This window comes from Plectropomus leopardus, chromosome 4 (assembly GCF_026936395.1).
Source record: "Plectropomus leopardus strain MGB_pleo_1.0 chromosome 4, ASM2693639v1, whole genome shotgun sequence".
Classification (NCBI taxonomy): domain Eukaryota; kingdom Metazoa; phylum Chordata; class Actinopteri; order Perciformes; family Serranidae; genus Plectropomus; species Plectropomus leopardus.
Genome location: NC_142179.1, coordinates 15,348,934 through 15,470,829, shown reverse-complemented (window position 1 = coordinate 15,470,829; position 121,896 = coordinate 15,348,934). Strand labels below are relative to the sequence as shown.

The following is a 121,896-nucleotide window of genomic DNA, read 5'->3' as shown; positions in this document are numbered from 1 at the left end:
AGAGGGCTGGAAAAGAAGGACTGGAACAGTGGAGTCAGTAACTCCTTTTTGTAAAATTGGCTTTACACATGTAGGTTTGAGATAAGACAGCAATAAAAATAAGAAAAGAAAATAATGAATAAAGGAGTAAGGAAGAAAAAAAGCTTTGTTGTACAGTATGTATCCGCTCCATTGTCACCCAGTCTGGGCAGAGAGCCACGGCAGAACAGTCCATTAGTCCAAGAGAGGAGAAACTTCTTAATTGCCTCCTCTCTCTTCCTCTTTTGTCCTCCCTCAATCTTTCTCTCCCTCCAACCCCCTTTCTGTTGGCTGAGAGGACAGGTACAGGAAACACTCATTCATTAACAACCTGGAGCTTGTTAGCTTCAATGAAGCACCCCTCACAATATGTGTAGTTCCACCTCTGAGGGCAGCTCTTGAGTGCGTTTGTGAGGAGGCAAGAGGTGAGGGGGGCTAAAGGGTAAGGCAGGGCCAGGAGAGGGGGGTGTGTTGGTTTGGTGACCTAGGGTCCTCAAGCAAAAAAGGGGAGTGCTGATGAATTCGACTTTAACAACATTAGAACTCAATGAACCACGTCACTTACAAACAACCATGAGGTGGTCGCAGACATTTCACCTTTTATGCATTTTTGGCTCGCTGCTATGCATTAATGCATGGGGTGGATGACTTAACAGGAATCCACAGAGGTTTTGTATTGTTATATCCACAGAGGTTATTGTATTGTCACAAAATCCACATTTGAATTTTGTGACAATACAAGTGTTTGAAATGTATTATATTATGAAAATTAACATTTTAAAGAAGAAACGTTCAGGATTTAGTGGCATCTAGCAGTGGGGATTGCAGATTGCAGCTAAAACGTCTCCCAATACCAAAGAAATCCTAACTACTGGTTAGGATTTCTTTGGTATTAAATGCTCAGGAGGTTTTTACGAGGACTCGAAATGTCAGCAGAGGTCTCCTCCTCTCCAAAACAAATTGACCAGGTGTTTAAAACCAGTAAAAACACAGAATAAAGCAGTTTCACTTGAAAGATCATTGTTTTTTCAATGCTCTTGAGCTTGTTGCAAACGGGCTGCTATCCCAGCACCCGCTAATGTGTGCTCAAAATTTTCTCCCATAACTTAAGATCCAGACGTTCACAAGGTTTCTACCAGGAGCCAAATTACCTGGAGAGGTCTCTTCCTCTTCAAAACAAACAGACTCTGTGATTAAAACCAGTAAAAAAAATGCTGAATAAAGCAGTTTCATGTTAAAAGTTTGTTTTTCCTGACACAGAGGCTGACAACTGCCTGTACAGATCCTTCTCCAAGTTCATTAAGAGACCTTGTTGCGACTTTTACTTCCTCCAGATAGTCAAGTTGTATTCTTGAATGAAGAATGTTTTTCTACTCCACAGATCATGCAAGACCTGCATTTGACTTGAATTCTAATTTCATCTCACAGATTAAGAGGTTAGGATTACTTAAATCTCTAGGACAACATTTTTTCCTTTCACCAAACCATGAGAGGAGAAGGATGAGGACTTGTAGATATGAACTACTAATACTAAGGTCAAGAAAAATACAACTATTCTTATTTTTAGGCGATTATACACTAAGGGCAATACACTTATTTTCTGTTAATATATGTCCCCCAAATCCTACACACTAGACTGTAAAGTCATCATTATGCCCCACGTTACTATCTGCACACACAGGCAACACCTGCGTCAGTCTCTACCTTTGCTCTGTCTCTCATCAAGCAACAGACTAAAAATGTCAATCCGAATTAGAAAAGTTCAAAACATGACAGAAAACATCCTGCCACCCTGCTCTCCAAACACACCCTGTCATTTGTAAGATGTCAGCCTGCCTCTTTGCACTGGCTGGACAGCACTCAGCAGAGTAGTGCGCCTTTATTGGCTTTAAAAGATAATGACATGCCTACTGCCTGCGTCTAACCACTGAACCAGGGTCAGTGAGTTCTTCATCCTCCTTGAGGTTCACGTTGAGAGTGTGGCTTAGGAAAACCAATCCTGTATTTGTAGTTTAGTGCAACAGAAAGAACACGGCTTGATATTTGCGAAGCATTGTGTTCACTTATATTGCAGATATATGTTACAACATAATGTTAATTTCGATCAAAGTGCTTCAGTTGTGCGTTTCCTCCATGACGGCAAGTCTAAAACTTTCTCTCACAACCCACGAGAATGAGAATAAATAGCTGCCACCCATGCAGTTGACAAGGTGCTCTCCCTCTCTCTCTCACCATCAGTGCAGCAAGCTCAAGGCCACATGCCCTTTTTCATTACTCCGAACAGGCCAGCTGTATTGTAACTACAACCAATTTCCTTGCAGTCTATAAAGCTGTCAATCAAAATCATAAGGAACAGGGAGTGGAGGTGGGGGGTGCAGGGGCGGAGCTGGGTGGGCTGCAGGGGAGGGCTGCAGGGCTCCAGACCAGATGTCGGAGTTTTAAACTGCAGGACACGACTACGAGAGGGAGGGGAGGTCATGTTTACCTGTAGCTATGCAAAATAAGGAATACCAGAAATATTTCTGACTTGTGTGGAGGTGATGATTGTAGTGCTGGGATTTCACTAAACAGCTTTAAACCCATTTCTTTAAATCTGAAAGAAATGGTTCTATATTTGGGGAAATCATTTATTTGCTGGTAAATACGAATACACTGCTTTCAGAACGAAGAAAGCCAATAAGCGCATTTCCCAAAATATCAAACTACACCTTTACAGGTACACATCACCCCAAAATCGAAAAAAATATTGTTTCTCTTGCCTTAAGTGCTGTTTATCAATCTAGGTTGTTTTGGTATCGCCATAGAGATATCTGCCTTTTCTCACATATAACTGAACGAGATGGCACTCAGCATTCAAGAGAAGGCAGACATCTCTTCAGCCGTTATCTGCAATTCACACCAAAACAGTCTAGATTTATAAAAAGCACTACAAAGAGAGAAATATACTTATTTTTGATTTTGGGGTGGACTGTCCATTTAGCACAAAACTCTTTTGAAACAACTCAAAGTCAGACCAAAGCAGTCATTTTAAGTTTCCATTTATTAAAGTTATGAACAAAGAGACAAATAAGTTATAATATTTTTATTTGTTAGAATTCTATCAGTGTTTGAACATTAATATTTAGAGAGCTAGTACAATTTTCTACTTTCATGGCTAGCCTTTGACAAACCCATAGAAACAGCTGTCTCTCTCCAAGGATCGGAACATAATACTGAAGGGGAGGTGTCGATGTTGTCTCACAAGACAGTTAGCAGTGAAAGTGTGCACCTTAAGGTTTTTTTTTCTGTTATGGTATATCATTACATATAAACTCTTTAAAAATATACTTCTGTCAAATACCTTGACAACTACTATGTACACTACAAAAATAAATTTTCATATAAATAAATTATATGGCATACATTTATCTTTGTAACTGAAAACAGCATACATCCACGCCAACCGAGACCAAAATGGCAGTCTGGAAGAACCACTGATTTTTTTTTTCCTTTTAAAATCCTCTAAGAGCTATGATGAGACCTGTAGTGTAAAATGTTATATACTCTTTTTTTCCTATTTAACATTAGTAAGCACTTTATACAGATCAAACTCCATTAATGTAAAAACATTAAACTGTAATAGTGTTTTTTTCAATAGACATAAAAATCCCTGCATTTGTTATCCACTGGCATCACGACAATAATGAAAGAAAAAACAAACAAACATATTTTTATATTACAAAAATATAAATATCGCAATTGAACGTTGAAAACAAAAACAAACAAAAACAACATTAAAAAATGAATAAAATAGTTGCCAGCTATGATTCTCTCCACTACTGCCAATGTGACATTGGGAGAAAACAAAAACGAAAAACAAACAGAACAACCTATTTCATGCAAGCAGCTGACGCACCATGGTGGACAGGAGGAAAAACTGCAAAGACTTCTGGGAAGAGCTACACGTGTTTAACAGGAAGTGTAACAAAGGTGGAGGCAAACCGAGGTGTGGAGGGGGTGAGTGACGGGGTTAAAGGGGCTTGGGTCTGGAGCTGAGGAGGGGGGGTTTAGAGGTATGCATGCTGACATAGACACACATGCAGATATAAACTGGCCATTGTGGGTGGAGAGAGGGGATGGCAGTGTAAACTCTGACCCCTGAGGTTCTGGGCTGTGGGCTGTGGGGGTTGAGGGTTGGGGTGGGGGGGCGTCCAATTAGTGTCATGGTGTTATGTTATGGATTTTTATTAGCTGAGGTCAGTGGGGACGGCTGAGGCCAAATTGGGGCCAGTTGTCTTTACTGTCACTAAAGGAGCACTGAGACAGAAGGAGAGGATGGACAAGCACACACATAAATTCCTGTACACACACATACATTGAGACACACACATTGTCAGGCCATATAGGGCTTAGCCCTTAGCAGGCTGCGTGGGCTAGCTTATTGGTTGGACAGAAATAAAGAGCTACTTGAGGCGAGATATTCCTGTGAATGAAGTTTAAATGCAGTCAAGTGCCAAGTTGAATCGGGTCGTACAGTATACAGTCTGAGTTTTAGCTTATGCACTAGACACAGAGTTAGTGCCCCGTGTTGACCCTGTTCCAGAATCAGTAATGTGAATGTCCCTGTAATGGTAGAGTGAGTTTCTGAGGAGGGTTTACTGCTCGTATATTAGCATACAAGACAGAACCTGTTTTGAGCCTGCTAGGGTTAAACAATACATACAGTAACCTGTTACAGTAAAATACGACCAGAGAGCAGCCTAACAGACAGTGATACAAAGCTGAGAGCAGAAACAGGTTCCAATGCAGAGGCGATAACTAAAAGAACAAAACAAAACAAAAACAGCTTTTAAAATTTCTTCATATCTGCTCATCTTAAATAGCACGCATAGCGTGTCAACTTAAACAGTAATTGTTTCATAACTACCACAGGTTTGTGATAAAAAAAATTAATAGTTTAACATGCGTACCTTTATACAATAATAAACACACACACACACATAAACACGCACACACACACACACACACACACACACACACACATATATATATATATATACCATAGCCCTGTTTGATAACTCTAACAATTTCCCTCATGTTTTAAATGAGTGTAAATGTTAGTCTGTTCTGAGGATGTATCTGATGTATAAGCCAGAGGAAAATGGGGCTGTTTCACATCATACAGCCCTACAAACACACACGCACACACACACATATATACGTGGACAGATCACTTCTTTTGTTTAAAGAGACATTTGCATAGAGTTATAAATGTATATTATTTAAAAAAATATTTTTGAGCAGCAACAGTGAATGCTGACAGGTATTTTTTGTCTAGATGAAGCTTCCTAATGGCACAGATCCACAGATGAGTGAACAGTAATCAGAGATCTATCTCTCACATGCACGCACACATTTACACAAACACACACACATACACACACACCATATAAAATGGCAGCCCCAGTCTGTTAACATGAGGAGTTGTACAGCTCCTAACATTATAGCTACTTTTTGTTCATATTTACATATGTATACATCTTTTAAATATTGATAGAAATATCTAAGACAATAGTCCACTGGGTTACAGTAAGAATGAGCACCATGACAGCAACACTGGCGTTTCTCGCTGCTTAGGCCGTAGGCGGGCCGGGCTGGGATATGCTGAGCTTGACTGTGCTAGGCCGGGTCAGCTGCTTAGTAATACAGAGGAGTCCATCTTTGGCCGTTGTACTTCCGTTCTCCACAACTGGAAACAAAAAGGAGATTGTGCTGTCAGTGCTTTATTTTTGAAAGAGACTTTTCTAAAAGATAAGGCAGCTTTATTTTTACAGTACATTTCCTACAACAGGGCAATTCAAAGCTCTTTACGGAACAATAAAATAGAAAACATATTCAAGGATAAAGATTTACAAGTTTATTTACAATACTAATAAAGAGAAAAAATATAAAAGGTACAATTAATTACAAAATGATTTACATTTTTTAAATAACAATCACCATTAAAAAGCAAAAGTGCAAACAAGAGGTGCAAAGATAAAAATATTATTTAATTTTTAAATTTTTAAAATCAAGTCTAAAAATAAGTTTCACGTTTTTAGCATTGACTTAAATGCGGTCAGACTTCCAGCTTGTCTAACATCATCTGGGAGGTTGTTCCACGTTTGCGCTGCATAATAACCATGATTAAAAGGACAGTTGTACAACAAATGGATCTACTGAAAGCTCACCTCAGCTCACTCGTCTGCCACTGTTGCTCTCAGCTGCCTCAAACTCCAAATCTTGAAGCTCCATGGCCTCCATGTTGACTCCTCTGGCCCCCGTGTGGGTGTCCAGTGGCACATGTGGGTCGTGGAAGACGGGTTCCGGCCCCTCTGTGCAGTAACTGTCCGTTGCAGTGTATCCTGGGTAAGAGGAAGCGGGGGGGCCCTGGCTGGACAAGGGGGCCGGGTGGACGGCAACAGTGACGGAGGCTGACGCTGTTACCGTGGTGATGGGTTGGCAGTATGGGGTGGGGTTGGGATGGTGGTGCGGGAGGTGTTGATTAGGCTGTGGGATGTGGGAAGAGCGGGCTCTGTGGCCTGCTGAGTGTTCTCTATGGCTGCGTGAGCCATAATGGCCCCCAGCCTCAGTAGCAGTTTCAAAAGCGTCCATGCGCGGGCGGGCTGGGGGTGGGGCCTGCCAGTGCAGCTGACTCTTGGGGTCCCTGCTGCTGTTACGCTGAGTAGCCCCAGGCTGAGGCCCAGAATCACAACCCTGAGAGGACTGTAGAGTGAGATAAAAAGGTATTTATTTCTATAATATGACAAAGGACGATGTGTGCCATTAGAGAATCATTCATGCAGCACTACTACTACTACAGATATTTTCTTACCGAAGACACAGTATATGCAGGAGGGTTGGGCTGTCTGGCTGAGCGCCTATGTCCTGATCCTGCTCTCCTTTCCTCCTCTGTCCTGGCTGCCCTGCCCCTGCTGGTCTGGAGGTGGTACTGCTGCTCCTCTGCTCGAGTTTGTCCTCTGTGAGAGGGCAGGTTGTAGTTCTGCAGCTCCTGACTGATACCGGACACTGTGGTGTTTGAACTGTACTCCGAGTCTGATGAGTCTGAAGCTGCACCAGAGGTGGTAGTGGCTGCAGTGGTGTGGTGAGGACGGACTGAGAAGTGGACCACGTGAGGAGGGGCCTCTGGGGATGGGGTGGGTAACCGGCTTCGTCCATCGACCGGAGACACCTGGGAGGTTAGAAGAAGGAGACGTTTAAAATTGACTTTTTTTAGTCAACAAATCCCTTATTTTCAGCAAAATTAGCATGCACGTGGATTTTTTAAACATGGGAAAACCTGTTACAAATAAGTGACTCCTTCCCCATTACCAGTAGAACAGAGCTGTGTACACGACTCTGTTGAGGATGTATGTGCGTTTGTTTTTTGATTTTTCCAGGTGCATGATGTTCAATGTCACGGGCAGTCCAGAGATGGGTTTTTAAACAGTAAAAAGCAGCATGGAGGCCAGTGAAAATGTCACAGTCGTTACCTCTATTTTAATCACTTACTTATTCAGTCTCCCGTTCTCACTTTCAACCAATTTTAATTCTTCTTGGGTGGAGACGGGCATTTTTTTCTGGCAGACCATCATTACATCACACCGGCAAAGGGGCTAAAATTAAAGTTTCCACCCAAATGTTGTATTTCGATCAATGCTGATGGGAACTGTTTGGAGCTGGAGTCCATAAATAGCTACTGCAAAGTCATTTGACCTGGAAGTGAATACTGATTTTAACCTTTAGAAATAAATAAAAAGGCCAGATGTTAGCAGACGCTCGGGTTGCAACGGTACGAGATTTTCATGGTAAGATAACGGTCTCAGAAAATATTGATATTACAGAATTATTATTATTATTATTATTATTATTATTATTATCAGTCACAGTGACTGTTAATGAAATGAAAACAGAAGGGTTAGTTTTGGTTGAACAGATCACTATAATTTTATTACTGTAATTAAGACTTGAAACCATTTCTTCAATGAAAGTGTGTGTAAAAAGTCCCCCTTTTGAAAATAACTTAAATAGAGGATTCTCCATCCAGCTGCAAATTTTCACAGTATGATATGCAGCAACTTTTATATCACAGTACACCTTAAAACCGGTATTTCGCTGCAACCCTATCAGGTGCTGATGGTTTTGTTGTGTAGTGGTAAAGGGGTTTATATTAAATTTTCCTGCAGTTGTATTTTTTAGGATCTTACCTCTGGATATGGCCCGAAGTATGAGAGTAATACTGGAAGAAGGACCAGTCCATTCAGAACTCCAAGAACTGTTAGGATGGCCAACACTGCGAAGAAATACCTGCAACACAACAAAGGCACACAGCATAGTAGTTGAACATTGACTTGAAATACTTAAACTAAACATAACATGTAAGGATGAAAACACACTACATGCAAAAGTTTTTCCTCTTGCGTTCTTAAATTTTTTATACAATAACACTTCAAAATGGGAACGAAAAAAAAACAGAGTTGCCCAGGCCAACACAGACAGACAAGAAGAGAAACAGAGCAGGCCAGGAAACAAAGAAAATACCTGTGCAAACCACAGAGGTTTGGACGTGGGGAGACATGTGCAAGATCAACCATTACACACGCCCAAAATAATACTTCCACAAAGACACCCGGCCACTCCCCAAACACAAACACACATATATAAACCCCCCACAGACAGGCAGGCATGCACTGTGGTTTTGAGGAGCAAAACAGAAATGTACCTTGTGTGTTTCTAAGTCCTGCCAAACAGGGTTAGTCTTAAAGACGCCGCAGAGAGAAAAGAAAGGGGAAGCATAATTAGCCAGAGCTGGTTAATTCAAAGGCACGGGAGAAAAGAAAAAAAGAGGGGGGGGGGGGGATTGGGGGCGAGGGTACTCTCTCTTGGGTGTGTGGTGTATAAGCAAACATGGAGAAAACAAAGCAGTAAGGAATGTGGAGGGGGTAGGGGAGGGTAAAATAGGGGGGAGAGGGGAACTTCGAGGGGGGGCACAAGAGGACAGGGGCCTCTCTCTCCTCTTCGGCTCTAAAAAAGAGAGGGAGAAGCAAACAAATGAAGTGAAGGGTATAGAATTTAAACAATTTAGTCTAGGAAGAAGAGAAGGGACCCTCAGAGCGCCACCCCTCCCTTGACTCCCTCGCTCCCTCTCTTTATTTCTTTCTCCCTCTTCTCTGCCTCGCTTCTCTCTCCCTTCTTTCCAGCTAAGCCCCTGTGAAATTCCCGGCCACTCCACAATCCCCTCAGTCTAATTAAATCTCCAATGTATCAGGTAAGACCCCCCAATCTCCACTCTAAATCCCTCCCTCCTCTTCTCTCTGCAATCCAGCTCCCTTCATTAGGGAAGGCTTTCCTCCTCACTTGAGTCTCCAGTGAAAGCTCTCAGGTTATCAGGGACACACTGATGAACCATGAACCCCTTCGCCTGACTCTTGACTATGCCGTTTGTGTGTGTGGGTGGGGGGGTTTAAAGTTTAAGTGGGCTAACCGAGGTGTAGATGTGCTGGTATGCTCTGCAGCTGTGCCTCAAACTAGACGCACATTCATAACTAATCTCTGTGTGTGTGTGTGTGTGTGTGTGTGTGTGTGTGTGTGTGTGTGTGTGTGTGTGTGTGTGTGTGTGTGTTTATATCAAATGTGTGTGTGTGCAGGAAGACAGTCAGCATTGTACAGAGGAGCCATGAGTGAGGAGAGCTGTTTCGTGTCTGCCCAGCATGGGTGGCCTCACCTTCACAATACTGGCACGCTGCGTCTGACTGTCAAACAGGATGGAAACTTCCTAAATGTGCAAAATGCCTCCATTATAATTTGGTGGTAAGGACACACACTCCTGCTGCTCCACACTAAACTAGGCCATGTGAGTTATATTTCAAAACATAGTAAATTCAGTTAATAGAAAATAAATGCCTCATTATGTAAAGTTGATAAGATCTTGCCTGGAGTGTTTTATAGGAGCCTTGATATACTGTATGTTGCCTCCCGTTCTCACATGCAGTTTCTCACGTCAGTTTCTCTCAGGGGGTAACAGAGAAGCTAATCAGAGCAGAGCGGGATCTAGCCTGCAGACAGATAAAGTAACTCCACACACTTTCCTTGTGGAGCCCACTACAATAAGACCAGCTGATAAATTCCAGGGTAACTGAAAGAAATACATCCTCTGAATCAGGCCTGTGAATGCAGAAGAATCAACTATGTGCCGTTGTTGTTACTTTCAATTTTTAATTCATTTCATATAGCTCAGTGCACATTTTAGCAATCCAATGGTAAATCCAATCATAGTAAACTAAACTTTTTCATCAAAGGTACCTGGCTTTTGCACCACTTGGGTAAATGGAGAAGGACACTGGCTATATAAAGTTGATTTATTATGGCTGTATTGTTAAATTCACTGACCTATGAAAACTATTTAATAGAAAGGAACATAAATCACATAATCAGCACTGTGGGTTTATTTATCACCTTTCTGGTGGCCTGGTTTAGGAAGTAAGTAATGCTAATTTGTAAAAACTTTTGGACTTGAATAATGGCTGATATAATGAAATCATCATCATCATCATCAAAAAACAATAAATAAATATATAGAAAACAAGGTCAGAAAATCAGTGTCAATGAAGGCAGACTGTTGCGTCGCCTGTGTTGCCAAAAAAATTGCACATGAACACACCACAAAGAATACAGCCAACGGCCAACTAGCACGAACATCCTGCGCCTGCATGAGAGGATACAACTCTTCATAGCAGCATGAAGCAGTAGTCTGTATTTATTCAAAAAGGGAAAGTGCAACACTGACACGAAAGATTCGAGACACTAGTAGCCAGTTAACACATTAACACCACGACCAATGTTGAAAAAAAACAGTGCATATATATATATATATATATATATATATATATATATATATATATATATATATATAATGCGTGAGCAAACAATAACACCAACTACTGTGAGCTATTTTGCTATAGAGCTCATTGACTAAAAAAACGTAATCTGTCCTCATATAACAAGTTTATTTTAATCTCACGCCCTCATGAGTGCAGTTTGTTTTCCTCATTTCAGTTCATCTTCCAGTGCATTGAGCTGAACTACCAATAAGAGGGATTTCACTCACTGACGGGCTCAGCCATCCGAGACATCAATTGAACTTGCTGAATTAGCCGTCAAAAAGCTAACAAGGGCCGACTAGTGCCAATGGTGCGGGATACACCACAAAAACTATGGCAACAGATATTCACCAACGGCCCGACACTGACCAGCTGGCCAACTTTTCCTCAACCGTTGGCTTGGTTGGTCGGACCCTTATAATCAATTTTCTTTTTAACAATTACGTACGATTTTTTAAAAATGAAATGGGTTATTTTCAGAAGGTCAGATTTTGTCACGGCTATTTTTTCTTGCACTCCATTGACAGGAAGTCCTTCAATGGCATTAAAACTTGTGCCCGAAGTTTTTGTTCAACAACGTTTGAGAATATTCCAAATCCAACTTTAATGGTAAAATGGTAATAAAATGGGGCAGGAAATCAACTAGCTCTGATTTGACCTTTAACTTGGTCTCTAATAGAGCTCTACACACACGATATGCACACTATACCATATTAAAATCCCACCCAGCCATCCTTCATCTGCTTTATTAGATTATCAGAACTGTTTTTGTAAGTGGAACTGAAATAACTGTGTCATCACTACGGTTAGCATGTCTATACGCACCAGGAGGGGTAAACGCCACGTCACCTTTGGATACACATATATGCACACACATCTGCACATGCACGCGTGCGGCCCACATACCAGGCTGAGTGCCCTGCCGGGCTGTTTAGAGTGAAAACATTCACAGGGCTGACGGGGAAAGCCAGGGAAACATTTCTTTCGGCGCAAGCAGAAAAATACGAGCCGGGCCTGTTGTTATTGCACCGTCTTGGGGCGCTGCTTTGTTTGCTCAGACAACAGCAGAACCTTTAAATGGAGGCCCGGGACTGAGCCAGAAACCAGAGCACACCACTGGAGATGAGAAGAGAAGGTCTATAGGCCTCCCTGTGTTTGTGTGCGTATGTGTGTCTGTTTGTGTGTGTCTCTCTGAGTGTGTATCTGTGTGTGCAGGCACGCCATCATTGACCCCCATGATTACAAGGTCAGGGAGCAGGTTGGTGTGTGTGTGTACGAGTGGGACAGTGTGTGATTGTGTGAGTGTGCATGCACGAGTGCAGGTCTGTGCACATGACAAGAGTTTGCATGCTTGCAGATCACATGGACTCCAGTGCTCCCTTTTCTTAAAGGAGCAGGTCAACCAAATCATACAGCTACTTTAAATTATTCAGTGAGCTCACTGGAAACTTCTCATAATACTCCCGGCTTGAGAATGTACAGAATCATTAATTTTCCTCCCTTGTATGGCGGCTGGTCGCCACCTCTCTGTCTAATACTCACAAGAGCGTGCACACACAAAAGGAGCCACCGACGCAGAGCCCCCACAGAGTGTCGGTTTTAATTTCCACTTCTCCTGTCTTTCCACAACTCCCCTCTTGCCCCCCCCACCCTGTAACTCCTTCCCATGCTTATAAATGTCTAGCGAGGGCAGTTAAACTAGCTGAAGGAGATTACAAAAGCCAGAGGACTTTCCTGCTCTCTCTCCCCCTCACTCTCTTTCACTTTGTTTCCCTTTGCCTCTCCATCTACTCCCCTCCTAGCCCCCCACCTCCTCCTCTTTCTCCTGACCTTCAACTCTCCATCCTTCCCCTGGTTTCTCCTAAAATGTCAGGCATGAGAGACACTGAGGGGAAGAAGAGGAGGATGAAAGAAAAGACACAAGGGGAGAGGCGGGTGGAGAAAGATAAAGGCCTTGTTTATGGAGTTTCTTGGAGAGCAAGCCCCCAGAAATGGACAAAAAAACAGGTATGTCACCAGTAGCTGGGAAAGAGATGAGGTTTACAGAGGGGGAGATGCGGGTGGAAGACGAGAAAGAGACTGAGAGAGGGGACAGAGGAAGAAAGCAAGGAGCCTTCATGCATGATTGGTGGCTCAGGTAGATTCCTGTGTGACATACAGGTTGAGGCACGGTCTCAACGGTCTACTGACGCCACACAGACACCAGGCGATAACCTTTGCACGAGCTGAAATATTCAGTTAGTGAACGTAGCACTTTCTCAAAGGGTTTGATGTGTGTCCTCACCTGACGATGAAGTCGAACTCAGAGCCAGCGAGCATTAAGACACCCAATAAGGTGGAAAAGGCTCCATCGAGCACCGGGGCAAACATGTGCTCCAACGCCAGCACGGCCCGCTTGTGACGATCCCCTATGGCTGTCAGGAACGCCTACAACACACACACACAAACACATAATTCATATCTCTTCCTCAAGGGGATCAAAGACTCCAAAACCATGTTATTGTTGACAAAGTGAGGACTTCAATCTTTGGAAAAAATCATTTTTTTGTTTGTTTCATCATGCCTACCAGAGCCACATGAACGGTGAACTCCACTCCAATGCCCACAGAGGCGATGAGAATGACCACAGGGACCGCGCTCAGCTTGATTCCCATTAGCCCCATGAAGCCAAACAGCTCCACAGTCATGAGAGAAAGCACCAACACCTGAAGGGAAAAGGATGAGCTTCTGTTAGAAAAGAAGGTGGTTGATGAATATGAATCTCAAAAGCGATTTTACACATAAAGTCAAACATAGTGCAGATTAGTTTACGCTGAAGACTTAGGTTTGCTGCTACCTTGTATTGAATAAAAAAAATCATTAATCTCTTGCACTGCACTTTAACTTTTATTCTTGTATTTTTACCTGTCATTTTCTATTTTAGCTTGTTTTTATTTTCTGCCATCTTGCTCTTGAATGACTGTTTTAACTGTATTTGAATTCCCTTTAATTATGTGTGTTGCAGTTTTTCCCCAATGTTTTTTATGTTTTATGTGGAGTGCTTTGAATTGCAATGTTGCAGGCCACATACACAATGCAAAATTTAAAAAAGCACATTTGTGTAGTTAAGTGTCTCATGGTTTCAGTTTGTTCTGTTGAGGACAAATACCTTAAAATATATTAAGGAAAAATACCAATTACTCACAAGACGTTAATCTGTATAAACCAGTCTTTGCAAGCATCGTATGTTGCTTAATATCTGTCTTCTTTTTAAAGAAAATTTAAATGGTTTCTGCATTTTTATGCCACAAATGCATTTTGCTCTTCTGTGTGGTGAGCCCAAAAGAAAATAATAATAATACTATTTTCTATCCAAAGTGTCTATTAGTACAATACACATTCTTCAGGAGAAAGAGCTGAACAATATATGTAAGCACAGCAGATCAAATGACCGTAGATGGAAATCTTCTACTTAATTGGTCTATAATAAAAAAACTATTACTCCGCGCTATTACTGTACATAATGAATGTCACGCAAGACAGATGAAGGGCAATAATACATGAGGATGATATGTGTGAGTTAACTTATAAAGGTGTGTTAAGTAGTAATCATACATGTGGGAGAAATATGTGTGTTAGTGTGTGTGTAGAGACTCCAGTGCAAAGTGGGACAGAAGCTGGGAGTAAATGCCATTATCAGCTGACAGGCGTCGGGTTACATGGGGCCCAAATCCTTTGAAGAGGGCTGAGGTGGGCAGGGGAGGGAGCTGTGTGTATGTGTGCATATACAGTGAGCGAGCACAGAGTATGTGTATTGTTGTGTGTTGTATGTGTGTGTCTGGCTGTGTTGACCTTTTAGACCTCAGTGCATCTTCAGTCATCCGATCAAAAGTGGACGGAATTTTTGAGAAAACACTTCATCTTGATCACATTCAGAAACTTTAAGAGAATTAAACTTGTAACTCTTCTAGGCTATTTTTAGTCTTTTAAGAGTTAGTAGACTTTATAAATATCATGTGACAGACAATTCAGGCAAGATTTTTAAGTGTCTAGTTGTATTTTCTTCTGTGAAGTCACAGTTTTCCCACAGATAAAACATCAGATGAGAGCAGGAAGCAAAACTAGATCACAAGTGAGATGTGACCTATTCTGATGCCAAGTGTGAACACAAATCAGTACCAAGTGGATTACAAACATCAGTATAAATCAAAACACAAGACACAGGGTTTAAAACAAGCCTGTCCATGTGGTTAAGATGGATTTCAGGGCAAATAGCTAAGAGGGTTTGAAAGAGCTTAAGGTTGAGGGTTTGACGTTGTCGGGCTGGCGGTGGTCTGGTCCTGGACAAAGCAAATGGTTAAACTTGACGCCTCTCCATAACTCGTCGTTTGATCCTGCTAGTAAAGCCTAAAGGATGAACATGAGGTCTCCTCCCCCTTTCTTTTAAGGGTTCGGGTGGCCTGGCCACTGCCTATCGTAAAATACAACCCACCAGAGAGAAAAACCAGAGTGCCCTGTGTATGTGTTTCTGTGTGAGTTATGTACCTGCGTGTTTACATGTTCGTACTGTATGTGCGCAAGTATATACATGTTTCAGCGTGTGTGTTTGTGTATGTGAATGTGTGTTTCCTTGGAAACTCCTCCAGTGAGAGGAGGGGGAGAGTCTGGAGGGTAGAAATAAAATCTAATTTTTTACAGGTTTAGAGTGGGAGCAAGTTGTCTGAGCAACTTTGTGTCCTCTCCCCATGTATTTCAGCGTCGGTGTCTGGGAGTGTTGGACTAGACTAAACAGACGGGCCCTGACAAAACAGCACAAGATAAACACCGGTGACTGGGGCTACAATAACACACAGCAGCCCCTTCTGCCTTTTTGAGTCTGTCTTCTCTGAGATGCCTTCTGGACCACACAGAGAAACCAGGAAATAAAGGGTGGAGAGCAGGAAACAGGTTTTTTTAATAAATGAAAATTGGGGGTTTCTGCCTCTTTATGTTAAAACGTGGGCCTGTGTGTAACATACCCAAACAAGTAGAGCTGCCAAATATTTTCTTGATTAAGTGATTTTTGCTTGTCTTTAAAATATCACAAAATGGTGAATGTCAATCAGTGTTTCCTAAAGCCCAAGAACACATCCTAAAATGTCTGTCCGCAACCCAAAGATATTCAGTTTACTGTCATAGAGGAGTGAAGAGAACAGCCAATATTCCCATTTAACAAAATGGATCAGACAATTTGGACATTTTCCTTAAAAATGACACAAATAAAATAAATTAAATATAATTAATCACTGCAGCTCCTCAAACTAGTGAGATATAATTAAAAGTAGGTAACAAAGAGTGAGCAGGAACATGTTTTTTTTAATCTTATGGATATATGCATGTTGTGAATTCTCAATACTGTAAATAAGCAAATGTACACAGTATGACAACTCTTTTTTTCATAAAACTAGTATATTAGTGCAACCCTACCTGCAACAAATGTGTGGTTTGGGGGATGGGAGAGCCCTTATGTGTATGTCCTTGTTAATGTTACTGTGTTCATTGTTTTTAGTTGTTGAATTGTTTCATTTATTATCATCATTATTACTTATGCACTTGACTGTGTGTTAATTTCCACGTTTTGTGCCTCAGGACTCCCTTGAAAACAAGATGGTGCATCGAATGGGGTTCATCCTTTGATAAAAAAAAAACCTTTTAATTCATATTTCTATAGATCAACCTAGTATTTATAGGACTGTGTCTATTTTCTGTTTGTTTTCTCCAACACTCACTATGATGCCGGCGGTCCATGGGTTGAGCAGAAAGAGGGCGCAAACCAGAAAGGTGCAGGCGAGCACGACACTGATGGACAGCAGAAGCCAGTGGCGAAGACTGACGTACTGTTCCCAGAACAGGAAAGGGTAGCCGTTGGGGTAGGAGGGTAGGCCTTGTCGACTGTAGTTGCTGCAGATAGCCCGCACGCTCTCGATGGCCTCCACAAACTGCGGCGTCTCCCGGAGCCCGTTGAGGTAGAAGGGGAACTGTGCGTATTCGATGGGCTCAGCAGCCGGGACTGGACGGGAGGAGAATGAGAGGAAGGTCAATTTGTTGGAAATGAAAAAAGACATAACTTAAAACATATTTTTTTGGACCCCCATGCAGCAGTTGATGATGATTTTGCACTTGGAGGCAGAGGCCACACAACCCTGTGAGCTGATGACAATCAATTCAGAGAAAAAGATTTCTAAGGGACATTAGGGAAGTGATCAGAATCATCAACAATGGCAATGATAACATCTGCAGATGATATTTGTCTAATCTGATTAACCAGCATTATGTTCTGATCATTTTGTGTATCTGCAGAAATAATCTTGACTCTTCTGCCAAACCACCAATATCAAGGCTTTCCCTCCCTAATCCAACCTTGTTCCAAGAGCAGCTACATCTGTGGGGTGAGTGTGTGTGTGTGTGTGTGGTGGGGGTGGGCGGAGCAGCGTGAAACAGAGCTCCATTGACTCAGGCCCAGCCGGTCTGTGGCCCAGCCTGGCTAATGAGGGCCTATCAGTTCCAGACACAGCAGAGTGTCAGAGCAAACGTTGATTCACGGTAATTACAATGTCAGAATCACCGCCATTACCACACCCTAAACTTAGCACTGCCACATAAAGCATAATATAGATGCATAAACACGCATACCTGTCTGTCACTCTGCTATGAAGTCATATTTGGGGCTGTCAAAACAGTGCATTCATTGCAGTGTAATTAAGAACACATTGCCGCATGTGGCAGATCCAAAGATTTACCCTGCAACTCCACATCTAACTAACTATCTCTTTTGTCTTATAAAAATACACGTTTTGGACTGTCTGGTGTTGGTGTGAGTGTGTATATTCCACAGTGCCTGCAGGGTCAGACAGGAGCACTTGCTAACATGGTTTGGCCCGTTATAATCTCAACTATAAATTTCCATCAGGACACCAGTTGGCTTTTGGCCAGCAGAGATCTGCTCCGGGGGGCTCCCGCACAGCCAAGCACTTCACGCTGCTTATCCAATCATATTCCCCCCCGTAAAGGACTTCCTGCTTGTTATCCAATTGTGCTTCCCACCCAAACCCAGTCTCTCCTTGTTATCCAATCATTTTCCTCCCCCGTGGTGCACTTCCTGACGTGCACCAAATCACAGGCTAGAATCAAACAACAACATGACTGTACTTTTTTATGTGAGTTACAGTCTGTGTGTGTGGTAGGGAAATGAGAACAGGGTGTGTGTAGTGTTTGGGGTCACTGAGTTTTAATAATCTGTGTGTGTGTGTGTGTGTGTGTGTGTGTGTGTCTGTGTGTCTGTGTGTGTGTGTGGATAATGCTAGGGCCCCATGGTAGCCAGGATTATAGCATTCACCACAGGCACCATTAGAAGAACCACAGTGAGCCGTGTCTTGGTCCTCAGCCTTGCAACCTGAGCTCGCACATACACAAACGCACACACACCGCAGTGGTACAGTAAAGTCTACTACCTCACTTAAAGCTAAGAGGCAGACAAGGAGCAATAACTCAAACCACAAGAGGTAAACACTGCTCACATGTAGCAGCCGCCTCATGGAACCTAAAGAAAAAAAAGTGGCAGCCGAGACCAATGAGCCCCACAAAAGTCTGGCTTACAATTTCAGTAAATGCAATTTGTTCAACTGTACCGTGCAGCAGGTATGAACTTTAACATTTTAAATTAGCTTCATTTGTAGGAGCAAACATTATTATTGAAGTTTCCTTCCTTGCGTCGAAGCAGAACTTCATTCTATTACACCGTAAGGCTTCCTGTTTTTAATTCTAGCACATTTTGTGGACATGCTGACTTACTGCTGAGGCGTGTCTCGGGCATGGAGTCGGTACGGTCGTGGAGCCACTCAGGAGGGTGTGGGCGAATGTTGGCCTGTGAGGCAGCATATGCCACAGGATCATTGCTGACCCAGGCAGTTAGGTAGATGTAGAAAGCCCCGGGGTTGATGATCCCATCTGCGTCCACAAGCCTCTGACGGGTAAGCTACAAAATGCAGAAAGGAGAGGATTAATTATGGTACCACATTTTTTTTAATCTCCTAAAACATTCAGACAGATACTTGCACGCATCTGAATTTGCATTGGGTTAAGCCAAATTTGGACTATTAAGCAAATGGAAAAGTGCAATTAAGGACAAAAAATCAGGTGGAGCTTGCGTAGGAAATCATGGTGCGGCCGTTAAGTATACATTGGACACGAAAAGGTATTGTGGAAATAGGACATGTTTAACCAAAACATTCTACAGGTGAGCTGACCACAGAAATGCTTACACACATGCATGAGTGCACGAGAACGGAGCAGCTTTCAAAATAAGAGTCAAATATTAGTGCCTCTCTCTTTCCAACCAAAGAAAAATCAACAAGTCAAACACTGGTCGCCTTTCTGAAAATTCCCGTACTTCTCATCACAGCTTCCCAGAATTATCATGCCACATTAAAACATGGAAAATGTTGAATCAGCTTCTCCCTTTACATACAGTAGATATTGGCTGACCAACCTCAGGCCCAATGTCCTGACCACTCTGAATAAATTTATGAAGGAGGCCTTGCAGCAGTTTTCTGTTGAGAAGCAGCTGTGGAAGATGAATATATCAAGTCTTAATTGTAATATTGGGAAATGTACCAGTGTATTAATATTTGTTGTATGAGACAAACTCTAATCTGGTTCCATTTTGGTTCCTGTGCTGTTGCTGTGTTGCTGAAACCTGAGTAAAATGAATAAGCAGCAACATGATTAATGTTTTTTGGCCATGCTAGCAGCTCTAAGGAAGGCATTGTCCACCTGATGGTATGTTGGCAGGTTGGTCGAGACTGAATATACTGTATCTCAACAAGTAGTGGTGGAATTGCCGTTCATGGTGCTTAGAAGACGAAACCTCAGACTTCTTGACAAGTACACAGGTATATTTGAAAATGGCCCTTTCTATGCGTTTTGGCTTTCTGTCCTTGTGCAAACTACGCTTTAGGTCAATGAACAGACTTTAACTGGACTGATACAAGTTTTTTTTAGGCGGCTTAAAACTAATCAGTGAAGCCAGATTTTACTCAGTGCCGTTTGATTATATGTATGTGATGCAGCGGTTTTTTAACCTTAAGTTATTAAAAATAAACAGCTGTGATTGCTATGCGGTCTATATCATAGACTGTATAAAAGAATAGGTTTAGTGCAACCCGCTGAAAAAGGGCATATCGCCACCTGCTATGGCAGAGTCGGATATACTTCCATCAATAAATCGATTCTTCCTTGGTGCTTGTATACTGGGACAAGGACAGCATGCCGACCTCGGCATATACTGTAGCTTAGAGCACTACCAAGGTACGCTGTCAAAACTACTAACTCCAGTAACATTGTTAGCTTGGGTTCCTTCACACTGTAGTCAATGAAGTTGTAAGAACCTGGAGGCGGGTGATTAAAAAATGTGTTACAAAGTTTCTGTTTCAGTCTGTGTCATTTGCTGTGACGACTGTGGTCAGCAGTTAGACAAGAATGACTATCTTACTTGGGGCCATTATTTTCGTCCTCCCATGTGGAACCAGAGTAGTGTAGCCTAGCATTGCTTCCTCCTGAGAGGTAAAACCATTACTGCACACCGCTCTGCCACTCTCCCTTCTAGGAACCATAAATCCCTCCTTCACTGAGGCAGGGAGAGCTTTAGGGGTGAAGCTGGACTCATGGGGTTAGGTGGATGAAGAAAGGAGCAGAGTTTTTTGTGATGGGGGGTGGGGAGAGAAAAATTGCTTGAGTTAGCGTAACAATAAAAAAATTGGCTGGAGTCCCTGAGCGCGTCTGTGTGCAGTTAACCTGGTTGTTAACACTGAAGGAAATGCCACCCAGCAAATGGAGTAGAGCTATAAAAATAACACAACATCTGTACAAATGTTGCTCACACTTGCTTCTCCTGACCCCTACGGGTACCCAGAATGCCCGGCGCCATAGACCAACCCGGCCTTGAGAAGAAAAGAGCTCTTGATAGCATTAGTGTGGCCTTCCTGTCTACGCTCTCCAGTGCTTATTCTTTCTATTGCCTTACTTTCACACACACACACACACACACACACACACACACACACACACACACACACACACACACACACACACACACAAACAAACGTGCACAGACAACCAGCTTCCATATGACTTCCAGCCATAAGGAACGAATGGTCGCCCAGCACAGAGGGAAATGTTAGCAGCAGCAGATCAAAGCCAGAACACCTCTGCAAAGATCCATAGAGTGGCATATCAAAATAAAACATCTAGCTTTGCAATTTGCCAGGGCTGGAAAAGATCTGGTCCTCATTTTGAGACACAAAAAACAGCTACTGCTGTAAGTGCACGCACAGCAGACAAGAGCAGAACACACACTCAAAACATACAAATGCACACACAGAGCTGCCTCAAAGAAACCACGTGTTTCAGCTCCCCTCATTGAAAGAGGACACAGCAGTGTAGCACAGAGGGAGGGAAAGGGAGGGAGGAAGGGACTGACAGAGAGAGAGCAAGAGTGGTAGTGCGAGCAGGAGTTAGTGAAGGAGAGAGAGAGAGAGAGAGAGAGACAGAGAGAGAGAGAGAGAGAGAGAGAGGGCAAGACAGAGAGCCGGATTCCAGAGGATCTGGATTGAATTTAACAGCGGGATACGCAACAACTGTATGTCTTCAAGCTGTCACGGGAAGCCCAGGCAGCTCTGCTGGCGGCCCCCGCGCCTCACGGCAAATACACTTCCCTCACAGGCACAGGAAGTGATGTCACAGGGCCGCACACCAGGCCCGCCTCTGCTTCCTGCAAGGCTAGTAGAAGGGATGGGAAGAGTAGAATGCTGCTGCAATACAGCTAAATGGATAGGAGAAATACAAAAGCCAAACAGCTAACAGTAGAGGGGAGAAATAGCTTTCATATTGCACAACCTGAACACAGATGCACACACAAGAAACAGCAGAGCTATATTTCAAATTATGTGTCTTTAAGGAAAATGATCTTAATGTTGAAAAGGACCTGGTTTGTTTTGTGTTTGGAGTTTTCAGGAATCCGGGGCAAGAATGTTGTTTTTATATTTCTCCACTTCTTTATCTTCTGTTTTCTGCTGTTTCCTGGCAAAGAATGCAACCATGCATCTATGTGTGATTTTTGGAGGTGGCACTAAACTAAAAACAGCCTGCAATGCCCCACCGAAGCTGAGCAAGTTTTTGCTGGACCCCCCTCTGAGACCTGAGTGGCTCACTAGTTTGACTTATGTCATTGTTGGGTGTCAAACTCTCCTCCAGTTCCACAGTGGACACAGGGCTCACTTCAACAGCTGAAATGGAGTTTGTTAGAAGAAGGTAACAACCTCTGATGCATACGCTAGCATTTACAGTATAGCAGTGTTTACAGTATTAAGACTGCCCCAAATTGCTATTTTTTGGGCATTGAAGCTTCAGTGAGAAACATTCATAATTAGTCAAAGCTTATGTAGGGGTGGGATGATTTATGAGAGACAAGGACATTAAGTTGGACTTTTTTTGGACTAGTTTACACTCAGTGCATCAAAAATAATTTGACAATTAGTTACTTTCTAAGCATGCATGTTGCAATAACATTCGCCATAACAGCAAGAAAAAATAATTCCTTGCAAGATGGCTAAGCTGTTTTTTTTTTTTTACAGTTTTCAGGTGATGTGCATGATTTGCATATCTGGCACTTGCATATCAGTTTGAAAATTGGTCATATTGGTCAATTTTGAAACTCTTCCAAATGCTTGACTTTTTTGATAAAATCTTGATGCTTTTCTACCCAAAATACTCACAATTCTTTGTTGCAGTATACATCATCTGCTATTTTTGCATGGTGGTGTGGAGTATTGAATTAAGCAGAGTGTAAAGAAGCAGTTTGTCCTCTACATTTAGTGAATAATTTATTTTAACGTCAAGCTGCAAAGTGAGGCCAAATAGCTCAATTTGTCATTTGTCAGAATATGCAACAAATATGCAAATATGTTATAAAAAATCCACTTCAGTTCAATTTGAATTATGTTTTACCACAGGGCTACAGAATCCAATCAAATTATTTATAGACCTCAGGGTCTGCATGAGTTGTTTTGTCGTGCATTGATTTCTTTCAGCCTTCCAACTTCTCATACTATGAACTATGTCTGGGATCACTAACAAAGTGTCAAACTAAAAGGCTTGATGTGGAGGGAAGATATTTCACTGTCAAGGCTCTGCATGCATGTGCATCACACACGCAGAACTACCAAGTGGGACAAATGGTTTAAATAAAGAGTTAATAGGTTTTTCAGAGGCAGGCTGCAGCCCCAGTGAGAGCTTTAAATTCCTGGGCTCGGTAAAGTCATCATAGAGAGAAGATGAAGACAGACACAGAGAGAAAGAGAAAAAGACGGATAGAGAGGCAGTTCTTATGCCGGGTGTGGCTCTTCAGGCCCCATTCACATATGACAAAACATACAGACATTCACGCACAAACAACAGGACAAAACCTTTATACTGATGTCAGTCCTTGGATTGCAGTTATATCTATCTTTGAATCAATTTTAATAGTTGAATAAGTGATGTGGGCTGAGATCCTGAACGTACCAGGTTGAAGTTGATGGGCTTGTCTCTGCGTCCTGTCTGCACCAAAAGCTTGTACGCCAGGACGCCATCATCAGAGCCATTTCTATAGCTGGTGGCGGTGATGCGGCCGGCCTCCCAGTCCTTGTCAAACGCCTGCTGGAGACCTTCAGGAAACCACAACAAGACAGATTGGTTAGACGTGGATGTTTTAAAAGGTTACATGCCCTGTTATCTTCATTCTTCCTTTGCAACACACTCACATAAAGCCCAGTTCAAAGGAAACACAACACATAACAACCCAGCACAGTACAAGACAATCTAACACAACACTGCAACCTAACCCTAACCCTATAATAAGCCTGATTGATTTAATATGATAACTCTGTTCCATTCTCAACCACCAAACAAGACTTCAAAAGCCTAAAATCTGCTGCTTTTGATTCAAAGCCATCATTAGGGAATATATCAGTACCATGTGTCTCCCTATTCTATACTACTCTCTAATCCATATGTGTATCACTCCCCTCCTCTCGGCTCTCCCCCAAGGCCCATGCTGTGGTCCGTCTGTGGGAGATGTTGTTTTGGGTCTCGTTCCTTGGCCTGTCTGGCTCCAATTTGTCCCACCATTGCAGAGAGCAATATCAGACACAGTTCTCTCTCTCTCTCTCACCCACACACTCTCTGTGTGGCTCCCAGCCGGCTCACACACAGACTCACACAATGTGTTTTATCGTCACGGGCAAGCCAGTGAGTGTGCTTCCTCACTGGAAATGAACCATTCCCAGATTTTGGGGTTGACATGTGAGAGATAATATTCTTGTTCAGTGGCACAGTGGCTGCCAATTCTGCAAAAGTAAATCCTGCCATGATACAAATTTAATTTAAGGTCCCATAAAACTAAAGGTGCTGTGCTGTGCGTGTTATGTGCCAATAAATATTTCAGATTTTTGAGTAATAAAATTTTATCTAAAATTCCAAAAACTAGCAGGAGCAGTACAAATATGAGCTGGATGAGTGTATTTGAGTGTCAGTTTGTACTGCTAACAGAACTGCAACTTTCTCTACTGCCAAAGCCTCCACATACTGTATAAGCCTAAGGCCAAGTGTAAAAACATGGCCTCCCACTTCGTCCTCCTCCATCAACCGCACTTATGGACAACACAAGTGATTTTAATCAGGCTACTGTCAGTGTCCATTTTGCAATCCCGCCTACTTCTGAACTCAAGCCCAACATCTTGTTTCCTGCAGATTCATGTCAAAACACAGCAGAAAATCATGATCTCAAAACTGTTTCATGAGAAAGTAAATTATTCCCATGCCTGAACTATTTTGAATAGTGCTGTTAAATGAGGCATTAATAACAAAATCATCTGTGACATCAGTGTCAGGGTGAAATATAAGTGATCTAGCACTGACTGTGATTCATACTGCTACATCTGACCCGCGCAGAGTTTATTTCTTGGTCAATTTGGACTGGTTATAACATATCTGAGCTTGATTTTACCTTGCAGCCACTCCCTGAAGTAGTGAAGCCACATGCGAGGCAGCTGTCCATTGTCCTCCTTCAGCACGTAGCGAACTGTGTGAAACCTCTGGTGGAGCTGGTGCAGCAGAGGCTGTTTCTGGGCGTAATCAGCCCGCTGCGTCACCACGTACATGTTGTAGAAGGAGAAGAACTTGAACTGGGCACCGATGAAATCGTACTCGCTGGTTTCTCTGGGCACGATGTCCGTCAGCTCCAGGCCATCCCTCACCTGGGTGGTCCCGTATAGACTGACTCCCAGCAGGCAGAGGAAGAGCACAATCACAACCACCTGGAAAGAGAGGGACGAAGATGGAGCCTCATCAATCGAGTCACTGCAGACAGATGGTAAGACAGCTTCAGCTTGCACTAATTACTGCCAAAGGACCACCATGTAGGATTAAGGGGTTATATTGGTCAAAATGGAATATGATACAGTAGTTATGTTTCTTTAGTGTATAAACACCTGAAAATAAACACTGTCCTTTTGTTTTTTTGTTAATTTAGAATGAGTCATTAATATCTACTCAGGAAGTGGCTCCTCATCCATGGAGATCACACATGTTGTACCGCAATGTTTCTACAGTAGCCCAGAACTGTCAAACCAAGCACTGGCTCTAGATCGGGTCATTTAAATTTCATTAAACTGCTTTATTCAGTGTTTTTTTTACCGGTTTAAATCTCTTGATTGGTTTGCTTTAGAGAGGCAGAGACCTCTGCAGAAAATTGAGCTCTTGGTGAAATCCTCCTGAACATCTCGGTCTTAAGTTATAAAAAAGAAGAGGTGAGCACACATTGTCAGGTGCTGGGCTTGCAGCCCATCTGTGGTGAGCTGAAAGGCACTGGAGAAATACTTATTTGTAATGTGAAACTGGTATATTCAGTGGTTTAATTACCTGGTCGGTTTGTTTTGGAAAGGAAGAGACAGCTGCAGATAAAAACCTCCTGAAAAATGAACAATGAAGGAATTCCAACCAGGAGAAGTTTCAGCTGGTTGCAATCTGAAATCCTCACTGCTTGATGCCACTAAATCCCCCTAACTCTTACACAGTGTTCCTGAAAAAAAATATTGCATATTCATAATGAGTGAAGAGGTGGATGTTAGCAACATATTCCAAGAGTTTACAGGAGGAATTGCCAGCAAACTTGCCAGTAAAAATAAAGTCTACATTTAACTGCTAAAACACTGCAGAAATATCTTTTGATATGGCAGGAAACATGTGCAGTGATCATCTTACAGGGTTTAAATAAACTCTTAGGTTAGCCAAACTTATTTGGAAGAAAAACAAAGGCTAACGATAGAATTATTATCCAAATTTTATGTTGTAAACTTCCGAGTTCAACCTCGACAGACTGTGTGCAAACAGTTTCATGCAGCAAAGTTGCCATCATGGCCAAAAATAAGATGCAGGTTGTAATAAACCAGAATTTTCCTTTAAGTCATTCAGCATTAATGGGAGTACTGGATTAAGGCATCAGCGGAGAGCATGAAGCAATTTGGCAATATGAAGAAACATCTGACAGTGTGATGAAAAGACTAGGATTTTTTCATAATGTCAAGTGCAGGCCACTAGATGATTTCAGTTCTGGAGGGATTTCAGACGACTGGCCACCCACTACACTGAGGTCAGACTCTGTGTGTGTGTTTGTGTGTGTGTGTGTGTGGGTAAGTGACTCAGATAGGACATGACCACAACCTCCACCCCAGATTTCCTCCCACTATTCACTTCAGTGACTAACCCTCCCTTTCAAATTATCACCACGGTGAGTCAGCACAAGCATGCTCTTACCTCACACAGAAGCTTTTCCCCTCTTTCTCTATTTTCTGCCATAACAAACAGAAAAACTTAACTCACCTTAGTGGTGGGCTGCAGAAGGAATGGAGCATAGTGCCTCTCAGCAAAAGAGGACAAAGTCCAGCGGGAGCAGGGAGGCTCAAGGCAGCGCAGGCCTAACGAGCCTTCACCGAACTGGGACAGCAGGTCCCGTGTGGAGCTGTTGTTCTCTGGACCCTGGCCAGCTGATGAAGCCGCATCACCCTGAGGAGCTGAGCTAGCACTTGAAGTTGGGGCAGCAGGTGCAGGGTGATGATGGGAGAAGGTAGCAGAACCCCGAGACCCCCCATTACTTCGGCTGCCACTGTTGTTGTTGTTGAGGTTGCTGTGATCACTGCTGCTGCTACTGTAATAGTCATTATTAGGGTTTCCCCGAGTCGGAGCTGCATTCATGGGCTGCACAGAGATCTGGGACCTGGGCTCGGCTGTGGTGTAGAAGGCCTGAGTCCGGGGGTCGTACTCTGTCCTGAGCTGCACTGTGGACTGCATGGTGATTTGGGTCTGCTGGGCAAAGCCATGGCTGCTGTAAGAAGGAGGGGGGCTGCTGTAGCTCGGGGGAGGCGTTCGGTATGATGGAGGAGGGGTGCGATAGGATGGGGGAGGGCTGTAGCGACTCCCGTCTGCTCTGTCCAGGTACGCATTAGGCTCAATCTGGATCACACGGTTGGCACATGGACTGAAGAGATAAAGACGGAGAATTAATGTCAGACTATGGACAGATACATCCGATGTTGTGAAATGGTTTCTAACATTGAAACTGCCACGGTTATGGTATTCTAGAAAGGTCTCTGCAGAAAAATGTACTATGTACTTTTAAGATTAACAGCATTAAATCTGTTAAAAATCTTATATCAACCCCATGTTATTGCTGATCTCCCCTTTCGCTCTGCATGAAATATAGAGCTGAAACCCAGTGAGGGAATTTAATAGTGTGTGTGCACATCTGTATGATTGCTGTGCCAACGAGCATGCCCAGACTGGCAGGCAGACTGGCTAAGTTTAATAAAGACTGTGACAGATAAACAGGCAGTCAAACAACCAAGCAGCCAGACAGAAACAGACAACTTAAGCAGTAATTAGGCTGTGACTGTGGGGGATTAAGGTGAACATATCTCAGAGATAACTGTGTCTTAAGGTTATTCATTCTCAGATCAGAGATCAGAGGAAAACTTAAAAGAAGGGAATTAATAACTGGAAGAGCAATAACGTTCATCAGAAATGAAAGAAGTTCTTTGTTTATTCCTTTATGTGTGGGTGCACACCTGTAGAAGCAGCAGAAAATGTCGAAACGTCTGTCTTCCCGTCGGTAGAGGTCCATGCTGAGAATGGCGGGGAAGATGAGCAGCACCATGGCAAAATTAAACACCACCACCACTGCAGCCTGCAAGAAATGCAGAAAACATTCTGTTATTTAAGAGAAAAGTTGCTTTAAATAAAAGACTTGGGCTGTCGATTGATTTTTAATAAATTGTACACAGTGCAGCCTCAATGTTCGGTATAAAAAGTACGAACATGCAATAAGGGAACAGAGTGGTATTGCTTTTAAGCGGGCGGCGGAGGTAGCAACAGAGCTGAACCAATGTCTGTTTTGATTATGTGTTATGTGTACTACCAACCACCAGGACCCACCACCACCAGCTAACAGCAGTTAGTAGCTAACTCAAAGAAGAACAGAAACCAAAAATGTACACAAACAGGGAGGACAATGAGGTCTGTGAGCTTCCCTCCGAGCAGAGGATGAGATCCACCGCCATTTAACAGGTACTATAAATTCTTGTTATTGCCATGTTTTGTAGTTTTTTAGAAAGTGCCAACAGCAGTTCAATGTCACACTAAACGCAGTTGTGTCATAATCATCAGGCTTCTTCTTTAGGGTTTTAATACCAAACCCAGGGGCAGCATTTTTTGGTTTTGTGTTAGAAAGCAAAGCTGGAGTAATTAAGTCTTTCTTGCAGCAGTATTACAGGTTCTCTGTGTACAAAGGGCTAAAATCTAAAGCAGCTGGGGCTTCAAAAAGGTGAATAAATTAAATCAAAATCCAACAGAAGCAAAAGACAAGTAGACTTTTTACAGGACAAAACTTCAAACCCTGAGATAAAAACACAATTAAATGTAATGAAATTTATTTCTAAGTAATTATTCCTGCATCTCCATACATGCAAGTTCCATATTGGAAAAATAATTGGGTAGCTGTATGATTGAAGCTGTCGGTCTCAAAGAATTATTGACTTTTAACACAAACACTGGGAGGCGTTAAATATACCTTGAAATAACACAATCTGAATAAGCTGGTGTTGAGGAAAAAGCTGCCTTTCAACACATTTTCAATTCCTTTCAGAACAAAAACACTGAGTATGCAAAGAAAAAGTGAGGCGTGTGTGTGTGTGTGTGTGTGTGTGTGTGTGTGTGTGTGTGTGTGTGTGTGTGTGTGTGTGTGTGTGTGTGTGTGAGTGTGTGTAATAGAAGCCAGTGCAGTGTTGTGGTTAAGTATTTGAAGGTGGTGCACTGGAGCAGAGGGTGGGGGTTGGGTTAGGTTGGGGCCCTGCCCGGAGTACAATCTGGATCTTGCGTAGTTGCCAGACCACTACACACACACACACACACACACAGAGACACACATATACACACAATCCTGAGTGTGTGCCAGACCACCCAAGGAGCCGGAGGCCCGCGGGGCTTGAGGTGATGAGCAGGCGCTGCGGCTGTACAGACAATACACACCCCTTACACACTCGCACAAAAAAATGCACGTACACACACATATCTACTGCCAGCTTAAAAAAATGTGCAGCCTCCTACTTAAACTACACTTTAACACCAACCAGACACACACACATCCCCCCCCCCCAATCTCATTCTTCAGCTCTGTCAACAACAGAGAGAAATAATGTGAGAGAACAAGAGAGACGAAGCCTCTGGAAGTAGAGTAGAACAATTAATTCTCGATTGGCCCGCTAATGTCCAGACAGATACAGTATGACTCCACTCACAATCACACACACACATACTGACCGCTAACTGACCTCGGAGTACTGAGATTTATCATCGCATCTGTCCTCGGAGCACGAATGTGTGTGTTCCTGTGTGTATTTCTGTGTTATCTGGACAAGATTCCTGTTATTTTGGTCACACTGATGGAAGGAAGTGAATGGGAGAAATAACGTACGAAAGAGGGAGAAAGATGAATCTGTGGAGGAGTCGACCACAGGAAGTGCCGACTGCTGATAAAGAAACACACGCGCACATATTAACACACATATCTACGATGCTGAGAGATGAGCAACGCTGATTGCTGTTCTGACGTGTGCGTGTGTTTGATAATAAAAGATGGGTATCGGCATGATTGTCTGCCTCACTGCAAGTCCGCCCTCCAACAGTCACAAAACCACAAGTGTAAAGTATGCATGCTATGTGCATGTGTGTGTGTGCTTGTCTCCAAGTGTGTGTATTTGTGTGCATAATACGCGGCCGCATGGATTAGACCCATGGGGTAAATGGATCATGTTTGACAGACTCGCTGTACTAAAGCCATCTATCCACACATGCTAATATTGTACTCACTGTGGCGACATCTCGCCTCACTCTGTGTGAATGTATGTGTGTGTGCGTGAGACAGAGAAAAAGAGAGAGAGTAAGAGAGAGAGTGTAGTGTATATAGTATTTTCACTATGATTTTACATAAACTGCAAATAAATGCATACAAGCATTATTTATTACCACTTGTCATACCTTTGTTTCTCAAAATGCACGTTGAAATTGGCTACTGAATGTATGAATCTATCTTTCGTGATTTATTTTGCATTTTACCTGAAAATGTCAATGTTTTCCCCAAATATCAAACATCAAATCTGAACAGAAAGTCCATCAAAGGGGACTACACAATTATCTTTAATGACATGTTAAGATTTTGTGGTGGTAATTAGGAAGGGCCAAGTCCTCTCTGACTTTCCCCAATGCGATATATCGTGCTGTTACAGGGATCTCACTGGTGGCTGCTATTTCTTTGTATGGCTAAATCTGCCCCCCAGCTGCTTTCTTCAAAACATACACAACAGCGTTCTCACACCGTGCCCTGGTGACAGACTGACAGGCTGAAGGTGTAGGGATGGCTTTGGGAGGGGGGAGGTAGGTAGGGAGGGGTTTTACTTTATATTGTGTGTAAAATCAGTCAGTCATTTTCTGTAACCGCTTGTCCTCGTAATCCCAGCTGTCATCAGGCGGAAGGCGGGGTACACCCTGGACAGTTTGCCAGACCATCGCAGGGCTGACACATATAGACAGACAACCATACACGCTCACAGTCACACCTAAGGGCAATTTAGAGTCACCAATCAACCTGAGCTGCATGTCTTTGGACTGTGGGAGGAAGCCGGAGACCCCGGAGAGAACCCACGCAGACACGGGGAGAACATGCAAACTCCGCACAGAAGGGCCCCCGCCTGGACCGAACCCCTTTCCAACCGGGATTCGAATCAGGGACCCCCTTGCTGTGAGGCAACAGTGCTAACCACAAAGCCACCGTGCTGCCCTGTGTAAATTCAACTACTGTTAGTACAGAGGGAGGAAAGTACCACAGAAAGGTATTGTTGGGTACCAGTATCTGGCAGCAGACTTCCAGATACCAGTGCCAGCACTGGTTCAAATGTGAATGATACCCAACCATTGGTACACTACACCCTTTGCATCGACTGAAGAGGTAGAGAAACATGGCATAACACGGTTAAACGAAAAATATGATGAATTTAGTGATGTTGGTGATGGCTTAACATTACCAATCAACTTGTTTTGGGCAACACTTTTGTGTATATATTTTTATTTACTTTTCATAGGTTCTACTCTCTTGCTCTGTCATTCTGTTTCTTATACTGCAGCAAAGACTCAGGCTTCATACAGGCATCATCAAAGGTTTCATCTGATATCGTCTTGACTGAGTGAGCGTTTGTATGAATCAACAATTCAGTGATTATGGATGTCTCTTTCTGTCCCGGCTTTCACTTTTCTGGTGACGTCTATAATTACTGACAGATGTTTGAGAAGTCAGAGCTCCCCTCTCGACGTACCCCCCCATCTTTACACACGCACCCATGCACGCACACGCACACGCACACGCACACACACACACACACACACACACACACACACACACACAGGCATACACACATGCACACACACAAACAGCTAGACCATTGCTTTTCAAACCTCCCACACAGATACTACAACTAACCCAACTCACATATGCACAGGCAAGTACACACACACACACACGCAGGGGGATTCAGTTACATGGACCTCAGCCACAATCTGGACGGACACCGGGCTCACCACTAAACAGCCTCAAAGGGGGAGGGAGGGGGGTAGGGAGGGGGCTGAATGGATTTAACGAAATACACACTCCTCACACACACACACACACACACACACACACACACACACACACACACACACTCACACACTTACTTCACTTTCAGTTTGATGAAAGAAATCAATAAAACAACTGTCTGGAGAAATCTGGAGCCAATGAGGACTGGAAGAGGACTATTAGTGAGAGGCCCCACACGACTACACTCTCTCTTACACACACTCACACATAGTCACTCTCGGGCATACCTGAAGAGAAAAGGCTCTGAGCGCTGGTATGGGGATGAGGGCCGCCATGAAGAATGCTGTGACGTTACTGATTGAGGTGAGAGCCACACTGGCCCCTGTTCTCTTCAGACACTCCCCTGTACGGTCCTGATAGAAACAGATAGAGAGGTAGATGAAAGGGAAAAAGCAATGAAACTCAACTCTTTTGATCAGGTTGTAGCCAGAGGCAAATGTGTAATACTTGAGATTATGTACAATTATCATAATACTGATATGACTGACAGTGATTGCAACGTTTCTCGAAGCCCTAAAGTGCTCTTAAATAATCCACCTGGGCCCGTCTACTTCTGTTTGAAGAGTAAAGGTAGAAGTAGAAAATAATAAAGAACATAATGACACGTTGGCCCTCAAAACAAATCATTTTTTAGTGTTATCATGACTGCTGATTTACTTCTATACTTTTTACTATTCAGTGATAAGCACACCCCCGCAAGGTTTGGCGGTAATTGTGTGAAGATTTGAGGACGTGCAGGACCACACAAGAAGTGTTTGCAGGCGTGTGCACCTCTGTGTGCATGTATATGTGTGTGTGTGTGTGTGTGTGTGTGTGTGTGTGTGTGTGTGTGTGTGTGTGTGTGTGTCAGACAGGAGAGATCAGGTTCAGCTCTGTTTAGTTTTCATCTCAGCCACACAAAGGAAGCTGGGGGATGAGGGAGGCATAGAGACGAGAAGGGGAGGGAAGCAGGGGAAAACAAAAACAAGCAAATACATGCCTGTGTTTTCCCCCCTCTGGAGATGAGAAGTTATCCCGCTCCACAAAAACATATACACACACACACACACACACACACACACACACACACACACACACACACACACACACACACACACACACACACATACCCACATGAGGTTGCAAAAATATACACTTTATTTACATTTTTGTAAACTTTGTAAACTTTTGTACTACTTTCTGCCAGCTTTTGCTGTATGTGCCTCAATCGGCTTGATTTTTGATCCAATAAAGACTGCAATGGTTGGCCTTCTGTTTTCAGAAAGGAACATATTTAATATGGAGCATTGCTTAGATAAGTGGGCCGAGTGTGTGGCACAAAGATGCTACATCGCAGGCATGGACAGGCTTTCACACATTCCTCTACGGGAGAGATAAGACAGCAGGGGGGTAAGGAACAGTGTGGATGTTTGCTTCACCTCGAATGGGATCCTCTTGTTCTGTCCGGTCTCACTGAAGGCATGAGCAAGGAGGAAGATATCATCCACTCCGACACCCAGAGCCAAGAAGGGTAGCACCTGGAGTACACAAGCAAACTTCATGAACAACAAAGAGGAACATGGCCAGTGCAACCATTTCAGTACTTTTTAGTTTCTAGTTTCTAGTTTCTAGTGTTACCTGTTCTAAGTATTCTTCTGACAATTTGGAGGATTTGGGGGTAGTAACTAAGTGCAGGGCAGGCAAAGCCATACATCACCACAGACAATACTTTAGATTTTTCGTAATCAAGCGATGTTATAGGATGACAGTGATAAGCATTTTATGTGATTACTTAAATCATTACAACATATCAATTTATCTATTATGTGTTAGCCATTAGAGCTGGGTATTTAACCTAATTAGTGTTGAGGGAGGTTTAATCGATACCAAAGCTTTGGTATGTAGTCCTATCAGCTGGAAAGAGAAAGTCCTATAACACAGATTCTAATTCTAATGAGGATGTTAAAATTATGTTAATAAACACAACATGTAAACCTGCAAAACAACAATCCACTGAAAGACTATAATCTTGCCTTAAATACAATAATAGTCTCACTGGCTGATTTTTAGCAGCTTTTTTGAGTGTGAATAAGTTGTGTTACTAACTGACAACTTACCTGCGTGGTTGCAGCATTAAAGGAGATGCCCAGGAGAGAGCAGAGGCCCAGGCCAGCTGCCACAGATAGTGTTACCAGCAGGACCCCCGCCAGCCCCACAGCCCCCTGAGACTTGGCACAGTCCCACCGTAGCATGGTCAGACACGCATACGCCAGCTAAGCACAAACAGTGAACAAGTAATCCATTTATCAATCGACCTGTTGCGTGTAAGTCAATCACTGCACATCTTCCCTCCTCTTTTAACTTCTTCAAGCCTTGAATGGTTGCCCAAAACTCTTTACAAAACGCATTTCACAAAATATAATATCACATTTTTTCAAATTGTGTTAAATATTTTATTATGGCAATGCTCTCACCATCAGCAGGTATCCACTGGCAACACGGATGACACTGACATCAGAGAAAGACTTGAGAATATCTTCCAGAGTGGTGGTGGTGAAAGACAAGACCTTCTGAGACGAATTTGCTGCCACGCTCTGCAGCACCGCCTAGAAAAGAGAGACAAATAGAAATAGTTATATACAGAGGAAAAGCTACTTTAAAAATATCAATAGGGAATAATCGATGGAGATGTAGGAGTCTTCCAAAGCAATGAGAAAGATTTGGAATGACATATAACAAGTGGCTTAAGGAGATTTCTTATGAATAAATCAAATATACTGCATTTACACTCGCATAGCAGCAGCTCAGTGAATTCTCAAGTTCAGGTTTATTAACCACTCAGCCATAACAGCAGTTCTCTACTGTATAAAAGCTCATTTATGTTCTCTATCCTGCCACAGTCTAATCAGTGCAAATTTGCCCAAATTTTACATGCATAACAGACCCTTTCAAACTGCCTGATTTCCAGTAGCAATGAACCCTTCTTGTTATAACCTCAATTTGGATTGCTGACCAAAAGAGGTGTGTAGATTTACATGCACCGTAATATTCCACCTTTATTCCAAATCTGACAATATTCTGAATTTGATACAGGTTTAAACAGCATATTTTATTTGGATATTCTGTCTGTTTACAGTCAGCTTTATGTGTTGTACACAAACCAGCTTGCCAACAGTTTGCAAAGCTGTGAGATAGAGATGCACGCCAATAAGAAAAGCCAACATTTCTGGCCTGAAGGAGAATACACCTACTTTTGAAAATCAAAAAGGACTTGGATATCAACAGGTTTATGGAAATCGGGAGATATCACAACTCAAGTCTACCTTTGAAAAAAATCGTATTTTGATGCAAAAACAGCAAAATAGCTCAAGTGGCTCCTGTTCCACTTTTCCACATATTGATGACAAACACAATATGTTAGGGCATGTTAATCCCAGTATGCACGGCTGCATATAAACAGGAATATTAGTGGATTATCTTAATTTTAATTTGACATGTAAACATCCTAGTAGGCATATTGTCTATTTCAAAATAAGGGAAAAAATGTAATATTTTGTGGATATAAACACAGTCACTGATTCAAAAAAAATCACACCTCAGATGACAGCCAAACTTCACTTCCAATCCGCTTTCTAGCCAGTTTGATAAATAACTTGTAATATACAGTTTGTCTCAAGGTATAGAAGGAGTAACTCCCACTCTGTGTGTTTGGAAAAATTGCAGCCCTGAATAATGAGCTCGGCCTCTGTTGTTGGAGGTATTTGGGAGAGTCTGCAGACAGTACCATGACCCATCCTTTCCCTCTCTCACTATCTCAGGGCAGACAGATGGCTTCAACATTTAACTGCAGTTACTGCTCAGTGGGGAGCAATGCTGGCTGACACACATTAAGAAACACGCACTAGATCACACACACACTCGCACCCACGTGTGAACTCGCACATGTGTCAGGCGCATACCGACATGCATGCACATACTATTCTTGCAGACAAGCCTAATCGTGCATAATACACAAAACCACACACACAGTTAAGACTATTTGGTATCTTTTACTTGTTTTATGACTGACATTGATAAACACACTGTATTCGAATAAACAATCACACCTCTTGTTTTTGACTATCAGATCTCTGGGCCCCAAGATAAATGGCGTGCACACACGCACTTGTATGCACATACACACACACACACACACACACACACACACACACACACACACACAAGGTCACACCATGTCGAACAGAGGTTGGGGCCCCCAAAACAAAGACCAGATGATGTCACACATGAGCCACCAATGGGGCCACAGCTGGGAAAGCGATTGTGTGTGAACTTTTGAGTGTGTTTGCATGTGTGTTTGTACGACGGCGAAAGAAAGAGCGAGAGAGAGAAAGAGAGAGAGAGATATCCAGCACTCCCTTAATGTATTCCAGACCTGCTCACCCTGTTGCTCTTTTGCTCCTCTCCACTGAGCAGCGAGAGGAAAGCTTTAGCCCTGTACCACACACCAACAGTGGTTCTAGTATCTATCAGGGGCCCAGGCTTTGGATGGGGCCTTTCCATGTTCACCTGTATCCGGTCAGTGATTTACAATGTGGTTGTAGAGGATTTAGGGAAGATTTCTATTCCCCTTTCTCTGTTCTTGCCCTCTTCTCTGGATCTCTCTCTCTCCTCATCTCATTTTGGAGTGCTTTGGCCCTTACCTCAGAGTATTTCCTCTGCCAGGCTTCCAGTATAACTGCAGCCTTTTCTTCATTCCAGTTGATGTGGGAAACCTCCTCGTAGCCCCGAAAGTGCTCAAACATCTGCTTGGGAGTCATCAGCTGGAACATGGTCTGTAAGGCCTGGGCACTGGAGAGGCGGGGAGGAGGGAAAGTGGCAAAATGAAAGGGAGGAAAAGGGGTGGAAAGGATGAAAGAGGGAGAACAAACAGACGGAGGTCAATGAGGTGCAAGTATTCACTAACAGCATCATGTTTACATGAGAAGATCAGCAAGGTGATGAGCTGACTTTCTGGATTATGTAAATAACATCGAACAGGGTTGAAACTTTGATTTTGAAATGTACAAGAGACACCTATCAGATTTTTTTTGTTTGATTTGAAACACCAACTAGCATTAAAATCTTTTGATTATTAGAACTAAGTCCTAATATATCTTGGGTGCTTTTCAAAATAAAAGTCAACTGGAAGCAGCAAAGCTCGGAGATGAGGGAAGCAGAAAAGCTGGAATAACGTCAGAAACTCATCAAATCAAACCAAACCAAACCAAACCAAACAACCTTAATTTCTAAACCAGGAGGTCCCAGAGCAGAGAGGGTGCTAATTTAACCTGCAAAGGAAGAAGTAAGAAAAATATCAAAACCGCAGCGCCTGGAGCACATTGGATAACAGTCATCATAAGCAATGATGTGTTAAGCACACCTGCTGCATAAGCAGAGTATTGTTCCATCTGATATGACTACTGAGCCAAGAATACAGTTGCCCACAGCCATGAAACTTGCTTCATTTACCACACACCGCACAGCTCAAACATCTACTTGTTACGCTATCAATAATATCTATACTGGAGCTACAAATAACCATTGTTTTCACTTCCAGTAATCTGTGAATATTATTTTTGATTAGTCTATAACAGCAATTTTCAACCTATTTGATATCAAGGACCCCTAAATTAATACACATAAGGTCATGGAGCAGACTCCTTGAGTTGTCAGCCGTTGAGGGGATTAAAAAATGAAGAAAGTGAAATCAAAATTGTCCCTCTTTTGACTATTATTCACATTGGGCTTACTTCTGTGAATAAAATAGTAAAAAAGTAAACAACACAACTATTTTTCACCATTTTTCTGGGGACACCCTGGAACTTCCTCAAAAACCCCTGGTTGAAAACCAGTGGTATATAACATGCAAGAAAATACTGAAAATAGTCCCACAGCCCAAAAAGAAATGTTTAAAATGCTTGTTTTATACAGCCAACAATCACAGTTCAAATCCCAGTTTGCTTCAGAGGGCTTTACAGCATACAGCATCCCTCTGCCCTTAGACCCTCACATCGACTAAGGAAACCCCCCCCCCAAAAACCCTATAACGGGGTAAAAAATTGTAGAAACCACAGGAAGAGCGACTGAGGAGGGATCCCTCTTCCAGGATGGACAGACGTGCAACAGATGTCGTAAAAAAACAACAACTCACTTGCCAGCAAATAATGTGAAGTTTGCATTTCCCTATGGGGTTTGGCGATATGACTGTTTATACAGTATGGTGGTTTAAATGTGTCTGCTAGCAGAAATTTGGCAATAATATTTCTAATGCAGGAGCTATTCAGAGCAGGCTATGTGACAAATCAGGGCTGGATTCTCACGTGATACCGTGAAACGAATCAAGCTGCTACGTTAATAAGAGACTAATATAGAAACAAAGCAAAAGAAATAAATTCTTATATATATTTATTTGTCCAAAGCAAACTCTCCGCCTACTCCTCTCTATCTCTCTCCCTCCATCTCCTCCAAAATGCTGTCCCTCAGATTCAAAGCTCTTTTTATCCTCCAGCCACCATCACTGTGAATACTCCATACAATGATATGATATGGCAAAGGAAGCCATCCAAAGAAATATACTGTATTTCAAATAAACTGTGCTTGACAAAAGTGACGTTGTTTTCCGTTCCAGCAAGCCCCTTCTGGACGGCTGCAGTGCTGAACCAACACGCCTCAGAAATGCAGGTCAACATCTTATCTTGTCTTTATTCCAAACCAAATAAAGAAGTTGGATGGCACAAAAGATTAGTATTTTAATTTATAGACTGGATTTGATAGTGGAAAAGGAAGTGCCAGATCACATAAAAATAGGTATCTGGACCTAATATACAAGATTCCTGATCATGTTCTGACAAATTTTAAGATGGCCAGTGTATATCGTGAAATGAGGAATGCTCAGTCCTGGTGGTGCAAACATCAGGAATGTCGTAAAGAAATAAAACTTTTAAGTCATTAAGAAGTGAATTTGGAAAAGATTGCAACTTAAGAACAGGAGTCCAGTCAGTCTATGTGATTTCAAGTTGTCAAATTTTACGAAGCGAGGGAGGAGGCATTAGCTAGTCGCTCTCTTTATGAATGTGATCTCTGTAATATGGTGATAATCACTGTAATGGTGGCAGTTAGTAAACAAGATGTAGAAATTGAGTGCCAGCAGTAACAGCGCAATGGACAGAGCAAGCAACCCCCCCCCCCACACACACACACACACACAAACACACAAACACACGGGTAAGCAGGCACGCACAGACACCCTAATGACCCAATCTTGCCAGGAAAAAACACAACCACAAAACAAACAACGCACCCCACTGTACTCTGGGACCAGTATGCGTGTGAATGTGTGTGTGGGGATTGCCGTTGTGTGTACATGCATGTGCATGCACCGTCCAAACTGCAATTTCACATTAAAATAAGTGGTCCATTAGCAAAATGTTGGACAATTTGTGCAGCTTTCCCCATTTGTTAAGGGAAGCTTCTTATTGCTTGATAAAGTGATAAAGTGTGCATGTTTTTAATTTCTTTTTTTGTTGGTATGTTTTACACTTGCATGAAATCATGTAGAAACGGTAATTGACTGAATGAAATGTGGTTTTGTTATGGGAGGAAACAGCTTATTGAACACATAAAAATTTGTATATTATATTCCACACTCTACTACATAATACTACATAATCTTTAAGCTTTGTCCTGGTGCTTGTGCTGGAATTAAGTCCATGTACCCCAAATCGCTGTATATTTGGACAAACTAGCCAGGCAATAGATCACTCTGTGCACATGTGTGTGTGTGTATGAGTGGGTAGTGTCCAAGCAGAGCGGCCAGAGCTGAGCAGGAACAGCTGGAGCTCTAAGATTTCACTGGAATCTGCTAATGACTGCAAGATTTACAGCACACTGCGCACATGCACGCGTGTATGCGCCGTTTCGGAGAGCATAAAAGTACAAAAAACACACACTCTTTCCAGAATAAGCCCTGCAGTGATCACAGCAGTGTTTATGAGGGTGTGTATGTGTAAGTGTGGGTATGTTACCTGAGCAGGGGTCCGCTGCCGTTCTTGGTGGTCCCTCCTACGATCAGTTCCTCCTGCCAGTGCATGTACTTCCTGGACAGACCATGGCAGCCGCCACTCAGGGCCCGTGCAACGTCGAATGGCTGGTGCAATAAAAGCAACAGGCAAGAAGGTAGCTGTCAGCAGCCTGTCTCAAACTAAAGACTTTATGTTTAACCAAAACATATAAATGTTGCATGTGTACACAGATATTCCAATCCCAAAGCTTGAGCCTAAGTGTGTGCCTACCTTAGTTGAGTTCTTATTGGGGGCTGTGAGGGGGCAGTCAGGGTCAGCAGGGTTCAGACAGGGTCTATCCATGTAACCGTGTCCAACGTCCGCTTTCTCCAACATTTCCTCAAAGCCGTCCACGGGAAAGTTTGCCCTTCGCAAGTCCTCAAGGAACTCCTTAGGGTCAAAGTTGGTCCATTGCAGAGGGTCTTTACCTCTGCAAAGTTAAAAATAAACAAGTATAATGTTTAACCGTGACTTAAACCATGATTTAAGGTAATTTGTTTCCATTTCTGGGCACTTTATAAATACATTTTTTGGGAAAACTTTATTTGTGCTTTTGGTCAATCATCCTATCGGTCACAATAAGATCATATTCACAAGCTAGGTGAGCCAATTTTTATCATGAAGAGAAAACCAAAGCAAACTGAAGAATGATTACCCAAGCTGTCTGTTCTAAAAAAGGATGGGGTCTTTAGGCACCTTTTGATTTAATAGAATCTGATCCAGGGGGCTAACATGCAGTTATAAAACAATTATCCATGCTTACGGCTGGGTATTGGTACTCAATACCTTAAGGTATCAACATAAATAACTGAGTACCAGAGAATCAAAACTTCTCCAGTCAAATCATACCTGCATTTGACACTTTTTGTCTCCACTTCTTACAAAATATATTTGCATGGCTTTGCTTTCAGCCAATCACTGCTAGCGTTCTTTGATTAATTGTGACATGTTATTGACCCCCTACAGCAGCAGCAACAACCCCATACAGTGTGCTCACTTTCAGTTTTACCTCCACATAAAGGGTTCATGTAATATGGCTCACTGTGTGATTGAGGGTGGGTGTTTCTTGTTAGTTAGTTATCACAACCAATGAAATGTGCCTGAGTTTTCCTTAATAGCAAACACAAGATGCAAGAAAATCTACACTGATAATGATGAACTGCTTCATCTACAGTAGGTGTTACATTTCTGATCGTGGGCACGTACAGTTCCTTGGGGAATTAGATGCAAGGTAATATTGTTCATTCTTGTTTTGTCACTGTTGTGTGTGTTGGTGCGTATTTTAGGGCATCATGTATTCCAGGCTGGATTACATTTGTATGTAATTACCTCCAAAATTCTACCTCACAAAACAGCCACATTTTTTAACACAGAGAGTAATCTCTCTCTTGCTAGGTGACAGAAAACAATACATGGAGACTAATTCCCATCATGCAATGGCACAGTGTTGAATTCCTGCTCCAAACCCGTCCTTGTCTCTCTCTATGCCTCACACATTCCAATCTCCCTTTCTCTGCATCTCTCTCTCTCTCTCTCTGTCATTCAGACTACATTGTATGTGCTTAACCAGGCTTGGGTTATTATTCCCAGCCTCCCAACCAGAACATAGTAAAAACCTTATTTGCCATCGGAGACCAACAGGCGACCCACACACACATTCATGCACACCGATGACACAGAATCAGGCGCTGATACACTTTCACATGTCCACAAAACACACATATGCACTGATGGCGATGGCACACACCATGTGCATGCACACACACATGCAGAGGTAAAGGTCTGCTGAGTATTACTGTAGCAGCAGGCCATTAGCAACAGAAGGGGCAGACAATGGTGTGAGGCCCAGGGCTGGAGAGAAACTATCGCCAGCGATACGCATGCCAGCAACCACTACAATAGAGCCTTCAGAGGGGACGACGCGCACACACACACACACACACACACACACACACAGACACACGCACGCACGCACACACGCACACACACACACACACACACACACTCTTGTTCCTATGTGGTGTCTCTTTGGTTGTTTGGGCAGCTTCTACTAAAGGGGTAAAAACAAGATCCAGAGATCTCCTCCTTCTCGCGCTCTACATCTTAAAAACAATCTGAAAATATTGTTATCATACAATCTAACTCCAAAACCAGCACTCATGAGCTCAGCGCTCGAGGCCTTGTTGTCCCCAAACATAATTTTAATCAGTTTGCTAACTGATCTCACAGTGAGGAAAGCCCTACAGTATGTGTGCCCAATTAGAGTTCTTTAAAATAACTTTTGATCATGCTTATAAGAGATCAGTCAGTCTCATGATGCGCTGCGTTGGCATGTTGTGATTGACACATCATAAAATACAGATTCAGTCTAGTAAAAAGGAGGTTTTTTGTGTACTTACGGGAGATAGACCATTCCAGACTGGAGCTTGGCTCCCTCCCAGAAACAGTCCAAAGGGGTGATGATGAGGCAGGGATGTAGCTTTTCTATGATCTAATTGGACAAACACATGCCCACACACAGCAGGTTTTTTGTAGTGGTGATGTTTCACTATAATCCAGAGAGTAACAGTCCAAAATACAAATGAATGCATGGTCATAGTGAAGATCTTGCATCTTACCTGATCCATAAAATGAGTTTCTGTGACTAGTTCTCCTGATTTGTAGCATAAGTGTTCTAATTTCCATTGTCTGAAAACAAGAACAAAAGAGTTTCTGTTCAGTTTTTGTCATGACACCAAAAGCTCCTACGGCTACACTGATCAAAGAATGATAATAAGTGATAATAAATCTCATCATTATGAGTAATGCTAGCCCAAACACAGCTGAATACTGATATATAGTACAGCTTTGCTGCATATATTGGCATAAAGAGATGTCGATAAAACCAGATTATTAAAGAAAGCAATCCAATTAAACTATTAATTTACAGTGTCACATATCTGCTGCAGGGTTATTGTTACTTGAAAGCATTAAACTGCCCTTTGAGAAAAAAAATCTGATTAATTAATTTTGGCAAGTAAAATGGAATTGACTTGAACTGTCCTGAACTGGAATATATGATACTCAAAGACAGAGGAGGGACCAATCATTGTTTTGCAAGTCACGAGTATGTCTCAAGTCTTTGCACTCAGGACCAAAGGAAAGTTCAAAGTCCTAAACTTTTGAGTTTGAAGTCCTAGTCATTTTGTGCTCTTCGCCAAATGCCATTTTGAACTTGTATTTGTTAAAACACGTGACTGAACTTAATAAAAAGTTGTGCTGACATTGCATTTTAGTAATACAGTGCTATATTATTAAAATTTGCACAACTATTTCTTTGCACAACTTCAAACGTCAAACAAAATTGGAAGTTGTTGTGTCTCTTGTTGTAATTTTCAACCTGTCTGCTTTGAATACTGCAATTTGTTCCCTGATGACGACCACATAGTTTTTGTATGTAAACCATATCATATTAGGTATAATTTTTTTCCCATCTGGCGCTTGGTAACGTAATGTTAGTTTTTCATTGTTCTCTCCTGGTTCAAACAAAGTGTATTTAGGGAAATAATTGCTGTGAATAAATAGCATTAACGTTGGTTGGTTTATTCAGGAAAGTCAAAGTCATGTGACTTGTGTCCACACCTCTGCCTAAAAACACTCAGACATGAGGCGAGGCAAAACTGGAACACAGGCAGACATGGAATAGTTGGTTACCTGTTATAAAGGTAAACATGAACTCTGCTGGCTCGGATAGCTGACTCCAGGTGCTGCAGAAGCGCATCCACTGTTAAAACATTGGCTCCATCCTCTCGCGGCGTCTGGATCATCAGCTGAGGGTTAAACATGGCCTCCTCACCTATATTCTGCCGCGTGTACTTCAGTTCCTGGTTCACACGCCCACCAACTGTAAAAGGAGAGTGAATGCGTTTAAACTTGTGCAAACATCATAAGACATTGTAACTGTATGTAGAGTCATTTGTACTGGATTTTATTTGGTCCATTTAAGGCTCATCATTTTCAGCTTCTACTGATTTTCAAAGGTTTAAACTGATTTTAACTTATGTTTTATATCTCCATGCACCCACAAGTTCTGCTGCAAAAACACAGCGACTATCACAGTTTGCAGTAAAAAAGTTACTCTCTCTAATATTTGCTAAAAGATTAGTGATAGAACGAGAGAACATGCCCCGCTGTCCCTCTAAGGGTATAAGCAAAGTCAAGAGATGAATAAACGGCTCTGTGCCGTGGAGGAAAGGGCTCCACTTTCTTTCAGTGAAAATGAAATGTAAAAGTCAGCATTTCACAAAAATCCTGACTCGTAGCCTATCCTAATATCTGTCAAAATAATTGCAATCTGATTTTTTTTTGTTCCATATTGTGCAGCGTTACTGCAGGTGTCCAGGTGACGTCATGCTACTATATTACTTTATACATGTAATGCAAATTGAAAATAATGAGCCCTAAACACATTACACTGTAGGTACATATATCTTTTCAACATTGACAGAAAGTGACATATCCTAAACACAGATGTCCCCCCCACCCCCACCCACACACACACACACACACACACACACACACACATACACACAAGCGGCATCATGTGTTCAAACATCTGTGACTTAAGAAGTGATCCTGTGCAAATCAAACCCAAAGACATCTTAGCCCGGCCAGATCGTTATCACACTTCTATCTTAAACAAAAGTACTTTGCTTACAGTGAGCTTGCACCACTGCAGATCCAAACATCCCAACTCCTCTGAGTCCAGAAGAAGGTGGTAACATCACTCCGACAAATCCACATTTCACAGAAACAGCTCAGCAATCCTACTCAAATTTGCCAGCAAGTCAGCAGCGCCAGACCAAAGGTGACTACATGTAAGTGTGTGTGTGACAGTAAGTGTGTGTGCATGTGTTTAATAAAGAGAGAGATAGGCTCTCTTCCAGGCTTTGCTTCCAGTATCGTGGTGGGACTAAGCCCTGTGCGTGCGCTCTGAGCTCTCAGCTAGCCCGAGCTACAAAAGCAGCCTTTCAGGCACTTGAGCCGCCCTGCTCCAGCCTGATACAGCCAAGGCAAGTCTGGCAAAGTCTCTCTCTCAAACACACACAAACAGGCAATGCAGGCAATTGCTGTCATGCAAGCATGGGCAAAGTCTAAATTTTCAGTCAAATACAACATCAAACAAAATGAATGCCCGCAAATTTCTGAAGCATATAGAAGTGCATGTTTTAGTGCATGTTTCATGCTCAATTCAGCCTGAGATGTGTGTGTGTATGTGCGTGTGGCTGCGTGTGCATCCTTCAGTGCAGTGTATCTGTGTCTGATTTACGAGCAGAGGATTTGAGCCTTTCCATCATCAGTGACTGAACGTTCAGTGAAAGCTCGGGCATTTATAGTCATCTTCTTTCACTCGCTCTCACACACAACATGAAAACTGCCCAGTGAGAGAGCCGACTGTGTGAAAACTCTGTAACATTTTATTATGCCCTAATCCAATTTAACAATTCCGCTCGATTCGTGCAACAGCAGGCATAGATTGAATATTTTCAGCCCATTGTAATGGCATTAAAGTTGAACATAAGCATGCCTGTTCTGCTGAGCTGGACCACCCAGTCAGACCAATGGAACAGGGAGGGAGGGGGCCATGTCTTCGGGCATTAGGAAAACACACTTGATTTCTTTTTTTCTGGACCCAAACAGCATTCCCATCTGATCCTGTCTGAAGGCATGTTTATAATACTCATCATTAATAGCAGGCCCGGGCAAACCGGAGCGACATGCTTTCCACTGCTAGGCCAGCTACGCGGCTACGTTACACCAGCCCTCCCTTCAAAAGAGCACGCATGGAACTGATTTAGACCCTACGCACACTGACAGTGCACTAACAAGTCGACTTGTCTGGTACACTCAGCGCTCAAAGGCAGAGCTAGCCTGAGGCTCGGTTAAGATGCTGAGGGGAAACATGGGTGTGGACAGAGAGGTGCACCCACTTTTCAGATTCTACATGTGCGAGGAGATGAAGAAAGGTCTGATTAAGAGGAGAAAGCTTGGAAAGAACTCACTGTCTGCTCTGAACACATTCCAGGTTGCAGACTGCCACCCAAAGACCCCGAGTTTACAGCGAGCAGCAAGGACCAGGACAAGTCGCAGGAATGTACTCTCTCTCTACAGGAAACAGCACATCACGGCCTCGGGCTTAGAGAATTCCACACTTCACGAGGTTACAGCGTTTTGGGGTCAACACTCACACAGCCTCGGGGTGAAATTAACACCCCAGCTGGACCAAGAAAATGTGCGAGTGTGTGAGTGTGCGCTGACGTACTGGTGAGCATGTGCGTGTGAGTGTGTGTGTACACACAGCTGTGTTTCTTCAATGACACATATTCCCATATTCCTTCTCCTAAGAAAACTGGTTGACCCCGGCATGTGTTGATATCTCGAAGGTGTCTCGCTCCAGGCTCAGCTGCTGTGACCTAAAACAAAGTGTCACTGACTTTCAAGTGCTTCCCATACCGACTCTGTTTCTCACTCGGGTCTCTCTGCATTGCTCTCTTCTATTTAACTAAATTTGCTATTCATTTAAGCAACACTCATCTGATTTTACCCCAAATTCACATTTGAGTGGATATGTTTGCTCAAAAGATGCTCTGTGCTTTTACTAACCACCATGGTCTCTGATCATATGATGAGACACTGGTTTTGAACTGCCTGTGAGAAAAAATGACATGTAGGAGTTGGTCCACTCTTGATTACAAGCTCTGTTTTTGCTGACCACTCTTCTCTCTTTAGAGCATGCCATGTGACTTTACCTTTCAATGACTCACTTGTATGTTGTCTCTCATCTTGCCTTTTCCTTGCATGTTTCACTCACTCAAATATCATTGCTTATCACAATGCACAGATCTGATTTGTAAAGCAGCATCACGTAAGATGATTCAACACATGCATGGTCTGTGGTCTGCCAAACCAGTGCTGGAAATAGTATGCCAGTTAAAATAGAAATGCTCTGTCAAAATGTAAGATACTATCCCTCCTCATCTCCCCTCAAATCACCCACTGGATGTTACCACAGCAACAAAGAAAGGCCTGAAACATGGTCACATAATACTTATCAAAAAAAGAAATCATCACATTTTGAATGTTGAATCCAGCAAATATTTGAAAATGACAAATTGATTTACAGCTAGAACGTCTTAACCGATCAGTTGGTCAACAGAAAAGCAATCAGCAACAGTTCAAGATAATTGATAATTGTTGTTGTATGTTATTCTTTAACAATACATCAACAAATTCACTGCTTCCAGTTTCTCAGAACTGTTTTTCTGCTTTTCTTAGTCTTTAACCTCTTCCTTGTTGGATGCAACTAAAATAAGTGGACAAGCACACATCCGAATGTTTCCATTTTTCCGAGCAACAGCAAGCAGTTGTTTAGACTCAATATGCTTTCCAAATGATGTTGTCTCTCATAGAATATCTTGCCGACTCTTTCGTGCTCCATCTGCAAGAGTTTGTTTGCTTGCTGTGTGAGTAGTAGCAGCTCTAAATCAATGATTTGACCAATCATGTCAGCACTGCCCTCTAGCAGCAGACATCCTCAAACTGACACACCTGCGTTAATGTGTACTGCCACCCATCTATGTATGTGTGTTATATCTGCATGCATGTGTTTCCTGTTGAGTGGTCAAAAACACTTCTAAACTGAGCTCCTCTCAAAAATAAACCTGCACAGAATCAAAGTGAGAAAAGAACAGAAGAGGAGAGGAGAAGAAGAAGAAGAAGAAGAGAAGCAGGCCAATGTGTGTCACTGTATTGGAGCACTCAGTGCGGGTATTCACTGTGTTGCATAACATTAACCCCTGGTCCCCCCTATTCTCAAAGTAGGGGAACGGGGGGCTGCAGGGACGAAAAGGGAGAAAGTAGGTTTCTAAGGAACTGACATCACCCCCCTCCCTCCTTTCAGCTCTGAACTCCCCCTCGTCTTTATACTCTCATTTTCTCTCTCTTTGCTCTATTCAGCTCTACTCTGTGATTGGCCAGATCATGATGGCAATCAGCCCGGCCCCTCTGTCAAAGCCAGCCCACCCCCCTTTCCTCTCGCCAACTTTCTCTCTTTTCCATGCAACACACAACAGCGTAGCCCCACCCCCTGCACATCTCTTACTCCTGACAACGGAAGCATCCCTCACTTTCAGGGAAAACATGCACCAGCAGCAAACAACTCCGGGAACTCCTGAGCGTGATGCTGGTATACAAATGAATGGAATGACCTTTCTACAGAATCCGTTTTACTTTCATTAAGAGGAGTCTGATTTAATACTTGACCATGCTATAAGACGCTTAATGCATCATTTGTGTATGAGCAGGACCTCATGCACGCATACGCAAATATACTGTATGTTCGTGCATGTGGCTAAACACATCTTTGTGTGCAAGTGTGTGTGTGTGTGTGTGTGTGTGTGTGTGCAGAGAAAGGATTAGCTGGATTAGGCCCCCTCTCAGCAGGGACCCCCTGTGGTGAGAGGAAGCCCCCCAAAACCAGGTCATCTCTCTGCCACCAAGTCTACAGCGACCTCCCATACCCTGAGCCCCCTATACCGCCAAAGTAGACGGAGAGCTCTCAGCACAGCCCTCTGCAGAACACCTACATGAGAATGTGATCTTTGAAAACCATTCTCAAAAACTACAAAAACAGCCAAAAGCTACTTGAAAAGATAGTTAAACACAGTCAAGATTTATAAAATGCATATGAATTTGATGTTTTTATACGTTTACCACACATTATAGGGAAAAAAAATCTATCAGATTTACATAAAAGGAAGGGGTTTTAAAAAAGATGTAACATGGCAAGTTACACCTGTTGCATGAGATGTCATATGTAACAAAAAAACGTGTGTTTTCATGTGACTGTCTTAAGATAAGGTAATTGTTAAGATAGAAATATCATGATCTCCACAGACACGATAAGCTCAAACAAAAGGCTCTCATATAGAAAATCAGACACAGCTGCTTATGCTAAGGCCGATTTTCAAGCTATTTAAGAGCTTTAGCAATGAAGAACAAATGTGCAGAAGGCACACAAAGCGCATATGTGATTTACAAATCCTTGTTGCATCATCCTCTCAAACATCTCTTATTTGACTTTGCTACTGGTCAGACTGTTCAGGTAGAATTTCCCACGCTAAGTCCCTACCTCACGTCACCACCTCCTCTCCTCTTTTCTTTCCTGTTTGTCTCCTTCTCAGCTGCTCCTGCCAATCACCTGACAGCGCTTTGATCACTGGGAGGAACCCACCTGTTGTCTTCCTCCACCACTCGTCTGCTTCCACCTTTTACCATCTGCTCTCTGCAGAGCCCCTCTGAGGTCACATGGCAGAAAAAGACAATGTGTAAATCTATGTGAACGGATTGGTAACCTGTGCCCTCAGATTTATGTGTGCAAAGTTTAGTGATCTGGTTTTATATCAGAATGCAAATGATGATACCTACACATCTTATAAAATACAACCAAGATATTCACAGAGTTAGTATTCTTAATCATTCTGTCTGTTGATGTATGATTTATGGCTAATATGACAATAGAAAAAAGTTCTAATGAGAATTCTGTGAAAGTATTTCATTTATCCTGATGTGAGATAGGCTATTTGGGTGCTGGAAGTATCACAGCTGTATAGTTCATACAGTTCATGATAATTCATAGTTAAGGCGAGGGAAGGGAAAAGGTTACATCCCAAGAGATCTGGTAACATTTTGGTTTGTCTAAATGAAAGATGAAGAGTTTATCCTTCTAATAATACCATATAATGCATATCTGACATTCACAGAGATCCCAAAATCTCTAGCTATAATTGGTTTAGATTTCAATACTTATTGTTATAAAATATTGTTTTTTATGAACAAATAATGATGATCCTGTCAGAAAGGAATGAATTGCAAATACAAGGGCACATTTTACAAAACCGTGCACACAATTGAGGAATGTAAGTGCATGTTTATATGAAATCATGCACACAAATTATGGGTCAGAGGGCATCTTATACAAATCCATTCACACAGATTTACACATCAATTTTTTTTTCTTCCATGGGACCCCAGAGGGGCTCCACAGCCATAGTCACTCATTTTTTTACTTCTTTGATTTTCCTGCTGGGAAAATATCTCTTGCTTCATAACAGAGCTGTTACTGCTATCCTGAGACCAAATAAAGACTAAATGTTAACAACTCTTTGCAGCCACAAGGTATGGCTGAAAAAATGTAAAACTTACTACACTGTGAAGATGAGAAATGCAATGACCTCTTAGTATGATCGAAAATGTTCAAGGCTATGTATATACATTAATATAGCTTGAAATAAGTATTTTCTATATGCAGATATAGTAGACTAATAACTCTTATGTAGGAAATTAAGTTGGGCTCCCTTTGTGTTATAATCTGAGCTTCTTTATGGTTTGTTGTGGTGTACGGTCCGGCTGTGCGAGTAGTCCCTGTGTGCATGTTCCACTGGCTAGCTAATCACTCGCCACTCTGTACTGCATTAATAAGTCAAAAGTTGAAAAATGTTATGCCCACCCTCCAGTTTACCCCGAAAGGTTAAAACGGATAACTCTGTCAGCACTGTTGCATGTGGCAGCACTGTTTGTGCTGTTAGCACTGTTAGCTGCTAGCTCAGCCACCTCTATGTTGAAAGCTGTGTGCAACCAATCGTGGATCAGACTCTGAATGATGAATACATCTCCTTTAAGAAAAGCTAAGTAACAAAGTTCTAACTGCCACAGTTTCCTGCCAAAGAAGTAACTTTTAAAAGGAAAATCAGTTTGTTTACAATATTTGTCATATGACTTGATTTGCCATAAACAATGAGCAACTTTTGCCTTCATCCTGAATCACAATAATATCTCTAGACTTTTATCGTATGCTAGACTGCATCAGAAAAACTTGGTCTAAAGGTTGAGTTGTAGTAGTTTTTGTACAAGTACGAGTAATAATAGTCGGGGCAGCAGCATACACTGCAGTATACAAAGTAGCAGTTTTGAATGTTGTCTCTGCAATGCAGGTGTGCACATAGACACAAATATGTGATGAAAGGCCTCACTGAGAGCCGAGACCCTATCTGACCCATGTGGAGCCCCCCTCACTCTCTTGCTCCCCCTCTCTCTTTTTCCCTCTCTCCTTTCAGCTTTCAAAGAGGAGGGGGCTGCCACACAGAAGAAGGGTAAAACCAGCAAGGTAGAGAGTGGGTGACCACAAATAAGAGGAAAAATGTGAGAGGATGACAGAAAAGAGAGAAGAAGAAATGATAAGAAACAGAGTGGAAATGCTCTGACGTGCAGCTGTAGCCGAGTGTCTCCTCGTGCAGCTACACACCCCCGAGCACCCCGACCCCTGACACAAATGTGACACCCCAGCTGCCAACCCCCCACACCCTTCTCTCCGAGCCCCACCCATACCACCAACCCTTCACCCCCCAACTCCAGCATTACCATATGTATGGCTCCCCTCGCCCCTGATTATGCTAATCACCTGTCCGGCCCCTGCAGCCCCTAAAATGGGTGTATTTAGCAGTCGGCTGGCTCCCAATGCAGCTTCCCCTGGGCCCGAGGTGTACATTCACACACTCCTCAATGGGCAGATTCTTCCACGTTGCTGCCTTCATTCAGGTCCCACTCTCCCCTCCCAACCCCCCACCTCCAACCAAAAAAAAAAATCCTATTCAATGCCAATGGATTCACAGAGCAGTGGAAAGAGTAGTAGGGCAAGAAAACGCTGACTGAAAGTCTGTGATTGCAGCATGTGCGTGCATGTGTGCAGCGGTTGTGGTTCAATTAAAAATACCCCAATACAATGGACAAATTATGTATTAATTGACGACCAAGAGGACATGTGTGATTTGATGTTGCTGCAATTGTAAAAAGTGTTTAAGTGTTAATCTCCACAGATAGTACAGTATTTTAAGTAAAACAAGAGACATTACAAAAATAATTAGGCGAAACAATTATTCAATCAACTCCAGCACAGCTGGGAAAAAAGCTCTCATCCTGTATCTCCTGTCGGTGCCTGTCCAATGCAAGCCAGGTGAGCGATCTCCCTCTGCTGCATTTACTGTCCTGTGATTGGCCCCCAGCCCAGCCATAACAGACCGTGACATGAGCCTGAGCAGCCAATCTCAACTAGCCATCTCTCTGTCATTTCCTGGAAAGATGGCCTGTGATTCCAGGTATCCCAAAATCATACATTCCAAAGTGTGGAACAGAAGATGCAGAGTAAGAGAGAGAGTGAATGGACTAAAATAAACTACATTTCTTTCCAGTTACTTTATTCTTATATTACATTTTTTGTTACCTTTACGCATAAATACTTTTATGGTTACTAGATTTCTGTATCATTTAAAAGTTATCAGTACTGGTGTCAATTGGTACAAGTCAATACTGCATTTGATACCTTCGGTCACATTTTTCATTCTGCAAAATATTCTGGACTGCTCACTTGCATCAAATGGTTTTGGCTACTTGAGGGCAGAGCAGAAAGCTGTTAACACCAGAGCTGCAATCGGTTAATTGATAAGTTGTCAACTATCAAAGTAATTGGCAATTAATTTGGCAATCAATTAATCAGTTTCAGCTGCTTAAATGTGAATGTTGTACACAAAACACAACATTTAAGGATGTCATCTAAGCACAGCTCAACTTTTTTTTAAAAAACATTTTCTCGACCAAATGACAAAACCATTAACCAAGAAAATAATGTACAGATTAATTGACAATCTTAAGTTGCAGCTCAACATAATGCCGGCATAAAACTCCCACTTCATAAAGCTGTTACAGTCAACGTGTCAGCGAACTGTTTCTTATTTGTTTGCCAACCTGACGAATGGAAGTCTAATATTCACGCTTGTTTAGATTTGTTTTGCTCTCTGCCAACTCCTGAGAGAAATGTTTGGCTCTTAAGCTGCTAAATGCTCCACAATGTTCGCCAGGTTGTTGCTAACTTAGTGTAGTGTACAGTGGGTTTATGAGAGTTAGTTTGCTTCATACAGCTGCCTTATGTGAGCCAAAAACATCACTGATGAGAACTGTGAGAGTAGACCACAAAAGGAAGGTTACAGTCCGGAAAACCAAAACAATGAGCTAAAAGAGGCTAAAACACTCTGTAGTGCTGATGGGAACTACAGTGTTGGTGATTATACTCTGTGGGTTTACCACTTTAAGCTATTCACATTACACAGACATTTGATCCATTGTTAATATGAAAATAATGATAAAAGAGGCATTAACTAAAAAATACTGCTCAAAGATTCAGCAAACAAATCAAGTGATACCAAAGCTCAATCTATATTTGTACTATACTATATTTGAGCAGGAAAACAGCATAAAAACACTGGAATACAAACTTTTAAACCTAAACTGGAAGAGGCAACAATGTTTGCATTTTGCCTGATTAAGCCCCAGCACAAACATCACCCTTTTCCATGCAATGTGCAGATCTTTTCTTCCTATACTGAAATTGTTATCCTGCATCTGGCCTAAATATGGCATGGGACATGCACACGACTACTGTTCAGGACTTGCTGTGAGCAGCTCTGGACAAAAACATGTCAGATGTGAATGTTTATAACAGAAAACCATAGAGACAGAAAATAAGTGATACCCATCAGGCTTTGCTGCACTTTAAGCACAACAGCCTGTTGGGTTACAAGTGCTCCCAATGTCCTCATGCTTTAGTCAGACTCGCAGGGCGGTCTCAGCACCGGAGACTATTTCACTCTGACGCATACTGACTCAATCTGGAGCTCCAAACCTCTCAATCATCTGAGAGAGGAAATGTTTTATATCGCTGTATCTTTATGCCTTGCGTGTGCATGTGTGGTACTTGTGTAATTGCCACTGCTGCCAGATTCTATGACGTTGCGCTGTAGGAATTGCAATGAACTATACAGCTACGTACGTAACCCATGCGTGCCAGAGGGGCTTCAAAAATTCCACACACAAATTGGAGATGTTTATAGTATGTTTGCATGAAAAATTCTCTGCTCTTGCAGTCTGAAAAGCATCAATCCACACCCCAATCTTTCTCCCGGTGTACGGTAGGCACTGCAGCCAAAACACAAACACACTACCGCTACTATACTCCTGCCTCTTCCCTTGCCCCCCCCCAACACACACACACACACACACACACACACACACACACATACACACACATACACACACTCCCTCTGCTGTTTTGTACTTTCTCCACCCCTCTGGCAGTCAGCGCTGTGAGGGAGGGAAGAGAGGAAAGGGGAAGAGGGAGGGAGGGAGGGATAGTTGGGGAGGGAAGGGAAGGAGGGAGGCCAGACCACCCTGCTCTCATGGCAGGGCTGAGTGTTTACATTGCCGTGGCTCACTCTGTAATACATCTGGCATTCTGAGGCCACTCTCTCCAGCCAGGGACGGGGGAGTGGTGGTGGTGGGAGGAGGAGGGGGGAGGAGGCTCGGGTAAAGAGAGAGACCTTTCTGGCAGAGAGGAAAAGAGAGGGATAGAAGAGAGAGAGAGGGAGAGAGAAGGAGGTAGAGGGGGGAGGGTAATTCTCTCCACAGTCTCCTGTGGTCGGTCATTCGCAGGGCTCTGGTTTTTGAATAAGAGCGCTTGAAAGAATGCAAAATGTAAACAGAGAGCTTGGAGGCATCTCAGGATGTCGTTTGTGAATGGGAGTGCATTCGCCTGACACAGACACACACACAGCATGGTGAACAAGTTTTTTAAAAGTTATTTCACTTTTGCCAGGTAGGGGTAATATACACAAAACTGCTTTCAAATGAGGGAGAGCGAGCTTGAGAAAACAGCACTGTAAGTCTGTGTACAGTACCAGAGGCGCAATGTTTCCCCACACTAAATCCCTCACCAGCAAGCCTGCACTTTTCATCAACTCGTAAAGTTTAACACAACACGCTGGAATGTTATTCCTTCTATAGAGGTTTAATCCTGTTTGTAGCGAACTGATAAACACAAACTTAATTGAGTCCAGTTTGGAAAATGTGAAAAAGTGTGCATGTGCGCGTGAATGCTCACGGTGAAATGGATGTAGAGAGAAAGATAGATGACTCTATGTAGTGTATTCTGTGCAAACCAGGAAAAATATTGGGTGTGGGCACATTTGTGTGTTTGATTGCTTGCGGCTGCTGAATGAAAGCAGTCGAAGATGGAGTGTGATGGACGGAGTGAAAGAAAAAAAGGAGGAAAACAGATGAAAAAAGACGAGAAAATAGCAAAGGAGAGGCCCATGAAAATAGCCTGCCATGCCAGCCCTGGTCAACCACCTACTCATTCACAGAACCCAAAAAACTCCAAAGCCTTTCTGCATATGAGAATGTGTGCGTATGTGCGCGTGCATCCATGCATGTATCAGTGCTCCCATACACATCAAAAGCTGGATAATTCAATCATGCAAACCACAATCCTCTCAGTGGAGACGCCACATTCAGGGCACTCCTCCTCCTCCTCCTCCTCCTCCTTCTCCTCTTCCTCCTCCTCATCTTCGTCCACAAGAAAGGATGTCAAGGCTTCTTCCGCATGCACTTAACATTATACCGCTCCCCTCTCTGCTGCCATTACCAGCAAAACAACAAAACAACCACCAACTCTGTCAACTTAGCTCTTAATCACACTAGATACAAAACAGACATGGAAGAAAGGGAGGGAGTCATTTAAGAAAAAAAATCAGTCCTATCAGGGTTGATTCTGAACTTTAAATCAGGCACACAAACATGGATTGGCACCATTTAACTGTTACCATATTGATATCAGGGATAAACTGCAGGCAGAGGAACAATAATAATGAACATTTGGGGAGTATGACTTTAGCTTGCCTCCTCTTTGTCGTGTCATTCTTCAACAGTCATTACAGCAGGACTGATCACTCGCATTAATGCAGAAGTTTGATATTTGTTTGAATTATTATACAGTTATTCTGAAATGAAAGCAAGAAAATTACATTTGATTCACTGCCCTCTGCTGGAGGACAGATGTCAAAAGGTTAAACCCAAATTCATAAAACGACACAGGAGGGTAGTCTCCTTACAACATCTGGCTCATGAGATGCACTTATACGGGCAGACACAAATGCATATACATGAATGTACAAACAGTTTATGGTGACAGCTGAGACTTCTGCTGTTTTTCTTCCACCCCACCAATCCTCCACCCCCCCTCCATCCCCTCTGCTGTGAGTCTTCACTCTGCACCCAGGCCACAGGGTGAGTATCAGGTGAGGTTTTAAATAGCAGGGCCTCTACGAGATGACCTCAGGGTCCCAGGGGTCTACCCCCGTGGCCCCTGGCCTCTACACTTATGTCCCCCAAGAAAGCCCTCCAGGACTTGGGGCCTCCCCTCAAGTCTGTAGCCTTCAGACTCCAATCCATACACCCTCTGTCCCAGTCCAGGCCATAAATCTTGGGACTATAAACTCATTTCAACTTCACACATATCTCTGTGTCCACCATGAAAACAAAAGACATCCTTTGAATGCTGAGGGCCCCATTCTCTCTCTGGCTGATGCTAAAGCTATGGGCTAACCACATCTCAGCCCAGATTACAGTACTGCTCCGTCTCATCTGCTTTACCCCCAGTTTCAACTTCAACCCTTGCCCGGAGCTTGAGCTTCAAAAGCCCCATTTCCAAATTTTCTCCTGCCCGTACCCTCTCTCACCCATCAACACAGCCCCTCAACCACAGCCACATCTCCAGCCGGCCCTCTCTTAGCACAAAAACAGAGTGAAAGAGTGAGGGGCCGTCCTACAGGAAAGCCAATGTTTACGCGATACTGTTTTAATTAGAGGCAGGCGGCGCTGCTATTTTCTTTACAATTTGGCCTATGTTTGCCTTAACCCAGAATGCCAAGGGATGGCTCCATTTTCCATTTGTGGCCAGGAGGAACTCTAAAGGGGTCTTATTCCTCTCTTGTATGCCTCCGCTCCCTGAACGTGGCTTAGAGTTAATCATCGCAAGATCATGTCGAATCATCTGCAATTTGAAACTGAGGATGATGTATCTGAAGTCGAACCCCTCGCCATGTGTTTTGACGTTGAGGAAAGCGCACAGAGGGCGGCAAGCCACATTTGTGTGTGGGGAGAGAGCGAGATACAAGACCACAATACTACGACTTCCTGTTTGAGCCAATTATTTCCTGTGAGTGCCACAGTGGACATAAACACAGCGTTTATCTGCAGTGTGTGGATGCAGTCACACCACTATCGTTTTATGTGGTCTGGGCAGGAAGAGAGACCTTAAAAAGTATTACTATCACTCCTTATATGTTTAGAAAAACACAAACCCCCATACATCCTCAGAGGTTTGACACAATCGCCTCTTTGTGCAGGCATGCGTCTCACTCCCCATTGGTCTCTGTCGCTTTGTCTAATAAACAGAACTTCCTGTGTCTGAGTGTTTATAAACAGTGCTGAGTGAGCACTGTGTGAGAAGAGACAATCCCTGCAAAAGCTGCGGCACGTGACGGCGTGTAGAATAAACACACTAGCCCGCTCCGGTACGCAGCTAATGGTGGTCTGCTGCAAAAAAGCAGGTGACGACAGACACGACATGAGATCACCGACGTGAAAATGCAGCTCCAGTTGATTGTAAAGGATTTGAAGGATCTAATATGAGCTGGGTGTATTGTGTGTGTGTGTGTGTGTGTGTGCATGCGTGCGTCCACAGGCCACACAGCTTCCAGGCGGGGTCGTCCATGGGTCACCTGCGGAGGGCAGTTCCAAATGAAACATAAACAGCCGCTCTGTCCTCTCCTCCTCTCTCCTCTTTTTCCTCTCAGACGATGGGCCAGTCCCCCAGCACGGCCCAGCACAGCGTTCCACGGTCCAGGCAGAACTAATCTATCCCTCAGCTGTGCAGTCTAATCTAAACAAACAGATCTCTCCCTATCAACATCTGGAACCCCTCACGTACCGGGACCTAGGAAACCACCGCAGCCCAGGCTCTTTGTCAGTGTCTGTGTGTGTGAGCAGGTCTATGTGTATCACTATGAGCCAGTTTGAGAATGTGTTGTAAATGTCTACCAAAGTTTAATTCAACTGTCAGGGTTCAACATAAAGCTAGCCTGTTCTGACAAAACTATATGGTGCAACTTCAGTGAAAAGTTTACAAAAGCACGCACATCCAGACGATAAACACTGGGTGCTGGACAAGAGATCATGCAAGAGACGTAAAAAGTCTTGCAACTTCAGTGAAAGACAAAACACTTAAAGACAGGTCAAGCAAAAAGACAGTCCATGTAACAATTTAATCACCAGTTATGTGCAAGTGAATCTGATTTAATGCCAGCAGTGCTGCAGCAAACAGCAAATTATGGCTGGTGGATAGTTTTTGAACACCTATTTCATCTTTTAGGCCACAAACAAGAATAACGGCAAACACCAGTCACAAGTTACAAGGGCCTGAACTGAGAGATTTTGTCTGACGTACACAAAAAAAGTATTAGTAATGATAGGAAACTAAGAAAAAAGCAGTAAATCTTCAAAACAAATCTAAATAACTTTCTAAAAATCCATCCAAATGATATTTTTTTTGAGTATGAGACATATCATGTCCTGTAGACTTTGAATGTGCTTTGTAGTTTTCTGCTTTATGAAGCAAAGCATCTCTGGCCAACTTGAATTTTTGACAATGGTTTTCAAAAGCGTAAGTTTATTAAGTGCCACAAAGTATGAAAAAGTATCAAAACACCAACCGTTACTGCAGCATAATGTACTTTTCTGCTGTTTCTCTGTTTGCTCAATATGCTCCAAATAAAATGTTTGCCAAAAAATGGCTAAATACCTTACTTCCAGAAGAGCTCCCAGAAGGGCAATAGTGTGACACGGAAGAGTAAATAAAGAGAAATATAAATCAAAAGTTACCACAGCCCAAAAGGGAAACCCGTCAATTTCTTATTTTGTTTTGTTGTCACAAAGATCTTCCTGTTTCATAAAGATAAGAAACAGAAAACGCAGATTACATCACAAAAAAGAAGCTGTTTCCAGCAATCACAGATATCAAACTTCATTTGTGAAACGATGATTAATTATCAAAACAGTCAGTAATTATGTTTTTTTTTTTTGATCAATTCAAGCACTGCCAGTCTACAAAGGATGGATGCACTCTGCAGTCTGTAGCAACATTGAGTTTCATATGGTGCCGCTCACCGTAGTTCACATGACCGTGGTCTGACATGTGAAAAGGGTGTGAAAACAGTGTGTTCCTCTGGCTACAATCAGGAGTCCTGTACTGAGGAGACTCCCCTCTGCCTAAACCGCTGCCAACTGCGCCTGCGCCACAGATTAGAAGAACACGCTGTCTGTCAGACCCCTGCAGCAGCACGCAAGGAGAGAACAGCCAACCCAGGGAGGAGGTGTGGGGTGTTTGATCTGTGCCGGAATCAGTCTGCTTTAATGTTTGATCTTATGAGCTGTATTTTTTTGTTATATGAGAGAGGGGAGTTAAAATGGCATTAAAACAAAAAAGCAACCTCACAAATGTGACAACAACTACATATAAGTACTATTTTTATTTATTTATTTTTTTCCATGACCAAAAAACACTTATTTACTTTCTCAGCAGCAAAATCTGCTCCTCCATTCATGACTCCGACAGCCGACTCTAGCCCTAAGTGCAGGAATGCGGATCAAAGGGAAGGAAAAAAGCACAGCCCCTTCCCCTTACCCCCCAAGCACCACCCATACGCACAGTTCCCTTTTTTCCTTAAAAACATTCAGTCTTCATAAGTTGTTTCTGAAAGAATGACAACAAGTGAGCTGCCTATCCACTCCACAAACACGAGTTCCTGTCCTCACTCCGCTTTTTCCCTGCAGCCGGAGACAAATCTTTTTGGAAAGTTGAGAGCTGTCCAAAACGGGACCACACACAGTCTCTGAGCATTCAACTGCTGGGGGCAGGCAGACACACACTCACACACACACACACACTCACACACTCTCACAAAATGGCGGCTTTGACAAAAATTTCCTCTACCCAAAAAGCTGCTTATGAACTTAATTACAACCTTACTTCTGAGTGCAGTTAAAGCCTCCTCTTGCACATCTTGTGTGTGCATCTAACTTAGTTTGAGAAGCTTGAGCAGTATGCTTGGATAAATCAAATCATTTTTAAGCTTCACTTGGCTACTTGCCAGGGCCTAAACAATAAACAATCCCCCTGGCTTGTTTAGTAGCATCCACAAACCTCTCTCTTCTTCCAATCTAAACCATCCCATGCTGTTTCAAACATGCAATATCAGATTGTATAAATTCAGAAGATGTGGAATAATAAGTCCCAGCATCTTACTTATAAACACAGAAACACTGCAAAAATGGAAAAAAAATGTACAACTTGTCAAAAGCAGCCAATAAGAAATGAGAATGTCTTACCTTCCACCCAGAGTTTCTCCACGTCTGTCTCCAAATTAGCTGCCCTTAAGCCCACAGCAAAAGCTCCGAAAATCATGAGGCCCACAACCAAAAACTTTCCGCAGTTCTTTTGTATGTAACAGCCCAGCCTGAATAAAAGTCTCTGGAACTTTGCTCTCAGCCATAGAGGTGCTTTTCTCCCCGTCGCCTTCCCCTACAATGAGACAAGATTCCCAATGTTACTGTCAGTTCAAACATAAAACACTGCACTTACCTGAACAGGTTCATCTGTGAGCTTTATGAGAAAATCCCTGTTATACAGTCAAAGAAATGATTACAGGAGGTCCCAAAAGTCAAACAGTCATGAAATATACAAACTATGGGGTACAATTTGACCCAAGGAGCCTCATCTGATCAGACTAGCTGTTATGAATCACTATAAGACTACAAATATATCTATAATAACGGCTCTGTGGAAAATGAGAGAAATAATAAACCATTCACTGTTTCCCTCTGCTAACTTGTGATGATTGAAATATACATTCTGCTGACGACCACCGAGAAACCACAAAGGGCTCCCCAGAGTGAGAGCCACAGGTTCTGTCATATCAGTAACACGTATAAACTGTAACCTTAGCAGGAGACATGCTAAGGAGAAGATATCTTCATCCCCTGCAGGTCACCCACACACACAGCCTGGTCCATTTCTGTCATTTCGCTGCAGCGGTGATGAGTTATGGGGATGTTAATGCACACAGACTGACATTGGGGTGTCAAGAGTTTGCTCATAATAGGTTTGCAGCTTGACTCTGCAGAGCGCATGGAGGTATATAAAGGGGTTAACTTTTGATAGTAAGCCTCCTCCGTGTCTCTATTGCACATGGATATCATGCAAAAATACAGGCAGCATGGTGTTAAAATCCTGCTTTGGATGCACATTTCTCACATGTTCCCTGTGAATTAACTGAAAGATCACTTCATACTCCACATTTTGGGAGTAATGTGTCACTAACACAGCCCTAACATCAACCTTTGATATCAAACACTGCGAAAAGGTGCATGTGGTGAAACCCACAAACACCACCACACACAACTGCACTCCCCGTCCAGCAGCCCGTGTGTTCCGGCCTGCGTGGGGAGTGGAGGAGCCATCACAGGGGGACTCACAATATTTGTGAACGGAAGAGGGCAGCCACATGGATTTTTTAACTTCTCTTCTTTACGCTAAGTCTCCCAAGTCTACATGCTGTCATGCAAACCCATTTTTAAAAACTTTTTAAGCAGCTCGCGAGCAGAGAGAGCTGGATGTTATGAAACAGTCAGTGTTGACTGTGAGTGAGAGCTGCATGTTTTGCCCTGTCTGAGACCGTTATAGGTTGGGATGTTGCATTAGGAACAATCGCCTGGTTGTGTTTGCAAATACTATTTCACATCCTAAAACTGAAGCTGCAGATGAAATGTTGCACTCGTAAACTCAGCTCGGTACAACCTTGCCTTACCCCTGTGTCCCCCTACCCAGCCCGCCCCGTTACCTAGCAGCGACTGGACATAGTTTGACCACTTTTTCGGGCGAATACAATGAAACCAAGACCATAAGCTCTCTCCCGGTTAGGATGAGAAATAAGCACCTCGGTGATTTGCTCCAAAGCAAAGCCCGCATCGCAGTAACTCGGCCGCTGCAAATACTCCAAATCCAGCGGTGTGTTGCGGGTATAGTCCCCCCTGTTCCTCCGCGTTATCCTCGGCCGATCGGGGTCTCTGTTTTCCTGCTCGGAGGGCGCATTAGCAGCCGAGGCCATGTTGCGGGGACTGCGAGATCGTTTCCCACTTTATAGTATTTCCCCGAAAGCGTGTAGCGATATCCCAAGGCAACAAAGTTTCACTCTCGGAGATCTCACACCCGTGAAGTAGGACTTCATACTCCGGTTGGAGACGGCGAGTCAAAGTCTGCGCCTTCCATCCCAACATTTCGCGATCCGGAGGTCTCCACCGCTTTCACCGCATTCACCGTGTCTCTTCAAAATAAAAAAGTGAGTTTCTCTCAAAAAGCGAGGTTCGCAAAGTGATTCCCATACACAAGTCGTCGGGTTAGAAACCTCGATGGTCGTTGCATTCTGGTGAGATCTATGTGGTCTTCCCCTGGGCCGCGCGTCACGGCCAACTCTGAGATTCAATAGAAGAGGAGAAAAAGACCTCTCTCCATTTGGAGGCAGAGGAGGAGGAGGGGTGAAAGGAGAAAAAAAGACTCGAGATCCCGCCTCTAGGGCTGTCAGATTGCAGGACTTTCTTGCATCTGATTGGTTCCAGAAGGGCAAAAATTACTCAGCAAACACGACTATTATTAGCTGCTTAGCAACAGCTCACTAAAGTAGAGAGACCACCCAGGCGGGGAGACCTCATGTGTGCATCTCCAACTTCAGGGGAGGCTCGCTGGGAGCAAAATCCGCTCGGTGCGTTTGGTGTTTTGGGTCTCCACACAGCGCCCTGTCGCTAGAAAGAAGCGTTTCCCAGAGAGGAGCTGAAGTCTGAGGCCGGGTGCACGCTCTGTGCGTCTGAAGGGGGCCGAGGAATGTCAGAACTGCAGTATTTAACGTAGATTTTTTTTTTTCTGCCACCACCATGATGGTGGTAGTTGAGCCTCAAATTACAGCAGTTCGAGGGGAGGTCCTACAATAAGTTGTCGTTACAATGTCAGCTCCTCTACAGAATACAGGCTGGTCTTTATCATGTGCAATTTTATACAAAACTTTGGGACTTTGATTAATAAAGAAAAGGTCACAATGATTGAGCAAACATAAAATTGCTCAGTTGGCAATGGTGTTTGTCCATCTTCAACTACATCTCAGTCTGAAGAAAAAACCGACAACATATGCAAAATAATCATGTTATGATAGAATTATTACACATAAATAACTGATAAATGTTGATGAACTTTAAAAAAAGACAGTATAGTAAAGACGTGTGATTTGCGCGTTTTCACGCATGGGAAACCTTATTTATCTTCTGTATGTTATGTTGATATAGTATATATTTATATATATCTAAAGAGAGAGGGAGAGAGAGAGTCAAATAGCCACCTGAAATTTATCAAAATCTTTTCCATTAATCATCTATATCGGACTATTATATTGTCTGACAATGTCTCTTTACGCAGCTTTTATTAGTTAACCACGCTTTTCTTTGGGAGAGTCGTGCTGCAGACTTTTCTGCCAGAAGACGAGTAAACAGATGTTGCCAGGTTAAAGACTTATTCATCAGCGTTTTCATATGTTCAGAGCAACATATGTTTGACAAAATGTCAGTTATCTTTAAGATAAAACCCCCCGAGACCCCGGAACATTGAGAAAAGGAGCTGAAACTATAATCTAAGAGTCACGAAAAACTTTTAAATCACTTCATTTCATTTAGACTTATCTGTCAACCCTGAATGTGAAGAATAAAACAGTAAAAATAAACCAGAGGAATTGTGTGCAGTCACTTAATGGACTTAAAGTACGGGTCTATCAGCAGCCCACACTTCACACCTGGACCATCCGAGTTCAGCAGCTCAGCCTCTCGTCTGGCTGCCAGCCGCGTACTTACCATCTTCAGTCCAGGTGGGGAGAGCTTTCAGAACAAATCCGTGATATCCGCCCCCCGTGGAGTCCGAAACGTGTCAGTTATGATGAAGACACAACGAACCGATCTTATTGTTGTGAGCATAAAACAGAGACGCATTGTAATCCGTCTTGGTCGCAGTCATCCTGCTCTGCGTCGGAAAAAGTTCACTCGCAATTACATGGCTGTTCCTTTTTGGCCACGTGGGTGGTCCCATTCGCTCCATAGGCAGGACCCTTTGACTGTCACGTGATTAGCCCAAAATTGTAAACAGTACCAACCCATGCAGAGCAGCATCTTCTCACTCAGTCAATGAGCCAGAGGCATACACGCCCAGAGAGAAAGAGAGCAAAGTTACACGCTGTACAAAAATGTTGCAGTTATGAAACACACACCTGTACATGCACAGGTGTATGCACACATACCCCCCCACACATACACACACAAATATAACAGGCATGCACACACATAACACATATTTAGGTGTAGACCCCCCCCCCCCACCACCACCACCACCACCACCACCACCATCATTGTGTTCAAATTATCAACCTGAATGCACTCTTTTTGCAAATCTATTGTTTTTGTAGGTTTTTGGTCAGCAGCATAAATCACAACATTTAACTCTATTGCTCTATTTGGATTGGCCTCAAGGTTATCTATTCAGTCCCATCAATATTTTGATTTTTCTGTGGAATCACCACCACAACAGTCACTGCAACAATAATATCATTTCACTGGCATCAGATATCCCTGATGTGGTTTCTGAGACTAAAAAAGTATCTAAAGGGACAAAGTTAGTCTGCAATGCCCCCTAATGCCCCTGAATAGATCCAGGCTTGTCTCAGTGGAACACCATCTCTGTGCTAGACATGTTCAAGTTGTTGTCATGACGGTAACGCTGCAGGACTCCATCAAAGTGCCGCAGGTCATTGTGGAAAATGGTCCTCCCCTTCGAATACTGTAGTGTAGAGGCTGTAAAGATATGCCAGTAAAATGCTCTGGGAGATTATATTGCAAGCATCTGTGTGAACTAATGAAATACATGTGCACATAAGATGCCAAAACATCCTTGACCAAACATGAGCATATTTCCATTTTTTTTAAAATCTCATTTAGCATCATGTGCTAATATGGATCAGATGGACTAATTGTTCACTTTAGGAATTATACCAAATAGAGAGAAATGTTTTCCAAATCATCTTATTTTAATTTTGTGATTGCAGGCAATAGCTTGGGTTTCAGACTTGTGTGAGGAACAAGGTCAATGAGTTTATTCAGGCCTGTATGTTTCCGCTATGATGATGGTTGTAGCTATATTCATAACTTCCAGAGGACGAATTGCAATATTTTTGGTAACACTCAGACCTTTTCTCGAGGGCCACCATAAGACCAAATGTCAATATTTTTGCAGTATATCTTAGAACGAGCAGGTTTTTCTGAAACTTGCAGAGCACAGGAAGATTTCCAGTATACCTTTTTAATTTAATGGCCTAATGACCTTTCCTTCAGGAAAATACCAGCATTTAAACTCCACTATTCCTAAAGCTCTTAAAAATGAAAAATCTTCAGTGTGTTATTTTGAGCCTTTGGTTTATGTGGTGAACTTAGAGGTCTTTTGTGGTTGTTAGCAAGGATATAAGATTTCAACCTGGTCTCACTCACAGGGCATCAAAACAGTGCTGCTTGGAAAGTTTGGGCAGTAGCAGCCCTTGGCATTAGGTACAGATCTACAATGCACCTTTCAGCATTATCATATATATTATCATTATCAAGACAAAAATACATGGAACATGAGCATAGCACAACACTATAGTAACGGTATCCCCGCAGCAGACCACAACCTTTATAATCTACTGAAACTGCACTTGCCCTCAGGGGCACTGCACTGCTCTACTCTTTTTTTGTGTGGCTGGTCTATTTTTTCCCCTTCTACACGCAGCTTGCAGCCTCCAACAGGTAAAAACTACATATAATTGTGTTAAAAACAAGTACAATCTGTTTAAAAATGACAAAAATGAATACCTTATTGTACTGAAAGAAATCCAAGGCAGCAGAGCAAACTTGTGGGTGTTTTTACATTTCAAATTAAAAAATCAGTCAAATCAATGCTAAAGTGATGCTGTTGATTAATTCAGTTGAGAAAGTCTATATGCTTCCAAATCCTCCATAACCAACTGTATTATCTCTGTCACAGTCTGCTCTGCCTCTCTCCCGCTGCTGTGGGATTTCTTACTCCACCCCCACCTCTCCCTCCACCTGGCCGCTCAGCCTCATCAGCCTCATCAGCCTCATCACCTCAACCTGAGGCTCTCAGCTGCTCCTCATCTCATGTAAAAACCGTGTGAGAGACTTTGAAGCAGCTACATATCACACTTGTTCTTGTTTTAATGTAAATTCTGAGTCTTAATCCTGTTGCTTTTAACTAGTATGTATCTTATTTGTTTTGTTGTGTGAGTTGGTGTTAGTTGTCTTTAATTGTTGCAACTTTTATAGGCTGCTGTCTTGGCCAGGCTTCCCTTGAAAAAGAGGTCATTGTATCTGAACGGGACCGACCTGGTTAAGGCAGCCTCACTCTACTCACTCTTTTCTAGATTGTCTTTGCTTCCATGCCTGACCTTCTAGCACTTACTCTCAGACTGTTTTCCTGGTTTTGGCTCGGCTTGCCTCTGACCACCTCTCCTCGTCTCTGCCCCAGTAAACCTAACAGCCTTCTATCTCTGACCACAAGTTTTGCACTTCCTGGTTGTTATCTGCCTGTGGTTGTGTGGTGTTCTACTGCTTCTGCTCCGTCAAAAGAGATCGTAATCCTTCCTGCGGTCTCCAGAGCCTCTCACTGAGCGAAACATCTCTTCTGGGTGAGTGCCTCTGGTGTTTAGCGTTCTGGTACATCAATTCCCCGCCTGTCCTCATTGATCCTGCTGCCTGCTCCTACAGGATTTGTCTGCTCCGCTGCCTGACACCAACTCTGCTTCCTCCTTGACCACAAGCCCTACCTGCCCCTCTATGGTGTCTCTGCTTTTCCCACAAGCTCCCTGCTGTAAGTGTTTCTGCAACTTACCTGATACATTCACCTGCCAGTCCGCTCCACTTTCAATTTCCCCACTTGAACTCTGAACTATCACCTGTGAACGTGAGCTCACCCCAGTCCCTCTACAAACTCTGTTTGACCCCAGAACTGATAACTGTCCCTACTTACCTGCCACCTGATTATACTCACCATTGCTCCATTCAGCCTGCCAAAAGATGAAAAAAACGTAATTACCAACTACTCACCTGCTCTGTTGTGCTGCATTTGGGTCCTATCACACCCCATTACAATCTCTTATAAAACTCAAGCTGGTGTGTAACTCGGCTCCACTCTGCCTGCGTGATGTGCTGTGGCCATGGCCCATGTATTTCTGCTGTAAGACATATGGTGTGTTTTCACTACATGGTACCTACTCTACTCTGCTCTCCTTTTTTGGTTTTCCACTAGAAAAAAGTACCTGGTACCTGCTCTCCTGGGGTTAAAAAAAAGAAGCCAACCGGGTACTAAAAGGTGATGTGAAACATTGCAGACCAGTGATTGATCAGACAAAATCGTCATTTCGTAACCAGAAAGACCACGTCGCAGTCGATCAAGGAGATGGAAACGTTCCTCACCTTGCTGGCCGACGAGCGTATCCAGCGAGTGCAAGTCTGTGTGTAGGCCCATGCATGGTTCGAATTATGGGGAAGCTAAGGGGAGCTTGGCTCCCATGAAAGCCTCCACTGACACGTTCAGGGGGAGCTGTGAAGAATTGAGTGCAAATGTCTGCTAAGCATCAGTGGTTTGGTCCAACAAGCACAGGACTCTGACCTAAGAGACCACTGTTTGTGTCCCATGTGAAACTGAAAGTTAATATTATTTTGTCACATCAGTTGTTAGTCACTCTTAGTAAATCAGTTGTGAATCATTTGTTACATGCATCAACTGACATGACAAAAGCCAACCACAATCTTCTCCTAACCCTACATAGTTTGTTGCCTCGCTGACACTTGGCATCAAGATATGGCACAAAAGACTGCCCTCAGTGTCATCTGAATCACACCGTTGGTTTCTGTCCAAGTATGTGTCAAAATATGACAAGTAGGGTTGAAATCAAATTGAAGATTTGCTCCCCTGAAAATCTTAATATGTAGACTCTCGGCCATTTAATTTCTCACCTTGCTGCACTGATGCACAAGTGTACTTGTGGACCCTGTGAAATCACTTTTGGAGTGTGGTAACAGGTGCAAAAACCACACAGTGCCTGATAACAGCCTTGAAACTTTCAACAGAGGGCAGAAAAGCAATGCTTTTATGCTGTTTATAGGAGATGAAGTATTCATTTAGGAGCAGGAGGAATTGGGCATTGATCCAGCAGCAACTTAATCAAGAAATCGTTGGCCCTTCATGGACCATGAGGAAAAGTGTAAAAACCATATTAAGTGCATGCGCTTATTTATGATTTGCAGGTGCATTACAGTTTTAAGTAGAGTGCCAACACACTAATATTGTTAAGTCAAAACATAGGTCTCCATCTAGTTAGGTTAATTCTCATGATATATGGAGACTTCTCATAAATCTCAAAGCTAATACCTTTAAAGATTATCAGCCGTTAACTTCCATTTATCATATTTCTTGACTGCATCACAAATCAAGGACAATATTCTCTTACTCTCTCCTGGCAACAGTATCAAACTATGCATTCTTACAAACCTCTCTTGTACATGTACATGCACTTTTTTTTCCAAAATCTGCACGCTTCCTTGTTGAGTAGTTATGAATGGAAATGACAGGACAGCAGTGTTTGCCAGCCATCATGGGGGGAGTGGTGCGGGGGGTCAGGCAGACACATTTAAATCCACTCTCAGTGAAGTGCATTGAAAGAAAAGACAAAAAGGAAGAAAACAGCAGAAAGACAGAGTGAGAGAATGCAAACAAAGCACACCTCCTTATTGAAAACAAATGCACTCAAGATCCCAATTAAGTAAGAATTTCCTCTTTTTCTTTCTCTCTTTCTGTCTTTCATTCCAAAGACCAAAAAAAACCCAACAATATGGATGCCCTGCAGAGAGGGGTTCTTGTTGCTTAAAAGATCATGTGATGTGCTTCATTCACTGAGAGATTGCAGAGTGCCTATAGAGCACATGTGACTTAAGCTGCACAGTACTGATGGTAAGAAATATGCATTGCACTTGTTTTTCCACTTTTGTAACCATACCATACCTTAGTGTAGGTGTATTTGCTAAGATGAATGTTTGTATGCATGTGTGTCTGTGTATAATAGAGACTTTGTGTGTAAATGTGTCACATCATTTGAACATTAAAAAAAATATTCTGATGATCATGTTGTTGCCAGTGACTTCTCACACCACTTTTCAATTTTTCCTGTTGTCTACACTCGCTAAAATAAACTCATTTATTACCCTTTAAGCCCTCCTGACTTAAATGTAGTTGTGCTCAAACACTGTTTTAACTTTAGTTTTACTTCGTAATTAAATTGGTTAGAGAGTCTGGCTGAGGTGCTGGCTTCCAACTTTGTGTTGTTTGCATCTTGGGCCTTTTACTATTTTCTTTATACATACTGCCTCAGGGTTCAATCCTCTGTAAGCATAATGTGTCTTTTCATTGTTTTGCTGATGACGTCCAATTGTACCCTCCTTTAAAATTTAAGTCCAAGGACTCTCTGTTAGCCTGTCCTAAAGACATAAAGACTTGGATGCACCTTAATTTCCTCAACTTAAATGACAGAGATAAAACAGAGATTATTGTATTTGGGCATCCAGACTGTTTTAATGACTATGCTAATGCTCTGGGCTCCCTTGCCTCCAAAAAATGTTCTTTTATCAAAAGCCTTGGTGTGACCTTTGATAGTGCCTTTGAATTTGACAAACAAACAGGCTCTGTTGTCAAAAGTGCTTTCTTTCAGCTTCGACTACTGGCCAAAGTGAAGCGTTATCTCTCAACTAAAGATTTAGAGAGAGTTAGTCATGCTTTCATTACGTCTAGGCTTGATTATTGTAACACTTTATATTAGATCAGCCCAGACTCTGGAGATTTTTAAGTCATTGCTAAAGACCCACTTCTTCTCGTTGGCCTTTGACTTATATTGAGCCGTTCATTCCTCATATTTTTTATGGATTAATTGTTTGGTATGTTTGTTTTTACTTGTGCATTTCATACTGCATTTTATGTCAGTTTCTTTGTTGTACTTCTGACCACTTGTTTTGTCCAGTTCCTTTATGCAGCACTTTGGTCAACCTTGTTTTTTTTTTAAATGTGCTATATAAATAAATGTGACCTTGACCTTGTCTGATTATCTGACCACTCATGTTTCTTGCCCTGATCAACAATGTTGTAACAATATTGCGTTTCCAGATGTCAGCGATTACTTTGGTAAGTACAATGTTATCATATGTAACAAATGATTGCCGAAACTATAAAAAGAAGTTGTATTGAACTGGAATTATCCTTTAAATGTGCATTTCTATCAGCGAGGCAGCACATTTATATTCTCCAGAAAATCCGCCTGTCAGTGAACCTCCACAGTATGTCCCGTTGGAAGCTCAATACAGGTACCATTTCCAATATTTCTGCCAAGTCATAAAACCATCCCCTCCTCCTCGATCTTGACCCGGCTGCTGGCTCCCCCTGGTCCATCATAGCTGCCTGTGAAGCAGTAGGGGCTGAGTGCACGGCAAGAGCCTGCTGGGATGTTTATGTTCCAGCTCAAGGTTGTCTTCAATCATACACAGAGCTGTTTGACAGCTTGCAGCACCGCCTGGCCTCTGTTTACCTCTCCCAATTTCCGACTGGCTTTGTATGCTCAATCAGAGCAGCTCAAAGAGGATCCAACAGGGCAATTCCACAATTCTCCATCCTGCAGCAGCAGCCACACATAGAAGTGGACTAAAGGCATCATAATGGGATACAGAAAATGCTTGTGTTTGACGGGCCTAACCAGAACAGGGAAACTCTCCAGTGAAAAAGTGTTAGAATACATGTTTGAAACAACTGAATTTGATTTTGCATCTCTTGTGGTCCTTATGATAGTTAACATTGTTTACTTGAATACATGATTCCATGCAATCATACTATTATGGCAAATGAGGATGCAGTGAAAGTGAGTATGCACAATGCTGTAACCACTATTCTAAGAGTTAAAGACCCCCTTTAGAAACGGTTTAAAAAATACTTTTGATTTTCATTTAGATATTGTTTGACAAGGTTCCCACTAAAATAAAATAAAAAGTCTGAAAGAGGTTGGAAGCAAAACTAATATCTCTCTCCCTCATTGAGATCTGATCTCTGCCCCAGCAGCAGTGCTGAAACCTCCCATTAAAATGCAAGTGAACATTACCATTCTATAAACCGACTGACGTTAGATTAAAAAAGTACCAGGTTAATTGATAACTTGAAGTTGCCTTCTGTGTGAGTCAACAAAAACAAATAAGGATAGCCTCTACCTCATGTAAATGTTATTTTTTTAGACTTAAGTAGCTGTTGCTGCTGGAAGCTGCCTCTTGATGTGGATTATGTTCTGTCATTATTGTGGTCAAAAGACAGGTGATGCTACTTTGGTAATTAGACCCTGGTGGTGGTCTTGGTATGGATGAGATGAGGATCTAGATGTGAAGAGGAGTGGCTTTGACGAGCTCCTCTGGGGCTCTGGGATCATTTGATTAGAGGAGAATGGCGTTGAGGAGGGAGTGACAATTCTGCCTAAAGTGACAGCAGACAGCAGAGGAGTGATGAACAGAGCTAAAGTTTGACAGCAGCAACATGATTGGCTGATAAAGATCGTGGCAAAATATGATTGGATAAGTAGGAGTGAACACCCATAATCAGCTGATTGGCAGTGGGAAGCAGTGGGAGTGAGATGGAGAGAGAACGGTGAATGAGTGAAGTATAGAGTCTATTGTGTGGCTGCCACAGGCCCAGACTTAAAAGCATCTAAATAGGACATTGTGTGTTGATGGTCAGATATTTAGTAAAAAGTAGATAACTGACTCAAATATAGAGCTGAGTAAAGAATACAAGCAGTTTTTTTTAAAAAAGCACTATGAAAAAGTACTTGTTCCTTAAAAAAAATTAACTTTTTTCTTTTTAACACATGCGTAAACTGTTAATACAAACCCCTGACTTGCAAAATGTTACACTTTTGCTTTTTTAAACTCCAGGGTTGGCACGGTACAACTAGAGATAGACTAGTGACCTGTTGCAAGTGAAAGACCAGTGTGCATCAAGATGCCTAGTGTTAGCATTTGTTTAGCATTTGTGCAACCAAAATTGGTGACAAGCAGATGTATCAATTTTTATATTGATTGTGCATCTTTTTTTTAAATCTATGTTGTTTGTTAGCTTGTGGGCTAACATAAAGTACTTAATGCAGTGTTTACAGAGATTAAGACACAACCTGCTACCATAGAGTTTTAGATAGATACTGGAAAGAAACTTCAGTGTCCAATTAACATCCAAAACTCTACCATGTTTGGCAAAAAGTATTAGACAGCGTCTGGCCTTCCTATTAGTGACATATCTGTAACGGGGTGTGGTAGGACCCAAATGCAGCACAACAGAGCAGGTGAAGCAGTGGAATACCACACAGCCACAGGCATACGAGAACCAGGAAGTGTACAGGCAAAACCTGGTCGGAGACAGAAAGCTGTTAGGTTTACTGCGGTAGAGACGAGGAGAGGTGGTCATAGGTGAGCTGAGTCAAAACCAGGAAAGCTTACACAGATCAGTATACTCAAGGACATTTTAGGGGTCTAAAAAAGAAAAAAAAAATTTTAATGGAGGGAACTTCAAAAGATTGGTCCTCAGGTGATTTCTGTGTGTGTTTGTGTGTGTTTCATACTTTATTTTGTAACATAATACAATATATTTGATACCCACACCTTATGGTCATGTTTCTGAAAAAAAAAGTATGTAAAATTGGACAAATGAAAAGAAGTGATCCTCACAGGAAGTGAGTGACTGCAAATGCAAAGCCTAGAATCTCAGATGGATATTGGTTTTGATTTGAGGGCATTTAAGCTCTTTTAAGTCCTATTAGTCTCATTTTGTCTCTGTGAAACAGGCCACTTCACCGTTTGGCCGGCATTTACTTTGGGACCTGGGATAGACAATGTTGGAGTGGGCTGATATTTAGACAAGGCAGAGGTCTGTTCTGCAGAACTGGCCTGAGAAGCTGTCATTTTTGGAAGTGAGTTCAGCCTCCAGTGTTAACAGGAAATGTGTGCTGCTCTGAATGTATACACACGGTCTCAACAAATAAGCAGTATAATACAATATCAACGCTGTGGCTCCACAGAAAGGTGGGATTTAAATGAAAGAAGGAACCTGAAATCAGCAGAGAGAGCAGTCAAACAGATGGAGCTACTCTCTCTACAAATTCATTTTTATAAATGATGTAAAGGCAGACAGAACAGTTTGACTCAGACACTCACAAACAACTATTTTTCTTATAAATTCGAACATATGCACATTTTGACTCCCTTATAGAAGGTTTGCTTACTTCCACTGGAGCTGATGTGGGTCTCTGTGGGAGGCCCACTGGAAAAAGTGACACATTTAAAGGTAAGAACCTCATAAGCTGTCCAGACCTCTGTTTACTCACCCAGACCTCCTGTTCAGTCGAGAACAGCAGGAACTGTTACCTTCCTCAATGGAATTCAAGCTCATAAACAAGCAGAATCGACCTTCATTAAGAGAAATTATTCCAACACCACATAGCATGGATGCATATGTTCCTTAATGACGCCACAAAATGTCTAGCACATAATAATAATGTTCCAAATTTAAAAAATCATTTATCATAACTTTCTTGAAGCCACAGTCTGTGACTGCCTCTTTTCATGGGTTGACGTTTAAAGTTTTGGACTAAGAGCTGTTAATTAATGAGGACGAAATACTGCAGTCATCAGTTTTGAATACCAGCGCTATTCTGAGTTGTGCCTAATAGCATAATAAACCTGTAATTACAGGATTCGGGGTCTGTTAGTAGTTTGTCTAACTAACATGAAGTACACTTCGAATTTGAAATTCCTCCCTTGTGGTACTTTGAATTGTTCAAAAGAGCGTAGATTATCATGCTATTATGGAATTAAATGAAAAATCCTGATATCTATAGAGGAAAATCAATAGCGATACATTCACGGTAACTACTTTTTTATTTAACACCTCAATCCAGACCCTGCTAATGACCATGCTACATCCCCATCTTTTTCTTGTTTTAGTGAACACTAGCACGTCAGCAAATTTATGTTTGTTTCCAAAATGACGTAGTCATTACAGATGAATTTAGCTCATCGTTGACAATCGTATTTTATGTCCAGATGTTCAATAGAAACATTCTTCTTGATTTGACTAAATGTTCTCAAAAATATTGCCGGCTTTTTGTGTCTTTAAAGCCTGTTTACACACACAGCTCCACAGTGTATGTCAGCATAGGGGCGGCTCCGTATTGTACTGAGTTTTCCATTAAAATGTCATGATGTGTGGACAGAGATGAATGCTACAATATCTGTAATTTGGATGAAGTAACTGAAGGTTTCTAAAAATGTATTTCTGAAACGTTTCAGGTCTGTGCTCTCTGTCATCAAAACCAAGAACAGCTTTCAGTCTGCCATTATCCCCAGAGCAAGGTGATTTTATTGAAAAGAGTCTATCTGTATACAAACACACGTTAAGTTTGTTTCAGATTGTTTGACATTTTGGTGCTACACACCAGCGTGGTTGTGAGAGGACAGATGGATGTGTGTTTATCTGATGCCTGCAGACCCAAACCTGCAAACACTATATAAGGATGGCTGTGTTATATCAGCTCTGAAAGAGACTTGAACAGCAATAAACCACTCTGGTTCTTTGCGATCTAACCTTTCCTCCCTAAACTCATATTCAGTCTCCTCTCATTTTTTCTGTATATCAAGAGATGGTTGCAGCAGACACACACAGAGCACCACTGACATCACACTTCACATTACAACAGTAATCCCAAACAATGCTGCTTTTGAATCGAGCAGATGCATTTCTCAGCATTTCCAAGACTTCAGAACCAGCACCTTCTCTGTGAAATAGCGAGGTTGGACTCAGATAAGCTGTCAACGGCACATTCTGTGTATACACAACAGTGCTTGGCAGTCTATGGAAAGTCAAAGCAATAATTAAAATGCAGCCAGTAAATGCGCTTCTATTACATCCAGCTGTGTTTACGTTTAACCATTCTGTTTGGAAAGTCAGTCGCTCTCTTTCTCCATGTACTGACTTTCTTGCTGTCACCACTTTAATCCACCTTTAATCTCATTTTATCTCTCATTCCCATTCATGCACACCTGGTTTAGAAAGTGTTGCCTCTTTTTATGCCACCGCACCTTAGCAGTGGTTGGAGGCATGTTTCTGGGGTTGGTCCATCCGTCTGTCTGTCTGTCCAGTTCTCATGAATTTGATATTTAAAGAAAGAATTGAGGGATTTTCTTCAGAATTTGGTCACTGTGACCTTGTCTTTCTCATTCTTGTGGAGGCAATATCTCAAGAACGCATTCAGGAAATTTCGTAAAAATTGAAAAAGAATGTTCACTTGGACTCAACAATGAACTGATTAAATTTTGGTGATCAAAGGTCAGAGTCAGTGTGACTGTGCAGCAGTCTCATTCTCTTGAAAGCAAATCTCAAAAAACACCTTGAGGGAATTTGGTGGTCAAGGTCACTGTGACCTCACAAAACATGTTTTTGTCCATATATCAAGAGTTCATGATTATGACAAATTTCACACTAATGTTGTAATGATGAAGTAATGACATTTTATATCCAAAAGTTCAAAGTTCAAATTCACTGTTTTTCTTGCCATTTCTCACCGTCATATCATCATATCATCGGTGAAACTAATCTTGGGTGTCCACCCTGAAACTGTGCTGATTGTGTACATTTTCTGAGCTGCTGGGGGGAAAATGTGTGTGAAGGATCTATGTTTTCACAGACATAGACGTAAACTGAAAGTGCAATTTGATTGTTGCGCAGAGGCATACAACTGCGTGGCGCTAATTCTTTTCCTTCTAGAACAGAAAAATGTTGGGCATTGTCTTGTGGCTTCATAAACAGTTGTCAGCAGAGGTTACAGTTGAATATTCAATACTAACACTTTTGGCTGGACTGTGAGCGAGTTAGAGTGCCCACATCTTGACCAGTACGCATAAAATCAGGGAAGATTGTTAGCAGGCAGTAATTAGGAAACTGGGGTTTTAGCTGAAAGATACAAGCATGGGTAATTATGACAACTATTTTCCCCCTGCACAAGTCAGACCTCACAGTGAGCACCAGACATTTAACTACAACAGAGCCCACAGACATGAATCATAAATGCACACACATCAATGCAGGTGTGATGGTAAGATGACAGGCATAAAATAGGCAGGTTTCAACATCCTGTGTTCACAGATGTCCCGCAAAGCAACCATTCCTCATCCTGCTTCCACTATCTCTGGAGATGCCCCAGATTGAACTGTTTGGCTAATTGGCCAGTTAAGCTATGACCTCATGGTACTGTGGGGAAAACAAGATGATGACTGTGACGGTGCATTGATGAGCCAGAAGAGAGTTAATGCAGTGGCTTGGTGGCAGGTGCTGTCAACACAGGTCTGCACTACATCTCAAGCAGTGATAGTGAGATAATTTAAACCTAATTTTCCCACCCTCTGTCTCTCTTTCTCACTTTTTTCCCACTCCATAAGGGATTGTAAATTTGTGAAATTGAGACTCAAACACGACTTGGAGAAGAGCTATGACTGTGAAAATTAACATTCCCCTGCTGCATCTACATATTTCAACTAGGGAGCAACAATTTTTAAAAACCTAAGTCTAAGTTCCAACATTTTAAGGCTGATGTGTCCTTGAAATGGTCAAAACAACCCAAAATCCACTGTGTCTGCACAAAATAGTTCATTTTCCAGAAGAAATATTGTCATTCTGTCAGGATGCCCAAATTCCAACACAACTGATGCAAACAGCATCATAATTAAAAGTTTTAAGAACATCCCAATCTCTGTAATGAGGGTGTTTATGTCAGAGCAGCTCTCAACCACATGCTGTCTAATTTAGTCCACTGTGTATTGCCTGGTCTCCAAAAACTGATTTTTATTCGTCACTCTTTCCTCTGTTTTTTATGGTTGGTTTCTAAGGTCATTCAAACACAAATACATTTCAAAAAGTACTTCCTGAAAAATAATCTTGTTGTTTTTCCTTTTAGATATTATGTTTTTTATCTGACTGCATAATAATAAAATCTAACTCTGTTTCGTAAAACACAAAAATAGTTAAAAGGGCTGTATACAATATTCTATTATTCAGTCTGTACACAGTTGTCAACATAGAGGTGGCTGATCAACCATCTAACGGTGCTAAGAGTGCGAACAGTGCTTATAGACTTGTGGTGTTAACTTGGGCAGGTTGTTGCACACTTAATACGTATGCCTATAAAAACTAATGCACCACATTTTCAAGATTTGAGATTCCTTTATTGTCATTCAAAGTCGATACCTGACAGGTACAAAGTAGAAGAAAAATTATGTTGCATCTGGTTCAAGATACCAATACTAAAAAATGAAGAAAAAAAAATTCACCTATATCCATATCTATCCATCTAATCCATCTATCTATCTATCTATCTATCTATCTATCTATGCATATATCCCTTGTATCCCTTATCACAATCCAGGGATTTGTGGATTACCCATGCAATCAGATAGGCTGCAATCATGTGACCATTGCCTTGACAGGAGTTACAGAAAAAGTGGTCTCCACAAGGTGGCTGTTTGGGGTGGTGGATGGGTCACAAAGCACAGGACTTTTCTTCAAGAGACTGGTTTTTGGAACCGTGGGAGACACATCATCACCATGTTTCTTTTCTTAAACCTAACCTATGTACTTTACTTTAAGAACATAACTGTGTATTAAGTGTCATGATCTTAGGTTCTGAGTTATATTGTGCACTTGGGGTTTTTTTGTTTGTGGTGTCCTTGTTTCTTGTTACTCATGTTCTGGTTCCTGTTTTATTTTGTATTATTACTCCTTATGTGTCATGTCTGGTTTTACTTCCTGTCTGTGTGTTTCCCCGCCCTTATTAGTTTCACCTGTTCTCACTTTCCCATATCATTTTCGTGTGTCTTTTTTTCTTCCTGCCTTTGTGTGTTTTCCTCCTGTTTTCTAACATACCTTTTCTGTTTTAATCTTCAATCCCTGTGTTTCTCTCCTGTTCCCTGTGTCAGCCTCCCTCAGCTGGGTGTTGTTGTCCTGATTTGTTTCCTGTGTATGTATACCTGTGTGTTTCCCGTTGTTCCTTGTCAGTTTGTCTGTAATCCCTGCTGTGACTCTACCCTGTTATCCTCCCTGTGATCCTCCATGTTGTTTGCTCCTGTCTTCACCCGAGTTCTTCCCTGTGATCCTAGTTGGTTTCACTTTAGTTTTTTGTGTTTTATTTGTACTTTGTGTTTTGCACAACTGCTTGTTTTTGTGGACATTTTATTAGCATTAAAGATTGATTTCTGTTTGTACACCAGGCTGTTCATTTTGATCTGCATTTGCATCCTCATCCCCAACTCCCCTGTGATAGGAAAGTACATGACGTCATTCATGAGGCACTTATTAGACTTAGGCACTTGTTAGACAGCCTATCATTTGAACTATATGTGTATTTTTGTATGACAGCATACAAACCATTGTTTGAGGATACATTGACCTTGGGGGTAACCACAGGTAATCACATGCACTCACATGCACTCACATGCACTCACATGCACTCACATGCACTCACATGCACTGCTGGATAGTCTACTAATAGAGAAATTCAGATTTAAACACAAACAGAAGTAGCGTGACATCATTCTCTGCTCAGGACGAAATTGTTCTCCTATATATCTTTACATAGCAAATAGAAGGTTCCTGCTGTATTAATGCTCTGAATGTCGAATACAGCTCCTGTAACTAAAGAGAATTGTGTATGTATACATGTTAGTGTGACAATGTAACCATTGTTAGGTTGATTGAACTCTGAACCTAGGTGAGTAGGTTTCTTAGATTATATGAAAATATAACCATCACTAACTTAGTCCAACATTCATGAAACAGTTCTGTGGGATTTCTTTAAGGGCTTGAGTCTCAGGAAATGCACACCAGACATATATCATTAATGATATGTTGAAAAACAACTTTGCTGTTAAAATGTTAAAAATCTCCCTTTTGTTAAAGGTTTTGTGTTGCAGAGATAGCTATTGAAATGAACATGCTATCCATCTAGTCCTGGTCTGTCCTGTCTTATAATACCACTTGTACCTCGAGAAGTGGTCAGTTTGCCCTCAGCCCAACATGAGAGGATGAGGAAGGAGAGCTGTCCTGAGGATGCAGCCCACAGTTATTGGCACAGTAAAAGAAGTGATATTAAAAGAAGCAATAACAGTAAACACTGGTGTGGAGAGAGCTCTTGGCATGTAAAGAGATGAGGTTTGATGCTGAACTCACAATGTTTCTTTTAAAATTTTAGATAATCGACATCTAATGTTGGCTTTTTAATGAAAATAATCTTTTTTCTGTCACCACAAAGACCAATGTGCTGAGATTAATATAACGAAAGGAAACATTTCCCTTATTTCCAAAGCTCAACAAGTCTTCACTAGCAGTCAGTCAAACAGTTACACAAAGACACATGTGCGTCCTGAGGAGTGGAAAAGGGGCACATCCGCTCTGAAAAAGGGGTCTTCCAGTAACTATCGTGACATCTAAATGAAGAAAGTGGCCTCACTCTGTCATTGTTTTGAGTGGTCATTCCAACAGAGGTCATGCGTGACTTTAAAGAAAATCACAGAAGGCCTTATCACACACACAAAATCCATACACATCTTTTAGTTTCTGGTGACCCCCTACACACATCACAGGCCAATGATCAAAAGTGCACTTATGTCTCCACCTGCCTAAGTGGACGTACACACATGCACGCTCCCTCTCACACACATACACACACACTCTGAAAAACAAAACATATTTCCACACACACATGCCTGACATACCGCAGAGACACTCAAACAAATACATGAGTCACTCAAACTGTCCACCACTGACAACTGATCAGAGACTGCCCTCACACACATTTCAAACACACGCATTCTGACTCCTCTATGACTTCTCTGACCTTTGAACTGAGGTGAAGGGGGTTGTTGTCTGATGGTGTGGGTTCATTCTCCTTGTGTGAGGTCATTTCCTGCCAGTGTGACTGTGAGAGGCGAAAGCGGCTATATTGGTTGAGCTCAAATGGGGGTACAGTGGGGGGGCCTGATGATATGGGACCTAAGCCAGCAGGGCAACACACTATTTTGTAAGAAATATGCGTAACATATTTTTTATTGTATTCTTCTCAGGCCATTCAGGACTTTTTCCTCCCTGGCCAGACCCCTATGTTTGTATTTTATATCAAATGCCAACTATGGATGGATTATTGAAAGGCTGAGCAGGCACAGGGCCAGGAGCCCCAAAGTGTCAGAGGGTCCCCTGGTCTTGCAAACTGTAACTCAAATAGCACATACCAGGGAGAGATTCAAAATGAACACTAAAAGACCACAAGGGTATGCAAAGGAACGGCTAAGAGACACTAAACGACAACCAAATTATGCAAGACAACCACACGGCAACACAAAATAACTCCAATATGGCACAAACATCCACAAGGAGACACAAATAGACTACAAAGGAACACAAAATGACTAAAAAGACATAAAATTAACTTAAAGAGACACTAAATAGGTGTGTTTCCATTGTGGGAACTTAAGGTAAAACCTAGGAGGGGGGAACATTTACAGGAACAGCCTTGTTGTTGGTCCTCTCAGCCTTTGTGTCTCCATCGCAGTGTCGGTCCTGGTAGGACCCTCTGGACTCCAGGGTTGACGTAGTCATTGTTCTTCTGCTGGTTTTTATGCTGCGTTCCTGTGATGTTGAAAGGTCAGAGTTTCCGAGTTGGGACGTCATTCTTCCAACTTTGTTGTGTTCATGTGCTTTGAGGTCATAAATTTGGAACAACATGGAAGCTACAAAGAAGGTGGGCTGCATTTTGATGCTAAGTTGATAGCTGTTTCCATATGTGAATTAATAAAAAAGTTTGTTACCATTGACCAAACATTGACTTTTGCCTGCCATGTTTATGCATTTATGAGGTTATGTTATAAATTTATCTTCAAGTTACCGAGTTGTTTTTCCGACATGAGAGGCAGTTCATGTGTTAAGTAGGAAAGTTGTCATTCCGATTATTAAACATCACTTGCATCATTAAAAATGACGCTTGTTTTGTTGACGTCCAACCCAGCAGTTTTTTGGGCCTGCAATTAAGTACCTACCCCGAGGCAGGGACTTGTTTCGCCCTCATAAAAGTTCTTGAAAATTGTCCTATGTGAGCAGTTCCTGTGGTGGAGACACGCACCAACCAGCGAAACCCCATAAAACTACCCCCAGGTTTGACTACAAAATGTCACAAAACAACCACAAAAAGTCACAAACAGACTACAAAGTGACACAAAATGACAAAATTGAAACAAAACAACCACAATGAGACACAAAATGACTACAAAGTGAGACAAAACAACCAAAAAAGACACACAAGTACCTCAAAGATGCACAAAATGACTTCAAAGAGACACTAAATGACTACAAAATGTCACAAAACAACCAGAAGGAGACACAAAACAATCAGAAGGAGACACAAAACGACAAGGCTACATAGGAGAGGTGGTGGGACCCTTTGCATATTTGTGCCCACTGTCTCCTAATCTGCCTATGCACATAGGGGCAAAAATGTAAAACTATATAGAAGATTGATGTTAGGATTTATTGATTTTCAGCTTTTTGAAATCCCATTCATGACTATATTATGTAAACTCTCAGAAAGTCAAGTATTTTTTGTAACATTATGGGAAATAGTGTGATCTTGTAACTGTCAGTCAGAAATTTCTGCTGTACTTTTTCTCTTGAATAAACAGGCGATTTGAGCAGACTCACACAAGTATCACCATCACTGCACTGATGCCATAAACTGTGGCCCTGAGCGACATTTTCTAACAAACAGAGCCCTTCATATGACAGAACCAAAATGCTCTTTGTTTGCAGTTTATGTCAGAATGAGAGTTTGTGTATATAGATCCGAGGGAGAGGAGGGGGTAAAAAAGCCCAGAAAATGAGGAATCTGCTCTGAGCTGCGTTTGTAAACAAGACAAACATAATCAGCATCTCAAGAGCCACATCTGGCTCTGGTCGAGGCGAGCCTGGACTCTGATTGAGGGGCCCGGCAGGCTTCATCGTTTCCCCAGAGTTGTTTTGGAGCATGTCACCGGAGAAAAACCAAAATCGATGATATGTAAAACACTGTTATTGTGTGGAACAAATGCTTAAATACAAGAAGCATCATCACTTGTCAAAATGCCACATTTAAATATTATTATCAAAAGTTCATATTGGAGTCCAAATGTAATGTGTAATGAAGTGCCTGTGGCTGTTGGCATGGAGGTAATTGTAGTTTTCAATTTCCTGCTGTTTCAAATACGTGTGTCAGGTTTCTGCTTTTCCCTGTTGTTTAACCTGCAAATCATTATTGTTATGTCAGAGTTGTAAGCAATTTTAAAAAGGGGAGGGATAAGTAGATGTTAAATGGGATGGTTGTTGACTGATGGTGTGGTTACACAAAAGAAAGACGAAAGATGAGGAGTGGTTGAAGGAAATGTTTTCATTTATATAAAGAAGCCACAATTACCATATTGTAAAATTTGCCAACAATAGTGTTAATGCGTCTATTATACAGTCAGACCAGTAACATGAAAATTGTAATAGTATGTGGTAAAAAATGTCATAGTGTAGTATGTCTTAAAAATTTGTGAAAATTACATAATCTACAGTTGTTAAAAGAAAAGTCATAAAAAATGTCAGAGAATAACATGATGAAAAATATCATGAAAAATGTTGTCGTACACCAAGTAGTAAAAACAAATCATTAAAATTGTCATTGAACAGTATGTTAAAAAAAATCCTGAAAATGTGATAGTATTGCCTAATATGGTGCAAAACAATCATGAAAATTGTCTTTCATTTAAAAAAATAATGAAAATGTGATAGTATAGTAAAAAAAAAAAAAGATCCATGTAAATTTTCACTGTGTTGTATATCAGGAAAAAATATGAAAAATGTCATAGTATTATATTTTGTTTTTTAAAAAAATCATGATAAATGTAAATTGATCATTTGGTTATTTGGTGTGCAAGCATGCATGTGAGACATCATTGTTACTATTGTACCGGTCGAACATCAACATGTAAACATTCATATCATTCTAAACATGTTAGTGCATTGCTGGGAGCATTTATTTCAAGCGCTGCCCAGGCCCACAGGAACGCTGCTCAGCCACGAGTCAATTGTTTTCCAGTGGCCACTCACGTTACTGCAGCGAAAAACTCCCCTGTGGCCCAAAAAGCATTTTCTCCATAGACCACCACTTTAAAACAGAAGTCTGTAAAACTGTTTACAGGCCACCTCGAAGTGCAATCAAGGTCAATTATGACTTCCTCTATTATGAATTTTGGATCCATGTAGTTTTAATATTTGTAAAACTTTCCTGGGGCCAAGAAAAGTGACTTAAAAGTCAGTAATGTTACCACACTGTAAAGTCTATGAGCTGAGCAGGAGCTTGTTTGTGTGAAAAACACTGCTGCAAATATTCAGCCATATATCACGTATATCAAAGACATAAGCCCAGAAAGTAGAAACTTTTTTTTTGACGTATGCCGCAGCGGAGCAGTTTTAATTGAACTGCATAGGTGCCATCTTGCTGTCCGGTATCTAGCTCTTTGAGACTGTACAGCATCTTTTTTTTTTTTTGGCTTATTTATCCTTTTTCAATTCTGATTGAGGCCACCGTCGTATGTGTTCCTAAATCAGATATGGGTCTTATTTTTGGCAAGCAACTTCAGTCTAAGTCATATTATTGGAATATTGGAATTCAAGTAGCTTTTAGGTCACTCTGGATTGAAATCCGCCAAAACTTCTGCACTGGCGGGATTCATGCGATGAATTCAGACATAGAAAGAAAATTCATATTTAAAAATGTGCCTCTCTTTGTCCTCATCCTCATCATGTGCTCATGAATACCCTCTTCTCCACTGCACATCAACTCATGAATAAAAATGTAAATGCTGACTTTAGTAGCCCCCTTTGTTTCTACTGTACTGCAGCGTGCTGCATGTGACGTCTTTATCATTGCTCTTTTGTGCATGTGGGTCAGTTCAGGACTGTGACCAGTTTGCACTCTGATATTGGCCACATCGAAAAAATAATCTGGATAGAAATCAAAAAGATAGAATAGGACCAATAAATCTGAATTTATCTCTAAGGTTTGCAGTTTGAACATAACCTTAGACTTTTCTTCCTATTGTTTTAATATGTTGACTATAATATTTTGTATTATGCATGTGAATTAAATGTTTGAGGGGTGTTTTATCTTTATTAATCTTCATAACGGAAAGTGTGCCTTTAGGGCCCAATATTCATTTTTATATATTTATCTATCTATTTATTTATTTGTTCGTTTGTTTATTTATTTATTTAATATTTTTAAATTAACTTTAATAAAGGGGAGTCATGCAACTGGGGGTCAATAATATCTATGATGACAACTTAGAGTTTCATGCATCTGTTGAGAAAGACACATGCTCCATAGTGACATGTTTGTACCATTACATCATTAATAACTTTGGGGGTTTTATTGTCTTCATTTATTTTCAGAGGTATAGTTGCGGGAAAAAAAAATCTGCCTTTTAAAGAAAAATGAAACAGAACAAAACCTCACTTTAAACATCTCACAGTAAAAACCCAGCGAATGTCAGAAAGAGACTCTGGCTTGTATTTAGCAGACAGCGTGAAGTCACAGCATATATACAGAGCAAGGTTATAGCTCTCCAGATCTGTGTGTAAAAACTATTGTGCTGCAGGGAGAGAGCCCCAAACATGCCCCAGGGGAACCCTCCTTTTCTTCTCTTTATAGGAAAGGCCTTAATTCATGGAGGCAAACAGAGCCATCATTATATTTAACAGAGTATCATAAACATTCCTGCTCACTGGATGTAGATGGTGAATGCGTCTGGTTAGATGGACGGCTGGGTAAACACGGGGACATGACCTCGCGACTCACACACACATACACAAGTCTCCCATGCAGGCACACCTGTATGAATCATAGACATAGGTGGGAATGCACCTTGGGCTACAACCTCTAGCCTTGTAAAACAACACTCCCTCTTGCTCTGTGTTATAATAATGTTTTCAGAACACAACCACTGATTTAGCACAGTGTGATCTGATATTTTATCGTGTCTTAGTAGTAGTATCTATTGGTTTTTTTTAATCATTTATTAATGCTCGAGTCTCTGACACAATTTGTTTGTACAGGTGTACCTTATAAATTGCTAACTGTCAGCACTGAACTGTCACCTTATTGTGAGATGATCTTTCTGAGGTTTAGGAGCAAGTTGAATGAAAAACAACATTCATGCAGACAAGTCACTGACCCGTCACTGGCCCGTAAGTCTCTGTGGGTTACTGCAGTAAAGATGAGGCCCCAAACGAGCTCCACTTGTCTGTGTGTGACTGTAACTGTGTTTTAAACAAGCTTGTGTGCATGTGAGTGTCTATGTATATGTGTGTCATAAATAAGGATTGAAGGAACTTTTAACATTAGAAGACACTGATTTAGCACTCTCTTAGCCCTTCTACTGACAGCTTTGCCTGCACGGGTCCAGACCTTTGAATCAGCCCACTATGCTGAGTTGAATTCTTCTGGCATCATGACAAGAAACAGCATTTTTTTTATGTTGTTGTTGAAAAGCAATTGATACAATTGATCCCCATGGCTGGGACTAACTATTAGTCTATCAGTGCCATAAGTAAGACTAAAGCTGTTGTCACACTGTTTACCAGCATTGCCAAGTGGTGCGTCTGAACCAATGAGGAGTAATGACTTCTCAATATCGCCCAACATAGTGGTTTGTCTCCGCTCCACTCTAAAAACCCTGGTAAGTGAAGCTATATAGCAGAGTTTCAGGAGCAGGACCACACCTCTACCGCGCCTCAACCGCGCCTCAACCGCGCCTCTTCCGGATTAAATATCCTCCAAACCCGATCTCCCCCTTTCGTTCTCGTTATTCTGCACGAGCGCGTACCGACACACCACGCAGCGTTCCGCTCTCAGTCGACTGCGGTTCGCTCACTCACCCCTATTATGGATCCTGTCTCTCTGTCCCCGTCGGATGACGACCTGTTCGGTCGAAGCCGTGATGATGGCCCTCACCGTCTCCATCTGGCCGTGAAGGCGTCCTCAGGGTCCGATGCCGACAACTTCTCTGTCGCGTCCGTGCCGGAGACGCCGACCTCGGCAGTGCAACCGGCCGCCGGCCCCTCTGTTCCCTTCTTGGTCCTTGTTCCACCTGGCTCCTCTCTGCTCACCATCCAGATGTACGGCTCGGCCGATGGTTCCTCTGCGTCTCCTGGTCCGCCACCCTCGGCGGAAAGAAGAGGACGCGGTCGCCCCCGTGCAGCCCTGCGCCGCCGCGGTTCTCCTACTCCATCGCCGCGGAGGATGGTGGCGGCCTCCCGCCGTTGTCTCGACTCTGCCGGCTCGGCGGCTCGCCGTCGAGCGATGTGCGCTGGAGCGAGGCGTCACCACGCTCCAGCGAGGTCTCCCAATTGCCGGCTGCCTTTGCAGACCGGGGAATACCGTTTCGCAGAACTGACAACGAAGCTTTTTGACATCCTGACATCTGAGTGCCGCTCTGTCAACATCGGCGCTCTTCCGGGTGACGTCATCGCGGCGGCTCCCGCCGTGCGGCATGACGTCAGTACCTCTGTTAAAGGGCCGGTTCGTCTTCAACCACTTCCGGCGGACCGTGCTGAGTAGGAAGTGGGGACATGCTGCCTCTGGCGTGTCAAGTCAAGTCTAGTCAAGTCGGTTTTATTTGTAGAGCCCATTTTCACAAAACATGGTTTGCCTCAGTGGGCTGTACGGTTTACGACATCCCTCTGTCCTTAGTCCCTCACATCACCCAAGGGAAAACTCCCAAGAAAAAGAAAAAAAAAAAAGGAAGAAACCTCAGCAAGTGCGGGGCGCTGGGGCTGCAGCAGTCGCTTCACCTCGGTCCCACCAGCTGCAGAGGTCAGGTTTGCCTGAGGCGTCTGATGTGTCGTGGCATCCTCCCACTCCCACCAGCTCACCTGACCTGGGATTCTCGACGCTGTGTTGCCTGCACCCTTGACTGTTCTCCCTCCCCAATTTGAGCAGCCCACTCATGTTGGACCGCCTGGCACCGGGATGCCAGCGCCACTTCCTGCTCTTCCTGGCCATCCATAGCAGCTCTGTCCCCTTGGGGCACCTGGCACCGGGCTGCCGGTGCCCTCTACTGCTCAACCTCAGCAACTGCAGCATTCATTTCTTGATGGAATTTCTGGCACCGGGGTATCGGTGCCCTCAGCCGCGCATGCTCGACAATCGCACCACTTCGCTCTAGCTGGGGCAACCTGCACCAGGATGCCGTTGTCCCCAGTTGTACACCCGCAGCAACCTTGACAGTTTGCTCTCGTTGGGGCTTCTGGTACCGAGAGGCCGTGCCCCCGGCCGTATGACCTGTCCTACTGCGCCGTTTCACTCTTCTTGAGGCATCTGGCACCGGGCTGCCGGTGCCCTCTACTGCTTAACATTGACGCCTGCAGCGGTTCGCTTTTGCTGGGGTGTCTGGCTTTGGGATGCCATTTCCCCCAGCTGTGCACGCTCGGCAACCAAACCACCCTTGTTCTCGCTGGGGCTTCTGGCACCGGGGTGCTGCTGCCCCCAGTTGTACGTTCACAGTGACTTTGACAGTTCGCTCTCGTTGGAGCTTCTGGCACCGAGATGCCGCGCCCCCGGCCGTACGACCTCGCCCACTGCGCCGTTTCCCTCTTCTTGAGGCATCTGGCACCAGGCTGCCAGTGCTCTCTACTGCTTAACATCGACGCCTGCAGTGGTTCGCTTTTGCTGGGGAGTCTGGCATTGGGATGCCATTGCCCCCGGCTGTGCACGCTCGGCAACCAAACCACTTAGCTCTCTCTGGGGCATCTGGCACCGGGGTGCCGCTGCCCCCAGTTGTACGTCCAGTGACTTCGACAGTTCGCTCTCGTTGGGGCATCTGGCACCGAGATGTCGGGGGCCCCCAGATGTACGACATCGGCTACTGCACCGGTTCACTCTCCTTGGGGCTTTTGGCACCGGGCTGCCAGTGCCCTCTACTGCTTACCCTCGAAGCCTGCATCCGCATTGTTCCCCAGGGGAGGGCTTCCTTTCTCATCTGTTGCCTGTCGCTTCTTCCGTCCCGTCGCTCATGGCCTAGCGCCGAGCTCTGGTTCTGGCTCCGTCTGCTTGGCGATTGGAACGAATCTCCTTCTTTATGACGATCACCTGTCTCATCCTCAGGACGTCAACCTTTTCGATGACGCGGCTCCGTCTGCCGGTTTTGGGGTTTTTTTACGATGGAAGATGGTTCGTAGGCAAATGGCCCCAAGAGTTGGAAGGAGACTGCCAGGTCACTTTATCTGCTCTCTTTGAGATCTACCCCATCATCGTCGCCACCATGTTATGGGGCCGTGAATGGAGTCGCCTTTCTGTCCTCATCTACTCAGACAATCTCGCACTAGTTTGACATCATAAATAAAGAAGTTCAGAGGCTTGGCTCCTCATGTAGACGCACACCCGACTCCGGTTCCTCCATATTCGACCTTGCCTTTCAACATCTAAACCCAGCTTTCATGCCCCTGATCTGGAATCTCAGAACACCATCATCAATAGCCTGTCCCCATGCAACTCTCTCTCCATATCGGTCGGCTTGGAATTGTTTCCACAACTTTCACGACATGCATAACATAACTTTTCCTTCATTTGATCTCATCACCTTAACCTGCTTCATCACCCACACCCAGACAATCAAAGTCTACCTCAGCGGCATTTCGTTCATCTCTAAACTCCTAACCGGTAGTCATGGCCAGCTCATGGTCATCCCCAGATCACCTCACTGCTCAGAGGCCTCTCACGCTAAGAACCAGCCCAAAATCCTCGTAGACTCCCATTAACCACGGATCTGCTGTCACGCTGTATCCACACCATCCGCTCCAGATATAGCATACCTCATGTCAACCAAACTCTAGAGGCAATGTTCATTCTCGCCTTCTTCCATTTCCTCAGATGCTCAGAATTCACTGCTTTGACCCTTCAATACGATCCACGTCAGCATGCCTGCCTCTCGGACCTTTTTTCTCTAACGACACCATAGTTATTTTTAAAAAGAACCAAAACCAACTAATCTAGCCAACTCACTCCTGTCTTCTACTTTAACATTCAATCAGTTCTAAACCCCTTCCTTATTCTCTCCAATTACTTACATTTCTGGACATCACAAAGCAAATCCCAAGATGACCCTCTGTTTGCATCTGAATCCAGCCAGGTGGTTACCCGCTTCTGGTTCCACCAACACTTCCGTCAGGTCCCGTCATTGTCAGGCATCTCTCCCATGCATTACTCCGCACATTCTTTCAGAATCGGAGCTGTCGCCTCGGCTTCCCGCAGTGGTATACCGGAACACTTTATTCAGATCATGGGCAGATGGTCCTCCCAAGCTTATCACCGTTACGTCCGTTCCGACCTAAGAGATCTCAAATCGGCTTTTTCCTCTCTCATATAATGCACGCTTTTGGGGATCTGTCGTGCCCGGGAGCCACGGCGGATTCCCACCGAAGCTTCCTCACACCGCACTCAACCATCGATTCCAATAATTCAACATCAGTGTTTATACCAAATCTACATTCACGTCAATAAATTGTTAAAATTAATTCCAATTGAGGTGTGGTCCTTGCTAGTTGAGTGAAGCTATATAGCAGAGTTTCAGGAGCAGGACCACACCTCTACCGCACCTCAACTGCGCCTCTTCCGGCTTAAATATCCTCCTAACCTGATCTCCCCCTTTCGTTCTTGTTATTCTTTATTCGTTCTCGTTATTTCTTTCCTTTTCTGTCCGTAGGGTCCTAAGGGATCTGTCGTGCCCGGGAGCCACGGCGGATTCCCAACGAAGCTTCCCCACACCGCACTCAACCATCCATTCCAATAATTCAACATCAATATTTATACCAAATCTACATTCACGTCAATAAATTGTTAAAATTAATTCCGATTGAGGTGTGGTCCTTGCTAGTGAAACGTGTGTTGGCATGGCTATGCATCTTTGTGGACTTAAAAGGTCACTAGCGCAGCTAGTAGAGCACACCAAAAAAAAATCTTTTGAAAAAAAGGATGTTAAATTCAGGCAGATACTCTGGCCTCCAGTGAATCCAACAAATCCCCTCTCTCACAGAAATCGGTTAGAGTGGAGCTGATATCAGACTGACTGTAAGTGTAATGCGTCATATATACTCATATATAGTGTCCCCTGTTCAAGCTTCACATGATGTCATTACGTCATGTGAAGCTTGAACTGGGGACACCATGCCATAATTACACCTTTCGTGTTGAGCTTGAAGGCTCCGAAAGTTGTTGCAGCACTTTGTTACGCACCTCTGAATTTTGTATCTAGGCACCCATTGTGCATGCTGTACATGCTCAACAGGCAAGACTGGCTGAGAAGGATTGCCTACAAAGATATCTCTCTGACTCTTCACTGACAGACAATAGAAACAATCAAATGGCCTTCAGTTGTTGAAAAGAAGGAAGAGGCTGTTAGCTGCGTGGTGTGGAAAAACATGAGTGATCCCTTGGCAAAAAGCTACACAACAACAACATCTTGGAAAGAGAGGTGATAAGAAGATTAACAAAGCTGTATGAAATAATTTCGACTTGGAGGTATTACAACAGTAATTGCAGTAAACAAATACAGTTTTTGGCTGTACGTCACTCTTTACTAATGTTGCCAGGCAGCTTACTTTTGTGGTAATATTTTTCCATTGGCACTCATTGACTTGTTGCTTTTCCATGAAGATTGTGTTTGAATGTCGCTGGTCATTATGCTGGGGCATAATGCAACAAACAACACATTAAGCATGAACACCTCTGTGCATGCTTTTGACTGGTGTGCCATCTACTGAGCCCTGCACCATGGTGTCTCGCACTACTATGAACAAAGCTTATTGAGTTGACAAGTTTGTCTGATATGAGGCAACTAACTGCTCTCATCTCCCTTCAGATAACATTTGATAAACCAAATAAAACAAAGTCATAAAAGTCATTATTTTCTAAAACACATTTTTTTCACAGCTCCTGCACACAAAACTTCATCATCAGGTCTGTATGCTTGCGGAAATGGAGGAAGGATTGGAGGGCTGAAGGTCTGGTTCTGGATTTAAAAATAAATAGAGCATGTGTGGCATAGAAAGTAGGCTTTGTCTGAAGGGAAGGGGAAATGGAAAGGTATTGGCCCAGGCCATTAGTCAGCCATACTTGGGTCTGGTGTCTTTGCCTTTGGTGTGTGCATGTGTGTGCGTTAGCAGATATGTGTGTAACCAAGGCAAAGTGACAAATGAAGCTGATTATTTCTAGCTGTCAGACAGGACATCCTGCTTGCTCTGAGGGCCATGTGGGGCTGCCGCTGATGACCTCAACACATGCCGTAATTCCGAGAAAAAATCTTGATAAACACTTCACGCATACATCAGTGTTTGGCTGCAGATGCACTCATCCTAACGGATTTTGCATGCATGTCAGATTAATGTGTTTCAATCCACCCATTGTTGGAAGAGGTTTACGTGTGCTGTATAGCATATTTGTATTTGATAAACGCTCGAGTCTGTTTCAACTGTTGCAAGTGCATCGCTCTGATCATGAAGCTGACCCATGAGAAACACTCCAATTTGTTCTGGAGCTACAGACACAGTCCAAAAAAGAAGGAGATATCTTAGATGCAACACTAGCGCCATATGAACTCTGTAAAAACCCAAAACCAGATGCCGAATAACAAATTGCCCAGGTCTGACACTTTCCATCCCAAACACTGCAAAGCATTTTGGCACATATTTTTTCCACCACTTTACAGACCAACATCAGAAATAAAAAAAAGAAATCCCAACAATCACATACCTAGACCAAAAAAGCATAAGATAAAGTTAGTGTGATAACATGAACTCTTATACACTTTGTGTGTGCATGTGTGTGTGTGTGTGTGTGTGTGTGTGTGTGTGTGTGTGTGCGCATTGTGCATATATTCTGACATCTGCTCCCCTCCAGGTTGAAGGTGGAAAAACCTCTGGTTCAACCCTAACAGATGATTGATGGAGTCCAATCAGAGTCTTTATTTGAAGAAAGTATATGTGTCTCTGCATTTGGGGCACACAGCAGTGGACTCGTATGTAACCCTGTCTGTTTAGCACCAGCCCTTCTCATTCCAGGTCTTGCTGTCCATTTGACTGAGGCGCAGGCTCAGGGAACAAAATGTCTCTGGAAATGGTTTCAGGGTTTGAGGCCTCACTGAGTGTTGATTTTAATTGAGCACAAGTATGTGTGCATGTTTGATGTATGTGGGTGTGCGCACTCTCACATATACAAACACACACATGACACACAACACATCTGTAGTGTATTTGTGCATATGCATTTGTGTTTGCTTTTTTGTGAGTGTGTGCTCATGCAAGCGTGTGTATTTGCTTGTAGGGTTAAAAGGGGAAGAGAGGGATCATCCACAGAGACAGCACAGTTGAAACATACAGAAATGTGAAGTTTAAACATATCTTTAACATAATAACGTACAAAAGTTGCAAGTCCATGATTTGCAGCAACTGAAAACGCCAACATTTGGCCTTGAAATGGTTTGTAGTCTGTATGGACACCAGTAGTCAAAGATAGAATTGGACGATTTGGAATTTTTAAGTTGTTTTCCAACAGTCTCATTCCTACATGAAGATTATGTGTTTCAGGTCTGTTCAATGACATGAATCTGTGACAAAAAGGTTCACTGAGGAGCTGGTAATACCAAAGCATTCCCAAAGGTATGACATGAATAGACAGCCTTAAAAATTTTGCATGCTGTGTTATAGATATCTTTTTGTATTTATCTATAGTAAATCCATAACCGCAGTGGTGAAAGAAATATTCAGATTCTTCACTTAAATGAAAGTCCTAATTGTGATATTCTTCTGTTTCTGTTTTTGTGTCCACCTTTTTCGACTGCCTCATGTGTTTCACTTGTGTCTTGTATCACTCACCTGTGTGTAGTTAGTAATCAGCCATGGTGTATTTAAAGTCCAGTGTTTCCACCATTTAGTTGCCAGATTGTCATTGTCTCTTCAGTGTGTTCATGCTCTCCAGCCTTTTCCTTGTGTTTGTTTGCCTGATTTTTGACTCTGCTTGGATTTATGGACTTTGTTTCTTGTGTGATTTCCCTGAATGGATTTTTCTGCCTACATGTGTATGACCCCTGATCACCTAAGTAAAGATTTGGATTTGATAAACTATTCTTGGTTTTTGGTGCTTTTCTCTGCATCTGAGTCCCAGTTTCATACTAAATCCTTACACCAATCACCTACCATACTGAAAATATATTTTGTTACTAATAAAAGCCCAGCATTCAAAATGTTACCTCAGTTATAGTATGTAAGTACAATCAGAAAAATGTATTTAAGTATTAAAAGTGAAAGCACTCAGAGTAGAAAAAATAAATAAATTTAGTACAACAAATGATTGAAACACTTAAAAGGAAAAACAGTAAGTCTTCATACTTGAGAAGCTGTAACCATGAAAAGTATTTGCATGAAAAAAATATTTAAACAAATATCAAAATAGTTGCCCTTTAATTTCCTAATCAATCTATTAATCCATTCAGCTGCACTTGCATATTTCCGTATAGTTTGTGTGCAAACATCTGAATTTGTGAAGTCACTAAAATTATAAAATACATTGAGTGGTGTAAAAAGGACAATATTTCCCTCTGATGTATGGTAAAGAAGAAGTAGAAAGTACCATGAGATCAATATTCTCGAGTAAAGTGGAAGTAAAACAAATTTGTACTTAAGTGCAGTGTTTGAGTAAATGTATTTAGTTACAGCTTAATTTTGGATGTTGAGGACAATGCAACATTCTGCTTTTCAGAAAAATTCACCAATGCTTTTGCTAGGCACACACACCAGTATACACACAGGCAGGGGCGTCGCCAGGAATTCTGGGCCCCATGAAAACATATCTCATTGGGCCCCATCACTACGGCCCAAGCCAACCCTGTACAATTGTTATAACCACACCTGAATTACCCGATGACCCATTAAAAGCAATAAACAACTATAACTTTGTTTTACACTCCTGAAAAATGTGAGGGGCCTCTGAGAGAGACTCCACATTTTTTCTAGAAAGGAATTCTGAATGTTTGTTCATTAACCCAGACAATTTTAGTTAACTTATTGCAGTCACTACTTAAAGAGAAAAAAATGAAAATAAAAAAATAATTTTTATTTCAGGCCCAATAAGGGCCCCCTCCCCACTTGGGCCCTGGGTAGTCAGTCCCACTTTTCCCCCCACTATGACGCCCCTGCACACAGGTGCACAAGTGTTTTAAAAGTATGAGTCAGAGAGAAAAGGCTTCCTTCTGGCAGGGTGACGGCTCGGTGAAAAGCAGACTGTTTGGCTAGCTAGCTGATATATTTGCAAATAACACGGTAATCTCCCCACGGCAGGCCAAACATGCCCGTGTTTGCTTGCTTATTCCACATAAAAGACCATTTCACTCATTCGCTCTCATACACAAACAAAGGCAAACATGCTCTTTATTTTGCAGACTTCTCTCTTTCTCCTTCTTTTATTTTCCCCCTTCCTCTCTGGGCCCAGGAAGGGAGCACTCACACACTCACCCCAGAACAAGCCTGGAGGTCTTTAGACCACACACAGAGCAGCGCAAGGATCGCTCCCTGACTCTCTTTCTTTTCCTTCTGCTGCCGTCCTCTCTCCCTGCCTCTCTCTGTTTTAGACAGTCACTTTCTCTCTAGCACTCCCTCTTCTTCATAGCTCTCTCTCTCCTTTTCCAAATTTCACCTCCTCTCAGCTTAGCCTGTCCAAGGCAGAGCAAAGGTGCTGTGCCCACAGTTGCATGTCTCTATCTCCACTGCCCCTCTGTTTGTTTGAATGTGCTGATGTGAACTGTAGAGAGGATTGTCACTTAGTATGATATTTATGCCTGTGAGACCACCCAGTCAGCCAGGGCCAAGACATGGGGAGTTGAGGCTTTATTTTTCAACGCCTCCGCTGTTCCCAGGGCCTCAGAGCTCAATGAGTTTAATCCCTCTCTGTCACCAGTATGTGTGATTATGACACAGCTCAGATAGCAGTCACTTGTCTAACATCCAGGTGAAATGCTGGATGTGCAAACAGAGTGTTTTGTATTGATAAAGCAGGGAGAAAGAAAGAAAAGTGTGAGTCATATGAGATGGGATTTGTTAAAGCGATTCCCTCTAGTGGCTGTGGTTGAAAAGTCAGGTAAAGAAACAACACCTCCATACCTACCCTATTCTAAAGAGTTTTAAAGGTATCGGGTGGGGCAGTGGTTCCCAACTGATGGGTCGTGGTCCTAAAGTGGGCAGCGTGTCCATTTTTGATGGACTGCAAGTGACTGGTAAACATGTCAAGTTTGTAATAACACACTTTATTTTGAAATTCAGTAAATTTCTTTTATTTTGATGTGCTGTTTCTATTTATTCTTGTTCGTGTTTTATTTCTTTATGTTCTAAGCCAACGTGTTGTTAGCATTTTGTGAAATCAAATTGAATATGTTGTAATTTACAATTTGTGAACATTGAACTAATAACTAAGTAGAAATCTGGATAGTGTGAAAACCTTCTTTACACAATACCACAGCCAGCTTTTTGGCATTCACCTGTTTCTCTTCTTACATGACAGCACAGTTCTTTTCTTCAAATGGGGCAGCAAAGCGATGCCAGTCTGGTCTGTGTATCACACGATATTAGCAATATTTTGATGATTATGCAGTGCTGCACTTGATTTGAAATTTGTAATACAAGGAACATATTTCACGTAATGATAGACATGTTTTGGGATTTTTATGAACACATTTTAAACAATAGCCAAAAAAATGGATATACAAAACTTTTCTAAAATATTCTCTTGATTCCAAACCATTTCCAGGCCTGGAAAGTCTTTTCATATTCGTGTTTTCATAACTTTTCCAGGAATACTGTAGTATGCAAACTGGACCAAAGCAATTCATTGACAATTGTATGACAAAATATACATTGTAACAGTATCCACTTTTATAATAGTATTAAATAAAAATGTATAATAAATAAACAATTCTGAGCCACAAAATACAGCTGTAATATAACATGGTTTTCAAAAAGGTTCATTGAACTCATCTGTAAGGGTATGTCTGACAGTAAGAGTTGGGAACCACTGGTAAAGGGAATTCCCATATTTCAGCTGTATCTCTGAGCCCATGGCAATCCACAGCCAATTCTCACACAGCCGCAAACCACTTAAAGATGGAGAACCAGTTTCAAAATGGGTGGGAATTCATAAGTTAACAGTTATCACATATCAAAGTGGTTATATATTGGCTTTTTATGCGAGTGGAAAGAGTTCATTTCTGCTTCTATGAGGAAGTATAAAGGCATAAATGGCCTTGACCCGGTTGGTCTGACATGGTAGTTGATACTGTGGATAAGGAGGCCTGAGCATCGTGTTGGGTGGCACCATGTGTGAGCTGGGGATTTACAGTGTCTCCAGACCACACACAGACAGAGAGGGGTGGGGTGGGGGGTGGATAAATGGAGGGAGGATATGAAGAGGAAGAGGGAGATAGATGAAAGGAGGAGGGAGGGAGAGTTCTGGGTAACTCCTGATATTAAGTCACACCAAGTGCATTGTGACATTAGAAATCTGCACTGTAAGGTGCACACACATGCCTGTGTGTGTATGTAGGCTATGTGTTGGAGCTGATAACCAAGGGTCCCATGTCAGCTAAGTTATATTATATTTTTTTGCTAATGAAGCCTACATTTTCCTGGGTGGTTGCTAACATTTTCAGCTCAACTCATCATGCTGATATTAAATAGGCTATCATATGTATACACAAATAATTGTGTATGCAATAATTAATTGAGTCCGTGGTGGCTTTGATTTGTAAACAATAAAACAACCAAACCCAAAAATAGTCATAAAAGTCATATTTTAACGCTTGGGCATTTTGCATTGCATCTTGACGCAGGGGGTTGGCGGTTCGGTTCAGGCAACCTAGAGTGGGTGATGCAACCAATGACATCACCCCTTAAGGCAAATTTGTGATTTGTTATATTGGGCTATATAAATAAAATCGACTTGACTTGACTTTGTGGCCTAAAAACTGTAGAAGAAGTGGCACAAAAAGGAATCCAGAAGAAGAAATAAGCCCCAAGTATAAGTGTATAAATCAACATGTTATCCAACTGAAAGCTTAATAAAAGCCTGCTACATTATGACATACCATTATTTAGAAGCCGTATTTCTCTTTACTGGGTGTGCGGTTGTATTTCACAATAGTCTGCTTTGCCAGGCCACACTACACACCACAGTTTCACTGACAGATTTGAATAAATGGTATCCTTCAGTATCAAAGAAATAACATCACGGAAAATGGAAAAATGGATAAATATGCCAATAAATATAGATTTGTATATCCTTCGAGTTAGATCCTCTGTGCCTTGTGGGGCCCTTCTCTGTGATTCACTGTAAAGTTTTCCAGCCCTGACTTGTGTATTAGAGGGAGTGCAGTGCAGCCATGAAGGAGAATGCAATGTGTGCTAAATGGTCCATAAGCATGGCTTGGCCTGGCTCTGCAAGCCCCTCTGGACCCCATATGGTGAATGTGTGTGCGCTACATGCATGGACGCATGGCCTAACCCTCAGCAGGACTGCTCCCCACCGGATAAGATCCCATAAAACACTGACACATATGCAAACACACACACATAAGGGGATACACCAATAGTTAAAGAATACCTCTGTATACATTTGAGCATCATATGGGGCATCCATGAGACTAAAATCAGGATTATGTTATATTTTCATGGAGGTACAGACATATTCACCTACACACACAAGTGCCCCATTCAACTTTTATCTCTCTTCACACACAACTCCTGCAAACAGAATTCTTCCAATCATACAGCACTGTGCCCTTGTCTCTGCATCTCCCCTGTAGGAACTGAGCTACTACAGACACCACGTTGTGTTCCCCCAATCGTGATTGTGAAGTGGGGAGTGGAGGGGAACATAATTGCATGCTTAAACGCCTGAGAAACGGACGTCCAGTTCTGCTGAGTTGGTGCTTTTTGTGTGGCCTCATTGTTGGGACGTGCAGTCATGCAGCTCTTTGAGTCCCCATCGGTGTTCATGTTGGGTTAGGGGTGGTTCAGAAGAGTGGAAGAGGGGGAAATATTGTCTAGCAGCCAGATATTTAATTCCAAGACCAAGCACTTTGTGCTGGTCCACCATGCCTGGCAGGAGGGGAGCTGCTGGGTCCAGTATGGAGTAAAACAGAGACAGAAATCAGAGGCTATTCCCTCTTTCTGTTGCATTTATATCCCGTTGTCAGCTATTTAATCAGCTGTTTTAAAGGGCCTGTGGAGCCTTTGATAGCAAAACACACAAACACAAGGACGCACACATCATATACACATGCCTACACATGCACAGCCCTGGTTGATGTACTAAGTGTGGCCAAAGTAGACGAACAAAAGACTCCTCTACGGGGCTGCAGTGTAATGAGGGGCGGTTTGATCGTAAATATGTTGCTCCACAGAGTTTTCCATCTCACTGCAGGACAAAAGGGACAAGCCATCAAATTCGGGTCATCAGAGGCTTCTGCGTTGTAAATCAATTCACTGAGCGAGATTAGTTGTGTCATCACGGCTGTCTGTGGCCCCAAGGTGGTGGACAGAGGTACAGTAGAAGGATTCCCCAAGGACAGGTGACAGTTACAGTAAAAAGAAGAAAAGAAGAACAAAGGAATAAGCAATGGCTTTCTTAAAATTCTTATCCTCTATTCATTGCTGGTCCAGAGCTCTGTGACATTCAGAGAGAATTCAAGCATCAGTGCTCTGAGATTTTCATTTAATTATGCTTTGTGTGTAACTAAATACCTCAGAAATGAGAAAAAGACAGAGAGAGTGTAGGATAGCAGGAGGTGTGGGGGTAGAGAAAAACTGGATGACGTTCAGAGCTGCTTGGAAGAGATCCAAAGTTTGTACAACTTAATTAAAAGCAATGCAGCGCTTTTATTGTTTCAAGCTGAATAGACACTGCTTACAGTTACTAGCCCTTATTTTTATGGACCGAGGATGATAAATAAGACAAATACAAGATAGCTGCAGTTTTAAAAATGGGACATGGGCTGGTCCAGTCTCTGGAGACAAGGGCGTAGGTTTCGTTTTAACATTAAGGGGGATTATAGATGTCAGTTTCCAACTGGCTGACATCCATTAACCAGTAACTAATCAGTCAATTTTTAAGCAAAACAATATGTAAAATAGGTGACAAAATGGCCTTTGCTTTTAGACTGGTGCTCCATTGCTTCCATAGTCAATAATGCTTAAGGGGGGTGGTTTGCAGCGCAGTAAACTGAAAAGAAGTAAAATTAACCGATGGATTAACATGTGTAATCTGTCAAAAATATTCTCAGTGGTTAATAGGTTAACAGTTTACTGCTGACATCCCAAGGGGCAGATACGTATAAAAGAATGAAGAACGTCAAACACTTTAATTTCTGCATTCTAGCATTTTTTTGCATCAATTTTTCTCCTTTTCAGCATCAAATTAGTGTTCTACATAATGAGAGGCACATGTCCCCTGCCACACCTGTGTCTACAGATAATATCAACAAGTCAGGGACTTGACTATTTAGTGAAATTACCATTATTATACCATTTATTTTGTTTTGTTTTGTTTTTTTAAGGAAGGCAATGCCATAAAAACCAACATAATTTCCCAAAATCTCTGTCATATCAGCATGACATCCCAGATACAGTTGAAACTGCTGTAAAAACTGAATGTAGTTAGGTCTGGAAAGGAAAAAACCCTTTACCACAAACAGAACATAAACTAAACTAAGTATTGAACTTGCGCCATTCTGTGCTGTAACTTGTGCAAAAACCAAAAATGTGTCATAGGGTAACATACATGAATTAAAAACACAACATATTATTTCCATTCACTTCAGAATCATCATATTTAATCAAATTCAACTCTGTTCAGTGTAATGATGTCCCAACTACTGTAGTCGAGTTCGGTGGCAAGAGATGAGAGGAAGGAAAAGTAGCCAAAACATCATAACCAATATGATTCAGCCCTTTGGATTAAAAAAACATGTGTGATACGTTGATTTTAGACTTGTTACGTCGTATTAATCCAACTGTTTTCTGTTGCTTTAAGTGAAGACACACTCACACCATGAATGAATGATTAAGAAACTAATGAAGTGGATGGGAAAGCAAGTGGATGGGAAAGTGAGTGAAGACAAATGAATGAAAAAAAGAAAAGACAAGCATGAATTATCAACCTAATTTTCCATCTCTGCAATCAATGCTTATGAAGCTGAAACTGTCATTTTTGGCATGGTGGTAATTGCTTTTGGCCCGTAGCGGACCCTCTGACTCATGAGAGCGAGGTGGTGGAACACAGATGGAGTGTTTCCGAAGTTTCTGAGAGCGGGACAAGACCTCCATTCAGGTCTTCCTCTCCAACCGCTGATTATGACCAACAACAGAAGTTAAGCAAATGTCTGGTCCAACACTATGTTTTATTCAAATCAAACCACGATTCAGCCAAATTAATCTGATTGAGATGAAAGCTGTGGTTGCAGGAATTCACCTTGTCCAGAGAAATAAGTTTGCTTAAGTTAATCCAGGTGGGTCTCAGGAAAGCCAGTGGGGAAATTTCATGGCGGATGCAAGAGAATGCGCCCCCCTGACCTGATTAGAATAAATTATGAAACAGTTCCCTTTCAGTCTTTAAAGATTATTTGTAAAATGTGATGAAATTGGCCCTACTAAGAGAGGTACTTCGAAAAACCACAAAGTTAACACAGCTGTGTGCACGACCATAACTAAATAGCAGTGGTGGAAAGTAACCAAGAACATTTACTCAAGTGTGGTGCTAAAGTAAAACTTTAAGCACAGATACTTTATGTGAGTTTATCTATTAAATGTTTCTTTATACTCATAAACCATCACATTTCAGAGGAAAATATTATACTTCGTACTGTGCTACATTCTTTTGGGGACAGATTACAAATAAAATCTGATGCATTTTTTGATTAAACTAACCAATGGCTTATACATTTTTTTATCTCGCTCTCTCTCATTATTATTATTATTATTATTGTTATTATTGTTATTATTAATATTATTATTATTATCATTATTATTGTTGTTGTTGTGGGTTTTTTTGTTATTAAAATAGAGCGCCACCTTTGACCAGGTACATAAAGATGCTGCTTAATCCTAAAAATTTAAATTAAAAATTTATTTAAAGTCACCAATTAACCTGACCTGCATCTCTTTGGACTGCATGTAAAAAATTGTCTCTTTTGGTCAAATATTAAGGATTCGAGACTCAAAACATGAAAGCTTCAAACTTGACTTCACCATTTATATCAACTGAAAACCTTTGTGTTTTACATTTGGACCATAACAGGGAAAAAGTTCACACAGTTGTGGTTGAATTCTGGGTCTGTAGCACTTTTTTTCAGTGTTTATTAGCTGGAGCACTGAAAACCATCGTGTCACATCATAAATCAAATGTTTTTCATAAAATAGGACACAGTTTTTCTCCAAACTGAGCAAAGAGTTAAGAAGTTTAAAAAAACCAACACTTCATTTCAGAAAATAAAGCCAAAGCCCACCACAGCCCACTTGACACACTCACTCAATAAATTCAGCTTGTCATCTGTGAAAATGTCTGTTGATGAGAACTTCTTATCTGCAGCCAATGATCTATTTATCCCAGCTCTATCTGCTTGAGCGGTAATGTATTATTGTAAATCAGACCAGAGAAGGCCCTTGTGGTTCAGTGAGAGAACAAGTGTGTGTGAGATCCAGTGCAGTATGTAAACTGTTTGACATCAGAGTTTGGGCTTTCTTTATGAGAACATCTGTGGCAGCTGCTCTATAAATTCCCAGTGTTGAGAAAACAGGAACAAAAAGTTCAATTTTTGTATGGCAGTGTACCATGGCGAGAAGCGGACCCAGTCGTGCCTCATCTGCAGAGCCATGGCCAACGTTTAGGGAAAGTCAAATCGGGGATGGAGAACTGAAACAGTGTTACTGTGTGTTTACAAGTCTGTTCCGCATAGCAACAGAAAAACTTAAATTGAGCCTATTGATGGACATCACATCAACCCCAAAGGACAGACAATCTCTTCTGATTGCTTTTTGTGTATTTCTTCAGACCACCAAGTCTCAGGGCTTTAATACTGGATTACTTCCTTTCTTTCACCTTCTGTCAAGACTTGTGTTTGTTATTCTCCTGACTGTTGAGCAATATTGGTTGACATGATATTTGCCATCTTTCCACTCTTAGGATGTCTTCAGTGTCAGTGCTCTCACAGCTTCTGCACTCTACAACCTTATCCTGGTTGCATAGGCATTTTTTATTAATCAGTCAGGGTTCTGGTTAAATACAGAAACCAGTTTTTTGTAATGCTAAAATCATATTTAGCAGATGTTTCATTCTTTCACTGAAATGCCAAGTAGTGTTCTTACAATTGGACCAGAAATGATTCATTGATGTTTTATTTATCTGTTAGCTTATATACCATCAAAGTTCAAGGTCCCTTGCATAGAGTAACCTGGGCAATTAATTAGAAATAAGTAAATGTATTTTTTCTTTATTTTTTTCCCTATATTTTCTATATTTTTATAAGTATATATAATACTATATATAAACAATTGAAATAATTAAATATATAAAAAGTAGCCCATAATAGATAAACAGGAATATAAACATGCATACATAAACCTATTACTATCACTTTCATTTCAGACATTTACTGTACATGAAATTACAATAGTGCAGCTATAAATGACACAACGGACAAAGGTATTTTTCAGTTCACACGCATATTTCTGGCTACATAAAAGCACATTTGCACACTGTGAATGAGCAGCATAAAAGATAAAGTATTGTAAATTGGGTAAGCAGCAGAAATACAACATATTATTTTATTTCATTTTTTAAAAAATTATTTATATATGTACTATACATTTCCTAATAAGAGCACCAAGAGGGCGAACTGTTCCTCAGATTTTATTTCAGCATTTTCTTTTATTGAGTTTAATCTACTTTTGTTTTATTTTATTTCAGAAAGGTAATTTAGTTTTCATACAGCACTTTCAACACTTTGATAGAAAGTAAATTTGTAAAGAGAAAAATCCCACTGAAACTGAAAAGCATCAATTATTAAAACAAATTCTTTTTCCGAATTGTAATTTGCATATTACAAGTTCAATTTGTATTTAAAATCGGTGAAGAAAATGAACGAAAGTGCGGTACTCGATGTGAAAAGAGATAAACATTCAGCAAGCTGCAGTGGAGCTGCTGCTGGTCCTGCTGTATGTGTGTGTATGTGTGTGTATGTGTGTGTGTGTTTTTCTGTGCCTTGTCTGTGCCTTTTCAGCAAAGTGACTTAACCGGAGGATAAAGTAGGAGCGACTTGCTTAGTTTTTCGTCCTATAGTTGTCCTCCGACTTTCCTCTGCTGAATGTTAGCTAAGTTAAGCTAATCAAGCTAGCTAGCATGCTACAGGGTCTTTTCCTCCACACGAAGAAGAGGAGGGGGACACTCACAATGTAACCTGATGGCTTCAACTTCTGCAGCTGAAAGAGGTTTGAACTGTGTGTTTTATTACTTATTACCTCATTTCTACCGGACACCCGTTTGAATAACTATTGCTACGCAAAGTTAAGCCTCTGCAGCTAAATAATTTAGCCACATTTCCTTTCCGGGTAGCATCAAGTGGCCTTAGTTACTCTTTAATCATGAGATTGATTCGATCAATGGGGCGAATCTAACTTTAGATGGGATAAACTCAAATATTATTAGTCTGATTATAATGGAGAGCGTGTGCAAGGAAAATACATCCCAAATGCCTTTGTGAGAAGATGCTGTTTTATTTAGTGGAGATTTTGTCAGATCTTTTTTTTGTCAATTATAACAAAACCTAGGTAGTTCGTTGATAACTTTTGGCGAAATACACCCATTGACATTCAAGCTATGCCTGTTTGCCTTTGGTGAAAGGCGTCCCAACACAGAGCAAGGAAAGTGATGTTGCTCTAGGTTTCGAAAGGGTTAACTAATAACATGTTTCTATTACTTTATAGCAACATGGCACGAAGGTGACAGTTGTCTGGCTCCTGACCCGAGAGATGGCACCCTGCGAGAAGCCACCATTAAGAGATTGACCTCCACCTCTCATAATAATGACACCACAGCATCATTGGTATTCAGTGACCATAATAATGATGCAGAGGAGGAAGAGGAGGAGGAAGCTGTGCCTGTCTCTAAACTTGTGAGACCAGGCTTCCATCGCTGCGCCCAGGAGAAACCTTTGTTTCCCAGCAGCACTACAGACACCAGGCTATGTGTCCCCTTGGAGCTGGGTCGTGTTGGTGGACACAAAGTCCCATACACCATCAACAGATACCTGAGGGATTACCAGAGAGAGGGAATCAGGTTCATTTACAACAACTACATTCGTTTCAGAGGATGTATCCTGGGGGACGACATGGGTCTGGGAAAAACTGTACAGGTACAAAGTACATTAGCTGCACATCTATGTTCTGAATTCTTTAAATGTCTGCATGTTTTCTTTACGTGGCTATTTCTCTCACTTTCGTTCTCTCCGCTGCTTATCTTAGGTCATTAGTTTCCTTGCTGCTGTATTGCACAAAACAGGCACATGGGAGGACATCCACAACAACAGGCCTCAGTTTCTGCAGAGTCAGATGACTTCCTCCAAGCAAAGTAAACCAAGCAAAGTGGGTATAGAAATATGCAGTAAACAGATGAGCTATTTTATGGTCATAAAACACAATTAAGCACAATTTTCATTTATAAAATTTTGCATCAACCTGATACGCTTTCTACGACGTGTAAAGTATTTTTTCAACCCAACTGTGATGTATATAACTATAACATGGCAAAGGGTTACATTTCCTATTTTTTCATACTGTGCTCTGTCAATTCTCTATTAGATACAGGGGGACTTAGCTGTGGCTCAGTTATATTCAAATTGCATTCCAGTCTACCTCATTCAAGAACTTTAAATATTGGCTAAGGTCCTGTCTGATGAACCAAACTTTTCAAACTGACCTTGTTAGACTTAAATTGATCCTTCTCTTTCTCTCACTCTTATCAAAAGAAGTTGTTTGTAAATAAGTATGCTTTTGTACATGAGTGCTTTTAAATAATCTCTCTCACACACACACTCAGTCATACTTATTTAAACCCTAACACACTCTTGCTCCATTATTTTATTTTGAAATTGTTTTTAAGTCGATTTTCTTTGCTTTCTTTATGTCTGTTTATTGACTTTGTTTGCTTGTTCGTTTACTTTTCTTGATTACAAAACATTTGTATTTATTACCCTTATTGAGGTGAGATTCCTTATAAGCCCATAAGGGTTTCTTAATCTCACCTGCACAACCTTGTTTCTCTTTTTTTTGTGCAGATAAATCTTAAATCTAAAAAATACCAGATGCATTGGATTAAGTGCATCAATACTTAACAGCCGCAGATATGAGTATTGATTTGTCATCTTCACGGTTTTGGTGTTTCCATGATTTGGTCTAGGTGTTCCTCATTGTGGCCCCACTGTCAGTGCTTTATAACTGGAAAGATGAACTGGACACGTGGGGTCACTTCCAGTGTGTGGTGGTCCATGGGCTGAGGAAAGAGGAGGAGTTGGCTCGCATCAAGAAGGGACGTGTTGAGATTGCTCTCACTACCTATGAGACTCTGCGCCTTTCTCTGGATCAGTTTAATGAGTAAGAACCATGCTCAATCCACACAAGCAACAAATGCCATACATTACATGTTTTCTGTATACATTTAATTTATTCCATGACTATGTTATGATAACGATGTTTTTTTTTCTGTGACTAAAATATACCTTTGCCCTCTCTGCAGCATAGACTGGTCTGCTGTGTTTGTAGATGAGGCCCACAAGATAAAAAATCCAAACTCTCAGATAACTCAGGCCATGAAGGATCTGAGATGTAAGGTCAGAGAGCTTTATGATTGTTTGATTATTTCATTATACTATTGCCTAACTAGTGTCTGCATTTCCTGATGACGGATGCAAAGCATTGCTGGTATCATTCAGAAGTATAAAGTCTGCACTTAAGTGGTCCTCATCTGTGCTTTACTGAAAATAGATTGAATTGTAACACCATCATGATAAGCTTCTAAAACAACAATAAGCTTGGGTTTGCATTTGGACTTTACTTTTGATGCTAACTTTGTGCTTATATTTTCACCAGATTAGAGTTGGCCTTACTGGCACCATCTTACAGAACAACCTTGAGGAGCTGTGGTGTGTCATGGACTGGTAAGTTAATAAGCTTTTATATTGCAACACATTTGTCATTTGCATATAATTTCGTCCCCTGTAGTTGCAACCTTTTGCTGAAATAAAGTTCCCATTGGTTTGATGTGTTTTTTATTCTATTCAGGGCCGTACCTGGTTGTCTTGGCAACTTAGGACATTTTAAGAATAAGTTTTCAGATCCGATTGAGAGAGGGCAGAGGCACATTGCAACCAAACGAGCCCTAGCTACAGGGAGGAAGACTGTCAGAGCCCTGGTGAGGGAGATTTCCCACTTATTCCTGCGAAGGACTAAAGCTCTCATCAAGGAACAACTGCCTAAGAAGGATGACAGGGTAAGATTGGTTAAATCATACCACATTTTCTTATTTTAATGGATTTTTGTTCCCTGGAAGTTCACCATTGGCCATAAGCTGAAGGTCTACGATGTCTTAAAGCAACCCTCAAAGACACTTTGTTATTTTTTCTCCTAGGTGGTGTATTGCTCTCTGACAGACTTTCAGCTGACTGTGTATCAGACAGTTCTGGACAGTGAAGATGTGAAGCTAATGTTGAGGTCTTATCAGAGATGTGACTGTGAAAGTGGACGCACCCGTGGAAGCTGCTGCTATGAAGTGGGTTTGCCACCTTTTACCATTGAGTGCCTTTGTATGCTGTTTATGGCAATAGATGAAACTTAATTGTAAAGGTTCAGTTGTTTGCTGCAAATTTTGAAATAAGTGTTATTCATGTCATTATTGACACATATCGTATGTGAACTTTTTTCTGTATTACTTCAAGGGGTTAGAACAATCAGACAAACTTTTGGGAAAAATGTGCTTTGTGTAATTTAGGTGAACTGGCCCTTTAGTTATCGAAGCAATACTTCTGCTTTCTACTTTTGAAATACATTGTACTGAAGCACAACATCATCTGAGGCTGTTACTGTCGTCCAGTTGTTTTTAAAGGGACCTTTAATGCTTTGCCTTATTGGATGATCATATAAAACGTGGTCTAAGTTTCAGATAATGAGGTACATGTATGTTAAAGTAATCCCTGCGAGCTAAAACCCAAGGCTTCAGATCGTTCTGATACTTTTTGTAACAAGATGACATCAGCTTGTCAGGTATCTCTTTACATCGTCACCTGCTCCAGACACACTACTGCAAGTGTTTATATTATGCAGCCTACACTGCTACGTGTAGATTCATGCTAGCATCAGGGAATTGTTTAATTTCTGTGCCGATGTTGTTAATTTCTTCCCAGTTTTGGATTATATGCCCGCTGGGACGTGCAGTTTTGAAAATTTTGGTTTCTAACCTTTTATTTGTGTTTTTTAACAGTAGAAAGTGCCACTATTCTCCATAACAGTCTTTCACCCTGGCTTTATTGACAGTGCAGAAATGCAGAGATGTCAAGATACAGAATACCCAGAAATGCTGACCAGTCAGAGCAGACTGGGCTTTTTCAGGAGGGGGGCTTTGAGAAATGGGTGCTAAAATGGAGCGTTTCAGACAGAGGGTGAATACAGATGTCCTAGCACAGACAGCATGAGGAAAATTAAGTGTTCCTGAGCATTAGTGCGTTTAAAGAAATTCATGTTGAAACCCGAAATACAAGCATGAACCTGATAATGAGCAAAACAGGTTTCCTTTAAATGTGGGAAGGAAGTAGTTGAGAGAATTTTTCTAAGAGGGATATCTACAAGAAAGAAAGACAGAATTAATGTGTAGGATGAAACTTTTCACTTGAACATTTGAATTACATAAATGTAAAGCTTCATCAGGCTGAAAAGAAATGAAAGATTCACACTAACAGAAAATAATATATTTTATTTCAGAGAAACTCAGCAGGTGCAAAAATGAAGACGCTGTACTTCAGTTATTTGACCATATTGAGGAAGGTTGCCAACCATGTAGCACTGCTTCAGTCCACTGCAGGCATCAGCAAATTACAGGTAGAAACATTTTGCCCTATAACTGATTTTGTTTACTGATTTATTAGAGGTGTAACATGGACTCACTCCAGACTCAGTTCTTATCTTCAAGCGATGGATTTGGTTCATTATTACAACTCATTTGTGTCTTCCAGGAAAAGTATGTTGGTGCCATTTGTGCAAAGGTATTCCAGAAATTTCCAGACTTTGTGAAGAGATGTAAAGATGAAGCATTTGAGGCCTTGTCGGACCCGATGTACAGTGGAAAGATGAAGGTACTATTTGGGACAGTCACTCAGTCACCTGCCCGTTACGGGATGTATTAGTGCTGGTGAACATTTCTATGTTCATTCCTTTTAGGTTTTGCAGAAGCTGCTGAAATATTACCTGCAGAAGAGAGATAAAGTGCTTCTTTTTTCTCTCTCAACAAAGGTGAGAGCTGTGTTTGTGTGTTTATTGAAATATGGATTTTTTTTTATTCAGCGTGTGTGCACATGTAAGTACAGAGATGTGTAATGTGTGAGAGTTGGATGAGCAACATGGCGAGATGTTTTTCTTAAACCAAGAGATTTAATGCCTATGGTGATGTGGTTAAAGAGTGAAATATGTTTGTTGGTTTTGGAGCTCTACATTTTGTCTTATTTATTCAGCCTTTCAGCACAACAGCAGCCTTGAACACACACCCTTAATTGCCACTGCTGTTAGAGCACATGACTTGTTTACAGAATAAATAGTAGCAGGAGACATGGTTTTCTCATGACATAGATTAATAGGAAAGCCTTGGGGTGGGGTGGGGGGGGTGTCAGGTTTTAAAGATAATTAGACTCTGCAGAATCTAATGGTTGCTGTCACCCGAGACATTACGATAACATTTGTGGCTGCTCTGAGGTCATATTTTCATTGCCTATTTTTTGCTTTATTTAGTCCGTACAGTTTTGATTGTACAAGAACCAGTATTACCCATATAATATATCTATAAATATACAAGCCTGGGGATGCTCTGTTTTTTACTTAAATGTATCTAGTTATTACATTTTATCTGTTATACAAGTTTCTCAACCTTGACGATGACAGAGATCTCATGATACATGGTGAGATGACAGTTTTACACAGTTGATTAATGTGTTTTGAACCTTTCACAATGGTTTGCTTTTTGTGTTAAACCCATCAGCTGTTAGATGTGCTGGAGAGCTACTGCATGGCTGAGGGCCTGGACTACAGCAGGCTCGACGGAACCACCAAATCCAAAGAGAGAGTCCAGATTGTCAAAGAGTTCAACAGCTCATCTCACGTCAACCTCTGCCTGGTTTCCACCATGTTAGTTGAACAGTGACAATTAGACAGTGGTAGTGATTTCTTAATTTCATATGTGGTGGGTTTTTTTTTTTGCAAATTTGCTTTTCCAGTGAGTTTCAGAACCATGAATCTGCTGATAACTGGCTCTTTCTTCCATCAGGGCGGGCGGTCTTGGTCTTAACTTTGTAGGGGCCAATGTGGTAGTGCTCTTTGATCCCACTTGGAATCCAGCCAATGACCTCCAAGCTATTGACAGGTAGGTTGTGGGCCGTGTCTTAACAGACTTTATACGTGATTTAAGCATCTGTTAGGATATAGAATTCAAGTACTGTGTTGCTGCTTCTCTTGACTGGCTTAAAAAAAGCACTGTTAGATGCCAATATAGTGTACTTAGTGGCGATGCGTGGGTCAGTTTTTTTTAAAGATTATTTTGGGGCTTTTTTAGCCTTTATTTGATAGGATAGGTGTAGCATTAAAAGGGGGAAAGAGATGGGATGACATGCAGCAAAGGGGTGTGGGCTGGAATTAAACCCACAGCCGCTGTGCATGGGGTGTCCACTCTACTAGGTGAGTCAGGATTTCTTTAAACCTGCATCAGCTCGGCTCATTATGAGAGCCAGTCTGTCCCGCCCAACCCATAAACGTGCCTTAATCAATGACTTGCAAACCTGCAAACCAGAGCTGAATGTTTTTGGCAACAACCATCGCTAGTAACAACCTTCATGCTGTTGGCAGTATTGAATGTCATTTCCAATAAATATCTTTCTCTCTCTTGAGTATGATCTCGAGCACACAGCTGATAACCTATGCAGTTGTTTACATGAGCAGGCAGCTGATCGGTGCAGTGGTTTGTTTACATTAGGTTACAGGACTGCATATTTAATGTTTTCAGTTTGGACAGAGAGGCACTTTCTTGCTTTTAGGATATGGCCTACATATTTGCAGAGGGAATTTTTTTTTACAACCCATTATGACCATAGAGATTTAAAAATGTTTGACTTGAACAGATTTTAGCAGTCACAAGCTGAGTAAGGAACGCCTGAGCACAGCAGTGTTGATGGAAAGCGGTTTGTTGTGTGAGAGACAGAAAGGAGAATATGTAAGCTGTATTATTGCACTTTCTGGAATTTCTCATAATAACTTTAAGTAATATTCTTTGCTAACTGATGTCACATGCATCTGATATCCAAACATAAATCACAGCTTTTTACTGTTTACGAAATATGCATACCTGTATGTTGATATGTTTGTGTCACTCTTCAGGGCATATCGTATTGGCCAGTGCAGGGATGTGACTGTTCTAAGGCTGATCTCTTTGGGGACTGTAGAGGAGGTTATCTACCTCAGACAAGTTTACAAACAGGTACTGGATAATTAAAACCACACATGTAAAAACCCTATTCTCACAGGACCAGTATTACCAGAGGACCACATGTGATTTAGAAATTAAATTACCTAACGCCCTACCCAAATGTACTTGATTATTCCCTGGATATGATGTTTATGCTGTTTTAAGTGTTGAGCCAGTTGAAAAAAAAGAAAGGATCCTTTCTGCATGCTGCTGGCTGTCACATCATCTTTTAAGATTTTGCTCTTCTGATGGACTTGAGCTTGTGCTATCTGTGAATTGGTCTCCATGCTTTATGCAAGATGAGTCTCTTAAATATGCATCCAAAATACTGTCACACCACTGTCATTTATAAATGCAGCTTCCATAATTCTCAACCAGGAAACAGGTAGACTAACGCCACAGAGAAAACAAAAACCCTTGCAGAAAATAAAAAAAACACCAATACCAGCTAAATACACAGAGAAGGCGATTTACACAAGACTAAAATCATCACATGACCTCTGGCACTGGTGAAATATTGTGGGTAATTTGAAGTGGAATTTTTCCTTGACAAATTATGGATAAGGCAGATTTGCATGGGATTAAGATCTCAGATGACCTCCTCAGTTACGACAAATTTAAAGATCCCCATGTAATACTAGCCCAGTGCAAAAAGGACTAAATCAAATAATAACATAAAAATTCTGAATTTCTGTCAAAACTGATTGTACTGCAACTGACAGGAGGTTATTTTTCATAATGCTTCTAAATGTGAGATCAGTGCTCTGTGTCAGTACCTCTTAAGTATTTTTCTGTGCCTCTGTATTTTCATCCCATCTTCCAGCAATTGCAGAGCTCTGTTGTGGGAAAGGAGAGTGCACGGCGGTATTTTGAGGCAGTGAATGGAGTCTATAAGGGCGAGCTGTTTGGGTTAAAAAACCTCTTCATGCTGCAGACTCAAGGGACATGCCTCACCCGCAAGATACTAGAGGTTAGATAACCTTCACTTTGTTTAATGTTTGCTGAAATTAATCTTTCAAAAGTCTTAAAATGAATAAATCAAAAAAAAAAATTCTGAAGTTGTATTTTAAATTCTTAAAATGATTAGTAATATATATGTCTGTATACATTAACATCAGGCAGATCAGGGGAGGGGAACCAACAAAAGTCATGTTTTAAATTACAATAAACATTTGGGCAAAATTGTTCTTAACCCTCCATTTTTTGTTTGTTTTTTTGTTTCTTTTGTTGTTTTGATTTTTGGTTAATGTAAAAGTGGTCTTAAATTTCATTCTGTTTGGCATTCAAAAAGTCTTAAATATAACATGCTGATCTGTAGGAACTCTGTCGAGCAGTAAGTGAGGTCTTTCACTTCTAAGTATTTTGGTTCGACATAGGATTTGAATATTTTTTTCTGAATAAAAAGCTGCCTTAAACACCAAAAGAAGTGCACACTGCTGAGTAAAATGAGATTTGAAAGATTGCAAAGTCTTATATTGATGATTGTTTTGTAATTAAATCAATATTGCACAATGAAATGGTTTTGTTTCGATAAATGTGTGTCTCTTCCTGTCAGAGAGAAGGACAAGTGAAGGCCGGTGTAATGACAAGCAGCACACACACAGGCGAAGAGAAGGAGGAGGAAACGAAGGCAGTTAGCGTGAGTAACTCTGCTTTTCTCAGAGACCCATAGCACGAGGGCATTCATCTTCCCATCCCTCACTCCGTCTTCTCTCCCAGGCGGCCCACTCATCCCTCCGTTCCCATGTGAAAGAGTCGATACCTCAAACAGGGACCTTCCTGTCTGTCAGTCAACCAAACTCATGCAATCTCATTTAACTTTTGCTGCCTTTGGCCCAAACTCTTTTCTTTATTCGTGTGGATGCTTCAAAGCAACTAGTAGTAGTAGTAGTTCTGCTACTATGACTTTTACTACCACTCCTATAACTATTAGTAGTACCAATACAACTACTTAAACTACTACTGCTGCTACTACTAAAGTAGTACTAATACAACGACTTCATCTACTACTGTTTCTACTACAGATACTGCTATTACAACTACAACTAGTACTAGGACAACTCATTTTACTCCTGCTACTGCTATTACTACTACTACTTCTACCACTACTACTACTGTTAATTCTACCATTACTGCTACTACTAGCCGTACTAGAACTACCTCTACTACTTATAAGACTACTTTTACTTCTACCACTACTGCCACTTCTGACCCTAATGTAGTTGGCCATTTTTCAACATTTTAAATGTTGACTTTTTGGACCGTTCTTTTGAAATTCTACACTATAAACTTCTTCAAAATGCTGTACCATACGTTTTATCAACATCTGGAATGATGACTTTTTGGACCATTTTTATCACGTCATAGTATGGCATTTGTGCACATACTAAACTATAACTTTTTTCAACTTTTAATTTTAAGATAATTTTTGGGGGCATTTTCCCGTTTTTTTATAGGGCAGTTAAACAGAGAGACAGGAAAGTAAGGGGAGAGAAGGGGATATGACCAAATCATCATTGAACTCTTTTTAGAGTCTTCCACTACCATTACTAGAACAAAAAACTACTTCTATTTCTACTGCAAGTACTGCTACTACTAGATTAGTTCTACAACAACAAATTCTACTCCTGCTACTGCGATTATTACTACTACTTCTACTCCTACCACTATTACTACTGCCATTACTGCTAATACTAGTGGTGTGTACTGGAACTATTGCTACTAGGAATACTTCTACTAATACTACTGCATCGCTGCTACTACTACTGCTGCTGATTCTTTAGATATTATTACTATTACTATAACTACTATTAGTACTCCTTGTAGTGATAGATGTACTGCTATTTCCTATACTTCCATGACTACAACTACTATTACTGCTATTATTAATACTAGTAGTACTTCTCCTGTCCTTTATTGTCAACTGCAACTTCTGCATAATTTCAGGTGCAGAGACCATTTGAATGTTGAAATGTTATGCTCTTGAAGGACATTTATAGCTCTCAATTTTCTTCTACATTTTATGCCTCATATTAAACATTTTTTATTTTAATTATTATTTTTATTTCTAGGTGCTTCTTCAATTCCTCTTTGTCTTATAGTCTTTCTATTCTTCTTAGGGGTTTATTTGTAAGAAAAACAGCTTATACAAAACACTTTTTTAAAAATGCAATAAGTTGTGCTACTTTTTAAAGGGAGAACATGAAGAAAGTGATATTCTGCCGAAAATCTTCCTTGACAGTATCGCATACTCACCCTGTTATAGGTTTTAAGATGGCTGTAAAAAGTTTGTAGTTTCCTCACAGGAGTTGTGGTTAGCTTGAGTCTAGGCAGTTACAATAGATTCATATGGTGCTTTTTTTTTCTAGTGGGAAAATGTAATAAAACTGGAAATCTCTCAAACCACTCCTGTTTCATATTTTCAGCAAAAATTGCTCATTACACTGCTTTCATGCCACGATATCATTGTCCTCTGACTGAAAAGCTCCTTTGAAATAGTGTGTAGCCCAAACTGTAGGTTTTGCAACATACTGATGTGGTGTTTTGAAAGGTTTCAATGTAGGTTTTAATGTTTTTTCAACATGAATACCTATAACAATTGGAATCCATTGTAACTGACTGAACTGAAGCTGACCTCAGCTCCTGTAATCTGTCGGTGTGAAAACTACAAACTTTTTACAGCCACCCTTTTAACGTACAGGGCATTAATATTTAATAACCCCTACCAAACAAGGCTACAATGCCATAGGTTTTTGGTGGAGTATCACTTTATGTCCTCAGTTTACACTCAATTTTTTGTATTTTAGAGAAACTAAAGGATGAGGTTCTCTTTGTCTGCTTCTCACTTTCTCTCTGATGCTGTGTTCAACAGCTGGATGTAATTACTTGCGTGTCCTAATGGAAGGAGCAGACCACACTGAAGCCTATCTTTTGCTTTTCGGCTATTTATTTACACAGTGATACCCCTTATCATCCTGTTCCCAGCCAGGTCCTTTTTACTGGGCTGCTGCTCCACTAAGGACTTGAGGATTCTTTAAAAAATACAGAATACACTGGGGTGCCTTAACACGCAAGGCTCGAGGCGTGTACAGACCAACATGCACACGAGCGCGGAAGAATTGGGGAAGAGTCATCTAGTTGGCAAATTTTGTGATAGTGGAATCACTGTTGGTGGTCGCTCCCATAAAGCTCCAGGAAATGTTATGACCCTGTTGTTTTCTTCATATTACATCATGATGGAGAGCATGTGTCACATTGATGTTTATTATGATTTATTATTACAAACATCTGTTTTATGTTACTAACATGGGCTGGTCCACAGAAAAAATGGCATGAACAAAGGAAATGAGGAATTTCTAGCGTTTTGGTGCATATTTTTTTTGCTAAGACTTTCTTACAGAGTTTATTTAAAAATTTTCCAGCAATTTTTTGTTCTCACAGTACCTACCTTGTGCCACTTTCTATAGAAATCAGAGATGTTCCCAATGACTAATTTCCCCAGTGATTAAACAGTGGAAATTTAGACTAGTCATCTAAAATTCACAAAACACTCAGAAAACAGTCACATATTCAGCATGGCACATTTTACTACAAATTGTGACAACTTACTAGATAAAAGTCAACAGTTGACATTTGTTAGCTCTGTATTTAACAACTTGCCTCATCTCCATTAAAAACGATAACTTACTCACGCAGTTACTCTCTCACGCAGGCATGTGCATGCAAATTGACACGCATGCATATGCACACAAATATTCAGACTTCCCAGAAAGCCGCATGCACTAAACTAATTACAACCCTTAACACCTCTGTTGTTTAGCCTATTGAAAAGACATCAAGCCAGTGTGACTGTCTAAGTGAAGGCTCGGATGTACTTGTAGCAAACACAAGTCTGAGAGCGCATGAGTGTTTTTTTTTGTGTGTGTGTGCGTGCGTGCGTGAGACCAACATGGAGGGAGAGCCATTTAAGATGGGAGCTGCTGGCTACACTTGCATACCAATCTGAGCATCTTAATAAGCTTAACCAACTTATAATTCTGGTGCTGGTTAGCCAGGGTAGCAACGTTTAATTGACTAGTTGACTAATCACACATCTCCCTAATGCAATTATGTTAGCTTAAGCTGTCTGTTTCCACTGTTTTATTTAAGGAACCTGGAGGCTTGACAGTGGGCCCTGTACCAAATGAACGAGCCAAGGTGAACAGAGATGCATCAAAGATCCCCAGAGGGGTGTTGGACTTCAGCAGTGGGAGTGAGGAAGATGAGGAGGAGAAGGGGCTTAAGAGGAAGGCATCAAACTTGAGTGCAGTGGATGGCAACAGGTGTGGGAATGATGCAACAGCTCTTGGTCGAATGAGTCTCCTTCAGCACGGTTTCTCCAGGCTTCTTGAAAGAGTTCAAGGAAAGCCAGAGTCAGCAGAAGGGGACAGTAGTCCAAGTATCGAAGAAAGTGCCTCTGAGGAAGATGCTGAGGATCCAAAGATAGAGGGTACCTCCTCTGGCATTTGTAAGAACTCCAGTACTGAAAAAGCTGCAGATTGTCTCCCTAAACTGGGACCGAAAAAAAACTTCTCTCGTTGTTCAGACAAAGAAGACCCAGAGAATGGAGATGGGAAAAGACAAGAGAGGGTTTCCCAAGTGAAACAAAGTGATGAAGATGTGAGGAAGAGACACGGCCTGGAAGGGTGGGCAAATAAGAAAATGGTGGTGGATGAGAGTGATGAAGATTCCTCACCAGACAAAAAGAAACCTAACAAGCTCAAAGCTCCAGTTCCAAAAGTGCACCGCTTTGAAGGTTACTCTGATGAATCTGATGATTTGGACACAGAGCCAAAGACATGTCACAAGAGGGATGCTTTGAATTCACATGGGAGAGGAGGGCTGGACTGCAAAAGAAAGAGGCATAGTGCTAAAGTTAGGGGCAAGGCAAGATCCAAATACACAGAAGTCTTAGAGATATTCACATCTTCAGAAGATGAACACACTCCTGTTAAGAAAGGGAGATCTACAGGAGGCCACTTCTTGTCTCCACAGACAAAGAGATCCAGCGTTGAGTTGCCAAAAGACGGACAAAGAGCTTTAACAACTGACAGGACAGAGAGACGAGCAGGGATGCCCAAAGCTGTTCCATTTACAAGTCTGAAAAAGCAGACATTGCCAGCATCCAAAGTACAGGATGTGACCATCGACAGTGTGTTAGGTCAGTTTCAATACGTATTTTTATATGCTTAGAGTTTTTAATTAACTTAATTTCAACATTAATGATGTATATTTCTGTTTCAAAGGGGGTGTGAACGAGGTGGTGTACACACACTCTAACCAGGGCGTGGTGGGTGAGAGCAAAGCGGAGAAGCTGATCAGTAGATCTGCTGTGCGAGACGTGTTTGAGCGCAAGATAAACTCTCAGCTCCCAGCCAATTACCTTCTGGGCACCCAGGAGGTACATAACACTGGTCTGGTTCCATGATTCTTCAAACATATAATACTCTGATTGTATCTTGCCATCCCAAATTACGTTAGATAAATCAAATTACATTTGAAAAACTTAAAAGGAATATATTTTTCAGAAACCATGACAGGATTACTCACTAACCCACAGGCCTCACTGTAAACTGTCATTTAGACCTGTTTTCTACCAAAGTATGTCTGGCAATTGCATGTTGGCATGCAGAAGAAGGCTCGCCAATACTGTTTCAGACACACATGCTTACTATGACATGAGAGTGACTGTAAACACATGCTGTTTTTATCTTAATTTAGCTTAGTTGTGCTTCATAAGTTGCAGCAGTGTAGATGACCTTTTCAAATCTGTGGTCCATAACACTGCATGTTTACGTCCAGATGTCACATAAACCTGCATATCTCGACCAACAGTGCTATAACTAGTGGAGAGAGACAGTTGGTGAGCAAAGTTGGTAAAATATCTTCAAACACAGGGGTCAGAGTGTGTTTTTGGACTTATTTGGCTTACTTTGTCTTGATTTTTGGAAGTGTAATAATTTGATATGATACAAATCTTGTATGATTGCACCAGAGCCTGTCAGAGAGCCAACCAGACAGCGAGCCTTTCCCCTCTGCTGTCGTGCTGAAGAAGCCCAGTGTGGACAATCCAGTCACCTTCACAAGCAAAAGTGTGCACCAAACCAGAAACACCACCTTCATTATTGGAGAGACTCCGCAGGCCATTCGCAGGTACTGAAAAGGTGTCAGAGGAGGTGATGTGAAGAGAAAAGAACAGGGGTGATAGCAGTTAGGATAATGCAAAAAAAAAAAAAGAAAGAAAGCCAAAAGGAAAAGAAAAAAAGAGAGAAAAAGTGGATTGTATAATATGAGATTTTCCATGGGAACGTTAAAAGAGGATTGGGTAAAATAGAGAAACAAAGTCATGAATAGACATAGTGAAGAAAAAATGGTCAAAGGAATACTTCACCCATAATGAGCATTTTATTACAAATACTCAACCCATGTTAGTTTGAATTTGTAAAGAAAACTTTGTTTTTCTCACATGTGAACAAATAATCCAAAGAGACAACATTTTTGACTAAGTGATGTCATAATGGTCTATGTTTAACAGCACCAAAACTATAGCAAAACATCCTTTACCAACTCTCACACAACTGGTGCAATCAAAGTCTCATTCATCCAGTCATGTGCTCAGTATTTCCCAAACAGACAGTTCATTTGATGGGTACCTGAACGGGGAGTGAAACTTATTTATGCTCTTTTATAAGCCAGACTATATTGACAAGAATAGGAATTGTCCTTTTTTGTGACTTTTCTGAATCCAATGTAACCCTTTAAAACACCAAAGTCACAAAATAACACAAACTAACCGACTGGGCCAGCAGTAGACCTGCAGCTCTTGTGTTCATCAAGTTAAAATTATTGTTTTTGTCAATGGAGTCTGGCTTTGAAGCGGGGAATAGATCCGTTTGGTGAAAGTTTGTCAATGGATGTTTTGATATAACTTTGCCGTAGTTAAAGGTGGACCCCTTTTACTTAGATTCATCAAGAATTTTCTCTCTTTTTATCACAAAAAAAAACGTTTTCTTCATGAATACATTGTAACATGGGGTGGGGAACCGATCTGAAATAGTCATTTTGGGGGTGAGGTGTTCCTTTAAGATATGGGGGGCTGGGGGCGCCCGGTGGCTTAGTGGACAGAGCAGGTGCCCCATGTACAGAGGCTGTGCAAGGTTTAAATGAGAATTAATAAGGCCAGTGGATGAAATAGGGAAAGGGGGTGTAAAGAGTGAAGCAAGAAGAGAGGATTCCTGGCAGTGTCGGGAAGTTGGCCAAAAAATCACCACAGCGCCCCCACCTGAGCCTCAGGAATTGTGTGTGTGTGTGTGTGTGTGTGTGTGTGTGTGTTTAGCAAGAGACCACCTCTGAGCTTTTCCCTTCCACCTATTTCCCAGCATCATGCCAAAGATTACCCAGTTATGTTCAGGCCCAACAGTGCAGGAGTTTTCCTCTCCACAACCACAGCCCTCCTGAGACTAACCAAAAATGATCGCCTGAGGACTTCCAAACCCACACTGATATACGCACACACGTCCCAACAAGCATTTACACACACAAACAGACACTCATACACACCTCTGTCCTGCTGCCTCACCTCCGCCTCCTACCTTTCCAAACACTCGTATACAAACACACAGACACCTTTATGGCTCCAATCTGACTTCCCAAGGGGAAGGCTGTATCTGTGCCCAGAGGCTCACCAGGGAGTCAAAATACACACTAGTTATATTGATATCCCCTCAATTAACCTCGCTGTTTAATGATTTAAATCCACATGCACGTCGTGTTTTACTGCAGTTGCTTTTATTTATTGTTTTTCCAGTGAAAGCCACAAATGGTAATAACACCACCATAATGCTGCTGTACCACCAGTGACTTTGAAGTATTTCTGTCCCCGAGTCTGGTTAGACCAAAGTATTAATGACTGCCTTGGAGCTCAGGAAAAACACCTCATACTGCACGGCTGTCTGGATAGGAGCCTGAATATGTGGAGAACTATTCATCTTAGGCCTGGCCTGACGGACCCGCAAAATATCTGATTAATTGTATGGGCCTTTTGGGTTTTTAAGTACGTTGTTTTACGTGTGATTTAAAGTACCGTACTGTATGCTCATGTGTGCCAAATCCAGTCCTCATGCTATGCAACTGTATGTGTGCGAATATGGTGTTAAATTTACACACTGTAAATTTGATCTTAATTTTTTTTTTAATCTAGAAAACATTGCCTTGATAAAGAAGGTAGAAGGTAGATGTATTGGTCATTTTTTAAACCAAGTTTAAAAAATGAAATTACTTTTGCCCTTGATCCTGCCTCATCATTGGAGTTGAAAGATGAGTTGGTTAAAATCAGCAGCTATTATGAAAATTCCATCCAGTTCCTTGGGCATGTTGCTGCTGCTGGCATCATTCAATTCCTGCAGTTCAGTTTTTGAGCTTGCATCAGAATCTTGTGTCCAAGTGGCTCCCACAAGGTCAGTCCATCCAGTGCAACAGCTTGATTCGGGATGCCAGGTTTTTAAACATGTCTCTGTGAAGATGTGCGAAGAGTGCTCCCAGATCTCCTGTTGCTGAGTGAGCCTTATTCACAACTCATCCACTCCACTCTACTGCGACCGTACATTAACCAGAAGAAGGCTTGGTAGAGGAACAGCTCCCGGTCCAAGTCGGGTTAGTCTCACCCTGATGCCGGCTCTCCTCCCTGTCTTTGTCCAGTCCTTTCGGTTTTGTTTCTCCCCTCTGGTCTGACCACTTGTGGGGATCCTCTCGTGGTCTGCTGCGTTCAGTCCAAAACCCACAAAACTTTTCCCAATGTTGATAACTGCTCTGCTTCTCTTTCTTGAAAAAGTCGTGCTTCAGCAGAAGGGGTCATGATGTCGAAAAAAATACAAAAATATAGCAAAAAAGTAGCAAAGGTTTGAAGAGCTAGTGCTGCTGCATCCGCATACGCTGCTGTCATCATAGCAAATATAACAATTCTTACATTATGTTTACCTTAAATCTATTTTTAAGGTTTACTTAAGATTAACTTTTTTTCAGTGATAATAACACATGCAAACCAAGACTGTCTGATTTAACTGAACGGTTGTGTTTACTTGGTAGCATTTAGGAAACTGTTTGCATTTGGTAAATAATGTAAGCACGATGAAAAATGATTAGTTCATAGGATTCTTTTTATTTCAACAAAATGCCATTCTGAGCATATTGAGATAGACCAGTGTCCAAAAAAAAAAGTTTTAAAAAAACCCCAAGTATTCAGACGAAATCTTCTCTTCTCTCTATCAATGGACTCCATGTCATGCCATTTTATTACAAACTTAAATACTTTGCTTTAGCCAATATGCAAAACTCATAAAACAGTTAAGTCTAACTTACTTCAAAACTTGAGATACTATCATTAACTAAGATCAAGGTGATTTACTTGT

The 121,896-nt window shown here is 41.8% G+C and overlaps 2 protein-coding genes across 4 annotated transcripts in view; one reads left to right on the top strand and one right to left on the bottom strand.

The window, feature by feature from the left end:
- Positions 1-3,040: 3,040 nt before the first annotated feature.
- On the bottom strand, positions 3,041-64,382 carry ptch1 (patched 1). Of its 2 annotated transcripts, none has more exons than XM_088076629.1 (24): positions 64,218-64,382; positions 60,657-60,849; positions 43,980-44,169; positions 42,905-42,974; positions 42,686-42,777; positions 40,518-40,716; positions 40,251-40,372; positions 36,888-37,035; positions 34,662-34,793; positions 34,305-34,460; positions 33,627-33,725; positions 32,436-32,561; positions 28,091-28,209; positions 26,850-27,504; positions 24,976-25,285; positions 23,493-23,635; positions 18,726-18,909; positions 16,664-16,944; positions 13,484-13,621; positions 13,201-13,343; positions 8,244-8,343; positions 6,872-7,228; positions 6,228-6,762; positions 3,041-5,746 (listed from the first exon to the last, which is right to left on the bottom strand). In XM_088076629.1, exons 1-23 carry the CDS (start codon positions 64,218-64,220, stop codon positions 6,229-6,231), a joined length of 4,494 nt encoding a protein of 1,497 aa, XP_087932755.1. In that variant the 5' UTR covers positions 64,221-64,382; the 3' UTR covers positions 3,041-5,746; position 6,228. The 2 variants fall into 2 exon arrangements, with proteins under 2 accessions (XP_087932755.1, XP_042344114.1); XM_042488180.2 differs by lacking the exon at positions 64,218-64,382 and adding an exon at positions 62,264-62,842.
- Positions 64,383-103,897: 39,515 nt separating this feature from the next.
- The window catches only part of ercc6l2 (excision repair cross-complementation group 6-like 2), a 19,770-nt gene continuing 1,771 nt past the window's right edge, over positions 103,898-121,896 (top strand). The window contains exons 1-19 of one of the 2 annotated variants that reach the window (XM_042488313.2): positions 103,898-104,169; positions 104,665-105,092; positions 105,202-105,321; positions 106,136-106,329; positions 106,472-106,565; positions 106,825-106,892; positions 107,017-107,224; positions 107,363-107,503; positions 108,709-108,825; positions 108,960-109,079; positions 109,165-109,236; positions 109,976-110,121; positions 110,261-110,356; positions 111,364-111,463; positions 112,275-112,421; positions 113,007-113,090; positions 116,600-117,650; positions 117,736-117,890; positions 118,485-118,642. In XM_042488313.2, coding sequence (XP_042344247.2) covers positions 104,142-104,169; positions 104,665-105,092; positions 105,202-105,321; positions 106,136-106,329; positions 106,472-106,565; positions 106,825-106,892; positions 107,017-107,224; positions 107,363-107,503; positions 108,709-108,825; positions 108,960-109,079; positions 109,165-109,236; positions 109,976-110,121; positions 110,261-110,356; positions 111,364-111,463; positions 112,275-112,421; positions 113,007-113,090; positions 116,600-117,650; positions 117,736-117,890; positions 118,485-118,642 — 3,527 coding nt within the window. In that variant the 5' untranslated portion in view covers positions 103,898-104,141. Of the gene's footprint in view, positions 104,179-104,664; positions 105,093-105,201; positions 105,322-106,135; positions 106,330-106,471; positions 106,566-106,824; positions 106,893-107,016; positions 107,225-107,362; positions 107,504-108,708; positions 108,826-108,959; positions 109,080-109,164; positions 109,237-109,975; positions 110,122-110,260; positions 110,357-111,363; positions 111,464-112,274; positions 112,422-113,006; positions 113,091-116,599; positions 117,651-117,735; positions 117,891-118,484; positions 118,643-121,896 lie in introns of both variants that reach the window. The other variant, XM_042488312.2, reaches the window with a different exon arrangement.

Bases quoted from the DNA above. Each gene is read 5' to 3' on its own strand.
- ptch1 (XM_042488180.2), bottom strand. From the start codon at position 62,434: ATGGCCTCGGCTGCTAATGCGCCCTCCGAGCAGGAAAACAGAGACCCC. The intron at 34,794-36,887 runs GTAAGGGCCAAA...TCTCTTTTCTAG, and splicing joins GGCAGAGGAAATACTCTGAG to GCGGTGCTGCAGAGCGTGGC. The intron at 16,945-18,725 runs GTAAGTCAGCAT...CCTCCCGTCCAG, and splicing joins GCCCGAGACACGCCTCAGCA to TCCCGGCTGCTGAGCCCATC.